General features: G+C 43.5%; 1 protein-coding gene across 1 annotated transcript; it reads right to left on the reverse strand.

Annotated features, from left to right (window-relative positions):
* Positions 1-18,486: 18,486 nt before the first annotated feature.
* Positions 18,487-98,986, reverse strand: TRABD2A (TraB domain containing 2A; the record flags this gene model as incomplete). The annotated part of the gene is made up of 7 exons (XM_084224782.1): positions 98,675-98,986; positions 89,920-90,480; positions 44,747-44,893; positions 42,431-42,605; positions 29,303-29,393; positions 22,159-22,410; positions 18,487-18,667 (listed from the first exon to the last, which is right to left on the reverse strand). Exons 1-7 carry the CDS (start codon positions 98,795-98,797, stop codon positions 18,487-18,489), a joined length of 1,530 nt encoding a protein of 509 aa, XP_084080908.1. The 5' UTR covers positions 98,798-98,986.
* Positions 98,987-144,179: the final 45,193 nt, after the last annotated feature.

A 144,179-nucleotide genomic window follows, 5' to 3' on the forward strand; every position in this document is an offset into this window, starting at 1 on the left:
GTAATGTTTTTCACTTCTAGAATTTAATATTTTGCCATCAGGGTTGATGAAAGAGAAAAATTACATGGGGCAAGAGGAATTGCACAATTTTGAGAAGCTCCCCAATGAATAATTTTTATTAGTTCCATAAAGGCAGTTGTACTCTGCCATTTCTTTTTAGCTGTGTTCTTTGAGTTCCTCAAAATGTCATCTTTTGTTTATTTTATATCAGCATGTTTTTATGGGTAGGTAACTGCTGTTGGGATTATGGAATGAATGTACTTAGTGAGAAAAAGGATGGTTGCCTTGCAGACAAAAATATTGATAATAAAAGCCAGTTTACAGCTCTGGAGTTGTTCAGTTGAACTGTCAGGGCTAAGCTAGATGTGAATTAAATGTGGATAGGTTTTCTTTCTATCACTGCTAGTAAGTTGCCTGAGGGGTAATATACTGCAAATATAATCTAAAATAAACTGTAATGCCAGACTATATGGGTATGATTGACCATCACATTAGAAAAGATACTGGCAATAATTTTTAAAACTTTGCCTTATAACAGGCTACCAGGTTAAAAAAAATTGAATTATGAGATACCTCAATTTTGTGCTCAGCTGTGAAAATTTAAGGACCACATTTGTTAAAAGCAAAGTCACCGTGGCCCTTAATATATAATTAGAATCATGAAATATTTTAGGCCAAAAGAAACCTCCAGGATCTTGTATATGAACCTCCTGCTCAAACTGGGACTAATCAAGTTGTCTCTACTTGACGAGTAGAGTGTTGAGTATCTCCAGGGATGGAGGTTTAAAAATGTCTTTGAGCAAACTATTCCAGTATTTTCTCACCCACATGGTTAAAAAAAGGACAAAGGAAAAAAAACCCAGCCCCAAACAACTTAGAAGACTCCTTAGAGTCTTCTCTAGGCAAATCAACAAACCCTGTTCTCTCAGACATTGTTATTGTTCTCTAAGACATTGCTAATACGTCAGGTGTTAACAAGCCCCACTACCTCTGTGGCTTTCCAGTGGAAAGGATATCAAAATCTGCAGCAGAAAGTACTTCAAAATGTTGATATATGTTCAAATAGAGAAAGAATTAGGAAAATAATTACCTCAAATGTAGTTCTTTGTCCTTTCCAATTTGGATTCAATAATCTCTTGTGTACTTGATGCTGTATGAGCAGAGCAATTTAGAGAAGTTGGCACATCGCCTGTTTATCTTGTATTAGTTGTAGCTACAGACACCAGAAAGAAAAGAAACTTTTAGTAACAACTATAGCACATTTCCAGCTACAGGCATGGTATATCTGTGAGTATAGTTGGATGCCTCCATTTTATGCTTAATTACGGAATGCTGCACACAGTTCCATGATATAATTCAAACCAATGGAAGATGTGAAACAGACACAAGTCCTTCGTTCACTTTTCCAGGTCACCTTGCAACAGGCTGCTACACTCCCCTCCACTTCCAGGGACACACAGCAGCACAAACCAGTGTACCCAGGATATTGCACATCGGACCTGCAACGTCTGCTGCTTCGGAACAATGAATTACCATATTATCCCAGAAACTTTTTTCTTCCAAAACTAGCTATTGCAGAGGAAATCTGCAGCCTCTGAGGTGAACTGCGCCGGCAGTCAAGCTCTGGAGCAGCGGATTGCATCAAGCACCTTAGGGAGTTTTCCTAAACTGGCAAAAAATCCAATCTCAGTGCAGAGAGAAGTCCTTCAGCAATGACTGCTGAGACTCTGACAAGAGGCTGCTCCAACCCCGTGCAGGCACAACTGGGAGTGGCAGCAGCCAGATCCCTGCATGGATCCCTCTGCATGCACCAGAAGGGATGTGGGGAGCCTAGACAGAGCTCCCACAGACTCATGCATCCATCTGGATGTCAGGCGTGGGGAGGGCCAGAGCCTGTCCCTCTTATTATATGGCACTAGGGACAGCACTTGTGTGAGACACCCCTGGCTCAGCCACTAGACAAAGTGCTCAGCTTCATGTCAGAGCTGAGAGAGGAGGCAGAACGGCCAAGGGGCATCAGGGACTCGGATGCTCTTCTCTAGAGGAGATTGACTGGTGGAGACATGCTCAGCCACCCCTGAGATAAGCGCCCCAGCTGGCTGCATCGCAGGAAGGGAAGGATCCTTCACCCTCCCAGCCCCCTGCAGAAGGCAAGGACCTAACAGATGGGGGAGAATGTCATCAGATTGCTTCTTGGGGTGGCAGGTGGATCCGCTCCTGGCCGACCTCCTGGCCGCAGGAGCAGGGCAGCATCCTCCCCTGCAGTCAGCGTGGTGAGGCCACCCCGCCAGTTCCATGGGCAGCTCTGGGCCCCTCTGCAAGAAGGGCACTGGAGAGTGTCCAGAGAGGGGCTGCAGAGCTGGGGAAGGGTCTGGAGCACAAGCGTTATGAGAAGCAGCTGACAGAGCTGGGATTGTTCAGCCTGGAGTAAAGAAAGCTCAGGGGAGTCCTTGTTGTTCTCTACAACTACTCAAAAGGAGAATGTAGTCAGGGAAGGTTTGGCCTCTTTTTCCAGGCAGCAAGCAATAGGATAAGAGGAAATGGCCTCTAGCTGTGACAGGTGAGGTTTGGATTTCAAATAAGGAAAGTCTTCTTCACTGAAAGGTTTTCAGGTATATGAATAGAAGTGGTGAAATCATCATCCCTGGAGGTATTTTAGACATGGTGCCTAAGGATATGGATGAGCAGTGAGCATGGCAATGCTGGGTCAATCCAAACAGATGGATTTGATGATCTTAGAGGTCTTTTCAAATTGTATTGATTCTATATTTCTATAAATGAAGCTGAGAAAGGTGTATAGAATAACTTGGTCTAGGTATCTTTTGTTCTTAAAATTAAATTGAGTTTGGTTGCTATTTCTACTTTAACATTTTTTTACTTTTGATGTATCTTAAAATCATCTTTGGGCACATGATGCCCAGGCCTTTATCTTAAACAGACAGACAAATGTAAGTAAGTAATATATGTAAAAACAGTCACAGTAAAGTAAAATTTGCAAGCAGAGATAATCATGGGCCATGAGAGCACTGCTTTGCATATGCCAACGCTGAATTTCCTATGCTATGAAGTTAAATTTTTCTAAGAGTTGTTAACAGATGCAAACTCCTGATTACAACACTGTCACAATTTTATTATTCCGTCCTCCCTATTTTTACTATCCAAAAATACAGACAAATATCTTCTCTTCAGCTTATAAGATTGCTAATTAATATTTTAAGAATCAATGTCTGATAGTTTTGAAAGATTCCACAGTATATATAGATATGTACTCTTTGCTATACCTCTTTCTCCAACTGTAGGTTTTCACCAAACACAGATATATATATATTTATCTCTTAACAGATTAACAAGTCTGCAATTAACACTAGGAAGAAACCTTCGAACTTCTGTGTGCTGGACCACAGGGAGTGAAGAAGGCTCACCACTAGAAAATCACAGAATCCTTTGGTTGAACAAGTGAGTGTGCAGCAGGTGAATATTCCAAAAAAGAAAAATCATGTGATGAGCCCAGCAGTATCCTTACATGCTACAGCTCAACATTTTAATTAATCACTCAATTTGTGAAACAGGAAGTTACAAAAGTTGACATACACTATGCCTTTATAAACCGACAGCTGCCTAATGAAAATGAATATACAACATACAGCAAATAAAGTGTAAGGTTATGAGGCTTAAAAAAATAACAGAAGACCTCCAAAGACTATAGGTATCTGAGACATGGTATTTCAGTAAGAAAGAAGTGCGCTTCTTTTTATTTCTGTATTTAAAATTATTACTTTGACCTCCCAGAATTTCACTTCACAGGGTTTCTCCATTTCGGCATCAGGGTTTTCTTCGAGCAGTTGTGTTACAAATATAAGAAAATCATATCAGTAGTAATCAGCTTAATTTCCACCCACTGACCATGAAAAACAGAAAGCAAAAGCAGGCAGGTAATGGTATGTATTTTTGAGTGAGGAATAAATACTGGTTAAAAAGTGTTTTGTCCAGTATTTTTCTGCAGAGTACCATTTGAAAAAGGTCTCGAAGTTATACAAAGTCTGCTGAAGCTACTAAATTGGGAGGAGCTGCTGACTTCCTCAAAAGCAGAGAGAGCCCAAAGGGAGGCCTGGACAAATTTACAGGGCTGTTCAATCACCAACAATATGAAGTCCAACTGGAGAAAGAGCCAGATTCTGTCCCTAAAATGGAGCAGTCCTGGATGTGCAGCCAGCCTGAGGAATGAGATACTGCAGACTGTACTGCAGAAAGAGATCTGAGGGAGGGTGGAGGCAAGCTGAACATGAGTCAGCAGTGCCCTGGCTTCCAGGAGGGTCACCCCTGTCCTGGTGTGCATCAGGCACAGCATCACAGCATCACAGCATCACAGCCGGGCAAGGGCGGGGATTGTCCTGCTCTGCTCTGCACTGGGGCAGCATCACTGTGAGTGCTGGGGCAGTGCAGGGTGTCACAGTGTAAGAAAGACATTGAGCTGCTAGGGAGCATCCAAGGGGGGTACAGAAATGCTGAAGGGCCCTGAGGGGAAGCTGCACAAGGAATGGCTGAGGACCCTTGGTCTGCCCAGCCTGGAGGAGACTGAGGGGTGAGCACATTGCAGTTACAACTTCCTTGTGAGGGGAAGAGGAGGGGCAGGCACTGATCTCTGCTCTCTGCTGACCAGGGATAGAATCCAAGGGAATGGCCTGAAATGGTGTCAGGGGAAGTTTAACTTGGAGATTAAGAAAAGGTTCTTCACCCAGAGGGTGGTTGGGCACTGGAACAGGCTTCCCAGGGAAGTGGTCACAGTACCCAGCCTGTCTAGTTAAAGAAGCAATTGGACAATGCTCTGGGATACATGGTGTGACTCTTGGGATGCCCTGCACAGGGTTTCGGTTGAACTCAATAATCCTCGTGCTTCCCTTCCACCTCAGGATATTCCATGATAATATGATTCTAAATATGACATGAATTTATCACATACATAAGTACAAAAGAATCCATAATTGTTACTTTAGCTTCCCTGAAAGTAATCACCAACTGCAAAACCAGAGAAATAATTTCAATATCAATATGAATGAATTAATCAAAGCAGCACTATGTCCCAGATTGAGCCAAACCATTGAACAAACTCTTCACCTCATATGAGAAGAGGCACATTCATGGCTTTTTTAGGAATCTAAGTGTTAGGCTTTTTAATTATTTACAGTAGGAGATCATTCAGTTTAAGAAAAAGCCGAAGTAAACAGGATGGCCAAAACAAAAGATTGGTTTTTACAGACTGTCAAGAACCCAGCAGCTATTCCCAGCCAGGATGTATATCCTGTGGAAAAAAGTAGCACATTGCCATGCAATTAAAGGCTCATAATAAAAACTTGAGCTCTAGCCATAGAGATTGCTCCTGAGAATAACTACCATGCATGGAGTAGCAGGGAGGAAAGTTTTATGGATAGATATGTTACTGTCACAGGCAATATATCAGATGGATTATATGCAGAACAAAGTTATTGCACTGAATGAACGCCATTATTTCCATTGTTACAAAATTCTTTTAAAGAATAAACTAACTTTATGATAGAGCTGCAAACTTGTGAAATATATGGATAGGTGTGTGTATTTGCAGCCTGCACAGTACTGCCATTTTCTAGGAAAATATGAAACAAACAAAAAAATGCATTACATTTAAGTAGGTCCCAATCTGTCAATTAAGTGATGCCCTAAAAGTTGAGTGCAGTCCCTATTTTTATCCTTTTGTGTGGTTGAAGAGGTTAAGAATTGCATTGGTCTGATCATCAATGAGAATTAGTTTAGCAAAAAGGGAACTAAAATGTTGAGCATGGCAAGCCATGGGAACGGGATGCGCAGGTATTCACACAGTCACAGAGAAAAGACAGATCTAAGAAGAGTTCTATACCCAAAAACATCCTAAGCCTGAGTATAAATGCTCAGACGTACAAGGGTGATGTTTCTTACTAATATGTGAGACTATTTTTTACAGTTACAGTTTGGCAAGTTCAGTCTGGATGAGTCATAAGCCGAAGGTATTTCAAACTGTTCATCTAAGTGATGACAATGGTGCAGGTATTGAAGTCTGGATAAAGACACACCTCTATGCAAGACTGGAATGTTTTAAATTCTCTATTTACAGGTATTTACAAAAGTTAGCAGTTGCAAGCTCACAATCATCGAATACCCTGCACCAATCCCATTTTGTCCATGTTGCAAGTCAATGTCATACTCCTGGGTATCAACTATCACCCAAATGGATACAAGTGGTTAAAAACTGTAAATACAAGCTTTCTACAGCTGCATCCAACAAAAACCCAACAGTGCATTAATTGAATAACAAAAAATATAATTAAATCTATAAATTTTTTGAGGTTATAACCAAACTTGGACATGCACCCACCCAGGTAATCATGAACAAATGTACTGGGATAAACTCATTCCCACGGCATGGTTATTCAGACCCATGTCCCACTAGTCATGTCCCTATTTTTGCCTTTCAAAATTGTTGGCAGAGTTGGCACCTACAGAAATGAAACACACTGTTGCCTTGGCAGGGCAGGTTTGTACATGAAGAAACTCTGTACCTCTTTGGTCAACACCCTAGTAACAATCCCTCTGACATGACTGCCAATATTTATCAGTGCTGTTTAATTTAGGAATATCTCTGTGTAATTTAGGAAGATTGCTAGCAATTAATGCATCCAGTATCCCTGTTGAAATGAAAAAATACATTGTAAGGCCGTTTTCTGACAGAGTGTATAATACAGATTTCTTAGGATTATCCAAGTTTCAACAGATGCAGGGATTAAGAAACATTTCTTTATTTCATGACTAAAAACTAAAACTTACTCATTTAAAAATAATATTAGTGAAATTTCCAAAGAATAGTAAAACAAAGCTGCTTTAAATTTTCATTTATTTGATTGCTTCAAAGTACAGAAAAGTAAAACTTACACATTTAAATACAGTCCTAGGAAGTCTATAATCACTCTAAGAAATAGGAGAAAACCAAACAGGCTATTTCTACTCAGAGGAGAGTTCTGTAATACCTTCCTCATTAGGAATTAAATATTATACAAGAACAGATAGCCTTGAACATCTGAGCACTTTTTAACTTTTTTTCACACACATAATTTTACTAGCCATTCCCTAGAACAGCTTGTATATAATTACATTTCCATAGGTGTGGCCTACCTGAATGATGAATGGTGGTTTTTAGCAATGTTTTGCATTAGTAGCATTAACCAAAAACTCAGGTTTATTATCATTATTTAGCTCTTCCTGGAAGACCAGCTGAGGGAGAAAAAATTTGTGAATTTCAGTGGAGCAAATGCAACTAGAGAAAAAGTTTATTTTTAAAGCATTTATGTCATAGTTTTTAATGCAGCACAGATACATTAGGTAGTTATGATTTTCCTGAAAAAGACGGTCAAGTATTTGAAGAGTTGCTGCTGACCTACCCTTCTAAAAGCTGTGCTAGCTTGTGGCATGTACCCTGGTGGGATGCCAGATGCCCACCAAAGCTGCTCTATCACTTCCACTCCTCTATGGGACAAGGGGAAAAAAATAAACAAAAGTTCATGGGTTGAGATAAGGACAGGGAGAGATCTCTCAGCAAGTACCATCATGGAAGGAACAGACGACTTGGGAAAATAAGCCTAATACATTACCAATTAAATCAGAGTAGGGTAATGACAAATAAAACCTAAATCTTTAAACATTTTCACTTCACTTTCCCCTTTTTACCAGGCTCAGCTTTACTCACAAATTCTCCAGCTCCTCCACACCTCCCCAGTGGTGCAGGGGAAGAGGGAATGGGAGTTGTAGTCTTTTCATCACACGTTGTTTCTGCTGCTCCTTCCTCCTCAGGGGAAGAACTCCTCGCATTCTTCACCTGCTTCAGCGCAGACTTTATCCCATGGGAGACAGTCTTCCATAAACTTCTCCAACGAGGGTCCTTCCCAAAGGCTGTCGTTCTTTACAAGCTGTTCCCTGTGGTGCAGTCCTTCAGGAAAAGGCTGCTCCAGGGCGAGTCCCTCACGGGTCACGAGTGCACCAACAAACCTGCTCCAGCGTGGGTTCTTCTCTCCACAGTGCCACAGGTCCTGCCAGAAGGTGCTTCAGCGTGGGCTTCCCAAGGGGCCACAGATCCTCTGGGTATCCACTGCCCCGTTGGGGGGTCTCCACAAGGTGTAGGCAGATCTCCCAACAACTCTTTTCCAAGGTCTCTGGATTCCAACAGACAGACTGGGATGTGAAAGCAGTAGTACCACAAAGGAGCTATGATACCAAAACTCTAACATAACTAACAGAAAATGCCAGAGCTTTGAGCCAGTGACATCCAATTACCTTCTCCAGCTGAGCTGGGAACCTCCAGGTTCCTCCAGGCTGCCATGTAACCTTTTCCAATATGACAAAGACACATGTCACTGAGTTTGTGTTACACATTTTGAATGTCAAGCAGTGCTAGCTACAAGGGCTGCCAGCCAATAAATGCATTTTACCAAGATAAAGCTACATTTTAAGAAATATGTATTTTTTAGAATAGGATTAAGGAGCTTGTATTCAAATGTTTCCAAAGCTAATACAGTATATTCCCATCAGAGCATACCCCATATTATGTCTTTGCCCAAGGTGATACTACTTGTGGACATTTTCCCTTGAAAACAGTTCAGCTGTTTTCAAGGACATATAAAGCTACCAAGAGTCTGGTTAAAAATTAATAAGGATGTAGTTCTTCACATAGGAACAAGGACATCCGTGGAAACATTTGTCAAAACATACTGCAAACGCTACTACAAGGGTCTAAAGGGAGATGGAAAAAGTTTATGGAAGAGAAATCTGTAAGATGTTACTAAGTACACAAAAATACATCTAGCTTAGAAAAGTGCCAAAGCCAAGAACTGCTGACAGCTGAGAAAGTTTACAAGCCCTGGCCTGCCCTGTGTCTCTGTGTATTCATTGTTCTCACCATAAAAGCAATTTTGGGACTAGTTGCTGAAGTTTTCCAGTTTCCTGAACCACAGAGTGCTGTCAAGAGCAGAACAGTCTGTTCTCTGTTCTTTCTACTTCTTACACAGAACTTTGATGATGTTTTCATTTCAGTACCCTATACACAGGCAGGTGCTATTTTTCTGAGTAGGCTTCTCTACCCACTCCTCAACCCTGAATACAGACCAAAAAGCTTAACTTGTCAGTAGAAAGAACCTGAAGGGGTCTATAATATTACAGACTTGAGATTCATTCAATCAGTCATAATAAATTTCACAAGAAAAATAACATGCTCAGTGGTTGAACAGTCCTGTACTCCAGAGAGTAGTGTTCCAGGAACTGAGATTTCCAGCTCTGAACACTGTAACTATAAACAGAACCACAGAATGATTCAGGTTGGAAGGGACCACCGTGGACGCCTGGTCTGGTCTCCTAGCTCAGGGATGGTCATCCCAGAGCATGTGACAAAGGACTGTGATCAGGTGGTTCTTGAATATCTGCAGGGAGGGACACTCTGCACCTTCCCTGGCAATCTGTTGGATGCACAGTCACCTGCACAGTAACAAAGTTCTTTCTCAGTTCAGGTGGAACTTCTCGTGCATCAGTGTCTGCCTCTTGCCTCTTGTCCTACTGCTGGCCACCAAGATGGTCTCATCCATGCTCCTGACACCCTCCCCTGAGATATTTATAAACATTGGTGAGGTCCCCTCTCAGTCATTTCTTCTCGAGGCTGAACAAGCCCAGCTGTCTCAGCTTTTCCTCATTAGACTCCAGCCCCTTTAATCATCTAACCTATCTTAGCAAGTAGAGATAAATTCCCAGTAGGTCGCACCAGGTCATCCTCACTCAGATCATGGTAGAGAATATTCCTCAAGTGAGTCAGTATCACAGTTTTGAAAGAACCATTTAGACAATATTTGCCCTACATTTTTAAGTCTACAAATGAAGCAGATTCAAATGCAGGTCTTTAAAACATTATTATATCTTTCAACATTCAAGGGTTCCACTCTTACAACTTGCTGTCCTTTCCTTGCTCTGTCTTGTAGTTCTGTGTTATGCACAAATCTCAAGGCACTTGTGTTTGTGTGTTTGGGAAACACACAACCAGACTTTCTCCTGGACTGCTGGTATTATTGACAGCACTAAATAGCCCCTCATTTGAATATCTGTCAAATGTGCTGTTTGCTCTAGCAGAAGGATTAGATATCAGTGAGACAGAGAGGTTCTTAGACATTATTACTTACAAACGAAACATGTATTATCTGTTAAAGAAAAAGAACTAAGTTTTGGCAACTTCAAATATAAGACTTCAAATGCATGTTTAATACCTTCCTCCACAGCTGTACTGGGTTTTGCTCAATAATGTCAATTTTCTACATAGTAGCTTGTATGGTTCTCTGTTTTGGATTGGTGCTGGAAATAGAGTGATGACATCCATGTGGTTTAGATACTGCTGAACAGCGCTTGAACTATGTAAGCCCTCTTCTGTTTCTCATGGTGCTTGGCCGGTGAGCAGGAGGGGAGTGCACAAATGGTTGGGAAGGGACACAGCTGGACAGCTGATCCCAGCTGACCAAAACAATATTCCATATTGTATGGCATTGTGCTCAGCATATAAAGCTGGGGGGCAAAAAGGGAGAAGGGGTATGGGCACTTGGAGTTACGGTATTTATTTTCCCAAGCAATCATTACATGATGAAACCCTGCTTTCCCAGAGACATTGAACATCTGTCTGCTGAAGCTTTGCTTGCACACACAGTTTTTGCTTCACCTGTCAAACTGTCTTTGTCTCAACCCACAAGTTTTGTCACTTTTACCCTTCCAACTCTCTCCCCACGCCACTGTGGGGGACTGAGCAAGTGGCTGGCTGGTTCAGCTGCCTGCCAGGACAAACCCACAACAATAGTTGAAACACTCCTGATGTCCAACTTTGCAGCAATTAAATGTCAAATCTTCTATTTTCTCTCTTCAAACAGATGAAGTCTATGCTGTAGATTTTTCTACTTAAGTCTGACTACAGAGAAGCCACTCACAGACCAGTCTAGAGAAAGAAAATTACCTTGTGAGATTTCTCTATAAAGTCAGAGATCCTTGACAAATGGGTCATTGAGTTTGTCTTGCTAAGGACCTCTTTCTGTGTGCAAGTTGAATTGAAATAGTAAGCAGGAGGACATGCACTAGGCTGATAGGTTTTGCTTGATAATTGCCAGACATTCAGGCCTTGAGGATGTCTGACAGAGTACATGGATTTATTATCCAGACAGTCTGCATTTGAAATGCTGGTTAACATTAAGAATTAAGATATAGCACCTTGATTCCATTGAGAGAATAACTGATATAAAACCCAAGAGTGATATAAATCCCAAGAAGAAGAGCAGTAAAACCAAAGAAACACAGATGATACTTTTTGTCAGCACACCAGGAAGGAAGCAATTTTCTTCAAGAAAGGCAGTAGGACTGGGAGTGGAAATGGCTTTCTCTCACAGGTGAAGAGGCAGAAATAGCACAGAGTCTCTCCTGCAGCAGGATTATAGACATACAGCCATCCTGATGTTTACTTATGGTCATTGAATGGAATTCAGGGCTCTTGGGGTTTTATTTTTTGTGAAGGAGTCACAATTAAAGCACTTTGAAGGATTTGCGTATGGCAAAGACTTCAAGGTATGCCTCAAAAGAACAAGAGCAGTGGTCTGGTTGGAGTTCAGAGGAACTGGCTGCCAGGACTGTATGTACACTGGCCATTAATTCCTCTAATTCTTCCAAATACATGATACTCTAGAGAGCTGAACACTGTGGGATAGACTTCTCATCTTTATTAATATAGGTAATGGCTCTAATGGTTTTATCTCTAAGTGTACTTTTTTCTCACATAATTTTATCAGTCCCATTCAAGCACTCAGATATATATTTAAGAATGTAACACCCTTATGTGAGGAGGAAGCACCCCTTCTGAAGAAGAGAGACAGAAAGGCCCAAATAGAGCAAAACTACTAATCTAAAACAGGTAAATGATGCCTGGATGAGCAGGAATCTGATCAAAGTACTCCAATTTCCCACCTCAGTGTTTTAACCATGTAAGTTTTTTTGTTCAAGAGAGAACAAGATGGCAAACAGAACAAGACACAGAGTACAAAGATAGAAAACAGTGAGGATGTATTGAAGGCTTAGTACAACTTTGCCACATCCACTTACAGTGTGCGTATTTCCACCCTGGGTAGCACTGCTTCACACAGAGGTAACAAAAAAAAAGACAAAGGAAATTTTAATAAGGCAGGTAAGAGTTTCCTTTCAAATCACCAGTCAGACAGGACTGGCCAGATATGAATAATAGTGAGAAGAATAAGAAGACATAACCACCACTGAGGTGAGGCAGAAGTATACTTGTACTGCTGACTGAAATAATTTTGAAATAGGAAGCCCATAGCTGTGTCTCTAGGGTAGTTCTCCTAAAGCCTCAAGCCTGTTTCCTTTTGCATGATGGGTATCAGCTTCTGAAGTACACGGGCAGCATCTAGTGTTAGCTGAGGCATACTGCACATTCGGGTACCTGCGTGAACGGCTGAACATCTGGATTACGTACAACCAATGACTGTGCAAGAGTTTCCTTGAAAACTCTTGGTCAGGTCAAGAGGATGCATCCTAGAGATCAGACAGGTATCACCACAAAAGGCACACATCATGTATTTGTTCCCCTTTTCTCAATGCCTGACTGCTGTCTGTTCTGTTGGCGTCCATTAAAAACTTACTAATAAACAGTTTGGACCTTGAGAAAGCAGGTTAAAGGTACAGCATCAATTCAGAAGTAATGTGTTTTAGACAAATGAGTTTCTAATCCAAAGGGTATACCTGTATCTGCCAGCAGCCATGCTTCCTGCAAGCTATAGACCATTCACAAGCCACAAGTAAGCTAAAAAAAAAAAGATGCTGTCACTGGGCTCAGTGCAAGGTGCTGGCGACTACTGCTGCATCATGAGGTCAGACAAGCTATTAGATCCAGGCGTCATGCTAGCCCTTTAACTGCATCACCTACAGTTTTTCTTTCCATGCTGGACTGCCAGAGACAGGAATGTAATTACATTTCTTGGGTTCAGCAACGTAGAGCTGGTTTCAGCAAAGGAAGCTGAAAAGTGACTTGGAAACGCTTTTTGCCCTGTACTATTCCTGACTCAAACCCAGGCAGCCAACAATAAAAACCTCATGTCTTTTTGTCATTCTACTGGGAAAATATGTTGTGCTGTAGGTATGTGAAGGTAAGATCATCTGTTTAATTAAGCATAATTAAGGACCTATTCAGTGCAAAAGGGAAAATAAATGAGAGGGGAAGTGATAAGGAAGAACACAAAAAGACAAACCTGATAGACAACAGATAAGACAGATGATGCCAAGGATTAAAATGTCTGGTTACTAAGTGATGGATGATTGAAAGAAACTCCCAGGCCCAGCTTTGGAGACGGCCACCTCCACAACTGATAAGAAAAGGGAAAAAAGAGAATTGTGAGGATATGAGATGTTTGAGGGGAGAGGTGTAGTGACTAAGAAAAAATTTACACAAGCATGTTTAGTGAAAGGGGACTGGGGAGAAACAAGAAAAGGGAGTAGATAGGAAATGGTATAAAACAGCCTGGTTTGCTGGTCACTACACTTTTCTGAACACACCCTGTGCCTGATCAATAAAGTTGCTCCTGTCCTCTTTATTAAATCTTTCCTTAAATACAGTGGGTGGTGGTGTTGGCCACCAGCCACCACGACAAGAACAGTGGGCATCCTGAAAAACAGAAACTGAGAGGGAGAACAAAGCAGGCGAGGGGCTCAGCTCCAGCAGCTGGACTGAGACCTCCAGCCACAGGCACTCGTGCATGGCACCATTTGCCGTGGGGCAGAAGAGGGGCTGTGTTTTCTGCCAACCCACTGTGTGCAGGTGTGGGGTGCATTCACTGGCAAACCTCAGGTTGCACCCATCAGCGAGCAGAAGGTGCTGGGTCTGAGCAGAGGTACCAGGCAGGAGAGGAGCAGTGCTGCTACCTGAGGGCACCCGTGAGATGAGCGTACGAGTTCTGGATCTGTTCACTGTACAAAATGGTGAGTAGGAGACTTGTGAAGCATGGAAAAGGATTCAGGATCCAGGTGGGAGTGGTGGATAGACAGAGGGGTGGGCCATGCCAGTACAAGCTGATTGTGTGCAGCAAGGCAGAGGTGCTACAGAGACCTCTAATGCATTATGGTTTACCACATACAGAAGAGACACAAACACCTCCAGTTGTACAGCACTCTTATTCTGCATTAAAAAAAAAAAAAAAAAAAAAATCAGGACTGATGCATTAAAAAATGCAGTTGGACAACTGCAAATATTAAGAACTTTTAAGACAAATTTGAGTTTTAATGAAATTAAAGTGCAAGAAATTCCATGTAAAGCTTGAACACATTAGTAAAGAAAGCAGACTAGACAAAGCAGATAAATTCAGTAAAGCACTGGGCATTTGAAGAATATTCAAGAATATTCAGCTTCTTTTTAGCAGTGGCCACTGAAATTTTGGAAAGGTTTTTTTTGTCAATTTTTATGCTGTAAACCAATCTCTGTACTGTACTTCATCACTGACATCCTAATTCCTAGGCAATTTATTGTGTATTCATTCACAGTGGTACACCTAAACACTTCATGGATTATCAGTTTCCATTCCTGCTGACTAGGTGATGAACTGTTGAGACATTATTTGCCAGCTCTTCTGCAAACTGCTCTACTTGCCTAATTTCCTTTATAGCCAATCGGTTCTTGGGCTTGAAAAAAAAGACATTTTCAGAATTCTGAAACCTAACTGATTTTCCTCAAATATGAGTCTTACCACAGAAAACAACTCCAACATTACAGCTTGACCTCCCAAGCAGACAATGGACTAGGATACCCACAATAATAAATAAACAGTGCAGTTAATTCCGCTGAGTGTAGTACTTTTAGTGTGTGTAAGCTTCCACACATCCAGACAATTTAGGCATCAAGCTTGAAAAAGCTTGAACAAATTTGAAGAGGCTCTTCTGCCAGCCCATGATTCTTAGGCAAAATATGAATGCATCCTAGGCAATGTTTGGTGATTTCTATTGCAAAGACTCTGTATTTTCTTGTATCACTGTTAATATGAACAAGCTTCACCAGAGTGACAGTGGTCCTAAGTCACCTTCTAGAGAATAAGTTCCTTTGCCAAGTAGTATTTTGATTACTATATTCTAGTTCCATAGGTAGCAGTGCAGGCTAACAACACTGCAAAAAGCCCAAGTAGCACTGTGTGGCATTTAAGAAGCTGGCACTGGTGCTGAGGGAAAAGCAGTCTGTGTGCGTGCACAGGGCCAGGGTGTGGGATGTCTATGCAGCGATGAAGTTCCCCAGCAGGGCTGGGCTGTCTGCAGAGCAGCAAAGTGCTTGGACACATTAAGTCCCCAAGACAGAGAGAGGGCTACTGTACCTGTGTTGCACATCTTTTTGCCTTCCATTCCAGGGCAGGAGACTGATATTCAAGATTGGTGTTGCTTATAGCATTTCTGCTCCAGTACTTTTAATGGCCTTTGTCCATTTTATCCACTTAGGTGTGAGTTTATCATTGAAGATGTAGTGGCAAATAACTATCCAGTTTGCTGCAAAAGTCCAGCACAAAACTTCATGTGCCTTCCACGTGCAACTGAGGCCCAAACCCACCACTGGAAGGTATCAGAGAACAGCCTTGCCTGCTACCAAACTCTGGGATGGGGCAAGTGAGTGTATACTTATAAGATTCCACTATGCTAAAATCAGACACATGAAACGCATTTCCTAGGATGACCCAAATAGCCAGGTGGAAAATCACAATAATCTAATGTGTGACTACATGCAGCTGCATATCTGGTGCAATGTAACTCCAAAAGACAGTGTCTTATTGTATTCTACTGCCAATCTAAACATAATCCAAATATCTGATTACTACCATTTCTTTGGAAAAGGCCACGTCCATACAGAGGATGTCTCCCTAACCAACTTTTCAGCGGCAGGTAAGAGGCCACCAGGAGGAGCTCTGGTTCCAAATCCCCTCTAGCAGAGAGCTGAAAACATGTTTTAGCCAACATTTTAATCTCAGAGCTGCCTTAGAGCAAAAAGGCTCTGCTCCATTTTTTCTTGGGACTCCAGAAGCAATTCCTCCACTGGACATCCATGTGTAGAAAGCTGGACCTCTGATCTCCTGCTGGTACTATCCAGCTGCTGCTGAGGGGGGGAAGCAGAGAGGACAATCAGCAATGACTGGTGTGGAAGGAAAAGTAAAGACTGAAACCACTAGTTTAGTTCCCAAATATCAACTCAAGTCCTTGAGACCCTCAAAAACATCTTTATTTAATTACTTTGCAGAAAGACTCCCAGGATGCAGCCTCTGTAGGCACACTATCCATCACAGTTTAAGTATATTTCTATTTCTCTGACAGTCAGGCACTCGGAAACAGGCTACAAAATGAGTTACACCACCAGAACTGAATTCCACAGTGTTACTTCAGGTCCCTGTTATTTCAAAGTATTTTATAACCATCTTTCCTCATGCCAGCCTAAGAAAAACATTGATGGCTGTTTCACTCAGCTCAGTTACCCCCACAGAGATGAAGCTCAGGAGCCACCCTGGAGGAGAAGACTAAGAGAAAAGGCAGCCTGGGGCTGTTTTACACAACAGCCTTGTAACGGAGAAAAGAAATGAAAACTCTGCTTCAACCACTTTCTCCCAGCGCTTGCAGTGCTCTTTGGACCTGTGCCACAGGAACGAGATGAACTCCTAAGGTCCCTTCCAAACCAAACCAAACCGAACCGAACCAAACCAAACCAAACCAAACCAAACCAAACCAAACCAAACCAAACCAAACCAAACCAAACCAAACCAAACCAAACCAAACCAAACCAAACCATTCTATGACCCCATGTGCCCAGTTTGTCAGGCCTGCAGTGCATTTTTGTAAGTAACCTACACTTCATACAATCTGCTCCCTTCAGGTCACATTCAGGTCAAGAAAAATAAGCTCCAGCCCTAACAGGTCTATGACAAGTGAAAGATCAACCAGAGAGAGAGAGACAAGGGAACCTGGCTGCTGTGAAAGGCAAGGAAGCCAGAACGCATACATCCAGAGTCTTGCAGTACTGTGTGTAAGAAGAAATACACAATGAGATGGTGCTGTCTTCTACTCTAGCCCAGATACATTTAATTCCCCACATTGCTGCTGCTCACTGAGACATTTAGCCTCTCCTTTCTCTGTTTTCCTCAGCAAATGGAGGCTGTGTTCCGGCTAAGCCCTTCTGGAAATGGACCGAAATTTGAGATCAAGAGATGAAAAGCCTGTTAGGAAAGCTGGAACCTTTGCTATTTCTCCTCTGACAGTCTATAGAAAGCTATGAAAAATAACTACTTTTACAGTCAATGGAAAAAGCAGTGAATTATGTGTAAAGGCATAGGGAAAGGAAACCTGAAGGTTTGTTGGCTCACTGGGACAGACGATTACTATATTTCCAAGTTACTAAGCTCCACACAGTAGGTCTAAGTTCACCCATGGGTGAAACTTCAGAGATCTTCCCAGGCAATGAAAGCCTGCTCAGAGATAGCATTGAAATACTGCTCATTAACTGAGTTAAGTGTGATCACAAGAGAATGTCCTGTACAAATACAGAAAATTCAACGCCACTTCCAAGCTGCTTTACATTCAGCAGTCAACAACACAGCACAGGACTTAAAACACTTTGGAAAATCTGAGCAATGAACTTAGTAGAAACTTGCAAGGACTTCTAGAATTTAATCTTAATTGTGCAAATCACCTCTTGAGCGCTTATTTTGGAAGACTCCAACATTATGATTTGTGAAGTTCCCACAATTGTTTTTTTATTAAATGCGCATTAGTTTGCACTTATGAGACTTGCCCAGCCACTAGAGGTTCAGGGGGACCCATCTTAAATAGCAGCAAACAGACAGCAGACACATTCTGTTCACAAGTGTTCACTGTTTTATTCTACTGTAAGTGTTGCCATGAACCTTTATATGTAATCTGGAGCCCTAACAAGCAAGAATCAAAAGCATTACCAGTAGAGACACAAAATACCAACTCTCTTTCCCAGCTGTGCTCATATAATCAAAATATTCTGTTCTAATAAACAACTCAGTGGTGTGTAAATCTTTTTACAAGGCACTGAAGATAAAAAATATGTACTTTAGTTGGGCTCAAACAGCTAAACAACAGCTATGTTATAGCTGCATTATAATCTCCCCAAAGTATTATGGGATAACATGAAATCATTCTTCTGCAAGAGAAGGATAAATAACACTTTCATTAAAATATCTTCTCCTCTATTGGGAAGGTCAAACCAGTTAATAGAATTAATGATCTGGACTCAGGAAAAGGAGGCAGTTTAAGAACACCCCTAAGAATAGGTGTCCCACTCATAGTCTTCTATTTCTTTTTTGCATAAGTTTCTTTTTTTTGATTTTTAAGGCCAGAGTCTTGCAGCTTGTGTCCTCTGGTGTTTCAATGAAGCATTATCTTACGCAAAGTCAAAGTCAGTAGTGGAAGGAAGAGAGAATGGGGAATCTGGTGAGCACTGCTGGTGTCTGTGCGAGCGTGGCTGGACCGTCCGTGGCCCCGGGGCTGGGGCTCCACCGTGATGTAGCCATTAATGATGCGGATCCGTGGAGGAGGATCAGTAGCACTGCAAGGCAAGAGAAGAACATCAGTCCTGACCCAGACCACAACTGCCCAACAGCCACAGAGCAGGAGGTGGTCAGCCTCTGTGACTCACTGTCAGTTTTCCGGGTCCATGCGAATGGCCTCTTGTACAAGTTACACACCGACCAAAAGTCTGTGCCTCCTAAATGGCAGAGAGCTGTTTCATCCCTTCCTCACACATGTGGACAGCTCCCACACCAGCCCACAAGGATGAGGTCCTATCCAGCCAAACAGTGAAGTAGACTTGAAGGGGAACAGTGAAGAGACTGAGGAGGGTGATGACAGCACCAAAATACTGGCCCTGTCTCAAGTCTACTCAGCCTGCTCATTGCTCCCACACAGTCAGTCAGGTGGGTAAGATGACCATATTCCTAACCTCTGTCAGCTAGGCAGAAAATAGATAAGATCAAAACAAGTGCTGTTGCAGAGGAGTGTCACTGCAGGGGCACTTGCTGAGCACAGCTGGAGTGAGGCACCTGTTTTCTGAGTACATCTTCCTCAGCCATGCTTCGTGCACGGCACTTCCTACGGACCCATCTTGTGCCTATACTGTATGATCTCTTCCACAGGTCAGCAATTACAAAGATTTGACATACTTCAAGCAGAGGAAGAATGGCTTCCAGAAACACATCCTAGATCACCACACTTCAGAGTACCTCCCAGTGGTAGAGAGTACTCTGACACTGTGATGAACAAGAACTGAATTAGAGCCCACATCAGCTGAACTCACATAATGGTAATCCATGATGGAGGAGAGAAATTTGTATGCTCCAGGCTGCTAACACCAACTGACCTGAACTGGGGGAGACCACACACCACAGCAGGCCAAGAGTCAGAAGGGTCAGATATTACACAGGTTGTTGTTCTCTTTGGCAATGGACTGAAAGGAATGCTTGACACCACAGCTGTGCGACTGACATACCCCCCAGGACCCCATGGTGCTGTGTAGAACCTGAAGGCAAATATGGACAAAACTAAAATCAAGTCCACCTGGCATATACAAAAACCAAGCAATTTCTTCTGCACCCAATCCCCAGCTGCTGTACACTATTCTTGTCTTACTTCAGTCCACCAAGCAAAAATGCTTTAGGAAATTAAAGGCAATTACTATCCTTTTTAAAAACACTTTACTCTTCCTTACCCAAAGGGCTCCCCAAAAGATCTGAACAATGGCCGGAGAGAAGCCAGCTGGCAGCACATCAAGGAAATACAGCCAGCAGCTGATGCATACAGGGGCACAAACCAAAGCCATTCTGACAAGCCCACTACAACACTACTAAATCACTTGAGCTACACCTTTCACATTTTCAGGCTCACAGGAGGATCACAGAATTATGTAGGTTGGAAAAGACCTTGAAGGTCATCAAGCCCATCTGTAAACCTGAAAGCTGTGAATGGCCCATTCGTAAGAAACCTGACAGCTTTACCTGTGTCTGCACACCCTGAGGAATGTTTAGAGCGAGACGTGCCCTGCACAGGTGAGCTGGAGCCCAGAGGCGCTGGATTTCCCCGGGAAGGGATGTGCCGCGAGGTGGGGCTGTCAGCCCAGCCCGGCCCAGCAGCGGCATGGGCGCTGTGGCAGAGCTCTGCAGACAGCCCGAGCTTTACAGAAACCCAGCGCACGGGTGGGGCTCCTGCCGGAGGGACAGCTGCCTTCCCACAGTGCCGAGGCACTACGGGCACAGCAATCTCCCAGGCATCCTTTGTCTTTCCCAGCACTGCCGTGCAACATCTCCATCTCCAGACGTTTAAGCTCCTCTCTGCTGCTAAGGAGTCACCCCTACGAAGCGGGTGTCACCTAGCACCAGGGTAAGCTTCTAGCACAAAGGACAACTTAAATAATAGGGGAAGAAAGGACATATTAAAAAAAAGAAAAGAAAAGCAGCCTTTCCTGCTCCCATATTTATGCAGGAATTTCCTAGGCTGCCATCATTTGCTTTGCTTTTGCCTCACTACTGCGTGGGAGCACTTAAAATCTAGTATGCAGCCCTTAATGGGCCTTCAATTTGGTCACAGTAGCACATCTTCCCATCTTCCCTCTTCTTCTGAAGGCTTGATACTGCAAGTGCACAGGTGTCTTAGAGCCACTACCCACTGACCTCCCCGAGCTTTGTGGGAGCAACTGCATGCGAAACACTGAATATGGCACTGTGGAGGCACAGGGGAGATTAAGACAGACATTCCTTAGCATTTCAGCTAAACAGATTATCAACAGAAACTCCAAAAATTCATTCACAATCAGCTAATATGAACTACGTTAATAGAAAGTAAATGGTACACTATGAGACAACATCAAGTGTGATCAGTATAGGATTTGTTATAGTGGTGAATCTTGGACTGTGTGTAGGTCTGTCAGAGGACATGCTACATGAGCATTTGTTTCCCAAATACTTAATAGTAAGGCTGAAGGAAGGAGCAAAGAAGGGAATGTGGCCTAAAAGATCTGCCTCAAAGAGAACAGCTGCTGCAGTCACTTGTGGCCAGCCTGAGCCATGTATCACTCATAGCAGTGGTACAATTAGGGATGTGAAAGGAAAGGCATAGGAGAAACTCTGCTGTACTGAGTAACTTGGGTTACTTGGGAGCAGGTAGAAGTATTCTTCAGAGGGGAAAAAACCCAAATAATGTACAAGCTTCATTTCAAGAACTGTCAGACTTTATTCCATTGCCCCCACTTGTCTGGTTGTTCATGATATCACAAAAATTTAATGCCTTCAAGCTGAATATAGCAGAGATACAGACACACAAAGTACAAAAGAAAGCAGATTTGGGCATGTGTGTTATTTGACAGGAGGGAAACATGAAGGTATAAATTCAGTCAAAGGCCCTATTATAGGTAATGAGAGAAATTGGCTTTTGATTTTTTTTTTTCTGTGGGTTGCTGTAGTTCTGGTAAATAAGTAAACTTTTCTGGATGAAAAGTAAGGGATATGTGTAAACGTCTGCCCCACAACACACTAACTTTTTTATACAAACTCTGCTATTCATTAGGGTGTCATGCTTTTTCAGACTGAAATAATACAGAGACTGAAAATGCTGCATGAATATTGCCCAAGTGCAAGAAAAACATATGCCAGGCATGATAGCTTCCTCATATGCAGCAGCTTTCGGTTAATGGTCCAAGGCTTTGATCTGTACCATCCACCACTGGACCCAGCCTTCCATGAAAGAGAGGACTGCCATATGCTCACAATACCTCAAACCCAAATGGAGAATAATCTTGACAAGACTTCCACTTGTTTTATGCCTAGTTTTACACAAATCTAACTATACAAAGAAAAGAAAGAGCTTTTTTGCCACTAAAAGCACAAGAAACCTCGTGCAAATGCTTCAGAAAGAATCACAGCAGTGGAGAAGGTCAGATCATTTCCACAAGATAATCTACCCCTGCAGAAGTTTGAGAGTCTGTATTGAACCATCTCAGTTGAAGTCCAGTTTGACAAGCCATCCTCCCCCTCCCCAGCCATTAGCTACCTTTCTTCAAGGCGAACCCAGAGGTCATTAAATTGTCGCAGTTTTTGCTTCTTCTGCTGTTTTTTCTTCTTCTTTTTGTACTTCCTGTCTACTTTCATGAGCACATCAATGCTGTCAGGGAATAGCAGGTGAGGCAGGAACTCTTCCTCCTCCTCTTCCTCCTCCTTCTGGGGGTGCAGTGGGAGCTCATGGGACATGACATAGGGACTGTGTGATGATGAAAAGGCTAACAAGGTTTTGGGAGATTTTTGGCTGGAAGAAAGAGAGAACACAGATAACATTTAAAAGGGCTTTGAGGCAAAATCCTGTATCAAGGTACATACATATAAAATAGATGTTTCTCCCTGGATGCTCATTTCTCTGCCATGTATTCCTGCTCCCTCTTCCTTAAGTCAATATTGATTTTATCATCAAAATAGTGCTCTTTAGCAAAAAAAAAAAAAAAAAAAAAGAAGAAGAATCTTTGGAAAAGAAGCAGTCTGTGTCAGAGGAAAGAATGCAGTTTGGATAAGGGTGGAGTAACTCTTGGTAATAAGCTTGCATATCTAGAAAGAGACAAAACCAGAATCACTTCTAAGTCAGAGTCAAACCACACTCCTCTAATCTGATGTGCTGCAGAACACAGACCAGATTATTCCTTTCAACATTCCTGCCCAGAGCAAACTAACTTGGGGGAGAAAGGGAAGGGGCAAACAAAACAACTAAAGCACACCAGCTGATGAAACCAGGTCTGGATCAGCACCTCTCACTGGTGGAGAAGATAAGAAACAAGCTAGCCCACACACTATGACCATGGCTACAGAAACACATCTTGAAAATTACTGCCTTTGAAGGAAAGGCTTGGCATACCAGTAACAGTAACCTGGTTGCATGCTGGGCCCAGAGAAGGCTGAGGTTCTCAATGACCTCTATGTCTCAGTGTTCAATGGCAAGTACTCCAGCCAAGCTGCTCAAGTCGGGAAAGGCAAATGGGAATTTGAAGGCCCTAAGCACAATGGAAGACAGAATCATGTTTGAGACCATCTAAAGATCCTGAATGTGCACAAGTGTGTGGGGTCTGCTGAGATTCATCTGTGGGTTCTAAGGAAGCTGGCAGATAAGTTGCTAAGCCACTATTAAGAATTTCTGACAACTTGTGGCACTCAGGTAAAATTCCCAACACGTGGAAAAAGGGAAATATAACCCTCATTTTTAAAAAGGAGAAAGTAAAAGTCTCACCTCTTGTGTCAGGCAAGATCATGGCGCAGATTCTACTGAAAACTAAAACAAACATGGAAAACAAAGAGGTGATAGGTAACAGCCAACAAGGCTTTACCAAGGGCAAACAATGCCTGTTAAATCTGATTATCTTCTCTGATGCGGCTGCAGCACCGATGGATGTGGCAGAGCAACTGCCATTGTCTGCCAGAGTTAGGCAAAGCATTTGACACTGTCCCACACGATATCCTTGTGTGTATCCAAACTAGATGGACATAGCTTTGATGGATGGATTGCTTGGTGGATGAAGAACTGGTTGGAAGGCCGCACGCAAACAACTGTGGTCAACAGCTCCTTACCCACTGATGAGTGGTCTCCCTGCGGGGTCAGTGCTGGCACCACTGCTGTTCAAGATCTTTGTCAGCAACACATACAGTGGGACCAAGGGTACCATCAGCAAGTTTGGCACCAACACCAAGCTCCGTGGAGCAGCTAACACGCTGGAGGGAAGTGATCCCATCCAGAGGGGCCTGGACAGGCTGGAGAGGTGTGTCTGTGCAAACCCCATGGAGTTCAACAAGGCAAACTGCGGGTCCTGTACCTGGGATGTGGCAATCCCAGACATGGCTACAGGCTGAGGGGAGATTGACAGCAGCCCTGAGGAGAAGGACTTGGGGGTGATGGTGGATGAAAACCTTCACATGACTCAGCCATGAGCACTCACAGCCCAGGAAGGCAATGGGATCCTGGGCTGGATCCAGAGCAGTGTGGACAGCAGGGCAGGGGAGAGGATTCTGCCCCTCTGCTCTGCTCTGGTGAGACCTCACTCAGAACCCTGCATCCACCTCTGGGGTCATCAACATAAGAAGGACATGGAAATGTTGGATCAAGCCCAGAGGAGGCCACAACATTGATAAGGGGACTGGACCACCTCCCCTGTGAAGCCAAACTGAGGAAGCTGGGTTTGTTCATGCTGGGAAAGAAAAGGCTGTATGGAGATCTCATTGCAACTTCCCAGTATCTGAAGGGTCCTACTGGGAAGGGACCCTAGAGGGACTCTTTGTCAGGAATAATAGTGACAGGAGTAACAGACACAAGCTGAAGAAGGGATGCATTTGGGACAGGTATTGGGAAGAAATTCTTTACTGTGAGGGTGGTGAAATACTGGAAGACGTTGCCCAGGGAGGTTGTAAGACTTTGAGCAAGCTGGTCTAGTGGAAGGTGTCCCTGCCCATGGCAGGGGATTTGGACTAGATGATGTTTGAAGTCCTTTCCAATCTCTTAACATTGTATGATTCTATGATCAAGGAATCCTTTGGGCCATCTAGTCTGCATCAACTGAAAGCAGATGAGTTTTGGCATCACCAAGTTCACTCTCTTCTCATTTTCTTCTTGATGAAGGCAGACAGTAGAAAGCAGTGGATTCACAGCCTTCACAAAAGATCACATCAGAGGACATGTCTGACACATAAGAGACCAGAGCTCAGCACACAATTGTGGCATTGGCTTCTAGGGTTGAATGTAAAAGGGTGTAATGCTGTTCTTCCACTCAGATAAAGTACACCAATGAGCATGAACTGTTGGTCTTAGTGGGTTTTATGGACAAGTATGGAGGTGTTCATGAAGGGAAGAAACTGAGAAATTGCACCTCTCTCATAAACAGAGCTGAGCTTTGCACAAATTTATAGCAAATAACAAAGCAGTGGGAATCAGGCCTTAGCCTTCCAGCTGCCCAGATCCTGTATTAGGCTGGTAGCATTACTGGGAATTTCAAAGGAGCTCCAGTGAGATACATCACTGAGACTATGGGCATGTACAAACTGTCTTACAAGACCAATCTTGGAAACCCCAAGTTGGGCTCCCAGTAAAAGCTCTCAGGGCTATGACTACTCAGCTTCCTGCAAAGATGATAAATTGCAAAAAACAACAATCATCTTCACCCTTATTACTGAAGCTATTTCTTTATTTCTAGAGCAAGCAACAGTTCATCTATACTCTAAGGCAGGCAGTCTGCAGTGTCCTATTCATTCATGGCTTTGCTGTCCCACATTTCTCATTGTTTGGAACAATTTTCCCTCGTTACTTGTTTATGAGCATCTTCGACAAAACCACAAACTCAAACTGCTCTATGTAACCACAGAATCTAGTAGGAATATCTGAGTGATCTTGAGGGCTACTTCATACAGAGAAGAAATGCAACAGTCTTCAGCAATGAAAGTGCAGACTGGCTTGGGCTGATTTTCAGGAAAGTAACAGAAAACCACAGACCACCAAGCAGAAACCTGCCTTTAACCAATGAAACTCCCTCAGAATTGTGTTCCTTTCTCAGCTTCAATGACATGAAAGGGAGGTGGTCTGGAAGGAGGTGTATTTCAGCATGGGTGCAGTTTTAAAGCTAGCCCATCACTGTATGCACACTTATTTGATAGCAAATACAGTAGTTCCTGCAGAAAGGGAAATGAAGTTGTGGACTAGAATATCAAGAGAGTAGATGGAAAACAAAGATAATTTGTCTTATTCGAAGCAAGGAAAATCAGAGTGATCAAATGTTGAAGTTTATATGAGAAAGTCTGCTGCAAAATGTACCCTGGTTATCAATGTCGTTCAAAATCATTGCAGTGTCACACATTGTCACACTTTATTGCCTCTGAACTGTCATCATCCTTCAGCTCTCCTCCTCAGCTGCTTCACATCATCCACTCTTTAACTCCACCTTGCAGAGTGATGATCTCTCGTTAGCTCTCTCCAGCAACCTGATCTAATCTGTTTCAAGGCCTTCTGCCCATGATTCCCTTTCCCACCACTTCTCTTCACTGTTTCTGTTCCTTAACTAAGTCACAGAGTGGGCAGCACGCTGCCCCTGTCGATTAGAGCACCACGCTGCCTGCAGTCTTCCCTTCTGAATTCATGGCCACACCATGCTGGAGCTCAGCACTGCTACAGGCAGAAGATGACTCCATACTGCATGGCCAGACATTTATTCTGATAGATGCAACCCCAGACACATCCATATACCAAGCCTCCTTTGAAACGTTTCCTGCAGGCAATTCTTCTAGACACCACTGGAAAAGGCACACAGATTCAAAAGCCCATCCTTCTTCTCCCCCCAGGCCAACTTCCCATCACAGCAACTAAGGGAGAGTCAGCAAGCACCTTAATTATGCCTGTGATTGTGTTGAATATTTTACAATATCTAACTACATTCTAAAATCAGGAACAAGAGTTAAGGACCAAAGTGAGTCAGAAGGAGCTTGACTGAGCTTGTGGTACTATTTATAAACTGTCCTCTACAATACTGTCTGCTTGGGGCACCTCTTTTGCCTTCCCTGCCCGGCAGAGAGCAGGGAGAAGGAACCTCTCTGTCTCCAACTAGGGGCATCCATCCCATTTGCTCTGCAGATGGAAAGTAGACCTCAGGCAGCCCTGCCTGCTACAGGAAAATGAGCGTGACTATCCTGCATCCTTATTGGTTCCTACACACATATCTACAACATATCTCACAAAGAACTTTTTGTTTAGCCAGAGCACAGGAAGCAGCAGACTGTGGTGCTACAGTGAAATGTCATGCTGGAGGGAAGGAGATGACTGCAGACTTCCTCCTTTTAGAACCTCTCAACGAATATCCCTATTGTGTCTGACACCAGAGCAGTCATTTAAACTCTCTGTCTCAGTTCAGCCACTCGCCTTTTTATCCTGTCTCAGTCATGAACAGTGAAATAGTCCATAGGTACTGACTGGACTGCATGCAGCACGGCATAGCTGGATACAGTTCCACATTTACATGATTAGCACTCGGTTTACTGTCCCAGGTTGCTCTGCTTTTTGCTCCCAGAACAAGCCCAGGATCGCAATAAAGTGAAATCTTCCTTCCAAGCCCTAGGACCCTGACACACTCTTGCCACAAGTCCTTTCCCTCACCTTAAATGCTCTTTTCCTTTTAACCCATGTTTTTCTTAAAAGGTATTTAATATTTTTCAATCTGTTTCCAAGTAATCCAGAAATGCTAACAGCGAAGTGCCATCTTGTTACTCAGGTTTATGTTCAAGTCTCCAGGGAAGATGTTCTGTCCAACAGTCCTAATAAGAGGTTTAAGATGCAACTGAGGCCAAACTGAGGGCTTTCAAAAGCACAAGAGGCTGCACAATGAAACTCCCACTATGAGGTTATGGAACTGGGTGCCCTGCTACTCCAAGTAACCTTGATACCAACCTTCCTGATAAGTGAAAATCTGTCCTTTATTCAGTTGTCTGCCCTTACAGTTACATCTTTACTGAAGAGTATCAGATCTAGTTTATTCTCAAGTACCTATTAAGCTATCATTCTTTAAGCTTTAAGAAGATGCTACAGCTGTTTTTAGGAATACCTAAGCTAAGAATGAAAAAACAACATGAAAATATCAGTGCAGGCTGGTTTGGGCTTGGGTTTTTTTTTTTGTTTGTTAGTTTTTATCATCCTTGTAAACACTGATACACTGGATTTTCTAGCACAACTCTAGCGTCACAGAATCATTAAGTCTTGTGCTTAAGCACAGGTGTTTCTGCTTGTCAGACCATGTCCCCACTGGCAGAAATAGGGTTATGGGCTGGCATTCATATAATCATGGGCTAAGTCTTGATTCAGTTTTTTTCAGTGCATGAAGAGTTAATGATGTATGTCCATATCAAGAATCATGGCAGAAACCAGAATTTCAATATCATGTTTTCAGACAACAGCAATGGTGGTATAAAGAGAAAGATGAAGCAATCAGAGTATAAGAAAAACAGTTGTTGCTAACTTGCACCGCACTTGTAGAGCCCTTGGCACAGACCAAGACTCAACACTGTGCCTTCTGCACAAATCCTATCAAAAGGCAGTAGTCCTGCCTGAGAGCCCCATATCAGAAATGTGGGGGAGGAGGGACAGAGATGTAAATCAGGACACTATGCCCAGCACAGAAGATAAAAGGAAAACAGTACCATAATTGGGACCAATTCCATATTTTCTCCTTTGTGGTTTTCAGGAGTGAAGAGCGAGTATATCTGACAGCTACATGTTTGGTAAGAGTCTGGAGAAAGGGAAAGCAAAGACTGCAGACCATAAGCTGATGGCAAGAATTCCAGGAAGAGGTGAGTCAAAGCACAAGTAATTCTCGGTAGAGAGTGGAGTAGGAGATTATCTGGCATTCTCTAGTTACTGAAACCATGGAGGTGGATAAAAGCATCCAGTGAGAGATAAAAAGAAGCTTGAAGGGTATATCCCAAAGGACAGCTGCAGGATGAACCAGAACAACAAGTACCTTAGCTTAAAAATACAGAAGAAAACAGGGGACATGACAGCAATCCGTCATAGAGTTTGCAAAGACTCTGGACAATCAGATTCCAGACTGGGAGAGAGTAAACAGAAAGAATAAAAAATAGCAGTATAAAAGAAGAGGATTATTAAAAGGCAGGGCAGTCAAACATATAAAAGAGAGGAAAGAGAAACCTGGGAGCCTGTATGATACAAGACAGCATCCAGATCTGATGAACCAAGCATGCATACTCTGTGGCTGTTCATTTAAGAGTTAAAAACGTACAAGGGTAGAAATTTTATTAACAAGAAGAAGAAGAACAAAGAACCAAAAAAAACAATACAAAAAACCCCAACAAACAAAAAAAACCCCACCAAAAAAAAAACCCAAACCCACAAAAAACCACCACAAAACCAACAACAACAAACCAATAAACCAAAGAGCCCCAACCCCAACAACAAAACCCAAACAAAAAACAAACAAACCAAAAAAACCCCACAAACAAAACCAAATAAAATCCCCTTTCCAAAATAGTTCATGGAAGAGAAAAGCAAACTGCTGGGAAGGACAGAAAAAGCTTAGCTCCCTCTTAGTTTTAATTCCAGCTACCATTCCTACTTCATAACTGTTTAGAAACTCCCCCCAATGGCTGCTCAACTAGATGAAAGCATCCATTACTTGTTGATGGCTTGTCCAGCTGGAGTGTGTTCTACTTCGTACCCTTCTCTCCTCAAAACATCAATCACTGTGTTGTTGCCCATGAAGTGACCTGCAGTTAAAAGAAAAATGACATCAGAACTCACCAACCACATGGAAAGAGGGAGAAGAACAACAAAGTCCTTCCTCATCACAGGAGATGTGCCACACTCAAGGCAGGCAGGCCTTTATCACTCCCCATCAACATGCAGCAGAAACACAGGATCTCTAATGAGTGATTGCTGAACTTTCCCAAGGTCACTCCAATTACTACATTCTGCCTTTCTAAAATGCAGATGTGATTGCAATTACTGTGGTCCCACAGGTTGCTGCATAATGGGCTGCCTAGGGAGGTGGTGGAGTCACCATCCTTGGAAGTGTTTAAGGAAAGACTGAAAGTGTCACTTAGAGCCATGGTCTAGTTGGCATGGCGGTGATTGGTCAAAGGTTGGACTTTATCATCTCAGACATCTGTTTCAACCTGACTCTGATTATCAGGTCATACTTAATGGAATACGAGATGAAGTTTGGACATCCCTGTTCATGAGCAGCAGTGAGTCTACCACTGGTGGTGATGCAAAGACAGTCTAAATCCGGACAGATTTTAACACTCTCCACTCTGAAAGCCAATGACTTAGATCATCAAACTGATCAGCTTCTTCATTATATGCCACTAGGGTCAGAAACTTGACCTCAGCCATGCTGATGAAAGGACTTAGTTTTAGATGGACTTAGATAGTTCTGCCCTTATTCTGTGATTTACATCTCTACTCCATTCTCAAGTGAGCTGTTGTGGCTGTATTTTGGCATTATAGTGAAAAAATGACTACTCAGAGACAGCAGGAGCTTTCCTGACTGTATGCTCTGCTCACAGAATATCTTACACCATCACTCTAACCTGTCATCAGACCAGGCTGCTGAGAAGCAGAAGAAAGAGAGAACAAAGGCCTTGCACACTCCCTCATAGATCCAGCTTTCAGAAAACATTTCTTCATTTAACAGCCTACATAAACTAAAATTGGCCTTTGGCAAATTACTCATTGGAGTTATTCCTTGCTTCCGTAGATGTACACAGTGCTAAAACTGATAAGTAACTCCAGAAGAACTGTTTTCTGATAAAACTGTTCATAAATACATGGCAATAGAACCAACAGAACTATTCTAGTAGCCAGGGAAAGCAAGTTATAAAGAGAATTCTAATAGTGCTGAGAATATCAGGAGACTAAACATAAGGGATTAATGACTTTTCATTCCAAAAGGGGTTGAATGGAGTACTAAAATTCCAGATCCTCACGCCACAACAGCAAACTGCTTATGATGCACCAGCTTAAGGCATGAGTTGGATGGTACCATTTGAGCACAAGATGAGCTTTCCCCCAGAGCCTAAGAGCATAAACCAGTCTAGCTCAAATGAAATCTTTTAACTGAACACTGCAGTGCACAGCCATTGGGTACCGTATTTTCTCATACAGTAATTGGATTTTGCCTCACCTCCTCAGATTAAATTTTGTCTTCAGAAGGAGCAAAGCTTATGTACCATTATGTTGACCTAGTACTGATGGTATCTATTGCTTCAGGATGGCTCAGCTCCAGGTACAGCTAAGCAAGAATTCCATCACATCAGCAAAAATGACCAGCTGCAGGTAGGAACAGGAATGACTGTAATGAAATACTGTAATTGAGTAAAATTAGCTACTGTAAAACAAACATTAGGTATATAAGATGCCAGACCTAGTTTCCATCTCTCACCTTTAACACAGAGGAGAGATATATGCAATGGGAAGGGAAGAGGGATTCATTCCTCCTTCCCTGCCTCCACACAGCAGAGGAAGGGGTGCTTCCAAAGGGTGATCCATTCCTTTTAAATGACAGGGAGGTAGGACAACTTGGACTTGTAGAGAAGTGTCTCTCAACTGACAAGGATAGGGGCAGTGTATATTCCAAGTTCAGATGAGGCATTCACCTCACGCAGGCAATGATGCATGAGCCAAATCTCATTGTCAGAAATGAAAAGCAGTGCCAAGCCTCTGAACTCGTATTTTCCTAATCCAAATCTTTCAGGAGGAAAGGGACACGACATAAAGATCTATAGGTCAATGTACAGTCTTAAAATAATTCTCCTCAAGCCAGTTTAAGAGTTTTAGAGCTTACAGCTACATGGATTTCATATGTGAATGAGCTACTGAATAGTTGCTCATGCCACACCATTAAACATACTACTCCTCCATCAATCTTCAGCTATCCTTGCTCAGAGCAGTGATTTAGAATGGAATGTAGGGAATCACTGTAGCACATGGATGAATCCCATTTCAATCAGTCAACCTGCTTGAATGATTTTCTGCAGCTGGACTCTTTATTTTTAATTTAATTTAATGCAGTGATAAGAATATATTTTTTATCACCATTATCTGTACATACTTTCACAGAATGCCTTTGCTCATTGTTGCCAAGGCAATGAGTTATGTCTGCATGTAAGAGAAAAATGATGGGCTAATATTGTGCAAAAGGGAACGGACCAATTGAATAAATATGTGTAAAAGAGATGTATACAAATACAAACAGGCACGGGATATTAGATTGTTCACAAGATGTGATCAATCAGGAGCCACTCCGGCTAGGAACATAAAGGGCTGTGTGATGCAATATTCACTATCCAGAAGGTGGGCCGTTCAGTCTTCATGAGACAGAGCTTGTTTGTGGCCCAGACGATCTACAGGTTCAACTGAGTGAGATGCAAAACTTTAAAAAATGGCAGAAGGGTGAGGGTTTGAGGTACAGGACCCCATCAGGAGCCTCTCTAGAGTCAGAACTTTTGACTCATTACTGGGGACCACCACAAAAAGCCCCCAGTGGTGTCTGAGAGATCAGATTGTCAAAAACAACAGTAAGAAACACAACAAAGAGTCACTCCCCAAGGTTTACGATGAAGCAGCTATTGCTGCAAGGGAGACTTAGATGATCAGTCACGTGACGGGGCGCAGGCCTCTTTCACCTGTTTTCTATTTTAGCCTAACACACTTGAATGCTCCCCAAAAGAAACGCCCTGGGCTCTGTCCTATCAGAAAGCTTGCTCTTTTCTTTCCGTACATAGCCCTGCATTATCCTCACACCACTAGGTGAAGAGATGCCTCTGAGAGGTCAATTTACTCTGGCAGGGGGTGGGGAGTCATGAATCTTTATTCTTCTGTGTTCAAGCTCAAAGAGAAACTAAGAAGCTGTTGTGTGGACCAGCTCAGCCATGCACTCTACTGGAGAGTAAATAAGACCCAGGCGTTTAATCTGCACTGAAAGGAGATGGCATGCAGGGACCACAACAGGCAATATGCTCAAAGAACAACGCAGTTGGGCCAATGTGCACTTACAGACTTGACCAGGCATTGTGTGCTTCTGACCTTCCTCAACAGCCATACCCAATCCTGCAGAACACAGGCTCCTACTACTGCCCTGAAACCTGCGTCTCCTGCTTGCAGCTTTTACTGTCAGCACTTGCAGGGCTGCTTCTGTAACCGTGCCAGTTTAGATAGGTTTTATCTAGATGACTGGGTCTCAGCAGAGATTGTTGAGCCATTGTGAGTCTGAAATATTTCTGCCTCTAGCAAAAGGAACTAGGAAATATTGCAAAGCAAAGGCTCTGTTTCTGTTAATAAATTTTAATTTCTCACTGAAACCAAGTCTGTAAGACTCATCAAAACTATACTCGTCTCTGAATTTCAATAAAATTGACTATTCCAAGCAGATAAATGAAGTTCTTTGACCTCTTAGAGTCGTGTAAAAGCAAAATCCCCAAGTATACTTAATTCTTTGTTTTCTTTAGTAGAAAGATGGCACTTCCCATGCACCCCAAAAGCATGTCAAGCCCTCAGCATTTACAAACATCCCAAGACAATGAATCACTGGACATACATGTAAAGACCCCAAACTGTTTGTTAGGAAACCTGATCTTGACTGCTGACTTTCAAGATGTTGTGGGAACAACTGAAGCACAGAATTATAGCACTTCAATCACAAAACAGCACAAATTAGTCCAGCCACTGGGGACATCATACAGCTGGATGTTAATTTGGACGACAAGCACTAGAATGGACTTTTGGGGCCAGAATCTCTATGCGTCACTGAAACAAATACTTTAAAGAAAGTTTCAGAGGTATGGATCTTACAATTACTTGGAAACTTCCTGGAAATGCCTATGGCAATTATCATCTGCGTTCATTCTTCATAACTTTGCCTTTAACATAAACACACTTATACTTTTTAAGTACATACCGGGATGCAGAACTTGGAGTAATTTTAACCCAGATAGTACAATTATGGAGGAAAAAAGCTAGACAAAATATTTAAAGCAAAAGAAGGAAAGCAGGTGATATGATCAATTAAATTACAAATCAGTTTCCTTCATACATATGCTTTCTGCACACACTTTTCAAGAAGAAAACACTGTTTTCAAGCATGTGTACGATATACCCAGGTGTAGCGAGTTCACACTTCACTTCTCCCAGAATCAGGAGTAGGAAATTTTGCAGTTACCTTAGATAATCCAAGCAACATATGGAAAACAGAGATCAGCCATAAGTGGCTGGAATTCCAAATCTGCCATTTAAGTGTATTAAATGCAAAACATGTAATACTAAACCCAGTAAATTCTTGCTTCTCACAGTATTTCCAAGTCCAGAAAAGTCCAGGTACCAGAACAGAAACCAAAGGACAAAGAGCATGGTAGTCTCACAAATACTGCAGGGAGAAGGAAATGACAAAGATTGAAAGGGATGGGGTGGCACCAGTGATGCTGTAAGTCAACTTAAAGAATCCCTGAATTCACCTTAGGTGTAGGGGTATAAGGATGTTGCATTAAAACACTCTGCAGGCTTGCAGGTCAAATCCCATACAAACAGCCCTCCCACGACTTCCTGTATTTTTCAGACTGTAGACCTCCAAACAAAATCCTTCCTTTGATTACCTACAAGATGAAATATTAATTAAATACTACTCCATAAACTTTGAACCAAGGTTTTATCCTACTGAGATGATGATAAGGGTCTGTCCACAAAAACATGATTTCCTGGAAATCTTTTATTAGTACAAAGCCTTAGTAGACCGTACTTCACTACTCTTGAACCAAACAGGAAAATCTGGTGGGTACTACTGCGGAACAGAGGTATTCTCTGTGCTCCAGAAAATACTTTCCCTAGACATGCAAAGGCTTAAAGAAAATGCCTCAGACTTAAATTCACTCAGGAGGAAAAAATATAATCTTCCATTTCTTCAAAAGTGATGTGGTTTGCTAATCAACTCACCTATGTAACTTCTCAAAGTAGTAGATGTTGTGCAAGCAGCCTTGTACGACATGGCAAAAATGGTCTAATACCATGGAAATGAAGCATGTGGAGTTACAATTTACATGAGCCAAAATGAAGGCATTTTTCTTGTAAAAGATAAGAAGATATTCATCTACCTGTTTCTGTTGATATTTAGGCCTCTCAAATGTAACATGTGAGTATTTTTTAACACAGGGATTCCCATTTTTACCCTAGGGCAAAGTCAAACATCCTGACAATCCCCAAAAAATAAAGTTAGAAAAAGCATTTTCACTGATTACAAGACTGAATTTATGGCTAAATTAACACAGAAGAAAAGTTTACATGCCCATATTGCTTGTTTTGTAAAAAAATTAGTGAAGAAAAACAGTTTGTAGGCAGGCAGCCTTAGCCACTGTGTATCCATTTACTGAGAGTTTTGCTTAGAGTATGAGACCTTTTACAGAGGTACTATGATAGCAGCCAGCACTATGTTACCCCTACGGGAAGGAATTACCAGTGTAATACCTGAGCTACACTACTCACAGACACCTCTGCCACTCGACCTGCTCCCATTACACACCATTCCTTCCTTTCCTATAAAAAAGTTATTAAGGACTTGAAATTCCTCTAGCTCAAAACACGTATGACATGATGAAAGTTTTCCCACATTAGTTGCCCAGTAAAGGCAGTAATGGACAAACCCAACACTGATAAGAAGACTGTCAGTACCTGAGCAGAAACAGCACAGTATTTTGGTCTGGCTGATTTTGACAGCTACACTAATATATTAGAACAGATGTTACTGCCTCTAATGGAGAAATGCAAAGCTTTCTTCATTTCGTTGTCAGAGATGTCAGGAGTAGTGCCCTTCATGTGAACCCTGCGGCGCTGGATGTGGGTCCTGCCTCCACACCACATTATCTTTCCCCTTCAGGGACTGTTGTTCTAATAAACCCTGTCATTAGCATTCTGAAGACTCAAAGAGCCTACTAAGGAAAACAGTCTCAAAGCTGCTGGGTTGTATCTGGCATTCTCAGATTACAGAGGTACAGGCACACCTTCAGGCACTCAGCCTTTCCTCCCACCCAAGGAAGTTAAAATGCTGCTGCATTCCAGGGGCAGAAGCATGCAGGCAATCAGCAAGCCCTTTGAGCCCAGGGAGCAGTGAGGTGGCCCCACAGGACTCATTTAATCTGTTTTTTAAATCTATTTTATCACTACGTTGTCTTCCTGCCCCTCCCACCAGCTTTTTTTTTAACTTCTTCCAGGTTCCACAAATATTCACCCTCTTACAGACTTTTAATGAACTTACTCATTAAACATTTCAAATCTTTTACATAAGACATAGGTTAATCTACATTCCCTGCGCAGCACATATCTCCAATTCCAAATATACTAATGGCAGCTTCAAATTTTCCATGGTGAATTCTGAATTCCCAACAAATTTCAAAGTGAAATCTCATTTCCCTGAGCAATTTTTGTATTCCCATTGCAGGTTTTTGTTTGGTTTTGTTTTATAGGCATAAACACCCATGCAAGCTGGACAGATACATCCTGGCCTTTTAGACTGTTGACTGCTTTTTACACCCACTGCTGACAGCTCCTTTTTCCCATCTTTTTTTACCCAGAGACAATAAATCTTGGTCTTCTTGCATAATTTCACATCTAAAGATTCCAGATGGAACAGAAAATGTCAAGAAGTAAGACTGAATAGCTCTACACAGAAATAGCACCACCTAACACATCACTCAGATTCAGCACACTTGCCCCTGGGATTTTTGTTTTGGTTTGGGTTTTTTGTTTGTCTTTTTGATTTCTTGTTTTTTAGTTTGGTTGGTATTGTTTTTTACTTTTTATGACATAAGGATTGATGGAAAAGGGTTTAGACATGCCTATGTGGCACCTAAGGCTGACACAAAACTGACCTCTCATATCACAAGGATTGCCTCAAAACCTGGAGAAGCTGAAGGAAGCCATTTGGTGGGCTACAGCAGACTGGGATAACCATTGGTGGTAACACATTCTGTCGGGAAAAAAAAACAGTCAGTCCCTGGAGGTTTGACTCCATACAGTCTGACTAATGCCAAATAAACACATTTGTTATTTCTTTAGTAATTAGAAGAAATGGTGGCTGAAGAAGTTCTCACCAATATCTTTTTTCCTTTGTGTTAACAGTGGCTTACCAACATTCAATATACTTTAAATCCTCAGAATGATGTTTTTTTCAGGAGCAAGGAAAAACAGCTCTAAGAGAAAAAGGAATTTTCCAGTGTTCTCAAGATTAAGAGGACCAGCTTCTGAGGTTGTCAAATCAGCCAGCCTCTCTCACTGAAGTCAGTAATTTCTTCCACAGGGATATAAGGAATCTTAGATCCCTCTGTACTTCTTATTCATGAACTGACACTTTGGAGTTTCTCAACTGTTCAAAGAGGCAGGAGAGACTAGAGGGAATTTAAACTTGGCTCCTAGAAACCTGGCTTCAGCAGAGGTCTTGTCTGTCAAAATAAAGTCAAGATTTCAAGCCATTAAGTATGCTTCCTCCTACATAATAAAAACCCTAACACTTTTTTTTTCTCGGTCTTATTCTCCAGCTCCTCCAAGAGTAACCGTAAGTAAGCTAAAGGAATAAAATGGAATAAAATGACCATGCTGAAGAAAAACCCATCTACAACTGAATCTGGTTAGAAACATCAAGGGGAACATGGAATGCCTCTACTGGCACGTCAGCAGTAAACTGTAGACTAGATAAATATAATCTAAGCACTGAAGGGGGCAGAAGACCTGATGACAAAGAATGTGGAAAAGGCCAAGTACTAAATGTCTCTGTTACTTTATTCAGTGGTCAAACCAACCTTCAGGAATCTCAGGTTCCTGAGATTTCTTCTTTGCCCTAGTGGGAACATCTAGGCAAAGAAGGTTCACTATGGGTGGAGAAGGATCAGGTTATGGAACATTTAAATAAACCAGCCATGTTCAAGTCCCTATCGGATACATCCAGAGAAACTGTGTCAGCTTACTTAATGTCACTAGAAGCCACTCTCAATTTCTTTCAAAAGGTCATGGCAAGTGGGGAAGGTCCCTGAGGACTGAAGGAAAGCTAGTATAACTCTTATATTCAAGAAGCGCAGGAAGAAGGATCTGGGGAATTAAAAACTGCTCAGCCACATCTCTGTTCCTGGGGGAAGTGGTGGGGCAAATCACCCTGAAAACTATTTCCAAATGTGTCACTGAGAAGCAAATGGCTGGGAGTGGTCAGTATGGATTTATGATGAGGGGAAACTCGGTTCATAAAGTTCAGCAAATCAAGTTCTGCACCTGCGCAGGAATAGCTTCAGGCACCATGACAGGCTGAGCTGAGCACCAACTGGCTGAAGACTAGTTTGGCAGAAAAAGATGAGGTGTCTTGGTGGTCATCAAGTAGGCCTTAAGCCAGAAAGGTGTCCTTGGGGCAAAGGCAGCCAATGGCTCCCTGGGCTGTGTGAGAAGTGCTGCCAGCAGATTGAGGGGGGTGATCGTTTCCTGCTCCTCAGCCCTGGTAATGCATACCTGGGTCCATCCAGTGTCTAGCTCTGAGCTTCCCTGTTCAAAAGCAATGAGAACATACTGAAGAGAGTACTGCTAAGGGCCACAAAGATTAGGAAATAATTAGAACATGTGAAATTCTAGGAGAGGCTGAGACTATTCTGCCTGGATAAGAGAAGGCTTGGGGGCCATAACTTATGCATAAATACCTCATAGGAGGTTGCAAAATAGAGCAGAACTTTTCCCAGTAGTAATGTTCCATGAAAGGACAAGAGGCAATGGACAAAAAGTGATATTCAGGAAGTCCAACTTAAACATAAGAAAAAGCGTCTTTAGTGATTAAACACTAGAAGAGATCATGCAGAGAGATTCTGGAGTCTTCATCCTTGCCCATACTCCAGTCCTAGGAAAACTGCTTGCTCTATACGAGCCTGCTCTGAGCAGAAGGATGAATCAGACAATTTCCAGAGCTCTCTGCCAGTATCAACTATCCCTTGACTCTGGGAAGGTTTAGCCAGCATGCAGCACTCTTGTAAAACTTGGGTAAATGGTAAAACTCTCCACAGTACAGCAGGACAATGCAGTTCTCACTTTGTCAGTGCTCCCTTCCTAGAGAAATCAGAAACCTAGGGCATTACCTGGCTGCTGGCTATGGAATCACATGTACCATCACTCACACTGGTTTAGGATCCAGATCCTGAACGTGCCACTCCAGAATGCAGTGAAATTAGGAAAGCATACGGAAGGAAGACTGGCAGTGAAAGATTATAGCTGGCTTTGCTTTGCAAGTTCCACCACTGGCAAAAGGGATTAGGCCTGGCTCATAACCCTGGTGCTGCCATACATAAAGGCCTGTCCACAATCAAGATAAATCTCTACTGAACGTAGTGGAATGCTGCTGGCATTGCCAGCTCTCTCTTCCCATGCTTTCCTCTAATTCCCTCAAAGAGACTTATTTTGGCTTGAAACTTTCCTTGTTTGCACTCTGGCCAGAAGCACAGTGTTTTGGACCTTTTCAGCAAAATCTGCTGGTTTTTAGTTCTTCACTTTGCTGCAAATTATTTCCAAACAAAAATAGTTCTAGAAATGAGCTCTGACTGTGAAGCATTTTTGACCAAATACAGGGAGAGTTTGTCTGATTGATTTTTAAGAAGGCATAAAATATACTGAATCTAACAATCAAATTGATTATAGCCCAAATTAACGCACATAACTTGATGTAAGAAGTTAACATCTATAGCCATGCAGCTATTTCGAGACCTGAAAAGGGAGGAGATTTCTTTTGCACAATGTATTGCACATCTCTAAATCCCATCAATCCAGTTAGCATGTAAAATAAATCAGTATTTTCTGATTTTCCCCCATTTAAAATAAAAATACCAAGAGTAGTTTAAATAACAAGAGAAGGTATATGTAATACCACAGTCACCCACAAACCATGATCTTGCTTGCATATAATTGATGATAAAAGCTGTTTTTTCAATGGTGTTTTGTTAATTGAAAGACTGAATTTTCCTTACAAAAAGCCTAGCTGTTTTAAAAATAAATACGGGGTGAAAAAAATCTGGAAAGAAAACAACTGAAAGTCTTCTCTCCCCTTCTAACTGGGAGATGCTTAAATATCCTACTACCATTTTAAGACAACCTTGTCCTGCAGGTTGTAAGCTACTGCTAGGAGATACTTTCTTTGCTGGTGGTCAGATGAGGGCAAACCACCACGCCATCATGATTTATTTCCATTCCTATTGCCTTTTTTTTTTTTTGCTTCTCTTTTCCTACTACTCATTCTAACCTGCCTTGTATGAGCACTTTTCCTGGAACCTTTTCACAGCAATTAACAGCAGTACAATTCCAAGCAATGCTTAAAACTGATCACAAGATATTTGTTCATCTTTAATGCTTGCTGGCATAAAAATAACTCTTGAACATAATTATCTATCACATACAGCAATCTGCATAAGCAAACGGCTGAATTAGCTTGCTGGAAAACAAAGAAAGACTGCATTCATAATTGCAATATGCACTCAGGAAACCTCAGAAATCTGTAAAAATTGATCTGTTTTCTGCAATATATCCTGTGATGCTACTTCTTGTTTAGATGCTTAATAAGAAACAAATGAAACAAACAAAATAAATAAACAAATGAACAAAAACCCACCAAAAAACCTCATGCAGTCAAACAGGGGTGTAATCAAGAATTGTGCTGCTAAATGTGGGAGGCTGGCACTATCCTTTGAACAGAACTATTTGGAAGAGCAGATGAGAACAGAGTACAGACTGGTATCAAAGCCAGAGAGTAATTAGAGACAATTTCAAAATCAGTCCAAAGTCCCCAGAGAAGACAGAGAAGCTGTCTGGGTTCAAAAGTATGATGGAAAAGCATGAGAAGAGCACACCAGGTGCGTGGAGATCAAGCCATGTACACATAGCCAAAGATTAAGGGTGTTCATTTAGGCACAAGGCTCCCGGGAGTGCTGCAGTATAGAAATGTTGGCAACCAGGACACAGAAAAGCAAAACCAGGAAAAATAAAAGGAAAAAACAAAAACAAGGTTCCAGTAAGCCTGGGAAAGGATTTTAGTACTGTCATGAAAGCTGACTACAAGAAAGCTGAGAAATTAAGGACAGGCATCTGCAGCGCTTCTGGGCTCTGGGGCAGTGCTGTGCACACCCATGACAATGAAGACAGTTTGGGCAGAAGGGCAGGAACAGAAAAAAATTGATGGGAGGGGAAACAAATGACACAAAACCATCTAAAAACATATTATTTGCAGCTGCTAGGATTCAGAATGTGTGCAAGGAGGGGAAGAAGCTCTCTCCTCTCAAAGGATCTTGCTCTTGGGACATGTCAGAGCAACACCTATGACTACCCATGTGGGCTGCTCATCACTCAAGCTGTGATGCAGTAACCAAAGCCCAAATATCTGCAACTGGCCTCCTAACAGAAGAGTAGCTACCTGCAACAGATGCAACCTGGACCTGGGGCTGGTCCATGCTTTTGTCAGAAACATCAGTGCAGCATGTTCAAATGTGGTCAGAACTTCAGCAGTGGAGTGCAGCAATGCCCTGGTCTTAGCCTACAGAAAGACATGACTAGAATCTACACAACCAGGGCCTGCTTCAACAGCAAGTTGCACAGACCAGTGATACTGCAGGAAGACTGCAAGTTACAATCTTCGCACACATCTGCACAAACATGGTCAGCCACCTTTCCTGACATCTCAGCTCTCACACATTTGGCCCTTGTTATGGTAAATTTGTAACCGCAACTCCCTGTTGCAAATACAGAAATTCCCACACACTCTGAATACAAAAGCCTTTAGTGTTTAAGTAAGTAGTTTCCTTGCCTTGTCTAGATCATTCATCCTCACTAAAGCAATATGCACTGAGACTAGAAAACCACACATGGATGCTGACACCAGTCTCAGTTTTCCCCCTTTCCCAAAGGCCATATGGCTCATGGTGGAGGGGATGTGATACTTCTCTGGGAATTAGCACCTATCTTTTTTAACGCTGATCCTAACTTCCTCCTTTCCCTAGAATAAAGGAGTCATGGCAAAACAATTGTGTTCATACCCTCCACCCAGCCCTAGTCTGAAGCGTAGATGCTAACCTTATTGAGTTGGATGTGCAGCTGGATGTGCCTCCTGCTGACTGCTAAGAGGCATAAAAATGGAGTAGGTTTTCCCCAACTGGGCCTACTGTGCTGCTCCAAAATAGTAGCAGACACAACTTCCTTGTGGAAGCGCAGTGAAAGAGGTAAGGAGGTGCAGGAAGAAAAGAAAGGCGAAATTGTGCCTTGCTTATTCCCTTGCATTTATTGAGTCCCTTAGATTCACACAATTTGGCATATTCTTCTTTTGAACATTTGAAAGGCTAATTCAAGCACTGGTGCAGCCTCAGACATGCTGCCTTTCATCTCATCTCCCTATTGCTCCTATCCTCTTGCACTGGTTGCCCAGACAATAAACACATGTGTATGTTAGTGACCCGTTCCTCCTGTGCATGCACTGTAGTTGACTCAGTATCTTGACCTCTACATACAACAAATACGTCTGTAATTAACAGATACTGCAGTAAGCACAGGCACTGTGAGCTCTTTGCACACTGAAGAAAAACAGTCTCCTACACTGAAAAGGTTTTCCTACTAGGGTACAACTATCAGGGAAAAGCTGAGTTCATGTCCACCACAGTAAAAATACTGACCCCTCTTTAAACTGAGGCAAGGATTTGTAAAATGCTTCTAAACGACCTGGGAAGGATGAGTTCAGGTCGATGGCACCACAGTCACATACCAGCTCCAAATGCAAAGAAGAAACTCTTGTCTGGGTGCTCTTCCAGCAGGTCCTTCACCCTCCTGCCCATTCGCTCATTTCGTTTGTAGATGAGCTCCTGCCGGAAGTAGCTGTCTATTTCTTGGGCAGTAATGCGTTCATGGGCTGGAAGTGTAGCATTAATGAAATTTGGGACCTAAAGTAGAAAAAAGAAGTCTTCATGAAAGAGGAATTTATTTCACAGGCAGTCATTATGCACAGACATTTTTGTTCCACACAGAGTGTAGCAACTGCCTCATCACTCAAGGCACAGACAGTAGGACAAAACCCAAAGCAAGCCAAAAAAATACTCAATAAACTTCTAATGCTTCATTTCTCTCAATGCATCATTCCATGACTTAGCCAGATGGATTTTCTTTTTAATTCAAAGTAAACAAATACTATCATTTTGCCACGTTGAAGACCCTAAATCCTGATCGCTCAGTTGAAGAAAGTATTTGCCACTAACTGCCTTTAGCTACATACCTCTTTCTTAAATTGCCACAGGTATGACATAACTATAATGATAATTATGTTCTTCTAAGAGAATTTGACTGATATCAGAGCCCTCAGGCTGCCAAAGAATAACTGTGCAATTTGAAGTAGTTAAAAAAAAAAACTCTAAACTTTAAGAGGGCCAGATTTTGTCAAGAAAGAACGCGTTACCAGCTCCAGTTGCCCTGTCCTGACAGTATCTTTTAAAATGCTGGCCTACTCCCCTGGGGTCCCCAAGAATAGCTGTGGCTGCACACTACCCTGACCTCTTGCCAGTGGAGAGAAAACGTGGGTCTGCTACTGCTGCAGCAATCCTGGCTTCTTGACAAGTAGCTTTAGGCATTCAGTTATGGGGATGGTTAACTAAAGGGCATGCAGGTGGTGATTTCTGGAGAGCAGACCCACTAATAAGCCAGGTGCTTTCCCTTGCAGGACTGCAGCAGATGCAGAGACTTTGGATTCCCTCAGAGACTACTACAGAATCTTTCCAAAGGGTAGCCAGCCCAGAGGTAGTCATCTACCGGGCAAGCATGGAGTCAAACACAACTTACTGAGAAGTTCTACTTAAAACATAAACTGACAGTGTGGCACACCAGCAGTATTCAGCTCTGCTGCCAAGGAGAGCGCTCTGAGGTGCAGCCCCTCACACTAAGTAAAGGACAGTTTTTCCCTTGGCAACATGCTGGACTCAGAGCTGCTCTCTTCAAGAACCTAGAGGCAATGTCTGCAGTCTGCAACATCTCCACAGGACAGTGATGCAGCATCTGCATCCTCTTAAAATGATGGTCTCCTCTGAGAAATGCTTTGAAACCTATGTATGCAGTATGGTGTAAAAGCTAGGCGGTATTGATGACCAGGATGCCTGCACCTGCAGGAGGCTGGGTGTGCAGGATGGGCAGGCAGCAGCACACACAAAGCTGGGCACCAGAGAAGCAGGAGTTAGTATGACTCTGCAGCTCTGCACCACATGTCACAGCAAAATGGTTACTCAGCACAGAAAGCTCAGATACCAACACCTATTCAGCACTCTAAGGACAGAGCCTGTGTTTTCACTGAGGTGCACAAATTGCCTGGCAATGCCTCACAAACAGGAACAGAGAGGCCTGATGTCTCAGCCTGAGGTTAGTTAATCTAACAGCCCAAATAGGCCAAATTGGTCCCTGCTGGGCATTTTCTCATGGTTTAAAGATCAGTGTTACATTCCATTGTGCTGCTTAGGAAACCATCTCCATAAACCAAAGTCTGTGAGGTCTCAGAAAGTCTCTTTTCCTTCACATTCAGTCTAAATCTATCTTTTCTTTGTTTCACTCCATTTCTCTTCTTTGGGCCCTGTCCACAGCACACAATCATACTGATAGGGGACATTAAAAAGCTTGTAACTCGCCCAGCCTTACAAAAGCATCCAAGTCACGAGTGCATTTCTCTGTTCCTATCTTCACAAGAGAGACAGCTGTTGCTTTCCATTGGTGTTACGTTTGCTCACACCTAAACTAGCATAATTTCACAGGATCCTTAAGGAAGTAAATGATTAACTCCTAGAGCTGTGATGCTAAAGTGAACACGGCACTCATCCAAAAAGGGAAAGCCAGATGCACCTTTGCTGCTTGGGTGCAAGAGAGGGGTTGAGGTGGTGGAAACTCCTGGAACAGAAGGCTCAGGAAAGCAGATGTGCCAGGGAGCCAGCAACATGCCCCTGCCCTCACCCAGAAGGGGCCTGCCTGAGGAGAGACAAGCACACGTGTTACAGGGGTTAGCACTACAGGGAGATGTGTGTAGTACAAGAGCTGCAGTGGCAAGACTCACTTGAGAAGTGTCATGGTTGAAGATGATGGAGCTGAGGTCTCCACAGTTGTAATGCTTGATAAGGTCCTCTGTCGTATAGGGGATCTGGAAACTGCCTGCTCGGAGGCTCTCCTGCTGCAAGAGAGTCTGATTCAAAGCAAAGACCACCTGAGGGAGGGGGAGAAGGGAGGAAAAGACAGAGTTCCTGGTAAGTTCTCTTTTCATCCCATGAGAAGGTCACAGACACACAGCCACCGGCCGAAGACTCTCTGAAGCTACTCCTGATCTGAGCCTGCCAGTCTAGCCATCACCAACCCACACCTCTACAGCTCCACAGGTACTCACATCTTGGATCCTGGCTGCTCTGAGAGAATGGACTCACCACATTTAACTCAGGGGGGTTTTGCTGTGACCTGATTAACACAAATGCTACAAAGGGGCAGACTGAAGCGGGGGCAATCTTTCTCCCTCAGATGACAGGAGACCACCACGGAGCCCCAGGGCCTGACAGGCTCCTATCCCCATATCTCCTCAGCCACCTACCTAAATTAAGCATGGCTTCTCCTTGTTTGCCCTTCCTTCCTCACCTGCAAGAACAGTCACAGGCTGTTGTTTCCTGCTTTGTGTCTCCTCTCAGACACCACATCCATTTCAGGCAGGAATGGCGCTCGGAGCAGGCCAGGCAGGAGTGGCGGCTGTTCGGGGGCACGGGAAGCCGCTCTGCCGGCAGCTGCTCAGCACTCATCTCTCCCAGCTGACTGCCTCTCCACAGAGAGGTGCTGACAGCATTCCCTCCTCCTCAGCCTTCCCCTGGGAATGCAAACGTTCCCATCCCCTTTGCCTCAAGGAAAACTATATGGCTGCCACAGCTCCTACCCCCAGGCACCTTTCTGCTGCCCAAAAAGAGAGAAGATCAGAGAAGATCACCCTCCAGACGTGGCTGCCTCCCCACCTCCAGCACAGCAGGGCTCTCCCAAGGTGGGGGCCTCAGGGCCTGACCCAGAGGCTGGCTGCTGATCCAACTGCTCCCTGCCTTGGGAAGTGCACAGCCCGTGAGGGTGGCAGCCACTGAAAAGGGACAAGAGAGCACTTGGGACCAACAGGCGTCTCTGAAGCCAAACAGATGCAGAATCTCTGTACCTCTAGCCACCGCAGACAGCGGTCACCAAGCTCCAGAAGGGCAGGAAGCCAAGGAAAGACTTGGGGTGGAAACTCATGGGATGCCTGTGGGCCGCACCTTTGGTGAGGCATGGAGCTGCATACTGCCCTGTGCAGGGACAGGTCCTCTGTCAGCGCCTGACAAGTAAAACACCACTATCTCTTCCGAGCACATCTCTTCATGCTTACATACATTTGGTTTTCACACCAAAACTGGACAACTGCAACCAGCTTTCTGACTAGCTACTGGTTTATTATTTTTTTTTTTTAAAGGAAGTAAGCTCAGATATATTGCTTGGAATTTTTTCAAAAATTACTCATGAGAGTGTTATTTTGTAAGCTCTGTTTACTCTCTGTGTAATTAACTCCTCCTGGACATTTGCCTCAAACACCATCAAAGGCACTCTAGAACTGAAGGTACTTGCCAACACTAGGAAACTCACACATGAGTAAGCATAATCAATGTACTGAGACTATGCAAACCAAATTTTGGGATTGCACAGCAGATGTGGAAACAAACAGGTGCAACTTCCCTCCCCCACCACAACCATCTGTCTTCTAGAGAAAGGTGCAAATTCCATCAGACTTGAAGTCATGCTGTCCCCACTACAGCTAGATTTACCTCTTTGGATCCCAATCACTGTGTATGTAACCCAATATGAAAGCACATAACGTAGTATTAATTCTGGGAGGGTGAATAGCAACATTCACTCACATCTCATGTTTGTAAAAAGGGAAAGAATTCACTTTGTTGGTACAAGCTGCCCTCAACTAAAACAATAATAATGTGGACACTTGGGCAAGTTACATCTAACTAAGCAGTGGCTATCTTGCAAAGGACCTCTGCTACATTTTAAAGTAAATTGAACAAAACCAAATTGAAACCACTTTACGTTTGAACAAAGGTTTGCATGCAGGCTGGGGTTTATCATACTCCAAAGTCATCATTTTCCATTTGTTTGGCTTCAGAGAACTCTTAGTGGATGCTAATGACAAGACAACCTTCACGGAGAGACAAGCCAAATCCATCCTGAATATATGACACTTCTACAGCCACGACTGTTAGGTCATGCCAGGAAAACGTACAATCAGTCCAGCCCAAAGCACTTCCCTGAGAATGGCCTATTTTTAAGGTATTGGATACCACCTGCTTGGTTATTTGCCATTAAAGCAGTATGTCCTTCTCCAGACTTCGAAACAATGACCAGACGGTCCCTGCCCAGCCTCCTGAGCTGGTCAGGCAGCACTGCCTCAATGCAGACTAAGCACATCAAAAAGGCTTTGCAATCTTTACTGTTTGACTTTCATCCAAACACAAATCAGTAGAGGGTAACTGGCTTCTGGGGAGAAAACACCAGCCTGCTGGGTGAGATGTGAGAAAAAAGACAATCTTCCTCTCTCTGCTGTACCCCTGTAGCCTGTACTCCTGCTGCCACTTGCTCTGCATGCTACCCTCTGTCCATACAGATCTCTTCCCTCTTCCTCTGCAATGTGCTTCAGGTGAAATAGATTCAGTCTTGCCTCCAAACTGCACTGCAGCAGCCAGGCCAAGCCATACGGGCACGTTCCTTCCTGTGAGCACACAGTAAGCTGCAAAGAGCTACATCAATCTGCCCCAAAAGGGCAGCATAAATTTCAGTGATGACCTACAGTTATGGAGGATCACTGCATACATGTCACAGGAACAGAAGCCCCCCCCTCTTCCTCCGTATCTTTAATCTTACTGCTGACATGACAAAACTGCCCCAGTGAGGCAGCTTTGGAAGCTCTATGGCCTTTGCTAAGAGTACATATTTCTGGTTGGAGGTGTGAGAGTTTATACTAGACATATGAAGAAATTTCAGGATGGCAGCAGCTGAAGGTCTTGCCTGCCCAAATGGGAAAGCACGGAAGACCTTTTACAACGAGGTGGTTCATGTCTCATCTGAAAGAACAAAGTGTCCCAGCTCACTGCTTAAGACTCCTACATCCCATCCTACCCACAACTTACTGGGGACACAGCATCCAGCAGCCTGCCTTGGACTCCATGGCCATATTGGTGGCTTGTGTAGCAATGCCTCGGCTGCTTTTTTTGTCACAGCTGTTCCCTGACAGTTCACACTTCCCCACAAGCAATGTCTTTCCCCACTTAGACCTAGACCTGCATCCTCTCACTGTACATAGTACATGGGTGGGGGGTGTCACACAAGAACCACCTGAAGCCGCCCACATAGAGAGTGGGTCTCCACCTTGGTGCTGTGAGGGACAGGGGGTGGTCTCTGCTCCTTTGAGGACAGCAGTAGCAGCTCAAGTCCTTCTGCACCAGAAGCAAGAAAATCAAGATACAACAAAGAGGCAGAAATAAAGAGAGCATCAATGTGCTTGACAATCAGCCCTCCCTAATGAGTTACAGTAATTCATGCATCAGGCTTTGCACGGCTGGAGTACAGGAAATTCTGTTGTCAAAAATACTCTGCACATCAGCTGGTCTGAACAGGATGGTGGCATCTGCTGGAGGTGGGATGATGGCACACCTACTGAACAACTACACAGGATTACAATTTGCCATCACTATGAGTGTACAGCCTCTCAAAGCAATGTGATAGCTCCTCTCAATTCCTCTATCACTCCTACCTCCTTGGGGGAATTGAAAGTCCTCAGCAGAAAGAGAGGGGGATGTGGGGGTAAAGGGGCAGGATCTGCCTGAGATACCAGAGGTTGCTTAAAGCTCTGCCCTGGTGAGAAGGTTATCTTCAGTAAATAGCAATGGAAAAACATTTTCAGGGCCTCAAAAAGAGGTAAGATTCCTGAACCTACTGTTCTTGAAAGATTTAATTTACTGAGATGGGTCTTGCTCAGAAGTTGATAACTCATTATCTGTCATTACTTCTCAAAGAAAACATCAGACTAGGTACAAAGTGATGCTTAAAGAAGACCACACCATCAAACTCTGCAAATTGGATCTCAGTCTTGTTTACCAGATGTGAAAAACTGAAGAAAGTCAACAGACCAGAAGCAGGTACCACATCAGCAGGTGGTTTTAAAATGCTGTATTTGCTAGGCACAAATATTGCTTGTCTTCTGAAATCCCCATTCGGTCCTGCAGTCCTTCCATTGCTAGTAATTCCAAGCAGTTAAGAAAATAGCAAATATGGAAAGGTTAAAAAGAAATTTTTGATTTTTCTTGGAAATGAAACCTAAGAATTTGGGTAGATCTGAGCTCCTTCAGCAGGTGGTACAAAAAGTATTCATCTGTCTTGCAGATATCTCTTGCATTACACTATTTTACTATTTCCAAGATCTTTCCTGTGTTGGAATCCACAGAAATCACTCTACATTCATCCTCCTTGCAAGACTATTCTTCCTCATTTCACACACACCCTCCAGCAACTCCATCCTACTCTGCTCCATTAAGTGTATTCATACTAGCATCAAAGCATTTTCTGAAAAGATGCATTTGGAGAACAAAAGTAACAAGTTTATTAGAAAGGGATTTTTTATCTCCCTCCTCCCTTTTTCACTGTGATCTCTGTTTTCCCCCAGCCCTCTCCCTTTTTGTACTGTGGAAAAAATCGATTAAGGTCTCCAGTATACATATTGCTGCAAACCTCATTCTCCTCCTGGAGATTTCCTCAGCTGTCAGGAGACACTTGTCCCCTTTGCTAGCATTGTTGGAGTGGCCTGCTAGGCTAAGGGGGTGGGGAAAGGGGAGTTAGAGCCTGGCAGATGCCTTTTTTGTCAAAGACAAAAGACCCCCTGCCATCCTCTCCACTTTTCAGCACTTTCATCCACATTGGATCAAAGTGCTATTCTGCATATGAAAGGAACCTGGCATTATTCGCCTCAAATTAGCCTATCGCCATCCCGCTAGCCTCCAAGTCTTCCCAACAAAAGCCCTCACATCTGTTCCATCATTTGCCTCATCTTCGGGGTTTTTTTTCTTTCTGCTCTCAGTTTTTGAGGGCCATTCAGCCCCTTGAATTATAGTCTGGGGAGCATCTTCCTTGCTCTGGGATCGCTCAGCCGGACAATTTGCTTTTAATTGTCTTAAGGAATCATGGGCTGCTTTTGGGTCCTTCCCAGAGACAAACTGCATCCATTACAGCTTCCATTCAGCCTCTTCAGCCAATTCTTTCCCTTTTTCTCCTCCTTCTCAAAAGCACGTTTCTCTCCTTGCTCTTTACCTGGAGGAGACCATTGCTTCTCTGGGCCAATGAACACTATTGCCCCAAATCAAACTGGGCCTTAAATCAAAAGCATCATGACTATCAAAGTCAAAAATCCTCCTTTGTCATGGTAATGATCCAGGAGGCCAAGTGTTGAGAAGAAAGCATGATTTCTTGCTCCAGTGTGATGCAGCTCCTTAGAAGTCTGGTGAGCCTTCAACAGAGAGTTGGGATTGGCAATGCCAGAGCCTGGAAGCCTGCACCCACCTACCATGAGGAGCTCCTGCACACACAGGCGGGAGAAGTCTGATTTTGGCATGGGCTGAAAATGGCAAAAGTAGGTTTAACCCACCATCTGCAGCTTTCAGAGCAGTCTAAGTCACTTTCAGAGCTGTTGCTTCCGTAATGAAGAGAGAAAAATGAGGCAAATTCTCAAATTTGAACCACTTCTGTAAGAAAGACTGCATTGAAGCCATTAGCAGAGACAGGTTGTACGAGGGACCCACCCAGCAGACAAGAGATGAACAGAAGAAGTCAGTAAAAAAAAAAGAAAATGGAAACTACTTTAGGTTACTTATGAGTTACACATTTCCCATGGGCTTAGTATTATTTATATTTGGGTTTTTTTTCTCAAAGCCAGCATTGCAAGTAGAGGGAGCACCTTTTCTGCAGTAGGAACATCCAAATCACTTAGATGACATCCAGTTTGCTTCAAGTCAGACAAAAAAAATGCTTACACAGATTAAGGCAGGGAAGAATTTGATCTGTCCCTGCTGACAGTAAACTCACACTAACACATCTTCTGCCAATTTTTTGCAGTGTGTCCTACCAGGACCAAGCAGAAGACACTGAAAGTTTTAAATTGTTATCTGGAATTTAAATAGGAATACACAAACCAACCCTTTTTCAACTAGGAGCTATAAAAAACAAGGCTTTAGAAGCAATCAATGAATTTTTCCTTCTCTTTTTATTGCAGAAGGATGGTTGATAGTGTTGAATCAAAGGAGCACTACTTACAGCACTGCTGGAAGAAGTGCAACCCATTTACTTGTAGGAGACAGCACTAATACATAGCCTTTTGTCTGAGCAATTTACAATGATTCACAGTGTAAAATGTAATTTTTATGTTACCGGTGACTGAAGCAGAAATTAATGCCCCACTATGTGCTGAATGTGGAATAAGACCAGCAGTAGTGTAGACTGTTCCAATTTCTCAGGATGGCTAGGAATTTACATCTGGACACCTCCAAGACCTCAGGGGAACTTGCTCCCATCTTTCTATAGGGTTAATTATATGACTATGAACCTGCAGCTGCACTCATCCTGAGAAATCTCCACTGAAGCTTATTGGGATTCCTCCCTGTCTTGCAGGAACCTCCCAAGCTTTCATGAAGTGCATTCTTTGTATAGTGTGTAGAAAAATCCTTGAACTGTTTTTTTTTGGTGTGTATTTGCGCATTACTGGACACAGAGAAGGATTAAACTTTTTTTTTTTTTTTTAATTCCATCTTTGTTAAAGATTTTGTGAATCTTAGCAAAGTTTGTTTCTAAAACCTTCACACACCAAATCTTCCCCAGACACATTTTTACTTCAAGAAACAGAACTATGGACTAGCCCTTTGTCTAATTTCAGATTTCTACAGTCCTGAAGCAAAGTTGAAGGCAAAAAAAATCCCCTCTATTTTCAATCTACTATACTTAGAATTCCTGTCTCCTACTCTGCATTTCTTCAGTTAGCAGTGTCCAGCTTCAAAATAATTGGAAACAATGATCAAAATGAAAAGGAAATACTAACAATCCTGATTCCTCTTAGAATATACTCACTTTCCAATTTACAGACCTGTCTAACCAGTACACTAGTAGCAATTATTTTTTTTCTTTTTCTCAATACTTACTTCACAAGACACTTAAGAGAACCATGTCAAGATTGTATTAAAAAAATAAGCAAGTTGCAAGGCAAAAAACCTGAAACTAGGGTTTCCTGGGCTGAGACTAGCTATACTTTTAAAATTCAACATCTGCAACTGATGTTTTAGTTGGCATTTTTTTGTTTGTTTTAAATAATCTTCTGCTAAAATAGTTGCTTTGATCCACTTCCTCCTCCTTCCTTTTTGCTGGATAGTCTTAAATGCAGTTGAAACAAAACTAAAATCCTGAGGTTAATAAAACAGACTTCTTTTCCTACACTTTTTAACATCTGTGCAGGAGAACTATCTTAGAAAGGAAACAAAATGGCTTTCCAACTGTAGAAAGCATTTAAAAAATGTAGAAATTATGACACTTCACTGTTTTTGTGACTGTAAGGAGTAAGCTAGTAAAACTGCTGCAGACTACCTATCTTTCACAGCTTCAAGGACAACACTTAGAAGCACTTTTTATCTTCCTGACTCACAACTGCAGGCACTAAACAAACTTGGTATTAATGACCTGGGGTTTAGCCACCAAGTTTTTTCACTCAGTGCTCACAGATGCTTTTTGGAATGCTGCTAGATGAAAGAAAAATTCTTACAAGTCCCCACTTGCCTTCAGTATTTTTTTAATTTGTCCTGTCTACCACAGGCCATGTATAGCTTAGGACTAAACTCAACAACAGTTTCAAAGGTTGCTTCCTTAGAAATTTAGAATACTGAACATATTCTCACCAGTATTTGTACACCTTTTTTTTTTTTTTTTTTTGGTGGAGTGAAATAATTCAGAACACATATTTTTAATTGGCTGGAATGCTTCCCCCTCTTTCTGCAAATCTGATGCACCTTACTTGCACGATTCCTGTATGTGTGAACAAACCAAGACTATCAGGTGCTAGAGTAAACAACCTAACCTTGCAATGCCACAAACAGGCCCAGACAGTTATCACACATCCTCTGGTAACCATGCAACAAGATCCTTGGATTTTCTTGAAGTTCTGCCAGCTAGGAAAGCATGTTCTATATAAAACACTCAGCACTGATAAAACATTTTTCCACTCAATAGAACAATTAGGCCAGGACTTTGGCTGCTGTTCCAAACAGAACAACATTTTTGAACTGCTGTTTATGTTGTAGGCAAGTAGAAACATCTTTAAGAGAAGATTCTGGCTTCCCAAAGGAGCACAGCAGAGCACCGGATGACCTTTCCATGGGTACAGGGGTGAAAGGAAAAATTTACATTATATTTCTATGTGGTTATACAATGTTACACTTGCAACAAAAAACTTCAAACAAGAACTGCTGGAATGGTCCCTAGCTGGTTTCAAGAGGATCAAAGGCTGGCAGTTCTCAATGCAAAAGAAGATATCCAAGAGGAATGACTGACAAAATTTTCAAACAGTAAGACACAGGCCTAAATCTATGTTCTTCGTAGTATCTGTGAGCTCGGCCTCAGAGGAAAAACAGCATGTCCCAAGGTAGGATGGGAATTTACAAGCCACCAGCTGTGGAGTAAGAATCCCCTGAGATGATACTCTTGGAATGGGTCACCTCTACTCACTTCCCTGGCTGTCCACATTAGGACATGACCAGTTGTCCCAATTCAGCCAATACACCAATCTAAAATATTTAGATTTTCAGACCCAGGAAAATCCATCTGCAGCCAACGCCATGAAGAAGCTGCTGTTTGGCACTTTGGAGCAAAAGGCTAGAAAGTATCTGGGCGGTTTCGTTATGTTTTTATCTTTGTTTTACTCTTGAAAAGGACTGTTGCATGCCAACAAGGATCCCTCAGGAATTTTAAGTGGCTGTCTAAATTCAACTGATTTGCAAAACGCCTCCTATAAGGTAAACTGTTACTGGCAAAATATGGAAGATTTTAACCTGTGGACTTCTGAGACAGTTTCAATGCATCCAAAGCCAGAAGAAAAGATTCTTATTTTACTCTGCCAGCCCTTAGAGTTGTTCGCTGCAATACATGCCTTTATTATTCAAATTCCCCTGCTGCCTAAATATGAAAATAAAAGTGTTATATTATCAAAATGTAACTGCAATCCATCAAGATAAGAAGGCAGAAGGATGCTAGCTCAAATTGGGTAGCAGAAGCTTTATTAAAGGTCTCCTCCATCACTACCAGCTGGAATGGACCAAAAAAAAAAAAAGGTACTGCAAGATTTTGTGGGGCAAAAAAGGTAGAAAAGCCATGAGAATATTTCTGAACTTAACCATTAGACCAACTGAACAGAAATGTCTTAAACATCTCAGTGAACAAGGCAGACAACTGTTCCAACAGCTAACCCTGTCTTCTTTAGCACTTTTGAGCCCTAGATAGTCAAATCATTTTTTTAAAGACCAGGGCAGGTCACCTTCCCCACAGCAGTTCCAGCACATGGTCACACACACTTACTGTCAGGATAAGTGCTCTGGATAAACATTTGCTCAAAGATTCCTGAGAAAAGCAGAGCTATCTGCCAAGAGCTCAGAATTTTTGCCAACTCACCGTGATTACATAAGTCTGACTGGCAAGATTAAAATGGTCCAAGATAAGCAGGCAGGCTCTGGGGTGTGATGAAATGAACAGAAACAAGAACAAAGGATGTCAGGATTCATCTTATGGGCATGTTACACTTTGGCCTCAAAGTGAATTTTTGGGTAGTTTTCCTGGGTTAGGCAGGGGAATGCTTTTCAGAAATTATGAGAAAAATCCACAGTGTAACTGGTATCAACTGAACCAGCAGCTCTCTGTATGGAGAAATGCAAGAATATATTGACTTATGGCCTGTAACATTCAGCACCAAACCAAAAAGCTCTGGCGCAAAAGATTGTAAAGGATGTGAAAACATCAAGTGACTCAACTCCGTTTTTTGAACAATCCCTCAGGAAGGTCTGTACAGCATAGGCATGAGCCTTGGACTACAAAAAGTCTACCCTTAAAACTTACATTTGAAGGAGAACACAACTTGCACAAAGTCCTGGGTTAAATTTCACTACTGTTATCCACCCCAAAGATCTGCTGAAGTATGCCTCCCTCCCGCATCATTACACTGTTAGTAGTGTGCACCTTCCCAGCGTCAGGCAACACCTACTGGAGCTCCTGATGCTTCTGTCTCTTCAGTTAAAATCTGAGATGCAGGTCCACAAGCCTTGTGCCTATGCAGTGTTGTGACACTGGATTAAGGATAAAAGAGTCCAGAGGTTACTCTGATATCAATCACAGATGCTATCAATCATGACACAGAATAAGTAACATAAAGCACATATTCAGCCCCTGCAATATTCTACATATCTCACATCATATAGCTTCTATGGGGTTTTTTTAAATATTCATATACATGAAAGGATTAAAACACTCCTCCCAAACTCATATGCAAGGAAAATGAAGTGGAATTGAAAAACTCGTGTCAAAATCCATCACACAAAAGAAAGAAACTCTCATAAAACACGAACTTCTACAAATTCTTCATTTCATCATCTTCGGAAAAATGCCACCCTGTTGGTAATTTTCACTGATCTGTATACTTTCAAACTACCAATTTCTGCCACAAAGTTGCCTCCTACGAACTGAACATGTAGTCTGAGAGCCAGCAACGTGTCATTCCCAGGTAGGGAATCTTTTACCAGAGTCATTAACCATGAGGGTCCCATATGGACTAGGTTGTGTCCCAGCTCACAGGTAGCCTGATGCAGCCCTGCCCCAGCACCACACACACCAGCATGCCACAACACACAGGGCACCCTAACGCTGCAGTTCTTACACTGCATTCTGTCAGGAGTCAGCTTCCAAAGCTATGCTTGTTTGCCCTCCAAAGCAACCCTAACTCCAAACCTCCCCTTCCTTTCAGCAGCTGTTTTTTTTCTCAGATGCACTAGCTTGCTTTCTGCTCTAGTCCACACTTCAGAGTTTTTTTGCCACCTCACACATGGACAGGACAGGGACTCACTGATGACAGAGAAATGTCAGGATTACTTCTTGCCTGATTTTTTCAGACACAGCAGTATTTCATCCAGGAAGAAAAGCCCACAAGAGCCCTTCCTAGGAATCTTCCTAGACATTGCCTCATCCAAAACCATCCCTCCACCAAAACCAGACTTGCGTTTCTCCCAACCGTGCCAGTTTTTCAGGCTCTGCACCATTCAGGATTTAATAAAACTAAACAGAAACTTAACAGGACAACAGAGGTTCCTGTTCAGAACACACCATATTTATTGCGTTGTTCAGTGCACTTGGTTCTGAAAATTAATTTCACATCAAACATCTTGTATAGATACAACAAACCTTACATAGAATAACATCTCTTTGTGACAGATCAAACATGGAAAGAAATCATCATCCCTCAAAACTGCATTTCAAACTCTTATATAAATCCCAAAAAAACTCCGAAACATGGTCACACTTCCAGAATCTGCTGAGAGGTTTGGAATGTAATGTAAAAAGGAAAAAAAGTTTTTGAAGAGATTTCAGAAGCCACTGGATACTTTACTCATCACTGTGATCTCTGTGAGCCCACAATACAGTGAATGCACATGTGAATTTCAAGCATAGAGGACATTAAAGCCTTTTGTCATGTGCATGCACACCACTTTCCAAAAAATTCAGCCCTAACCAGCTAAATGCCTCCACCTGAACAGCGCTGAAAATTAGGTGCAACACTTGCTAGTATCTCACTTTATTGCTTCTACTCGCCTTCTTGCACTCAAAAATAGGATCTCACATTATATGAGCACATTGAGCTGGTTGTGATACATGGGCTGAAGCCCTTCTTGCTGCACAAACCAGAGCTCTATATAAATTCTCTTCCTTTTCCATTCCAAGCCCCCTTTTCCAGGCTTAGTCTTCCCCTTCTGCTTACTTGTGACCTGCTGGCATCCACTTTGACTGTGTGACTATCCAAATAAGCCACTGAATCAATCAAAGTGCCATTGGTGGGGTGGGGACCTGACAAGTCCAGTCAGAGCTCACTCAATTCAGTGTTGGCAGTTTTTCTGCTGCTCCAAAGGGAGAGAAGAAGGACAGGGTCCATTCCTGATGGTCACATGTTAAGTGCTGTCACATTTGCTCTTTATAATGACCCTCTCCATACCCCCCAGATGCAACAGCAAAAGGTGTCAATATTGCAGTATGAAATTGGAGTTGCAGGGTGATGTATCAGATTCTCCTGACATGGTAGTATTGATTCTCTGCCTGATGACAAGAAGCACTGTGGAAGGAAGTGCTTTCACATCCACCCATAAATGGTGAGAATGAGATCACAGGGAAATAACTCACTCCCTTGGTATGTCCTCTGCTCAGCATCAAAGCTTACTGCCAAATCCGGAACCCCAATCTTCTGCAGCCTTTACTGCAATCCCCCTGTACAATTCCTTCCAGGAGACCTTTCAGATGAAGTGGACAGAATTGCTACCTGAGAACAGTCCTGGTTGTCCTGTTCACACCAGAACAGTGCAAGCTCACAAACACAAAAACAGCAGCACTGCTGCTCAAAAGGTGCAAAACTGAGTCATAGAGCAGGCTCTCAGTTAGCACGTCCAACTGCATACACATTCCTGAACAGTTCAAATCAAGTAAAACAAAACTTGAAGGCTGTACTTACCCTGGCAAGTAACTACTTCATTCTCTGTCCTTGGCTAGGGAAACAAGCTATTCCAGCAATGGAATGTGGCATTTTTCTGAAGTCCTCTTTTTGCAAGAAGGCCGGTCAAATAAATGTCAATCCAAATCACAAATGTGTTCCCAGCCTGTCTGCTAGAGATAGACAGCCTCTGCTGGGAATATATCACCCCTCTGCAGAGGCCCTTATAAAATATTTTAGCACATTTATTTTTTATCCAGGATGGAACATAGAGACAATTTTACTCACGTTTCAATTAATCCAGGCCCATGTTTTCAGTTTACTCAGCAATCACACAGCTCTGCTTCAGAGGCCCTCAAAATTTCGTCAGCACAACCTTTTATCTTGAATGGCTCCATGAAACTCAGAAGCAACTGGGCCAACCCTCAGAACATTGTATTGATGTATTTGGTGCAGCACAGTGATGATTTAAATTTTGGTCCGACAGGGGAGTCATTCAGGGACACCAGGCAATCATACATGAAATGACTGCACATTTTGAAAACCTTCATCAAAAATCAAACCCAAGCAACCATGAAATGAAAATAATTCATACCTTAAGCCTATCATAATTTTTCTGTACTGATTGAATTGTTGCAACAGCACTACATAGAAGAGTCTGCAATCCTCTACCAGCAGAAAGGCCTAATTCAATTTCAATTCAAAATAGCTGAAAAACTGTTTTTGATATAAGTGCAGACTTGTTTGACCTTCGTAACATTTGAAAATCTTTCTGCTTAAAATTTCTGCTTAACAATTTTCAGGGACATGGCTTTCACCTTGTTAAAGACTGTTACTACATTTCCTTACTTTAGTTTCCTTGGATCTCATTTGTTTTCCATGAAAGTTCAAAAAAGTTGCCTAGCAGTTTGTGGTATCTTGTGCTAGTTCCTTTAGAAGCCTTGACTGCATGTGCCTGCTTCTGCTGGTTTTTAAATATTTCATTTTACCAGTTCATTTCACCTTCTCATCCTCCCCTCATCAAGAAGTTTCTGGCGAAACCAGTATCAGTTCTATTCTTTCCCTGATGGTCCATAACAGCACTTTTGTTTAACAAAAATATTTGCTTACTTCAGCCTTTCTGCCATGCTCAGGTAGTCCAAGGCTGTTCTTTCAAGTCCTTCTCTCCTCTCCTCTCCTCTCATCTTCCTCTCCTACCTCCACAGCTTCTGCTCCCCTGCTGTAAAATGGTGGAATGAATATTTGGGCATAACAAGGGCAGACCTGCTGGTGAACAGTCCTCAAAAAAACTGGCCACCAGAAAAAAATATTTAGTACCTTTCCTGCTTATGTCCATTCAATTTTCTTATCACACTCATTAGACTTCATGGCTTTATCTACCCTATAAGAAAACTCCTAATTTAACAAATCAAAGAAAAGAAATATTACATGACCACCAATCTGTAAGTCAGTTTCCCTCATTTGGAAGGAAACGTAAGTAACAAAGCATCAACTGCATAAGTCCTCTGAAAGTCCTCTGAAACTTTTACTCTAGTTTAGAATGGCAGCTAGACATTTACAGGTCATAGAGAGGGTGAGAGCAGCTGTAGAAAGGGAGTCCCATGGTTGCCTTCTGTAAAAAGTTTTTTTACAGTCTTTTAAATACTTAACTGCTGACACAAGAAAATATGTCTGCTTTTGCCATGAGGTTCTTAATTCTCAGCCCTGTTCTCTTCAAAACCAAAGCATGCTGTGTCTTTCAAAGGTGTTGGCAAGAACTACAGCTAACATACAAAAGAAGCCTTGCAGAAAGCACACACTCCGGAGGTGAAAAAAGCCCCACAAACAGTTAACAAACAGCCCAAGTGGTACCACCAGGTTCCCTTTTCACAGAGTCACCAGATGGATGCACCAAGCCAGTTAAAACATCTCACCAGGAGCTAGCAGAAACTTTGAGCATGGGCTCACTGCTGACACTGCAGCTTCTGACTGCAGAAGTCCTCCTCTGTAGATGTGAAATACCACAACCTCAGAGCCGCTGCTAGAGCTCCCAAAACATTTGCTGCTTCTCTTTCCAAGCAATGCACACCAAACATGGACTTCAGCTAGAGCACACACACTGCCCTCTGCTACTGAGCACAGCTGTACCACAGTTTAGGAGTCTGCAGTTACACATGGCTTGGGGCTCACACGGCACTGCAAAGCACGCTGCACTCAGGATCACTGCACAGACAGCCAAATGAACTAAAACACCATAATCCCTCCACATCTCATTTTATTCTTCATATCTTCTGACATTATTTAATAAGTATTTCAAATCCAGTAAATGCTTATGGGATTTACGACATTAATGGAATAAATGCACAATTAAAATCAATTTGTAACATTCTTGACAAATTTGGGTTTCAAGCCTGTCGTATCTCTTGAGCTTCCAAACTAAATGGGCACAGAAATCAAAGGACTTTTTAGACTTAGAAACAGGCAGTATGTTTAGGCAAGCTAATTTATGAGGTCTTCCCAGGACAGGGGCTCTCACTGCAAACTGAATGTGCCTTTCTGTAACAGGCTAAGGAGCTAAAAATAACCAAATTGATTGTGAACTCCTAGGTCTCTATCTCAGTACATGAAGATTTATTACAACAAATTTTGGTGGAGTTTTGGTTTGTTTTTTTTTCCTTTTTGGTCAGCGTTGTTTTAATTCCAAGGTCAAAAAGGTCACCAGAACTCCCTCTTTGGAGATAGCACAGTATTTCACAATAGTTATGGTAAAATGAAAGGATAATCTCAGGTGTGACACCCTGAGTTTTTAAGATTTTCTAAGCCTCCTGATGTTGACATTTTTGTAGCGAATTTTCTCACACACTTTCTGTAAATAACTCATTGTTTTGCATTCTTTTATGGAGGGGGAGAGATTTGATAGACTGTTGGTTTGTCCAGTGTTACTGGAGATATGGCACTGTCACCCTCCAATCCACTGTCACCTTTGGAAAATTATAAATGTTGGAGTCAGAAAATAAACTTCCCCTTTTTCTCTTCACCTTGAGAACAGCGGTGTGCGCTTGTGTTCTTTCGTGTCCTATAGTGACACAAGTGGATCAAATCAAAATGTGGAAAGCAAAAATCAGGATCAACATGAGGAATTATTGGGAAGGTAGTCATACCATCACAGGATCTGTGGGTGGCAGGGCATTAGAAAATTTGTGAATCAACAACATGATGTTTTTGCCAAAGCAGTTTCCAGCAGTGTAATACATAACAACTGGGGAGTAATTAAGTTGTCCTATCCAGTCCTGTCAAGCCTCTGCCAGTCTCTTGCATTCTGTTTTGTACACTACTGAGACAGAAACAAATGCAGAATGCAGAGGAGAAAAGAAAGACTGTTCAGAGGTTTGCAAGCATGAGCTACCAGAAAGGATGAAAATACTGACTTAATCAATTCAGGACAAAAGAAGCCTGAGGAAAGAGACAGGCATCACCACAGTTCATAAGACAGTTAACAAACAAAGCGATCAGCAAGTTATGGTCCACAAGAAGAAGATATCAGCTTGCAACAGCAAATATGTTAGAACGAGGTGAAGCCAATATAAGAAGGAAAGAAGAGGAATGGATTTCCCTGGCTCACTGTACAGTCTCCAACACTGCATTTAAGACATCATTAGCTTCATTTCCATGCATCGTTTTGGTTTATTTCTACCTTGGGACAAAAAAATGAATTTTATTTCCACAGACTCAGGAAGTCTTTTTAGCAGCCATAACAAAATGCTCTCATGCTATAAAGTATATGCTTCTTCAGGCATGAAGACAGCCACTCTAGACAATATAAATGGTTAGGAAAGGATGAGTTGCAACATCTGTGTGATAGTTCTTCAGCCTTTGATGCCTAACTGATCATGCGCTTACCACTCTTGTCAAGCTATATTCTTAAGGAAAGGATGCTCAAAAAAAAGGCTCATTTCAGAAAGTAAAGTAAGTAGAATACTGTGTATGAACTGTATTCAGACAAAAAAAAAGGCAAAAAGGAAACAAGCTCTGTTTTTGCAAGCCATACTAGAATTCATGGACAAAACCAAGCAAGGTGTCTCAAACTATCATTTCCTACAATAGTAGTATCATTTGAATTGCCCAGGCCCCTCTCCATTTTGAACTGACATAATACTTCGTGATTTTTGCTTGCTAAAAGGTTTGTTGCCTTATTTTCCCAGTTATCTCTGAAACACTCCTCATCTTCTAGGTCAGGCTACTTTGCCCAGAACTTTCCTGTTTCAAGTGATACCAGAATACCAGATCTTACCAGCCCTGAAAAAATGATTGTAGAAATGAAACCAAGAGCTCTATTGACTGATAGGTTGCTCCAGCCTCTAGTCTTTTTTGCACATTTGTTCCTCCCTATCAAAAAGGTTTCAGCTGCTGCTGTAACACCGTGCTGGTTTTGGATGGGGTAGAGTTAACTTTCTTCACAGTGTCAAGTATAGGCCTGTGTTTTGGGTTAGCACTGCACACATGGTTAATAACATAGAGATGTTTTTGTTACTACTGAGCAGAGCTTACTTACACAGAGCCAAGGCCTTTCCTGCTTTTTGTTCTGCCAAGCTGGAGAGGAAGCTGGGGGCTGGCTGGAAGGATGGGAGAAAAGGTGACCCAAACTGACCAAAGGTGACCCAAACTGACCAAAGGGATATTCCAGACCATGAGACTTCTTGCTCAGTATTTCAGGATGGGGAGAAGAAAGAGGAACAGGGAACATTTGGAGTGATGGAATTTGTACTCCCAAGTCCCTGTGAGGCATGATGGGGCCCTGCTGTCCTGGAGATGCAAAACACCTCCCTGCCCACTGAAAGCAGACTGGAATGTGTGTGGCTTTTGCTTTTCCTTTTAAACTATCTTCATCTCAACCCATGAGTTGTCTACCTCTTACTCTTCCACTTCTCTCCCTGACTCCATTCCTGTGGGAATAACAAAGCTGCTGCCTCTGGCTTGGCTACAGGGCTGCTGCTTGGGATTAAACCACAACAACTACAAACCTGAAATTGGGTAAAAAACAAATATTCTATGCACAATAATCAAGAGCCATCTAGAGCAGTGAAAATAAATATATGCAGAGAGAAAGTCAGTGATCAAAATAATATTATAATCTTCCCAAAAATTAATTTCTGAGAAGATAGAATATAGGAAAGCATATGCTCCCTGGCAGTTTTATTAAACTCCACAAAATCACAAGATTTGAAATGCTTTTGTTTGTTACATGACAAAACAATTCATCGTGGAGATGATTTATATAGTGGTGGTTATAATTTTCTCAGAATCATGAGACCTGGTGATAATAAATCATCCACATCGTATGAGCTCAGTAGCTGTCTGCAAAACAGCTCAGTCAGGAACTTTAATAACTGCCATCTGCAGGTCCTTCAATTTCAATTCCAATTTTATTTAATTAAACCAGTCAGTTTATCTTATAATCCTACTTAATATACCAAGTGTCATTGTTGAATTAACTGTAAATTTAGTTACTGAACAGAAATTATTCATGGATACCCACAGAGCTCAGTGGCCACTCAACTCGTTCCTACAGCACAGACATACTCTCAAAATACTTCAAGTAACCAGAAAAGGTTGCTAAATGTGAGACTGCAGCCAAGGGACTGCACTAATCTCTGCCACAGAGGAGTCCCTTCTACAAGTCTTTATGCAAGAAGGCAAAAAAATCCAATAAATCCCAATGAAATAATAACCCTTACAAAGAGAATTCTGATTTCCCAGTACTCCAACCCTTCTTGACAAATCACGTCTCTGCCAAACCCTATCTCTCAACTCCACGTCTTTCTCAGATCCCCTTCACATGTGTCACCTCCCATCACACTGCTGCTTCAGCTTATGTACACACACACACACACTTGAATAGTAATGTGTGTCCCAGAAATCACAGAATCATCTAGGTTGGAAAACACCCTTGAGATCATAAATCCAACTTATGACCAAACGCCACCTTGTCAAACAGACCACAGCACCAAGTGCCACATCCAGTCTTTTTTTAAACACCTCCAGGGATAGCGACTCCAACACCTCCCTCAGCAGCCTGTTCCAATGTCTATTCAGCCCTTCTGAGAAGAAAACTTCTCCTTATTCCAACCTAACAGAATTCACAGGTAGAGAGTTCTAGTCTTTCTCTACTGCCTTACACTGCCAGAAACCTGAAAGCTGCATAGAACAGCTGGATCTTTTAATGACAGCCAAGAGAGCAAGCAAACAGGCCCTCCTGGAAATGCTGGGCAGAAGGAAATCAAAGCTATCAGAATTTCAGAACAAACCCTGAAAGTCAGAACAATGCATATTCATTCAGCTTTCTGAAAATCAGAGTGATGTTTTTCCACACAGGCTGTCCAAAGAGAATCAACCTATGATTGAGTTCCTGTATATAAGATCCTGCATTTCAAAAGTCCTGTGACTCTTTCAGCCCAATTCAAAATCACTGGCAGTCAGTACCACTAAAAAAAAAAAAATTAACTTTTACATACAAATATAATGAGATTTAAAATTTAGAAATTTGGAGATACAAAAAGGTCAGAGTCCTTCTAGGTTTCCTGTTGTCACAAAATTAAAGTCACATGACAATTCAAAACAGGGAGACCTTACTGTAAGCTAGAAAATTCTAGTGGAAAAATAAACCCTTTCCCACACACTTTTAGTGTTACCTTTGAAAGCCAGACCTGAGAAAACATGATTCCTTGCATTCTCGCTATGAACAATCCAGTGGGGAGAGAGAACAAGCGTCAGCTACCAGGGTTGTGCTGAAAGACCCTATAAGCTACAGAACTCAAGAACATGGCTTGTCTTCCCCAAGCCAGTCTTACTCCTGTTTTATTTCCTGTGATAACAATGCTATATCACAAGAAAAAGTGTGAGTTGTATGTGCAAAAGGTTCAAATCCCCTTTGACCTGTAACACCGTGCACATTTTCAAAAAGCCAAAAGCGTCACTACCTGAGATCACTGAAAGATGATTGTTCGCACCTGTCTTTGTCTATCCTGGCATCTTTGCTGTAAGCATAAACCATGGAAAAGATACTCAGCAAAGGAAAGTAAGCCACAGCCTCCACTCTGCTCTAGAAAGCGTGCTGATGCTTTCCCTCAGCGTCTCTGTTACATAGCAACACAGCTGAGAGCACGGCCAAACCAGCAAGAAGCTATCTTCTCACCTCCAGCAATCTGAGCTGTTACATTGCACTAACAGCTGGAAAATCACTTGTTCACACTCCTCCTGCACTGACATTGACGATGGGGCTGTCACAACACAGGCAAAGTAATAGTGAGGAGATTCAGACCTAACATCTTCTAACAAACAGTCCCACTGAAAAGAAATAGGACCCTTTAAATAGCTCTTTCAAAAATCCAGAATTGTGCAGACTTTGTGTTATCCCAGCAAGGTTTTTAGATGCAGACTGGAATATAAGAGTCCAAATAATATTGAGACTAAAAAGACTTTTTTTTGTAACCCACCTGACCCTTTTCAAAATCTGCTTCAGCCAATACATATTTACTTATCTTAGAATTTACTGCAAACATCACATCCAGGAGCAAAGGGATACTCTTCACACTGCAAGAAGCCTACAGGAAATTGTACATCACCCCCTGCATCCATCAACACGACACACAGGCTTGAAGTAAAACTTGTCATGACCCAGCATAACTCATTTAACCATGAGACAAAGCACTCATGAAACAAAACTCTCAAGAACATTATCTTCAGGCCACAAAACAGCATCTGCCAACACACCCCCTTCCCCAGTCTAAAGGCACTTACCCTCCTGCTGTTTTCTTAACAGACCCATTGGTGAAATGTGAAATACTGTTCCAGTTTCCAAAATAATTCAATTTACACTCACTAGAGCCCTGAAAATAAGGAAATCAGGAGACAAAACCTATCCTCATCTCCACAAAAGTATGTAAAGTCACTGGTGCAACACTATTCTTTGAAGCACTTTGTTTTAGAATATAATCTTCCCAAACATGAAAATCTAATTCCTGCTAGAGAAACTGAGGTCTAATAAGAGGGAAAACAAAAAACACCCACTACTGCTGGGTGTCTGCAATACTGGGCCATTGTCAATCTTAGTAAAATTTGTGGTAAAATTAAACTAACATAAATTAACAAAATCTACATTCACTAAGTCCTTTAATAGGAAACATCATAAACAAAAGAAGCATCACCTGAGATTAAAGGATATATTAACAGATCACTGGAGAAAGTAAGAAAAATAAACCTATTCTGGTATTTGCTTTTGTCCTATGTAATTATTTGTCTGTTGCTTACAGGACAGATATTGTACCAATCCAGGAAAGTGTATGTATTGTAATCTTGTTGCATGCTTTCTACATTTTTACCAAAAATACATTCTTAGCTCTTGAAAGAAAATATTTGAAATCTAATTTATTAACATAGCTTCGCTGCATGTGAAAAACCTAGACCTCCTGGGGGACTAAATCCACCTTCATTCAAAGCAGACAGACTACCTTCCATGTCACCTCAGCCTGCTTTGCAGTAACAAGCCTGTTCTACCTCCCTAAAAGGCAACTGAAATGGCTTGTTACTAATAAGGGAACTAGATTCTCAGGCTAGGAAAGGTTAAAGAAAAAAAAAAAAGAACCTAGAGTGTGAAAGCACGTGGCCAGGCTGTATTTGTTTAAGAAAGTCAACAGCAGAAGCAGCATGCTACCATCCTCTGTTCCTGTGGAATCCTGCTACTGCTACTTCCAAGTACTGGCACAGCAGTATTCATTGCAACATCTCCATGACAGCTCCTCACAGCACTGTTAATCCTGATATTATACAAGGAACAGAAGACACAGTACAGGCAGAAATGCAAGGGCAGGTCTCAGAATTAAAGCCAGATCTTTCTATTATAACTTCTCAGCCTGGAAACACCAGGTTCTTTTTCCATCCCGTATTATCCCAAGCATCCTTCAATGGAAAAGAATGCTTTTGCCAAAAACAGTCCCAAACAAAACCCAAACCCACAAAACAGTCACAATATAGCCTCTTTCAAACCATCATCAAGATTACATTAACATGTTCATGGTTTTCTTTCAAACTTAGGTCTCTCGGGTCTTTTCTCAAAGCTTTTGGTAGAAAAGTTTCCCCCAGATCCTCAGAGCAACTCTAGTCAAAGCCCACTACAGACCTGGCAATCAGGAACTGCAGTGCTGCCACAGAGCTGGCCAAGGACACGGGCCACAGGTGAGACATGGAGGGTACTACATCACTTGATCACGCTGTTCAAGACATATGGGAGTTTGCAGGAACACAACAGCAACAGCACCCACTTCCCCTGCAGCACACAGGACCTGTCTGCAGAAACTTGCCTCCAGCCACCACTTGCAAGTAAGACTCTCCATCTCCTTCTCCTGAACACCAAAGCCTGCACGTACTCTACACCTTGTCTTGCAAGCTCTGCCTGGCATCCTTGAACACATCCTTTGGGCTCATCCTTCTTTCCTTTTCACTGGATGGCAAGTCTCTGATGTGTGTCAGAAGCAATCACTGCACAACACGATGGAGCAGAGGTAAGGGAGAAGAGACTGCACAGCAAGGTGTTCTCACGGCAGGAGCACGTGTTTGGAGATCAGCATCCCTGATCTCCCACTTCACAGACCCCAGTCCTACAACATCATCAGTGCCCTATGCTCATCTCTTCAAGGTGACTTATTCACTGTGCATAAGTAGCGCACTTGCAAAACATGCTACACTGCATTGCAGGGTCCAGGCCAGCCTAGCTGATGTTATGTGAACAATTAACATGGAAATGTCAGCACACTGTTCCTCTGAATCTATTACAGTGAGCTGATTATGCAATAGCATTTGTTGCATTCTGATTCACTCCTTTATGGAAACACATCTTGTTCAGCTCTCCCTCCTAGCTAGAGTTGGATAAGAAGCTAGCCAGGCCTTGGAGGGATGCACCCTGCAGCTGTAGTACCAGCTCATCTGCTGGGCACTGCATCCCAGCTACCTAATGAAATACTGCACTGCTTGCCTCTAGCAGACAAAGCAAAAGTTAGAAAACCATTACCTCAGAGGGTAAAAAACCTGGAAAACATTTAAGGCCAACACTTACTAATTCAGCTGACCTGATTAACACGCTTTGACCTGTTGGAACTGTGGGAAATAGTAAAGATAAAAAGATTTTCAGAAAGCTGTAAAAGCAGGCCTTAGAAACAGAATGAGCAGAAAACTTAAAATCAGATGCAGCTGCAATATCTGAAAGTAGAAAAAGTTACAATGGTACGGCAAGCAAAGACATGAAACAATACCTTGAGCTTTAGGCTTGGCTAAGATAGACCTTAATACTGCAGAAAAATATGCTTTTATTAAAGATAGTAGAAGGTTTCAAGCTTAATAATGAAGTATTGTGTATTGTTAATGGAGAGCAAACAAGCAAGCACTGTGTGAAGCAAGTGTACATGTGCTTTTAGTGATTGGCTAAAACAGCTGTCTGTAAGCTTTAGCAATATCTTATTGGCTAGAAAGCTTTTTAAATGCTCTTTAACAAAGAAATCTTTGGCTCCTGCTGGCAAGATGTGACCTATTGCCGTCTTTCTATTATCTCAACTATGTAATGAGAATGATGCTGCGATAAAAGCTCAGGGAACATATCCTGTTTGTGAAAAAACCACCAACACAGGAACAAGTAACACTCTTTATCAGAAGGTCCAGATCAGCAGACACAAAAATCACATTACAAGGTAGATGGTTGAATGGAAACTTCTCTTGTAGATGCAGTCCCAAACTAGTTCCTTTTCCTGTGCTCCCTTCCCATTTCTAGGGAAGTTATCTACTTCCACTTTGAAAGATCAGTGGAGACAACAGATAAATAAGTCTGTTAATGTGTCTCACTCTCCTGTAGAAGATACAATGATCTTTTTCTACAGTATACCACTGCTAAGAGTATATCTGGATCCTCCTCTCATCCTTTCTAATTTCTTTGCTTCTAAATGCAATTTTCTGCAAGTATTTTCCACTATGCTGCGCTGTGTCCAGTCATCACTGGACCCTTCTCTGGTTTGTAAGCCATTGAAGTATATGTCTTCCATGTTTTCTGATTAATCCAATCCCTACATTTTGGAATGACAAGCTAGAGTCATAATTCCTAGTTTTTACAGATAAGCAGTGAATGCAAAATTGACATTAATGAGTCAGGCTGCTCTGCAATGGTAGGAACTGCTACATTCAGCCCAGGAATTTCATGTTTCACTGCTCACTGGAAAGAATATAAGTGAATAAAAGATGTCTTGTTGTGCAATTTTCAGTTGTAAACTGCTAGCTCAGGAGAGGATAACTGATCTACAAAGTATAACTGGAGTCCTTGCATGTCTGATTAGATGGAGCACAGAACTGCATATTAAATTCAGCAGAGTCTACGATGTAGCAGGCTTACTAGTAATGCCTGGGCAGATTTACTAGTAATGCCAGCACAAATCAAAAGATTAAAAGGTTAGAAATACTTTTGTCAACTACACAGGAAGAGGGTTCTCTGCTATCATAGGTGACACCACTAATAATTACTGATGTAGTGCTACGCAATCTTTGGTACATTTCTGCAGACAACTTGGAGTACAGCATTATTATAAGATTGTAATCAAAGAGAAACCATAATGGGCTACAATCCAATGGGCTCCATACCTGTTTTTCCACACCCCAACCTGTCTGCTTCTTCCCAACACAAGCCTTTCTTGTGAGTCTACAAAGCCCTTGCCTAGCCACAGAACAGCACAGGGATTCATGGCTGGCAAAGCCACATGGAGTCCTCACTGTTTCACCAGGACAAGTTGTGAGACGTTCCACAGGGGACCTCAAATGACCTGGACATCTAAAACCTGAAGTGATATATGAAAAGTGATAGAGACCATCAAGCATCTCTCTCATGAGCTGTACCCTGTGTCTTTAATTCTGCAGTTAAGCATTGCTTTATGTAGCTGCCACTCCATTTGCCACATGAAGCAATGCACAAGTGACTCACCTCTATATCTCAGGGGGAGAGCTTGGTATGAGAATAACCACCTTGAAAAACCTTAGAGCCAAATTCTGCAAGGCTACACGTTGCTTGGACATCAGATAAAAAGAGTAGGAGCAGATATGCATGAAATGTAAACACTTAAGAGCAGCCAGATGCCTACAGGACACAATAAGTGCCTGCCACTGACATAGCTTGGAGAAGCAGTGGGGAAAGCAGTGATGCCAACACTAGGAGCTGTTCCCTTGTGCCACTTATCATGCACTGTCACTTACTGAATGACTGCAGTATCTCTCAGACTTACAGTCTCTGTCCTTGAGAAATTTGACTTCAGCCCTCTCCACTCCTGTACCAACCATTTCACAACCCATTTTCCCACAGCTGCTCATGCTGGGCAGTTTTGAAGCCTAAACTAGCAATGCCTTTGCTGTTTGACTCATGCTGGGACAGAGCTGCCACTACTAAATAAGATGGCATGTGACTGACGATAAGATCATCTTCCTGGTAGGAGCTGAAGCTGAGAAATGGATTGGCTTCAGTCATCACTCTCTGAGACCTAGACACTTCACCAGATTTTCATTCCTGCCACTCTTAGCAACAAGATAGTACCTTAATTTTCTCCTGCCACTCATCCACTCATATTAGAGGGCATAGCAGAGATAAGGGATGACTGCTCCTACTCAAATCACTCTGAGGCAAGTATAGTTTCTGCCTTCATTAAAACTAAATTCAGTACAGCTTTCAGAAAAGTGCTTTCCCAACTGTATTAACTCTTAGCTATGAAAGCCCATCAATTAAATCCCCTGCTGGAACAGTCTGTGGCCAGGATAAAATTCCTGCTATCAGCTAACTAATCTGCAACCACTCGCCTATAGGGACTGAAGGGGATGGAAGAAAGCATCTTGGCCAGGGCAAATGTTATTAGAACCCCAGCAAGCTATCTACAGAAGGCTTGGAAACTTCATGCAATACAACACCTAATGTGAATACTCATACACTGGTGAATCCCCAGGTTTCCATTCTATGACATACAGCTAGACCCTGGATGATAAACTGACTAGTTTCCAGCAGTGTTATAGTGAACAAAGAGCAAAGAGGAGTTCAAGAAAACCAGCAGTGCCAAGGCAAACACTTGAGCCCTGACGCTGCAGAGGCAGGCATTTGCAAGCAGAGATCCTGGGACTGCAGAAGATCATAGTCAATTTGGTATGAGATCTCAGCTTCAAAGCAAATGTTCCTCCTAATTCAGCAGTACTGTACCCCTGCACAGCATGGGTGACTGGGAAAAAAAAGAGGGGACAGAGAGGGGAAAGAAAACGATTCTGAACAGAAGCACTGCATTGTGCTCTGGGACAGCATGGCAACATTAAGAACCTCTGGATCACTGAAAGTCCTTGAGAAAGGCAGGTGAGCATATAAAACCAGGTACCTCAGCTAGGGAGAAAATAACTGAGAAAATGCAGCAGCACTAGAGCAAATGCCTCGTTGCCAGCCTTGAAACAAGACACGTTTTTGTTCCCTCTGCCAGGCAGAAGATGACAAATGTCTGCACAGCTCTCACCACCAGACCCTGGGAAGCTCTTTAACCTTCAGTGGAATGGCACTATCTACATACAGCACATGCCCTGGTGAACCCACATCATCCGCCCATGCTCTGGCCTCCCCTTCCCAGCTGGAGGGAAGAGCATTCCTTTTTACTTCACAAGCGGCTGTCTGAGTGGAAACCTAAGCCTCATCCCACCCCTCCCTGCACCTCTGGCTGTGCAACCTGCAGAGCATGCAGATGTACAAATCCAGCCAGGAATGCAGTCCTGCCTGGAGGGTACTTTCAAGCAGTGCGTAGCAAAGTCTTGGCAGTCCGACTGGCAGGAATCTGGGCTTCCTTCTCGGTCACCTCCTGGCACTACCTGGTGCACGCACACTGAGGCCAGGAGCACAGTGGGGAGGCTGCTGCCCTGAGTCCTGCAAGGCATCTGCCAGGACATCACACATACTGCCTGCAATGCTGAAGGAAGAATCCTTCAGCAGACACCATCTTCCAGGAGGGTGGCTGCCACAACAACAGGGAGTTCAAACAGCAACGCTTTTGCAGGGCTGATGCCTGTCACCCAAGAGTCAGGAAAGTTTGCTTAATGGTTGCCTTTGTCTTTAAACATGAAGTAAAAGTGCTTGCTTGATTACAGTTAGAGCTCAGGCACTCCACTGGCTTGCATCAGACCTATCCTATTGTGAATAACAGTGTGTATTCCAGGAAAAATACATGAAAGGAACAAACCAAACCAAACCAACAAACTTCTGGCCAAGTGTTGATTTTAAACTGTAAAAAGGAGCCAGGCAGGAATGCAGTTAAAATTCAGTTCTAGATCTGTCCCTTTGTGCTTATTCCAGAAAAGAGCATGAGCCCAGAATTTGGCAGGGGGAGAGAAAAAAGAATTCTGCTCATCCTGAAGAGGAACAGGACCAAATTTCTAATGCTTGTGGAGTTCAGAGGCAGTGGAGAAAAGTGACAGCGGCAGGATTATATGGAGCACCGTAGTACCAGGCAAACCAGACCTGACTTCTTAGTTTCTATAAAACTAGGCCCTGAATGTAGGACAAAAGGAAGAATAACCATCTTAAGCAGAAAATGGGAGTAACTCAAATCCCTCTACTTTTGCCTCTCCAGCTAGACACACATACCTTGGGATTTGCTGTTGCTGTGAATACAACCATGCGAGCACCAAGTAACATTTCATTTAACTTCTGCAATCAGCAGGACATCTGCCCTAAAACACATTGCTGTTAAGACAGGGAGAGAAGGAAAAAACCCAGCTCAAGGGAAAGTAGAACTGAACACAAGTGTTTTTATTAACACAGTGTCCAAAGCTCTTGACCACTCTGTCTCTACATTGCATGGCAAATGCCCTGACTTGGTGAGCTCTAGCACCATGCAGCAATTCTACAGACCTGCTTGAACCAACAGGCTCTCAAGAGATCCCCAGCATCTATATTAAGAGCAAGACCAGAAAAGCATACAGCAGATGGGACCACAGCTGTGTAAACTAGGCAGATACTACTGAGTCACTCCATCACTTCACTGCATTGCCTGAGAACTTGCTTTATGCCTGCGTCCAGTCCTGCACTCCCTGACAAACCACAGCCACCTGCTCAGGGTTCAGCAAAGAGCCCACAGGGTAGCTCCTTCCAGAGAGGTATCCATGGTAGGAGGATACATAGAAGCAACAATTATGGATGAACATACATCTCCTAAAGAAAATGGTATGTGGAAACACGCGTTTCTCCTGTCTCATAGTTACGCAAAATCACAGAATTAACTAGGTTGGAAAAGACTTTTGAGATCATCAAGTCCAATCTATGACCTAACATCACCTTATCAACTAAACCAGACTCTAATTCATTTAGGTTCCTGAGCTAGGGACATAATTCCTCTAAATTTTAGATGTCTGTTTATCTGCACATGCACAATCATACATGGTCAATCGAACGTGAAAGCAGTGCCACAGACATCCCCCGAAATCTCCCCCTGCAACCTCCCCATGATCTCTGGAGGTTACAAAAACATTATGCTCCAACAACAGAGGCAATCCATAGTCCCTAATCCACCACAACAGGGAGCAGATACACTCAAGACAGGTCTTCAAAACACCATCATAGCCTTGAAACGCTACTTGTTAGAAAATCACCTGAGGAAGGCAGTGTCTTTGGCCAGGTTTCCAACCCTCACTGAGCATGAGGAGGACAGGAGAGATACCCCTACCTAACTACAAGGCTGTCTCTACCAGTGACAACATAATGACATTTTGGAAGTGATTGGCAATCGTGGCAATGAACTCCAACTATTTATTTGGTAAGCTGGAAATTTTAACTTTTATTATCAAACTGGACAAGCCTAAAATAATAATCAAATTTTGGCCAAAAGAAAGTAGATTACTCCCAGAGAATTCCTTACAGTGCCACTGCATATATGTGCTGCAGCTTCCTCAGACAGTATGAACCTCAGCTGGGGAGGAAATACTGAGAGTATGAACAAGAAGAGAGAATGAATTCAGGTACCTACCATCACCACTGCTGCCACAATTTCCCACCTTGATGCAGGGTCCCTGACACTGCTGCTGTCCCAGTAACCTTCACAAAGCACTGCTCTGGGGACTGACTCAGGCATCTTAACAGCAGCATACAGGAAAGTGTCTAGTATTCCAGGACAGCCTTTAATTAAGGGGACTTGGAAACATAGATGCTTTTAAAACAATTCTTCATCTGTCTGGTGGTTCCTGTGCTCAGTGCCACATATCAATGACAAACTGGGGCTGTTATCACTTACCAAAATCCCAGCCCCTCACTTAAGACCACCAGGTATGGCAAGGGCTTTTGTGGGTATGAGGGGACTATTGTCAGACCAGACGCTCACAGGGCACTCTGTCTGCCTGCTGTGCATCCCTGTACCTACCACACGCTGGGGCCATCCCCTGCCCTATGCCAGACAGAAACTTTACAGGGTCCTGGAGCAGAGGTAAACCATTAAGGTTAAGGCAGGGCCTTAGTGAGATGAAGGCGCTGCTGAACTCCAGGGGGTCATTCCTCACTAACCTGAGCAGGAATGTGGCTCCCAGGCAGCATTCTGGCTTTAAGGTCCCACTTCATTCCTTGCTAAGCAGGTAGACCAGAGTCCAGAAGAGGTGGTACCTGCTCCTTAGGGATCTTTCTCTGCAATCACTGCAGCACTGCATGCAGACCTACCAGTCTTTTTGGTTCCTGTCTCATACACACACACCCACACACACACACACACACACACACACACACAGACTCACACAGAGCCGATGCCTGAGGGCATTTCAAACAAGGTAGCAAGGGCCTCCACTACCTCAAGACCCCCTCTTATCAACTTTCATTTAAATGTTTCTAAAAGCTCACTCCATTTGCAGAGGTTGTGTAGCAAAGAACACACAGCTTTGACCTACAGCTGCCAACCTGCTGAAGTCACAGAACTTTTGCTCTAAAAAACCTTATTGTCCTATGCCTCATTGTAAGAAAAAAGTCTGGTTTCACATTAGCAAAAAGACAGTCACTGGCCAGACAGATCAAAATGTACTTTGATACCCTGCACAAATCAGCAGCTACCTAGAAAGAGTTTCTGCTTCAGAGAGCTATCTAGTGGCAACTTGAAGTCTAAATAATGGCAGCTCCACTAGGTCCTCAGGAAATTTGTTAAACTGGCTAATTGCCTTCTCTAGAGACCAATTATATTGATTCTGATAACGTGTTTCCTCAACATCTATGCCACTTGACATACAGCATTTGTTATATTATCCTGCTGCCTCAAATACCCAAGCAAACTTAAGGAATGATTTGTCTGTTTCTCTGGACACAACTTGTCAGATCAAGTTCAGTTTTTTGGGTTTTTTTAACTTTCCTGTTACAAAAGCATGGTCTTCAGGTCCCAGAATAATTGTGTAGCTCTTTCCTGGCCACTATCCAGCTCTTCAATGCCCTCTGAAGTGCTGACACCAGGAACAGGCAGCATTCCTGCACTAGAATCCTCACATCATCTCTCCCCCTCTTCTATCACTCATGAGGACTGCAAGTTGCCACTCAGCTGAACTGCTGAGCTTGGCAGTCATGTTAACAGATATCTTCCAAGCCTGCTGCACCACCAGGATATTCCAGAGAAGGCCTCCAGTCTTGCTATTTTGACGTGCTGTAGATGTACAGCCTCAGACAGAACAGCTGACCTGTTGTTTACATCCCCTCCAATCACAGCATCTCCATGCCTGTCCCAATACTTACACAGTATCTGTATCATTGGCAAAGCCACTGGGTAATGCAGGACCAGGAACAGACACCTTTAGTACTTCTTTGCATGATTTTTTTAGCTTCCCTACTCCCTGGTGGAGGATGACTCCCCATCTGCAGCTGTTTCATAAGAACGCACAAATATTCTGGGTTATTTACAATAAGCCACTTTGATTTTGTCTGGTGTGTACTCCTATATCAATCACCAGGAACAAGGTCAAAAGCTTCCAAAGCTTTGTGTAATTACGTCACCAATTATTCCCAAAAATCATACTCATATGAAGAAGTTGTCTGACTAAGCCAGTTTCCCATTCAGGGAAAATTGGCTAGTACCATACTGTCTCCCCTCAATTCTTCACCAGCTGCAGAGCTTATCATACTTTCTGTGTTTCGACCAAACTGAACTTTGGGTAGTCTGGCAGGCTATTCCCTCATTGTCCCAGAATAATGCTCTTACAGTAGTTTTTTTTCCACTCCCCTGAATTTTTTCAAGTGCAATTAATGATTCAAAGAGCTCCTTGGCTTAGTCTCTAAAAATTATGGACTGTAAGTTAACCATTGTTTTGAACATTTAAAAACAATGACATTTAACATTTTCGCCAATTACTGGAAGCAATTTGTCAGCAGAGCAGAAAACATTCCCTTATGACCAAGCTACAAACACAGTCTTCTCTTTTCCAAACATCACAAAATAAATAGTGATTATTTCTGCCACTGCTTTTTTAGTATGCTTTTTCACTCCTGGTTAGTATGGAGCCTAGAGCACTGCTAGGATTTTGGGAATCCCTGGTACATTTAAAGAATTTATTGTTCAAATCTGCTGCTCAAAAGCTCTTCACTGGTACCCTTCAGCTTCCCCATCAATTGTCCGCCTTTGCTTGCAGATTACTTGTTTATATTGCTTGCTCTATTTTTCTATTAATTGTATTTTGAGGTTTTTTAATGTTTTAATCTCCTTTGTTAACTAAACCAGCTTTCTTTAAAACCAAAAATTTTGTCTTTGCAAATGCAGAACTGTGGTTTATTGGGGACCTAATTAGGATTCTTGAACAACTCCCAATTATCATTCCTATTTTTATGCTTAAGTTCTTCCTTCTACTTTATTTGGCCTATAATTCTTTCCTGTTTCAAAAAAATGACCCCCCTTAGAGCACCAATTGTACATATTATTGGTTGGAACTATATATTCTCTTTTCACATAAAGTTCAGTCATTATTATTTGTACCTGAGGAAGCAGCCTTTTCAGTTCAGTGATTAATTAATTTTTTATTAGCCGGGATGAGGTCTGAAATTGCATTACTCCAAGACAGCAACAATACTTCCTAGACAGTGTTATTTACATATGTGTCTTAGGTAAATAGCTTTCTCTGAGTGCTGAAGTACCTAAATGGTGGTATAATTTTTCTCTTGTTCTTCTCTGGTAGAGTTTCAAGGAGATGCTCACCCAGGAACTGTGAAACACTGGTAACAAGTACTTCCATTCCCCTGCATTACTGCTGATCTGAGCTCTCCATGTCTTCTTCTTTTGATTACCAACAGCTTCAAAGCAAATAAAAATATATGCGGTGTTACCTTCTCTTCCTTCTCCATTTCATCCTTCCTAGAAAACATGTCTGTAGCTACTTTGTTTTTGAGCATTACAAAAATGCAGCTTATCCCATGGGACTCCAGCTGTGACAATAGCCCATTTATCTTTATAAACAGGCCTTATAAATTCACACAGGCATGAAACTTGTGATCAAATTACCCTAGCATAACAAGTTACTGTACACTGGCTGAGCAGCAGAGACAGTACAGGAGCTCTGACTTAGGCTGCACAGCATGATTTATTTCATCAGAAATGCCTCTGTTAGAAGCTTCCAGCCACTCCTGACATGCCTGCATTTTACAGAGTCAAGCCATATATATAGGCTGCTGTGAAACTGCTGTGAAAATGTAGTGGCCCACACAAGACTGAAAGGTAAATTACCTGTCAGTATTAGTCACTCTGGTCTCAAGGAGAGTATGGTACATCTCATCTCAGGATATCTGCAAGTACTTGAGTACCTGCAGATTGACATTTCAGCCTTAAAAACTTCCAGAGACCATTTTGCCAAATATATCAACAGTGACAGGAGTTTAGTTCCTCTCTCAAAGAGCTGCTGAGGAGTTTGGTATGTTTGCACTTTGGGGAATACCCTGAAACTCCAGAGGCAGGAATTTCCTCAGGCATACATGGAAGTTGGGAGAGTTCTTCCAAGATTAAAGGCATTGGGTATCACAGGTGGCCCTACTGTTAGCTCCTTTGGTTAGAGCATGGTGCTAATAACACCAAGGTTGTGGTCCAACCCTGCATGGACCATTCACTTAAAAGCTGGACTTGATAATGCTTCCAACTATGAATATTCTGTAATCTGGAAATTGTGGTTCTGCCATCAGGTGATCAAACTGCTGCACATTCCCAGAAGAATGGGCTGTTTTGGCCAGAATAAGGCAGGAGCTTGAAAACTGAGCTCAGAACAGCAGCAAATCTCTCTGCCTAGCAGGGGTCAAGTGCATGTCTTTCCTGCTGAGACAGCTCTGGTCTTGGCTAGCAATCACAGAGTTGCCACAGCCCTGAGTGAGATGTCTAGTGAAAGATATAGCTTTGTTAGCTTTAGGAGAGTTAGCTTTGTGTTGATCCTGTGTAACCATGGAAAGCTAAGCTGCTTTAGCTTTCTTTACCAATGGATTCTGACAAAACTTACCCACCTTTCAGAAGGCAGAGAGGTAAAAATCTGGGAAGAAAGCAGTGGATTTTGAGCATCTGAGTGATTTAGCCAGCTCCCCTCTGGCTGGCTAAATCAATATCTGATTTTTACCCTGGTTCTTTAGGTGTATGCTGGAGCCAGGACTCAAAGATTTGCAGTTGGAGAGGCAGGAAGATGTTTAGGACAATGTCTAGATGAAATTTTCTCAGTGGTTAGAATCTTTAAGAAGTTAATCCAGTATCCAGAAAAAAGGTAAAGCTCTTACCTGAGACAGCTGTAAATTTGGCCTAGGCTCCTGAATCAGGCAAACTGCAGCGCCAGTACTAGAGTCCTCACAGGACTTTGTGCTGGGATACCTCCAGCAGCACACCAGAGCAGGGCTGCAGCTCTCCTGCCAGGTAGAGCACCTGGTGTTATTTATACAGCCTGTTCCCATGAGAAACACAAACCCTTCCCCTGAGCTTGGAGGAAGCTCTTCAAAGCACCAAAAGACGACGGAAGAAAAGATGATGGAAGAGCAAAGGAACTGTATGATCCCATCCTGTGCTGACTTCTCTCTAGCAGAAGTGAAAAAAGGCTTGTGTGGGCTTCCCACTCAGCCATGTTTCACACCATGAAACTCATGTCCTTCGTGGCAGCAGGATGGCTCATCCTGTGTGACTTCCCAGCCAGCTGGAAGGCAGAGGGGCTAACTCCACAGGGGGTGCTCCCATGACCGAAAACAAGGCATGATATTCTCCCCACAAACCGATATTCTCCCCACAAACCATGTCTCAGCGGGGTCTCTCCCTACAGCTATTAGAAGTGGCTAGCGTGACCATGCCTGCCCACCAGACATACTCAGCAAAGGCAGCCAGAGTCTCAGCTTTTATCTTGGAGAGAATAGGATAATGCTTGCTCTCTCCATCAAGTAGAAATGAAGAACTGGAAGAAGCTGGAATAACTGATTTCTTTGGAGGGAATTCAGCCAGATTCAATGCATAGTTGCAAACCCAGTTAATTTGAGGTTTGACAGCCTGATGGGCCTAAATATGCATAAATATTTTTCACATATGGTGCTGTCTGGGGAATATGGAGGCAGTGGGATACACTGATGATCCGTTTAGAAATGAAGGGTTTGAGTGCATAAGATGCAAATCAGTCTATAACACTATGTGTTGCTAATGAACGCACTCAAAAAGCAAAACAGGTCACATAAAAGCACATAAAATCTGCCATTAAAATATTAAAATTTTATTTGCTAGAACAGTCTTGTTCCACTTACCACACCTGACTTTGTGGAGGTCAAGTGAGTGTATCTATTTTTGTCAAAGATTAATCTGAGTTCTAGCTGCAGCTAGCAATCCTGCTAATCTTGTTAAGAACAAAGGGATTGAGAAATGCACAAGGCCATTTGCCTAAACCTTCCCTCAAACAGCAATAGAACAGGATTGACATCATAGTTAATTGCAGACTAAACACTGTTACACATTTAATCTTAATTGACAGGACTGTTCTCAAGATCCATGGATAAACCTTCCAAAACCTTTCTCTGGTTTCAGAATTCGGAGTCAACTGCTCCCCACATACTCAACTGTTCACATGGGACCTCTGCATGCTCAAGAAAGATAAGTTTTGTGAAAAGGGAGAACATGTGGGCATCTGAATGCTCCAGCACGGACACTGGCAAACTTACTTCAGCTGTCCCATTCCATATCAATGGAATACCAAGTCCATCTCAGTTACATTTTGGGAACAAACCGTCCACATCTGCCCAGTGAAGCAGAAGCCCTCAACCTCCAGAACAACTCCTCCACTCACACTTCCCTAAATTCAGGCTTTCAGGAGCTGAGAGATGTCTTGAGCCAGAGATGGCACTTGGGACATGTGTGAGTTTCCCTGGTGTGACTATCCTTCATCCATCTGTCTAATCCCTTTGAAACTGTTCACACACCTCAGAGGCTGACCATCTTTCATCCAGGCATGCTGGAAATGGATGATGTGTGGTGTGGATGTGCATACAGCTGCTAAATTTGCTGAATTATAAGAATTTTACTGAGGAACCCAATCTTTTCTCTATTATCAACAAAAAAATGAAGAATTGTTCCTACTTTTTCCTTTTTGCCTTAGGTCACAAAAAGAAACAGTTATCTTAAAACTTGTCTTATTTTCAGACTCATCCTACTTGCAATCAATCTTTCAAATTATCTAATAAAATCCTTCATGAAGATTATTGCAAATACTTATAGGATATGAACACTTTAAGTTAATAAGTATAATGGAAACCATACCCTTTCAAAAAATCTTGATAGTGTTTTGCAAGTTTTCTGCAGCAAGACAACAGCATCAATGAGTAGTTTTCCCAAGAGACTGTATGGCAGTAGGAATTTAGAGAATTCAATTTAGAGAATACAAAACCCCTCACATAGGGAGACAGGGGAACAGGAACAGTACTTTAGAAGACCTAAAACTACAGGTGAGAAAGAACGTGTAAGCTGGCTTGCAAGTTCACCTTGACCCAGGAGCAGACAGGGACTGGACCAGCAGCAACAGTAACACTTTTTCCTGCCTGGGAAGTAGTGGGAGTAAAAAGGACTTTGACAGCCCCAAGCATGAGCGCTCAGAAAACCGCTGTGCCTGAAAGAACCACAGCCAAACACAGATGCATAAACAAAGAAAGATGAGGACAGTGACAACGCCACTGCACCAAGCACACACACAATTGCCATGTCGTAAGACAGATACTGCTAGGCCTGGGAAGAGCTGAGTCAACAGTTAACACATAGAAAATGTGCCCTTCTGGGACAGGCTCAACAAATAGGACATTAAAGGACAAACTGGAATGCTCACACAAGTACAACAGAGGCTCTTCAGTGGAATGCAAACCCTCACAAAATCAAACAGATGAAAACTAAAGCTGGGCTTTATTTTTCATCAGAATTTGTTGATGAAAACTAAAAATGAGTCTTCAGAATCACTGCTGTGAGTCATGTCAGCTGGGATGCAGGAGCCGACATGGATCCCCGTGGATCATGTAATCCAGTCTGGGCCAGGTCTCCCTTGGGCCTCCTCATGACTAAACAAACCCAGCTACCTCAGCAACTCCTCATTAGGCAAGTTTCCTAGACCCTTCACAAGCCTTGCTGCCCTGCACTGGATACACTCCAGCACCTCAATATCCTTAATACCAAATACCAACCTTCATATTTGGTATTTAGGATATTGAGGTGCTGGAGTGTGTCCAGTGTACCAGAAGTACCATCTCACCAGTACTGGACAGAAGTACAGGGTGACAGGAGTGCAGTCCAGCTCTTGGGTGTAAAAGGAAGCTGTTTTCCACAAATTCCACAGGCACGTGCCTTTAAGGTGTTGCAGCCCTTTTGTCAAAGGGAAGAGCTGGCAGCTGTAGTCCCATGCTTTGGGTTCTCCAGCTGCAATTAGTGAGCTCTTGGGATCAGGCATCTGACAGAGCCACAGCATCAGACTGCCATGATCCATCACTGTAATTCTACCAGAACTTGAGGACATGCAGAACAAAGCTTCACACAGCTGAACAGCCGACTAAGCCAAGGCCATATCTCTGCCCATCCATGCTCCTTACTTTTGGCTGGGCTGTTCCAGCTCAAAGGTTCTGTGTGCTACCTGGAATGTCCACCAACACCTGGCACCCCTCAGCCTGGTGACAGGGCTATGCTCCTCTGCAGGAACAGTGCCCTCACCCAGAGCTGGAGGATCTCAAGTGGCACACAGTGCACCTGCCAACCAGCCCACCGATTTAGCACTACTTGTCAGAGGGCAGCAGGATGACCCAGTGTAGTGCACTTCCCAGAAGTTAGCAGGATAACCCAGCCACGAGAGCCCTCAGAGCAGTGCACACATTTCATTGCCCTGCCCTTGCTCACTGAATGAAAAGGAAAGTGCACTGGCATGCTCACACTGTAAAACTGTCAGCCAGACACTCACAAGGAACCTCCTTGGGAGAAGCAAGGACAGAAGAAGGCACATTTGCCACCTGACATCTTCTGTTCCTTCTGTGTAATATGCTGAGCTAAGGGCATTTTTAATGGGAAAATCCAGCTAGCTGATAGGCATATGGGGGGCAAGTGGAAGGAGCAAAGTTCACAGTTTGGTATTTCTAAGCCCTACCACAGAGTCCAGGCTGTTTGAAATACCCCTCCTTCTCCCCCACCCTTCTGAATGCAGAGGTGGCATATCACACTGAATACCACTTTCACTGGGAAAAGAGCCCTAAAATCCCCAGAGAGTTAAAAAGCTCTTAATTAAACTGTAATTATTTCAATAGATAGTCAAAGCCCATTCCCCATCGCTGATGTCTAGACATGGAGTCTGCAGGTTTGTTTACACACAAACTGAAAACAAAAACAAATCTAGGTCACAGACTCCAGCAGCTAATGATGCACATAGGATCAATTCAGTTGTTCCAGCTCCAGTTCACTTGCACAAAACCCTGATGTTCCCATCACCTGAGGAAAGAAGGCCAATTCTAACAATTAAGTCTTGAAGTTACACCTGTGGGGCAGCAGATGCAACCAGGTTACTACAAGCAGTGTCCCATCCAACTTGTTTAGCAATAATATGCTCTGCTCCTCTGTCTGCTCCTTCATCAAGCAACTGCTCTTTGCCTTGCTCTACTCCAAATCTGGACCTAAACAACAGATTCTAATACATTCTTTGCATATTTTCTACTGTGTGCCCTTCCTTGCTTTTTCTTTCTTTGAGATTCTCCATTACTGTTCTTGCCAAAGATGAGCCCAAACCAAGGTTTTGTGAATGAAAACACTGCCAAATCTGGCCTTATCATTCCAGAAATTAAAGACAACTATTATAACTGGCCAATCAAGTACAGCAAGACCCTCCCCCCACCCCCTTTATTTGAAATGAGAAGAATAGCATAAATCTCACCAATTTCATATTGTGTCTTTTGTGCCTAACTTCAAGGCATCACTTCTAACTCCCTGAGAATGGGAAAAAATCCAAACCAACCAACAAATCATGTACCACTTGTTAGCAAAGCAATGGTGTCTTTGCTTCTTACTTTCCACATAAATACAGGCTTTTCCTACTTAATAACAATATACAAGGGGTTATCAAGGGTGGCCCTTTCACCTAAGCGGGTACACAGATTAAGCAGCAAAAATGATGTTGCTGTTATGTCACAAGGACTGTATTTGCTAAGCAGCAGTCTGCAGCTCTCATGGTCATGTTAGTAATCCAGAACCTGGAAGTGCTGGAAAAAGCAAGAATCTCTCAGCACTTTGTTGCTTGCAAAGGCTGTTTTTTGAGTAGAAACGTAAACAAATAATGCCCTAATTATACAAAATGGTCAATGCAGAGAAATTTGCTTCCTTTTCTATCTGCAATGAGCTATTTGAGAAACTGGCTGGAAGATGGAAATGACAGGACTTTCAAGCACTCAGTGCCAGGGTTGGAGCCTGTGGAGGTCCCATGGCCTAGCCTGACCAGTGAGCCAGCCATAACTGGGATCAACCCAAGGCCATGGAAAGCAATACCCCAAGTTCAGGGACACTATTTGAAGCAACCCTCACAGCTTATGTTTAACCCAGAGCCTGAACAATGCAAATGGTTGAATTGCCTTGGGACATCAGAGAACTCTGTAGCCCTACATGTGCAAGCTGTAGGCCAAGGGTTTGCTGAAGCTTTAACAGCAATGCGAGCCATTCCAAAAGGGCTGCAACAGCAAGGTCCTGGCCCATGCTATGGATGTGGCAAGCAAGGGAACATTAAAAGAGACCGGTTTATATCTAAAGCTCTTAATATATGCTCCAGATGTACGACAAGTCGTCATCACCCTAGCCAATGCCACTCAAAATATGTTGACGACAGCAAGCCACTGCCAGGAAACTTCAAGGGGAGCACAGGGTGGCCCTGTGCGATGACAAAAATGCCCCAGCCACCTATACCCACCACCACTGGAGGCTGGCAGCCCAGAGATTCAACAGTTTATCTCAGAGCTACCAGCAGCCTGGAACCCCAGGAGCTAGAGCTCCTTGGTTTGGTTAGAATAGACTATCGTGAAAAGCTTAGTTATTCAAGCTGGAGTTTAACAAAAGATCAGTCAGCCCTGTGAGATGCTTCCCCTTACGATCCTGTCTATAAAAATGAAAACCTTTGGTGCAATAACACATCACCCATACTTTCATGGTCCAATAGCAGACCCCTGCAGGTGCCACCAGGAATGTTTTTTATTTGTGGGGATAGGGCCTGGCCCGCCCTTCCATCGCACATTAAAGGTGGACCATGTAGCCTGTAGTAGACTTACTCTACTAACACCCAACATCACACTTATTTGCAATGGAGAAACTCAAGAAAAACGATTCATCCATCAATTTGAATCAGAATGTAAAAATGAGGTTGTTTATTGGAACAAAGAAAAAAAACCTGCAGCATCCATATTGGCATCTTGGGTTAATGCAGCAAAAGCACTGAAACAACTGGATAGTTTGGGGTGTGGGTTGAGTAAGCAAACCAATGGTACATCCCCTGCACTAAGTGGTCTGTTAACAGATGCCAGTAGTGCTAGGCATGCCACTCTATACAACAGGGTTGCTTTCTGCTATTAAAGGTGACTTTCTGCTGCTGGCATAAGGGCATGGATGCCAAGACTTTGAAGGTTTATGCTGCATGAATCTGTCTGGCCATAGCGAGTTGATACCCTGGAGCATCCAACTATTGACTAAGGAGTCAAGCAACTACAAGTGGAAAATGTTAAAAACTGGTTAAACAGACTGTTTAAAGGTTGTGGCTTGTCAGGTTGGTTGTTATCTCTGGTTAAGACATGATTGTTAGTTGTTGTGTTGATGTTATTACCGTGTTTAGTGAGTTGTTTACAGAAGATTTTGCAAAAATCATTGTAAGGAATTTTTATTGCCCAACAGAAAGGGGGAGATGTGATAGTTGGACCGGCAGGGACTGACAGGGAATTTGCTTAGGCTGACTATGCAGAAGGTATCAACCTAAAACCATGGGATGAAAAGTGCTGAAGAGAGAGAATATCTCGACATAGTATGGGGAGTTGTGTGGGTACCATCAAGATGAATGCTGCTGTTGAGCTAAAGAGCCTGCCAGTTTAGGTATGACATAATATTATAGGTTGATTAAATATACAGTTGAATAAGCTAAGGTAAAGCGTGTTATTTAAGTAGCTTGTTAAGGGGTTTCACATAGAGGATTGTGGGATTGTTGTGTTAATAAATACTATGTCAGAGTTTCATATAAGGTAACATTGTTATTTGATTGGTAAGCTATGTTTCTATAGAAGGTAGGAAAATTGTTGATTAGTTGGATAGGACACAGAAGAACTATAGTCAAGGGTATATATTACCATGTCTTCTGCATTATCTTGTCTCCTGAGTTGACCTTCCTAAATGTGATTATATCTGATGCTCTAATAAATGAGCTTCTAATCAACCCTCATCGTTCCTGCCTCTTTCATCGCTGATGATAGCTGGCATCCCCGCAGACAGGCAATGTCAAGGATTAATTGTCACCCCTCAGCCAGAACAGGGGCAAAAGGAGCCAGGATTTCATGAGCAGTCATCCTTTAGTGGGTCCTGGCTTCTAACTGCATCCCAAGCAGCTCTGAAGATGCCACCTGAATATGCAGCAATGTAATCAGATGCCCAGGTAGGAAGAATGCTGTGACAAGGTATAACCACAGGAAAGTCATGGGAGGAAACAATTCTTAAATCAAGAACAGGTAAAAGAATCTTCTACCAAGTGTCCCAGTATTGAGAAAGCCAAACTGGCCAGGGTCATGGCTAAGAAGTAGTGATGGCTGGACAGTGTTTACACTCTAAACCATGGGTCCACACAAAGAGTAGACATAAGTTTAACCTCCTTGTGTTCAACCAGAGACCAGTTTGTGAGGAATACAGCCTGGAGACTACCTTAGTGTACAAAGCAGGTGCCCAGCACAGTACAAGGGCTGACACTTGCTCGTCTTCTGAGCCAGTACTAAGCTGATGTTCATGACACTACTGAAGCCAACAGCAAAGCTGTTTTGGGCTGGAGCACTGATACCCACAATACAGCAAACATGTAAGCACGTGTAACTGTACAGGAAGAGTTGGGAGGGACTGACTCCATGCTGGAAGTCAACAGTGGCAGATCATAGCTACAAAGCCCAGACACAGCTAGGAATGAGACCTATGCAGGGTATTGTAACAAGAGAGGCACTACCCAGCAAAGAAGGTGGAGTGGGAGAACAAGTCTGTAGACAAACTAGGATGGAAACAGCATGAAAGAGGAAAAATAAACACCATGGCCCTGGCGTGGAGACAAACTAACCTTTCCATACTCCTGAAGTTGCACAGAACTTGGAACAAGAGAGAGGGATTGAGAAGGCAGTAAAGTATTTCACAGATTGTGTACACATCACTGTGTACTGAACAAAAATGATACTTTTATGATTTGGCATTGTGGGCAGGCAGCCTGAGCTGAGCACGAACAGAGAGATTTGGCAGGTAAAATAAGGGAGTCACAAACCAAAAGTCTTTGGTACAAAAGCCCAAAGAAAAAGAGCCCCTTGACAGGCACTGTTGGCTGTTGTATGTGGTTTTTGTTTTTGTTTTTTTTTTCATTTTTACTGTTTTCTCTTCACAATGAGAAGGAAGTTGCTAATTTGGGTTTGTCTGTACTTTGCAGTTACTGAGCATTGTGCCCAGGGAGACAATAATCTGTTTCAGACCTTCACCTGCAATAACATACACTATTGAGGCTTTGCTCAATAGAATGGATCAAAACAGGGACATAGCCAGTAACAATGTATGGTTTGGAAAGGGCTTGGGAGTCTGCCTTACCAGCCCGAAGAATAATTTTGGATGTGAAAGAAAAAGCAAACCCTATGCAGAAACAAACTGAAAACACTGAACTTGCTTCTCTGTTAAGTAAAAAATTTCTCTGTGATTCTGCTGCAAGAAAAAAAGCATCTCCCTAGATGACAACCAGAGGGACCTGGACAAACTTGACAAGTGGGTTCACAGGAATCTCATGCAGTTTAATAAGACTACGTGCTAGGTGCTGTGCTAGGGCCAGGACAACCCACAGCACCAGCACAGGCTGGGGATGAGCAGGTGGAGAGCAGCCCTGTGAGAAGAACTTGGGGGTGCTGCTGGTGGCGAGAGGCTGGACCTGACCCAGCCATGGGCACTGCCAGCCCAGAGAGCCAAACGTGTCCTGGGCTGCATCCAAAGCAGCGTGGGCAGCAGGGGAGGGAGGGGATTCTGCCCCTCTGCTCTGCTCTGCTGAGAGCCCACCTGGAACCCTGCATCCAGCTCTGGGGTCCCAGCACCGTGGATGCATGGGAGTAGGTCCAGAGCAGGCCACCAAGATGGATTAGAAGAAAGGAGCACCTCTCCTGTAGGAAAAGGCCGAGACAATTTAGATTGGTAAGCCTGGAAAAGAGAATGCACCTTCCAGTACGGGAACGAAGCCCACAAGAAAGACTTTTTACAATGGACAAGGGGGAATGGCTTCAGAGTGGGTTTAAATCAGATATTAGGAAGAAATTCTTTACTGTGAGAGTGGTAAGGCACTGGCACAGACTGCCCAGAGAAGCTGTGGATGCCCCATCCCTGGAAGTATTTGAGACCAAGTTGGATGGGGCTCTGAGCAACCTTGTCTTAGTGAAAGGTGTCCCTGCCCATGGTGGAAGGGATGGAACTAAGTGATCTTTGAGGTTCCTTCCAAGTCAGACCATTCTGTGATTCTGTGATATTTCTTGTACAGTGTTAGACTATTCCTTACGGGTTTTGTTCCACTTTCCCCAACAGAAGTTTTTAAGTCATGCCTGTGTGTTTGCACAGAAGTGGTCCAGTACTGGGGGTTTACAAACAGAAGCACACTAAAGAAAATATTTTCCAAAGAGCATACTTCAAACTCTTTGCTTGGTATCTGTTAAACACATAATTAACTCTACTGCCTGAACAAACTGACAAGAAAGCTCCGATATCAAAGACTTACACAATTGCCAACCATGAGAGTTCACAAGTCAGTTTCTGAAACAGCCATGAAATTGGCTTAGAAGCAACAAAATCATCTGCCTCTGGTTTTCCTTTTCCTTGAGCTGCCTGTATTGGAAATCTAGTAGTGGGCAGCAGTGGAGGTACGAATTTGCAGTGCAGTAGCTGCTCCAGACCTGCTCCCACAAGGGACAGTGCGCTCCTTCCCTGGGAAGTGAGTAGGGAGGGAAGGAGCTGTAGCCTTCGTGATGCAAATGCACACCTCCACTCATCATGGGTTAACGAAGGGATATGACTTTCCCAACTAGAGGCTAGATTCTCCTGCAGTTTTTGTCTCTCTGGCCTTCTCAGAAGGCTGGGCAATTCTGGATGGTGCAGCTCTGTGTCCCTTGCCCATGCACCTTCTTGGATCACTTGGAATTTATCCCATCTGCTAAACAGCACAAAACCAGCTGCTCTTGGAAGAAAGCTGTGAAGGCCTAAGAGTAAACATCTACATGAGCTTAGCAGGGATATGACTACCAGTCAACATATCTCAGTCTCCTTACCACTTTCTTACAAGGCAGTGGAGAAAAATGCCCACACCTCTGCTTCCATCATGATAAACTATAGGGGCAATTCCAGCAAAAGAAACACATGGGCAATAATGCTTATAAGTCCTCAGCCAGGTAAGAGCTGGAAAAGGAGGGACTTCCCAGCCTATTCCCAGGTTAGCTGCAAGCAAACAGCAACAGCAGAAGGATCCAAAGCACCATGTTGAGCAAAGACTGGAGATGTGAATGAGGTTGCCCAGCTCCAGACAATGGAAAAGAGAAGTGCAGAAGGCCTGCCTGCAGGTAAGGACTGCTCAAGTGATGCACCCTGGGCTGCTGTGCTATCTGGGGTAGCAGCACTTCAGACATTCCTCCTGGGCTGCTGTCCCTGCCCTTGCTGTGCTGCACTCACCTTCTGCTCTTTCCCTTCCAAACCCTGCATCAGTGACAGGACAGGCTTCAGGATGCAGGGGAGAAGGTCAGGCATCAGTCAAAACTCCCCAGCCCTATGACTAAAGGTCCTCCTATCTTGTGCTACGAGGGCATACTGCAAAATGCAAGTCTTGATTATTCCTAAGCAAATGTCACTCCACTGCCCACCTAGCACCACCCTGCAGTAAAGGTATCCCACATTAGAGAGCAACGTTATGCCTGTGATCCCGCTGGGCAAAACAACAACAGACACCACTGCCTGGTGTATTTTGTTCAGAGAGGAGCACCTCATCCAACACACGGACAACACAGAGGTCATTCTGCTGCATGAACAACAGTGCTGAATTCCAACAGGTTTGTAAACACAAAAGCATTTGCACCAGGGCCTGTACTAGTCTTTGCTGTGCTGACCCTCACCAGGTAATGAAGAAAGGGGAAAAAAAAACCCACAAACAAAAAATACACTTTACATTGCAGATGATGGGCCCTTATTTCTGAGGGCATCAAAATATTCACTGTGATGCTTTCCAATCAGCAATTATTTCTCAGCTCTACTCACAGCACCCCTGCTTTCCCCAAGTAATCACTTTTTTCTTTTTAACTTGATATTACATAACCAAGTTTGGAGACTGAGCCCCAGCCTGTCCTGAGCTCCTGCAGGGCAGCCCAGTCAGAGTTAGAGAACACACATCCAAAGATCTGGTGCCTCTGAGGGTAGAACATGCCCAAGGCTGCCCAAGGAAGAGAACAGAGGTCTTCCCTGCCCAGGCCTCGATGAATTCAGCTCTGGCCTGATCCCGTGCTAGCAAATTCTCCTGAGGATGCAGGCAAAGTCATGGGCTGTAGGGAGCAGACACAAGTCTCCGGGTAGAAAGCACTTACCCCACACCCCAGCCCATGCTGTTTCTGCTGTGATATCCAGCTCAGGAGCTAGCCTGGCACCCTGCACACCACTCCACCTCACCTGGGAGAAGTTCAGCCCATTGAGCGGGTGGCACTGCTCTTCTACTTTCTCCACAGCTCCCGTTTGCTTCCTCAGCCGCTCCGCTTCCTGGGCCAGGAACAGATCCAGGACGGGCACACCTCGTGACTTGATGTCTACCTCTGTCAGGGAGTTCACCATCAGCATCACCCAGACCGGCCTCTTCTGCTCCCAGTTGCCAGCAATGGCATTGAAGAGGTAATCTGCATACAGCCCTTTTCCCCGCTGGTCTGGGGTCATCCAGGACGGCATCATGAGCTTGACGTACTCCAGGTGCCGCTTCAGCCGGCGGTAGATGTCCCGGGGCAGCACATCTTGGAGGTTCTTCCCCTGTGGCAGGAGCTGGCAGCTGGTGAGAGCTGAGATGGTGTAGGGGTCAGTGAGATCCAGCTCAAAGTACACGATGTGGCTCTGCTGGAAGGCTTTCTTGGAGTTCTCTGGGATAAAATCCCAGACACGCGTGTATGGGACATGGATGGTGCCAAAGAAATAAGATGGGGGATCTCTCTTGATTGTCCACAGGAAGGAGTTCAGCTCATTTTGCTGGGAGAGAGGGAGACACAGCTGAGTAAGTACACAGGTTTATGCCAGGCCACTGCAGCAGAGGGCTTAAGGAAAACATGGTGCCAAGCTAGCAGGTCACCTGGCTCAGCAGCTGGCCAGCATACACTTTTCCTAAAGTGACTTTGCTCACATAAAGTCCTCTTTCACCATTGTTTTTCTCAGGTCCTGAGGTAAAAATTCCATTTTCATGAAATAAAAACATACAAATATTTCTTGTGCTTTCTCCTCCTGAAAGGTAACACTGTGTCTTCTCAACAATAGTATCACCTGATACATCTTCTGGGTATCTACCGAAAGCAGCAGAGGAGCACAGCCCTAGCACACCATGATTCAGGCACAACACTCACCCAACTTCTGCCTTTCATCAAGTCAAAAATTGGCACTATTTGCTGAAGCAAAGCAGGACAGCAGGATTTCTATCACTTTCACCTCTCACTTCAGCACAGCAAGGCACTTTTCATCAAAGAAACTGCTGTGACACTTAGTCAGAAGGTGGTGCAGCATCATGGGTGAACTTCCCATTTGACTATGCTGGTTTTGCTTGGGGTGGAGCTCATTTTCTTCACAATGGCAGGTATGGGGCTGAGTTTTGAACTTGTGCTGAAAACAGTGCTGATATTATAGAGATGTTTTTGTTAGTGCTGAGCAGTGCTTGCACAGAGCCAAGGCCTTTTCTCCCTGTCGTATGACTGCAAGCGCGCATGCTGAGGGTGCACAAGATTTTGGGAGGGGATACAGCCAGGACAACTGAGCCCAGCTGACCAGAACAACATTCCATACCACACGGCATCTCGCTCAGCACAAACAGCCAGGGAGGTGGGGGAAGAGGAGAGAGAACATTCAGAATGATGGGGTTTGTTTTCTCAAGCCCCTGCTACACGTGATGGAGCCTGCTTTCCTGGGGATGACTGAACACCTGCCTGCCCTGCGAAGTGGTGCATGAATTCCTTCTTTTGCTTCGCTTGTGTGCATACTTTTGCTTTAGCTATTAAGTTGTCATTATCTGAACCCAGTAATTCATCCTTCCAGTGCTCTCTTGCAACCTCTCTTGCATGGAATGGGGATTTAATGAGTGTGGTGCTTGGTTGACAGCTGGGATTATAACACAACAGCAAGACACCAAGAAAATGAGCAACACTAAACACAGCTGGCAGGCAGGCCTGCTGGAACAGGCAGAAATAAAGTTTTGCTCATGGCAGACAGACACTCAGTAAAGACCCCTCACAGCCCAGTACTCTTTCTTGAGTAGAGTAGCAGAGAAGAGCGTGCAATACCTTGGAAAATAAATGAAAAAAAATTTCTGCAGGCAAAACTTGGCCTGCGGTTTCAGGGTATCCACTTGTAAACACAGAGGGATAAAAAAAGGATCTTTTTTTAAATTAGCTTTTAAAACCTCTCAAAACCCACAGCCATCAGGAAGTCAGAATCAGATTTAAATTTGTTCTGCTGGAAAATACACCTCACAGCATCAGCTGAGATACCTCAATACAGTGTTGTGGTGTTCCCACAGGACAGAAGAGCAGATGGGACAGCATGGATCCTGCTTGAATCCTTTCAGCTCACTTTACACCAGCAGCAGGCACAGCCTTCATCACCCACAGCACTGCACTGGTGCCACAGTACTTACTGGAGCAATGGACAAGCAGTGTCTGTCTGCACAGACAGGAAGAGGTAGCCTTTGCATGTCTAAGCAAGAGAACAGGCTTCCAGATGCACTCAAACATCTGGTCAGTCTTGAGCCAGCAGATAACTCTAACCTAAGCTAACTGTGCATGTGTACTGATCTAAGAAGCCTGCCTGACTGCCAAAAACAGAACAGGCTGCTTGGAGGAATTTACTGGAAGCACATTGCCTATAAACTTCTGACACTAAAGACTCAGGGTCAGAAAGGTTAAAGACTGCTCTGCAATGGCTCATCCCAGACAACCTTCTCCAGCAGCTCTGTACATCAAAACCAGGCCACAGATCAGGCAGCACTTCAGCCAAGTGCTACCACCAGTCTTCTTCACCTGCGTGGACTACAGAATATAGAATATCATTGAAGTCCAACTCCAGGAGATAAATGGGAGAGCCACATGAACTGCACCACATGCCCAAGAGCATTGTACAAACCAAATATATTCCAAAGGGCTCTTCAGACTGTTCTGCAGCATATCAAGAGTCTGAAGAATCCTGGCAGAATCCTGAAGAATCCTTCAGATCCTGGCAACACCATCCTACAGGACAGTCCCAGAATGCACACCTGAATTAGAGAGCACAAAATCTCTCCTGAAGACCATAGGAAGAAGGGTTAAGAAACATGAAGAGCCCCGGGGGTACCAAAGAAACAGCACAACAGGTGAATGAAAATCTAACATAGACCTGGGAGGAATACAGAAGAACGAATAAGCAAAGCAAAACAAGAGGAAAATGAGAGAGGGTTCTCCCCCAGTGTAAAACCTGCGTCCCTGGGGCTGTTGTTTGCGTCCACTCTGGCTAGCTGTGGACCCTGGCCCACACGGTCTTACAGGGACAAAAGCAGAAGAGGAGAAGTGCTCTTCTCCACGTGGGGATGAGTGTTCTGTTTGTTGGCTGGGGAAGGGACACCTCAGACTCTGGCAACCCCCCAGGTAGAAAGAGGCCTGTTGCCTTACAGCAGGGGACTTTTATAGCGGAGGGAATGGGAGCCAATGCATGCCATTGAGGAGGGGTGAGGGCAGGGGTAACCAGGGGACAGACCACCAGGGGTACAGGGCAGGGGGATCACCCAGTGCAAAACAACAACTAAATAAACCATTTGGTGCAATACAACACCACAGCATTAGTCAGAAGGGGAAAATGAAAGGGCATGCCACTGTGGTGAGAAATGAACTGGAAGTAGTGGTCAGGCAGCAAGGAGGAAGGACCAGAAGTGCTGCTGTCCATCTACTGCAAGTATAAAGATAGAGGAGGCACCCAGGACAGGCATGAGGATAGCAGGTCAATACTACGTCTCTTCACACAGGTCTGATTGTGTAGGTGGGAGTGCACAAAACCAGGTACAACTGCAAATAATCGCACAGAGCAAGTGGTCACCAGCCAGCTTTTCAGCTCCTCAATAAACCCAGCAAGAAGGTTCAAGCCCAGATAACTGGTACCAGACTTTAATATGATCATTAGCATGACTCTGGACTACTGCACACAGCCCAGCTAGAAAGGCTTTTGGTGTGATACTCTTTTTTTTTTCCTCTCTGCTTATCCCCACAACTTTCATAATCAGATACTGAAAGCAGAGTAATACAGCCTGGCACCAGTGGTACCTCTGAAGAAATAAAACAGGCCATCAGCCACAGAGTACATGAAGTCTTCCTTTAAAGAGCCTGTAGCACAGGCAGAAGGAAAGCAGGCGAAGACACCACATCGGAAAAAATGTAACACAGTTCTTGAGACCCTGACATCACAAAGCAGAGCAGCTGAGCACTCTTGCTGGCACTTGCATGTCAAAAGGAGTAGTCATGAACTTAAGAAATCACCCTAAGCACCACTCAGACCTTCACAGAAAGCCTGGAGCCAAGCCTGGAGAGGACAGAAAACCTCAGTGTCCCACCACTGACGGCAAACTCCCCGAACCCTGCAGAATCAGTTATCATCACCAAGTGATGGTACACGGGGAGCTCACAAAGCTCACTCTCTCTCTAAAAGGTGGCACTACACCTGCTCCGGACATGCTAGCGCCTCACACTCCTTTGGCATCTCCTTTTCCTTCCAAAGTGGAGACTGGAATCCCAGCAGCACTCTGCCTCTGTGCCAGACCCCTGCAAACAGCCTCCCGTTACTGCTCTGCATGACTGGGGACGGGGCAAAGCCCTTGGTGTGCCTGAGCAGACCTGTCCTCCCCTGCTGTACCTTCAGGCACTCCCTGCAGACCTCCTGGAGCTCTTGCATGTATCAGTGCAGCCTCAGAGAGGGAAGAGCAAGGATACAATCTCACCCCAGCACTATAAAAGGGCAGCTGTTAAACAGCACTCTAGGTAGCCGTGAAATAGCACAGGAGCAGTGCCGAGGCTTGTTCAGCATCACACCATACCCCATCACTGCAGCACCTCGTTTCCCTGAGAGCATGCAGTAGACAAAAGTGCAGTAAGATGCTTTAACACAGCTGTTACAGCAAAAAAAAAAGGTGCTTTAAACAAATAACAGTCAAAGTGTTGTCCTGGAGGCTTATTTATGGCAGCTGAGCTGTGCAGCTTGAGGAATTTCAGTTCCAGCTGCATAACAACAAAAAGGTTCATTAATAGATCAAGATGCATAGATACATATTTCTGTCTCCACTCTACAACTTACAGGTGGTAGTCAATGCATTACTCATCACAGGAAAAACCCTGAGCAAGGGGAAAGAGCGGCAGTCTCACATGAGAACACAGGTCTCCCAACTTGCTGCCACACAAGGTCCAAGGAATCATCAGATCAAGGTGTTTCTCAATGCTCAGCACTGTGGCATGGTGCCTTCTCCTCTGCCTTACCTCCCCAGGTGAAAAAACTGACACTGTCACAGAGAATACACTGGGACTTGTGGGATCAATTCCTTACCACAAGACTTGGAAAGCCTCCTTCTCAACCTAGGCTGCACAGGGGACAAACTCCACTGTCCACTGAGGCGCAATGGGGACACACAGGGACAGAAAACACTTCCCCAGCGTGACAGGACAGTAGTGTCAGCCACTGCAAAAATTCTGCAAAAGCATGGCACTTCCTTGGGAGCTGAGCTTCCTTCTTTTTGATTAAAAAACCCCAAGCCTCAGATTCTGTTCATTTCATGTTAGTTCATTTAGCACCAACAGCTTGCTTTTCCAGCACTATTCAGAGATCCATTACAGGATGCAACCTGTAGTCTTCAAATATACAAACACTACTGCCTTTGTCAGATATCACACATCACTTCAAGTGCAGCAGCAATGATTCCTCTGGAAGAGAAATGCCGAAATCAGAGCAAGTGTCTTTCCCCCCCCCCACAGAAACTATCTCAAATTGGGCTGAATGACATACTAACAAGAGTAAAATTGGCAAACAGCCAGAAAACAATTCAGAAAAACACAAGGAGGAACAAAGAATTTATCTAGTGACAGCACTCCAAACATCTAGAAAAGCATGAGAGTATAAAAAACTAAACAGAAAAGTTTGGACAGAAGGCTGTGGTGATGCAGGGAATGAAGGCTCAGAGGGAAAGAAAAACAGTCTGGAGACTGAAGAACTGGATGAGAACTCCAGACATGGACAACCTACACTTGGTCAGCTTCCTTCAACATGAGCTCTGCTTCCTTCCACCTTCCTTCCATCTCTGTAGACTATGCATTTCAAAGCACGAAGTATATACCTCACTGTGCAGGCAGATGCCCTCCATGGCTTCACTGTCTTTCAGGACCCCTAATATTCACCACTTGACCTCACAGCCACACCTTCCAAACCTCAGCCCAGAACTGCACTGCTTCTCAAGCCACAATATTCTCATGCCTTATTTTTCTTGCTAGCTACAGAAGCCAAAGCACATGGCATGCAATATTTCACCCAGGCAGGCAGCCCTATAACCCTACCTATTATGGCTTTCTCCCTCTCTCTTATCTATCCTGGCATCCTATCTTGTCATGTTCCTTTATACCTAATTGGGGCAAAGATTTCACTCACCCCGTTACATGCCTATGCAACTATGGTAATGCACACAAAAATGTTAGCCACATTTTTAATAGTACTTATATTGAGCTTTTGCCCACCTGCATTACTGACACTCTCAAACTCAGTTTAAGACTGAAAGTAGAACTCACCTGGGGAATAAACACTGTGCTGGCTACAGCTACTAAAAGAACACATCCAAAGTGCCAGAAATGAAAAATAAAGTTTTTAACTAAAAAGCCACAGGTTAAGAACAGACATATGACTTGCTCTGCTGAAGGGCATATATGGGGAAAAGCAGCATAAATTAACTGGCCCTCTATCAGGAACAACACAACATAAAATACTAACCAACTACAACTACAAGCATTCCAAAATTAATTCCTGATTTCTGGCTTTGATTTTTCCAATACACTCCAATGTTAAGCAAAAAGAAAGCAGTACCAGACCACATTACTTAGTATCTGGAATACAACCCAAAAAGATTCCAGCATACTTTATTTTAAATTAATTGTTTTCAATGTTTTTTTTTTTTTTTAGAGTTTGGCTTTGGGGTTTTTTTGAGAATGATAAGGCACATTATTGGTTGTAGCTTTAACTATAATTTTGAGTCATGATGAGAAAGCCTTCTGAAATACTGTAGTTTTATTCAAAATAGTACTTTTCCAGGCAACAACGCACATACTTTTTTCATGGCAGAGACTGAGACAACCAAACAAAAAGAAAAAAGTTAGACCTGTCTAAGAGAGGTAAGAAAAGGAATCCTATAAAGAACTAAAGTAAATTCAAAACCCATCCGTGGTGATGCAGGAACAAGACAGTCTATTTTCCCTAAGGAGTTCTGGTAAATATTCATAAGGATAAACTCAACAGTTTTGTAAATAAGGCAGACACTGTCATTCCTAGACAGTGTGGTTATTACCACTGTCCTAAAGACCCTCGGAAACGGCCTGCCTATTCCAGAGCTACAGGTGGTCTCACATGTTAATGACAGCATAATCAGCAGATAATTACCTACCATTAACACATTTCACCTCCAGTCTTGCTAGCAATTGGCAGAAGTCCAGTCAATTTTTTCTGAAAAAACTTCCTGCCTGTCCCACCCAATCTGTGAAGTTATCCATTTCCACAAGGATGACTTCTGCTCAGGAGCTGTCCTCGTTGTACTTGCTCTCACTAGCTCCTTGCACTAGTTTCATACCGGCCCACATCCTTTGCACCTCATGCCCTCAAGGAGAAGGGGACCTCCAAAGGGTTGACCTGGCTTTATGGCAGCGTCACAGCTGGCCACCTACAAATCCAGTTGACAAACTAGCTCCAAGCAAATTGTAAAGACACCATCCCCCAAGGTAGGGCTAGGCTCTGTTTAACTCAGGCAGACACCTCCAGCCAAGCACATGTAGCTTGGCATACGGCTGATTCCATAATGCCCTAATCCTAGGAGAAGATATTCTGGGGAACCAGTATGCTCACAGAGGCAGGAAGGCCCCCAAGATCAAGGGCTACATGTAGGTGCATGAGGAGGTGAGAGAGCGGAGTGAAGTCACAGAGCAGACCTCCTTCAATTGCAAAACTTTCTCACACCTACCCTGCAGTGAGCCTGCTGTGGCCTTGGCACCTCCCCAGTGCAGCAGTTCTGCACTTACTTCTAAGAACTTCCAGTTTCCTTAAAGAGCTGTGCTGGTGCAGTTAAACCTGCCTGGAAGGGAAGGTGAAGTGGCAATACACATATCCCAGAAGCACGTCAGGTCCAAATAGATGCCAAGAGACAGCACAGATGGCCTGTTAACACAAAGTAAGTTCAAGAAGGCTTTTCCTACGTGATTTTTGGTACTCTGTCTCGGAAGCTTCAAGCTTCAATAAGAACGACTTTTTCTGATCTTTCATAAACATGACAGACATCGCCTAAACCAGCTTCCCAGCGGCCGTAACATCACCCCTAACTTGCAGCAGGGATCCTCTGCTGCGCTAAGCACCCACCGGAGCTAAGTCAGTGCATGCCGCTCCCGGCTACTGCAGCCAAGCTGCTAAGTTTAGGAGACGAGCAAAACCTAACACAAGGTATAACCGCGTTCTCACGCCAAGTGGCCTTTGCTGGTCCGAACCTGTTCCATCACGCTCGGCGTTCTGAAGTGGCACTAGGCGGTAACCCTGCGCGGGACAGCGTTAGCAAGTCACTCTCGGCCAGTCTGCCTTCTTGCGAGCAGCGCAGCTCGTCCTACTCACCGCAGGCAAAAGATCCTGCTGGGGTTCACCCCACGCTCCTCCTGCCCCATGCACGGTCCCAGCTCCCTGCCTCGCAGTCCCGGGAAGCCGCGCTGCCGCTGCCGAGTGCTTGCCCCCCGAGCACCGCGCCCGCCCGACAGAAGGCACTCAGCCGAGGTCGGGGCGGCCCCGCACGCTGCCCCCTCCCGCCACCGCACCCCGGGGGGACCAGACCCGCGTCCGCCGTGCTGCCGGCGCGGTGCGGGGCGGGGCGGGGCGGACGGCAGCGCACCCCAGGCAGGAGGGCATCCCGAGGCAGGGGGGCACGGCGGGCGGTGCTTACCTTTCTGCGGAGCGGGCAGGCGGCGGCGCGGCCGTGCCGGGCTGTGGCCAGCAGGAGGAGGGAGCCCTGCAGCAGCAGCAGCAGCAGCAGCAGCGGGCGGCACAGGCCGCCGGGGCGCGCCATCCCCGCGCTGCGCGCAGCCTGCGGACCGCGTCCCCCTGCGGTTTCTGTTTTGTCCCCCCACCTTTCCGTGCTTCCGCACCTCCCGTTTTACTTATTTCTCTTCTTTCTTTCTTTCTTTTTCTTTTCTTTCTTTTTTTTTTTTTTTTTTTTTTTTTTTACGTCTTTTGCCCCCCCTTTTTTTTTCTTCCTCCTCCCTGTTAGTTTTTGTTTCTGGACGTCCGATTCAATCCCGGAGCTCTCGCAGGAGCAGCCCCGTCCCCCGGCCAAGTCCTCCAGCCTCTGCCCCCTCCTCTTAAAAGGTCCCCTGCGGGGCGGGGGGAGGAAGGGGAGGGCGCGGGGCCCGTCGCAGCGGAGGCGGGCGGTGGGGCGGCATCGGGGGGGTCCCGCAGCCTCCGGCCGGGCAGTGCCACGCTGGGACCTCTCCTGGCCCCGGCGGGCTGGGGCGGCCGCGCCCCCCGTCCCGCAGCCCTCGGCCAGCCCGCCGCGCCCGAGCCCGCAGGGAGCGCAGCACCCCGGCTCTGTCCGCCCTGGGCCAGCCCGCCTGTGTCTCTGCCCTTCCTACTGCTCTCCCTTCCTACTGCTCTTCTTAAGAGAATGTAAATTGGAATATTGTGATTCTTCAGAAGCTTTTGTATTGCCCGTTGGCTTGAAATATTTTGACTGATTCTTGTGTCTTGGGCGGCCATTCCAAAGTTGTGCGTCCAGTGTGCTTTGCATAAGCGGTGTTCACAGCATCACCAGAACATCTGAGATGGAAGGACCCGCAAGGGCTGTTGAGCCCAGCTTTTCGGTGAATGGCCTATACAGGGATAGAACCTCTGACCCTGGCATTATTAGTACCGTGCTCTAAGTGTGATCCTTACATGATCAAAAATACACCGAAGAATTTATCCATCTCTAATAGTGAAATTCAGCTGTCCCTGCCGAGGGGGCTAGTGTTTAAATCTTCGCAAAAGTACATACACCTTGCTGCTACTACAGTCTTAAACATATTGAGAAAAGCCAGAAATGCACTAGGTTTTAATCCAGTGCAAAGTAAAAGAATGAGCTTTCATAGCTCTCAAAATATTCAATAGTCTCCTCCTGATAATTTTATTAGGGCATGCATAAATAATTAATATCTAGCAAAACTGTTACCACTTTTAAGGCTGAAACTGGGTAAACCTTTAGAGTTAAAATGCTAACAATCCGTCGCTCATGGTATGGAACAATCCTTCCTGCTCATTCTTACTTGTTTTAATTAAATACTTCCCAACAACAAAGCAAAAATCTATTGAAGCCTTAAACAAAAAGACAATAAAGGTCAAATGAAAGGTAAAAGGCATGTCACTCTATGAAGCAGTATCTTTTTGTTTAAGTGGAAGAATAAGATGTTGCTTTTATTTAGCTCATTCTCTATGATGAATTTTTCCATATGTTGTCAGTATGATTGTATATAATTATATTAATTATATATAATTATAATATATTAATATGGTATAATTATATTAGTAATGTAATACTAATTATATTAGTAATATATACTATTATATTAGCAATATATATTGTATTAGTATATACTGTCCAGTAATTTTTACAATTTCTACCTTAGTAGTGACCATTATGCTCGCTGTCCTGAGGGGCTTTCTTCTGATTTGGGCTTGTTGTTTTTTTTTTTTTAATTGCTGGTGGTCCTGACCTACCCTTGGGCTTAGTACACAGAGTGAACAAAGATTGTCTTAGAAGACCACTATAATTTCTTTATTAATGTGGACCCTTCCTTCCAAAGCTGTGTATGTGAAAATAGAATGCACAAAGCAGCACAAGAAAGCATTTCTGGCTGTTTGCAGACTCAGATAGTCACTGTCTCTTTAGCTTTCCTATATTCTTACTTCTAAACACATCTTTTTCTACCCGAAATTCAGATATCTGCCCCAAGGTTAAATTCTGCATTACAGTCGATAGCAAATTTCCTCTCAGCTTAAAGAAAGAAAAGGTGTCGTTCTTTACTTTTGTCTTATTTTTTTGGTACAAATTAACTGCTTCCAGAAGAGAGTAGACAGAACCAAAACCCCTAATTGTTTTGCCTTCTTTTTTTGTGCATTACTATATATCTGAATCTTGTAGATTTTGATGAGGCAAATTATTCTGGAGTAATACATGGAATGCATCATCTTTGTTAGGTTATGCCAACCATTTAGAGCAAAGAGTATTATATGACCAAGGATATTTTAATTATTACTTTTTTCTTTCTTTCTTTCACCAGGGAAAAATACTACTAGCATTTTGCTAGCCATTCCGGTATTCCTGTAACAATCAGAGGAAAAAGTGTAGATGGTACCTTTTTCTTTATCTGCCCCTCGAAAAAGAACCCTGATTCAACACTGGAGCATCAAATAGTGAATTTTCCCACCAGTCGCAGGTAGTCAAGCAACTTTGCTGAACATCACTCTTAGCAGCCACACATTTGGTCATATGTCTGTCTGGGCATGAAAGCTGGATAGCATTCATACAATACCCTATCAATCTAGAGAGAATAAATTTTTCTTGGCAGAGAGATGTGCTGGCAGACTGATTAGGTATCTTCTGTGTGACCATTTGGTTCGCTTCTTGTTTTAAAGTAGCAAAATATGTAACAATGCTTTCTGAAATGCAGCACATGGCAATTAGAGGCAATGCAGATTAACATGCTGCTTGGCCTTATTTTTAAATTTGTGGAAAATGTGTTCTTTGTGGTGAATTGCTAATGAAAATTAGGGAGCAAGAAAAGACAAAAGCAGTGTTTTAAAGAGACTTCCAAAGTAATTTTTACTTGCACTGTGACATTGCAGTAGAAAGCCGCACCCTAGCTCTATTAGCAGAAGTCTAAGAGATAAACACAACATTTTTATTTAACCAATTTCTCTCTGTAGCATGGCCAGGATTTGTTTATCCCAGCCCCTTGCAAAATTATTTCAATAGGACTTCAAAATGTCCTTACATCTAAGCATGTGCTTATGAACATTGTACAGAAAGGGTAAACAAGCACGCACTTAAATGCTTTTCTGGATCAGTGCCTTAGACCACGGAGATTCTGTGCCCTGAGTTGTCACTGGCTGGTACTTAATTCAAGGTAATTGAAGGAGCTGTGTCTGCTACAGCAGCACAGTTTGAGCAGCTAGTTGAAGCAGCTGTCGAGCACAAGCAGTTGGTCACGCTCACATCCCAAGCTTTAGGTATGCCTGCAGGTGGGGCCAGGAGGTCACCTGGGCTGTGTGCAAAAACAGACTGCTCCTTTCTCTTTTTTTTTTCTTGTTTGTACATCAGCTGATGCTTCAGCTCGTTTCCCCAGGCCATAAGAGCATTTATGTGGAAATGGCTGAGAGGCTGTCAGAGGCACAAGTCTCCTCAGGTGGGTGTTACTGGTGACAGATCTGCAGAGCATCGCAGTCCAAAACTCCTGCAGGTGCTAATTGGGAAGGCATGCATCCATGTGCACATGTGACACACATGCCTGAGAGACCTCCCAATTACACATGTGCCTTGTTACCCAACATTAACCTGCAGTGGGAAAGAAAGCCACCCCACACAGCCAAACACAGCCAACCTTGAGTGAAAGAAGCTGCCACAAAAGAGGTTTGCACAGAGTTCAGGACAGAATTATATTCACAGTCCTTTAACAGGCAGGTCAGCTCTGATTCACCCACTGTTGAATATGAATTCCAAACTGATTTTAATGACCATGAAATTAAAGCATGAGGGTTTTTTTTAAATTTCACCATTTAAAATTATGAAACATATCATAAAGCACATAAAAAAGGAGCAAAGGAGCTTTTTTCATCAAGTTGAGAAAAAGTACTCTATCTGCATTTGAAAGGAAGTTTGCTTAGAAGGATTGATGTGGACTTCAGAGATTCATGAACAGAGAATCCCAATTATGCCTCTAGATAAAAAAGGGTTAGTAAACTTTGTATTATGTTACTGTATGAAAGTGTTAGGTCACCTGGAAGGGAAATATGGGGAATATATTACAAAGTGAAGTGGTTACATGTAATTATCAAGCATAGTCAGCTAAAAGCCAAAAATAAACAGGGAATAGTAGAATTCTGCTCTCCAAATGCATCTTAATAATAGCAATCTCAATTTGAATGGAGATAGAAAACTAAACAAAAATAAATCTCTTCAACATTGAAAGGGGGTGAAGAGAAAGTACATGATCACAACAGGGAGCCCTGAATTGTGCTAGGCCCCAGAACTTTTGAAATAAAGGAGAGGATCATTTGAAGCCAGGCTGGGAGGCATTAAATGACGGTTTACAAACTGCTTTCCCCAATCTGAAAGTATTTTTATGAGAGTGGAGCAGTCCCTCTTCTCTTTGCACTCCCTTCTCAAACCCTTCACTGGGCTGGTGGAAAGATGCAGGAGAAATCAGTTCTGCAAACTCCAGTGGACCATAGTGCTGTGCACATGAGCATTCATCTAGGAAGCAGCTGGAAAGACTGGGACCCTCAGGAAGGCTCCAAAATTTGTAAAATCTTTAGTTTACATAGGTATATTTCTGATGTCTTCTAGGAAATACCAGGACAGCTTTGCTTTGGAACAACTATAGGAAATTTAAACCACTTAGGTATGCATTGAATTCAGTTTGTCAATTAAATTAGGAGTTTTTTTTCAGGATGTCTTTGGGGGAGAAAATATATCCTCATTTTTTAGCAACTGTAATTAAGGATTTTCCACAAAGCAGAGAGGAGTTTTCCAAGAGATAAGACTTATTTTCTCCTGGTTTTTAGACTTGCTCTAAAAAATATGAGCAAGCATCTCAAAGACAATATGTAAGCAACAGTAACTTGTTACAAAATGTTGTCTTAACAATATGTAAGATGCCTTTTTTTTTTTTTAAACCATATAAATACACTGTGAACGCTGCTTGCATTTACTGAGGCAGTAACAGAGCCATAGAGTGCATATCATGGGAGTGAAGCTCCAGCACAAGGGAAAATATTTTTGGTGTTTTTCAGGATACTGACTTCAGTGGGGTGGAATTTTTCTTTGGGGTGGTGAAGGTCAGATCAGTCATTTGTGGCACCAAAGAATTGCCATGTATTTTCCAACCCTTTCAGACCTGCCTTCTGAGAAGCACTTGAATGTGTCCTTGCTCAGCAGCTAAGCCACTGCTTATCCTGCTGGGTTATTTGCTATGCAGACTTGCACAGCTAATGGCCATCCCTGCCTCAAAGCATTTAAAGCTCAGGTCTTGTGAAGAGTTACATAGACAGTTTGCTTCACTGACTGCAAAATGTCCCAGGAAAATTAAAGAAACAGCATACTGAGAAAGTTCCATGGAATTCTGGATTAGCCTTGAGCTCTCTCACAAGACCACATAGCTGGATATGAGCCTGTCAGTGATTATCCTTTACTTGACCGTAAAGATTCTTGTTTCTTGTCAGCCCATCAAGTGCAGCAGAGCTGAAATTAAGTTTTTATTCTAGGTCTACTTTCATGGGTAATTTTCTTTTAGTCAGCACTTGCTTTGCTTTCTGTCAATTGGGAATTTTCTTTCTCTTCACTAAATACTGAAGAAAATGCCTACACTTTTTCATCAGGATTAAAGAAGATAAATTTAAAAGAGCCAATAAATGTGCTTTCTACTTATTCCAAGAAATGGCACAACTCTAGCTTGACAATTCTAAATGCTGAATTTATTTGCTGAAACAACATTTTTGAATGGGGAGTGGACTAATAACTGCCTTTAGCCGCAGCTGTTGCACCTCACTTTGCCAAGCAGGTGATCTTGAAGAGCTGAAACGCTGTCCAAATCTTTATCAGGCACGATGAACATTTCTGCTGGAAATGCTGTGTAACTTTCTTAGCCAGTCTGGATCTGATTTTCACTCTCTCCCCTGACAGCTCTGTCCAGGATTTCAGTGACCACAGAATTACTCCCTAAATCCCGTGTAAAAGATGTGCTACACAAACAGGCCAAATCACCTCCTCTGCACCCACTATGATGACATAAAACAAATTTTTTTCATCGTTGTGGTGACTTTTAAGTGAGTGAATTGCCAGGGACATGAAAGCAGCAGGACCATGTTCACCCAGACCAGGAGAGTTCTTGGAAACGTGCTTAACTGGAAGCAGATGGACAGTACCACAGCTGAACCAGATCTCCTCTTGAGGCTGAGATCTGGTCAAATGCTCTGTTGTGCAGAAAACAAACCCAAACCAGAACAATCAAAGGAAATGGAACCCTCCACTGGCCTGTGTGTTTAATGCTGAATACAGGTAAAAACATTTTGGAGGGAAGTTCCTGGGGACACAGTTCTTTCCTAAGGATATCTCCTCACCATGTGAAGATTGAAGAGCTGGCACTGAGCCATATGTGCCAAACCATTAGCAAGACAACCCATTCTTCCCTGATTCAGGCACATGCACAGAAGATACTTTGCCCTGCTTATTTGCCTCCTGGTGGTGGACAGCACTCCTACTTAATTACTGTGACTATCTGCAACTATTTTAAACCAAAGCCTCATTTTTTAAGCTTCAAAGGCATTTGCTAGAATTAGCTTTGACATTTCATGAGGCCTGTAGCCTTTCTTCAGACAGACACGGACACCTAAGCCTGAATTTTCACTAGAAGTCCTGCTTTGGATCTTGCATTTTTACTAGAAAATTCAGGATCCAAAGAAGGACTTCTGTGAATCTCTCAGGTCACTTCATCTCCATACCTGACAAGCAGTCAAGCCAGCTGCTACACTTTGTTCTCCCCACACCATGGGGCTAGCTTTTATCAGTAGCAGGAGCTCACAGGCTCATCTCAGCTGCTTTCTTGAATCTGCACACAAAGGACCAGGGTTACTTTCCCAGCCCAGACTGCACAGGAATGCAGAACCCATTCACAGATGGGATCTGCACGAGATATTGCACAGACGGGGTTCTGAGCAGCACTCAACATTGATTCCAATCTTTTCTTTTCTACAGATAAAGGGATTTAGAATGTATTGTTGTTTGCTTCTCCTCTTCTTCTGGTCCATGAAGACATTCTGACCAGAAGATGGCATTATGATTTCTATGGATTTGTCCTAAAGCATAGCGCTGTACATTTCCTAGGATGGTCTCTTTCCCTGTGCCCATCTTCTGGAGATTCTGCCCACTGTGGAAGGCTTCAGGCCTCAATACCTGTTAGACATTATGAACCATCTGCCTTTGGGTCCTTCTGCTCAATGGCTGCTAGCATCACAGCCCAGGGGCAGGGCAGCGTCTAGACTCCCCACAGAGAGTGCAGACTGGTGCCAAGCATCCAGTGCCATTACAAACCAGCTCTCACAGCTCTGCACAGAAGTCAAGAGGACCATGTGCTCAAATAAAATCATCTAGGTTCAGCACAGGAAACAACTTTGACTTCAAGAAATAAGGGAGGTCCTATTTTATTCTGGAATCTAACTTCCTGGTCCTCTTTAACGTTTTTAAATTCAGTTAAAGAATGTTTCTTTCCTCTGCTGTCTTCTTGATTGTGCCTCCTTCTATTATCAAGCAATAGGACAATGAACCAAGAATAATCAGTATCTAGATGTGTCAGTTTGTCTCTGCACAGATGCAGCAATGAGATGGCATGGCAGTCAAACAACTGAAGTGAATAGAAAATGTTTTAACATTAACAATCCAGAGACTGTGTCCTAAAGATATGAAAATCTGGGGGAGAATGGTATTAGACAATAGCATTTCCTGTCTAAAAACTTACTAAAGCTTTGTCAGATGAATACCAAGTCTTATAGGATATATCCTGTTCACTGTCAAGTCAGAAGAACGGATAGATGTGGAAGTTAAGGCAGGAAGAGGTAGTGTTGTTTCTCCAAATGTTTGACAGTGAATTAATTGTTAAAACTGAACAAAATTTTCATTACTGCTACTATTACTTCTAAAAGCTATATACAGGCTGGAGTAGGAAATCAGCTTGGATGGTTCCCTACTCCAGCCTGCATATGCCTTTTGCCTGGATGGGAATTCAGACAAATGCATTCTGGTAGAATCTTTGTTTCCTCTGGTGAGGAAAGAGGAAAGAGCCAAATATAGTCATTCTGTATTTTGGGACTAGGGCACAAGAATTTTTCTGCATGTCACAAAACCTGTGGTGCCAGAGCTTGGCTTTATTCACCACCTGCTTTACCCCCTGAACCCTGCACAGCAGCTCAACAGCCTTGCTGCATCTGCTGCTCATCCAGTCTTTGCATAGCCTTTTTATCTTTTGCATCACCCACAAGATTGCTTCCCTGGCTCTGTCTAGGAAAGGAGAAGCTTTCTGGCTGTTTGCACTTAGCACATCCTCAAGGTGCTCTGCCAGTAGGGATTTCTTTTCCCAACCTCTTGTTCCTCCGTTCTGCTTGCCACTGCTGCCAGAATAGCACTTCATACTTGGTTTGTGATTTTGGGCTCAGTGAACACAAGCAAAATCACATGGGGCCCCCTGAAGTGACTAAGGGATGATAGGGCTTAGCTGCAGGCTGAATGAATGGAAGTGGATACTAGAGCATCCATTATATATGAAAGGGATTTTCCTTACAGTAAGCTTGCATGAAATCAGCCTTTCCACCTAAGATAATCACTTATCCACCTAAGATAATCACAATTTAAAAAATCATCATCACTTAAAGAATAGACCTCTGTGGTAACAATTCTGTGGCTGTGCAAAATACCATCCTGGAAGAACACTCCCTCCAGTTGCTCATCAAGACCAGCTAATATGCCTACAGTGAGCTAATATGCCCATGAGGAGATGCAGTGTGCCAGGACACTTTCTTCCTGTGCTGGCACAGGACACATCCCTGTCAGGTCTAAAAATGGCCTTCAGGCTGTAACTCTAAACCAAAGGAGGAGATTGCACTTCCTCAAAAAGTATGCCTCCAGGCGTCCATAAATTATAGAGAGACCCCCAGTAAAGACTGGAGGATGAACTATTTTTTTCCTGGAGATCCTGGGCCAGTGTTGATTCATGACACTTGCTCAGAAGTGCTCTTTCAGCACATTTGCTTGAGACAGCAGCAGAGTGACACTGAAAGCACTTACAGACACTGAAAACACTGCAGGACCTCTCCTAAGCAAACAAAAGTGTTAAATTCTTGGCTAGACCCCAGTGGAGGAAACCAGATAATTTACACCTGACTTCCTGGGATTCTCCCCATCACTCCTGGAGACACAATGAAAAGTTGTCACTCCTTGCCTGGGATTCAAATCCTTCTGGCTTTAATGCACACTTTTTGTTCACCAGCACCTACCAAGAGGTCAGTTCAGTAGATTTCTATGGGATTGCTCTCTCTAATTCCCTTCAAGAAAATTTGCAATGGAGATGAGAGACCTAGTGGGGGTTTGCCCCTTGTCATCTAATTTTAAGACAGTGTTTGTCACCCCAGAACAGCATCTGGCCTCCAGAAACATTTTCACAATAGTTTTTCCTGCCTGTCTGTTCTCATACACCTCCATAAGCCGATCTTGTTGCATACATGGAAATGCTGGGAGAATTCAAACTGCCTGCTGTGCCAGAAGAGTCTAACCAGAAGAGTCTCTCTGCTGTGTCAGAAGAGTCTAACTTTTGGGATTGGTCACCTCACTCTAACCAATAGAAGACACCCTGTGAAAGAAAAGCTCTTTTTTTTTGCAGTTTGTGTTTTCAGAAAGTTTGAGGAATACAGCTGGATGGCCAGGTTTTCAAGTTTGCTTGGAAGTGTACAGGGGTCAAAGGTCCTTGATAGACAGTGGGATGAATGTCAAATAAACACATAGTGTTGTGTTAAGATAACAAAGCTAGTTCAATGGCTGGTAGGGTTGCACAACTCCATAGGGCAGCAATATGCAGGGACCAGGTTGTGTGGTGTGTCCATCACCTGTTGTGGTAAACAGGATCCTGGAGCCATCCTGAGTGAGGATGAAAAGTGTCCCAAAGCAAAGCATTGTAGTCAAGCATCTTGATACATCTGTGGCAGCCAGCTGTGTCACAATGATTATTTACTGCTGGTGTAAGCAAAACCAAGAGTTTAGAAAATACATTTTTAATAGAAAAAAATGGCTGATTAGATAACTATAACTCTATAACTCTAACATATATGTGATAACTGTAATAAGCAAAGTTTTCAATCTCACAAAAAACTGTGGCTGCACCTTAGCTAGTGCGAACAGCACTGATAACTTCAGCAGACATCAATTGCCACAGAAGCCACTGGAGAAATGGGACATCCATGCTGCAGTAGTCTGCTGAGCACTACAAGGGCTTTTCTTCAAAGTCACCACACTGATCTATGGGCACATTTGCTTGTCTTGCAGCCATGAAACCTCTGCTAACTCTGAACACAGTTATCTCAAAGGTACCCTGTAAGTAAGAACCAGTAAGAATATAGGTCCCAGGGCCTTTCTATGCCACTGATTAGCACAGGCTAGGTTGATCCTGGAACCAGAATTCCAAACTAACTCTGCCCTCCAAAATGGCATTGATATCTCACATAGCTGGTGCTCAGAGACAGAATTCCTTTTTGTATCAGCTTCAGAAACTTCATGGTTTAAATGCCTGGTGATGTTTTTCCCAGTGCCTGTGCCTCTTCCTCAAGAGAAGATTATTGCTGTGGCAAAGATCCCAAAAGTTCTCAGAGACAAGGCTGATTTCCACAGACAGCAAACTATCTCAGCAGTAATGTCACTCTTCTTCATTTCCAGTGCTGCATGCTCAGAACCATGGTTTAGGTCTCAGACCAGGCAGTCACTGGAAAATCTTCCCTATATCTACTAGTACCTTGAGAGAATAGATCACTCAACATTAGGGCTGGCGTTGGGTCTTGTCTCTGAAAATTGCCCCAAAAGAAGCACAGTAAGAGGCATCTCTGAGGTCTGGGTTAGAGCATTCCGTTCATTATTTCCACCTAGCCAGCTGATGAACATTTTGTCATTATTTTTCCTTAAGATCAGTTAGAGGCATGATTTCAAAATCCATCCAGTCCATCACACTGCTGCTTGTTACCAAGAGACTGCAAGCATCTGGAGCATATTTCCCCCACACAGTGTAAGAAAAATGTTCTTGCTGGCTTTTATTTAATTCATACCACAGAATTACTTAGTTCTGAAACAAAACTGATCAAATCTTTGCCTGTGTTTCAAGTTTAGTAGATTGTAAAAGGTTTTGCGTCTGCTGATTATTCAGAGACATTTCCAGTTCTGTTCCTCTTCTACTTTTATGAGATTTATTAGATCTGAGCAGGGCACAATTGCAGCAAACTCACTTTTGTCAGTTACCAGTTAAATTGCCCCCAGGCATAAAGGACAGAAGCAAAAGGGAATGTCACAGAGTTTTTGTCGGAGAAAAAGCTGGAAGGCATTGCTTCTTTTATTCCCTAGGACAACACTGGGTAACCAACTCACACACTAACTGGTATTGCCTAGTGGGTTGGCCTCTGGATTTGTCTTACACCTGAATGACCCTGTATCAACTTTCCAGAGCCTCATTTTCCTATGGTTGTAAAATGTGGGTGCTTGTTAATGTGCTCCTGTGTCTGCAACAGAGAGAAGAGAAGCTGCACAAGAGGAAGCACTGCTACTGACAGATGATGATGGCAAAGGCATTTCACTGCCATGTGCCACTGAGCTGCTGGACTCCCATTACCTGGGTGAAGACCATGCTCACCTTAGACTGGTCTGAAGAGATGCCCTGACTCACTGCCACAGAATCACCCCCAAAGTCCAGCCAAGCCATTTAGAGCCAGTTGCCCAGGACTGAGTCCAGTGTACCTTTGAGTATCTCCAAGGACAGAGATCTACCACCTCTCTGGCCAATCTGCACCATTGCTTGGTCACCCTTACAGTAAAAAAATGTTTCCTGCTATTCAGAGAAAACCTCTTGTGTTTCAATTTGCGCCCATTGCCTCTGGTCCCATTACCCAGCATCACTGACAAGAGCAGCTGAAACATATTTGCACACTTTTTCAGGTATTTGCACACAGTTATGAGATCCATGCTTTTCTCCCCATTTGTGATTTTCTGCTGGTTTCTTTTGATGCAGAAAGACCTTTCCTCCAGATGGCATAGTACAAATAAAACAGCTCATGCATAATACCTGAGCCACAGCCTTCAAGAAGAAGATCTCCTTTCTCGTGTAGACATCTGTAATCCCACACAGGGAATGCCTACTGAAGAGGGGATTCATCTGCTAGGCCAGCAGCTGCTCAATAACTGCTCTGCTCCTACCAGGAATAAAATACAGCCTGCAAAGCACTTACCCAGGCACCACAGTCATACTGGGAATTTTGAACTACTGTGCCTATAAGCTACCCTTGCATGGCAGAGGGAAGATCATTTAACAGGCTGGCTGATGGCTGTGATTTTAAACTGTGTGGCAGATCTCCTCTGTCAGCTGTAATAGTCACAGAGTCCCACAAGGCTGCTGAAGCAAGCCTTCCTCTCTCCCTGTCTCAGAAATAGGGTTTTACCAGTCCTGCCTGCACAGAGACACTCTACACTCGTTGCTCTCAGAGCAGCATAAGAAACTAGAGCATGACATGATCTCAGCAGAGGATTTGGTGGCTGGCTATCCAGATGTGGCACATCAACAGCAGTTACAATCAGAAAGATGTCTGTAAAAAGGTGTCACTTTCTAACTTTGTACCTGCTGCCTGTATCATGTCTGGGTGGTCACATCTCCCTGAAAACCTCACGTGCTGCTATCACTTCCCATGATGATGCAATGTAGGGCTAAGTGAGACAAATTTTCATTTTCTCCTCTCAGGCACTGTTTGGAGACCTGCTACTCAAGTGATAATTGCTGAATCCTTCACGAGTTGTTGGAAGGGGAATACAAGTCCCAGGTCTAGGCTGATTTTGCATCACTGAGGGATACTGTATTTGCTGCAATCGATGCATAGTCATAAGCCAGGCCACATCCCCTTGCACACCACATTAAAAAACTAAAAATGAGAGTCTTCTTAATCATCATCATGCATGTCTGCACTTCCAGAAGTCAATGAAGAAGCAGACAGAAGAGCAATATCTGCGTGTCCATGTGCTATAAGAAGTGGGCAGTATGAAGCAGTGAGGAATGGTGGTGGCCAGTGTAAATGCAGTCAGGGATCAGGAAGACAGGAAATAGGACTTCAGCTTCAAATAACAATCTCCAGTGCCACAACTGCATTTGAATAAACCTGATTTAAAAACTAAAAGAGAAAACACCCCAAGATGTTGAAATCCCTGTAACAGAATCTGAATGCTACCGTCCACATTCCCACTGAGATTCCAAAGCAGCTTCTGGAAGACTTCATGATATTCATTTATGGTTTTGGTGATGGCTGTCACAGATAAAGTTATTTTTGCCAAGGACAGATGTGTTCCCACATTTTTGAGATGTGGGCTTTCATTCCCTTATCCATATTCAACCCAAGAACTGCACGACGTAAGAAAAACAACTGCAAAAACATAAACAGTGGAACTAAATAGAGTTGAAAAGAAGGAGGGGCAGGGGGAACAACTCTCATTGTGCCATGTAGTTTCTCTTTTCCTACTGCTTGGTTATCTAGCCCTATCAAGCTCAAATCAGTCAACTGATGTCTGATGTGTTTCGCAGATGGATAAGCAGTGATGCATATCTCATGCACAGATGTTTCAACTTGCATTTGCTAGCTATCCAGCAATCAGACAGAATCCTGATCATTCACAGATGTTGCAAAAAAGACAGAAACTCCTCCATCCTCTGTAAATAAATGTTAAAATGTATGCATTTTACTTTTGGTCAGCCAGTGCAGCAGTCTCTTATGAAAACCAAAGTGGGACTCTCAGCTGGGATGGTGGGATTTTGCAGTTGGCTGCATTGTAGGCGTTGCTCCTATGAAAGGAAGATCCCTAAAGCCATTGCTTAACTCATGAAACTGTTTTATCTGTTCCAAAGGCACTTTTGACTATCAGGCAATAGTGAGAGCTGTGTTTGAAATCCAAGTCACAGCTGCTTAACTGGCTTGTTCTTTCAGTGGGAGGCTCAGCCAGCCGGTTGAGGAGCATACCTGTGGGGCTGTGTGGGCCAGTCACAGCTACAGTCAGGGCTGTAGCTGGGGTGTGAGAAACCAGCAGCCCAGCAGCACTGAAGTCTTTAGCTTAGCACCAAAAATATCTGTGCCATCATTCTGGTTCCTGAGGAATCATGAAGCAGACTTGAAAATATCAAATAGAAAATAAACACAGGTGGAATTTTTTTTCTGTGTTCTTTGAACACTTGATGAATCGTTTTCACAATTTTCTTCATGGTCACAGCTCTTATCAGAGCTGGCTCTATAAAAAATTGTTGTCCCAAGAATTCTGGACTTTTTACCTGTTACCTATTTACCTCCATGGGAGCTAACAAATCCTGCACCAAAAAAACTTTTAAAGACAGAACAAAACCTCATCAAAACCATTTGTCTGTGGCAGGCAACTGTGATACTAGCTACAGCTGACTGCCTCAGGAGCCCCAAAGAGCAAGTGTCCTACACCACTTCCAGTATCCAAGTGCTAGGCTGATGGCCCTCCCCTCGCCCACAACACTGCCACAGCAGAACCAGATGTGTGAATTCAACTTTCACCCTGCCTGACTCATAAGGGCTGCAAGCAGACAGCACTGGAGCTCCCTGTGATGGCCAGTGCCTTACTCAGAGAACTGATCTGTCTTGTGCTTTCTCCTTCAAACATGCAGTATACCCATTTTAGACAGGTATGTAAGACAAACCTGCCTTTTCTGACACAACCAGGAATAGCCAAATGTCGCCACTGACAGAAGTTATACTAGTGTCTGCCCTGTACAAGCATTCCTGCCACCATGAAATGAAACATTGCAGAGAACTTTCATCAAGGACCAAGTCATCTAATGTCTTTTCCCTGAACATCTTCATAGTATTTGAACACTTTCTGATCATCAGAAATCATCTGTTCATTATAGAGATGTTCCAGACAATCAGCTCAAGTACTCAAACTCCTTCCTTAGAAAACACAATCAATGCATGGTGATGTGCAGCCAGGCCTCCAACATTTGGTCCCTTCCATGCAACTCCTGCTTAGTGATTTGTGTTTAGAGGTGCCCCAGCTGCCAGGCTGATGATATGTCTCAGCCCTGAGTGTAGCTGCACCTTCACTACAAAGCCCCTTGGACATGTTCTCCAAGTCCTGGCTGTGACAATGTACCCACAGAGATAAAGATCACAAAAAGTACCTGAGGAAGTGAAGGCACCTGGGACCAGAGTGGACAGGGACTTACAGAAGAGATCTCTTAGTTCCAGTGTTTTCCACACACCCCCAGGATGTCAGAGCAGGAGATGAAAACACCAAAGCCACCAGGTATGTACTGTGGGGTGCTCTCAGCTTGGCAAACCTCATGACAGGGCATGCCTGCAGTATTATCCCCTCCAGGGGCTTCCATCCTATGCCACTTCTGCAGACCTCTGCAGAAGTCACACGCTAGGTTTTACTGTCTAATGAGTGTTACCTCCACTGTAAGTGTTAAAATAGACCCGTTTCCAAGTTGTTGTACTTGGTAGCAAAAAGTTGATGGCATGAATGCATCTGCAAGCATGGCACTGTCATCCCAGAAAGGGAAATGGACACCCTTTGTCCATCATACTGAAAACTACAGATAATCCTTTTGACTTGACCTGGCCTTGGCCCTCATTCCCTGCAGTCCTTAAATATACAGAGTAGCCAACAAGAGTTGAAGATCTAGAAATCTAGACACATAGAAAATCTAGACATGGGTGCCAGTGCTTTGCTGAGACAGAGCTGAGAACCTGGCCCTCTGATATTACAGTCTCACATTACTGGGTTGCTCAGGACTCCCAGAAGCAACCTAGGCTTCTAAACCCCATGGGGAGAGCAAGGGAACAAGGGCAAGCACCTCTTTCGTCATGTTCAAGACACACTGCGTACAGGGAAACTGTTTCCCAGAAAACAGAGGTGCTGGTGGGTGGTAATAGCTGCAGGAAGGAGGCATGGGACATGTCAGGGCTGGGCCCTTCATACTGCAACAATTGTCAAGAGCTGGGTGTGCAGAGACAGGCAGGCTACTCTCACTTCCAAAGAAAGAGGATGGGAAAGATCCTTGGAAGCCATTTTGCAGTTGCAAAAGGGAGTTACTTCATCCTTACAGCTTTGTCTGCTTCCCCCTAGCCACCAGTGACACTGGTGGGCATGGAGGACCACCAGCTGGCCTGAAGATGGGGGAAGTGGCAGAGACATTGGGGCATGGGGAGAGCCACCAGGACCAAGCGCCCAGTCGAAGACGAGAGGTTTCACATGAAGGGAGAGTTTAATAACTGGGCATCTTCACAGCTGAAGGAGACTGTAAGGCACTGCATTTGAAACATGGCTTGTTTGTCACTTAAACACAATATTCACAAATGTGTCCTACAATGTTGCTAACCTGAATTCCAGTTTCCAAGGTGGCTAACTCACTGAGTTCTACCAGGAGTCATGTTCCATGGTCTCTAGAGTACTCTGAGCATGGCCATCTGGGGAATGGGCAGGACTACGTGTGGCTACACCAAAAAGTATCATTGCAGAAGAAAAGGCAGGGATGGTTTTAGGCTGGGATCTCCCCCCTTTCCTTTACATTATGCAAATATTTACTGAGCAAAGGTACTACAAGTCAAAGCATAATTCCAGGTACAGCATGGAAATGTTGCTAGTCTGACACAGCTTCACATAGGCTTGCTGGATGGTGTTTGGTGGTAACAGGAAAGCCAGCTGGGGAAGGAAAACAGAGATATGTCAGCAGCTTCCCTTCCCCTCTGCTGTGCCATATCCAGTAGAGTTACTCACCCACTGAAAGCGGAACACTTCCGAGGTGTGTATTATGTTACTTCTCCTGTGATCCCTCAAGTCCTGCCTGTCCTTTTCTGTCTGACTCAAATATAGCAGTCATGTTGTTGTTGTTGTACGCTCTCTGCAGCACATGTTCCCCAAGTTCTGCCAGCAGTAAGCCTGTTCCAGAGAAGCCTTGTCTGTCAAAGGGGGTACAGGTGCCACCCCAAGTCGTAAGCAGGAGGGATTGTGTGCAACCTGTGACATCATTTGCCATGACAAAGCACATTGTTGAAATAGAGGGTCATGCACTCACAGCTCTCTGCTTGATAACACTTATGTCACCAAATGTGACAGTGGCTCTTGGTGACTCCCATCCATGTTGGAGCAAACCTCACTCTTCAACGATGCCACCTTTAGCAAAATCCTTCTCAAAAGCATAAATGTCACATCCCAGGCAGAGTCAGGAGAGGTAAAGGAAATGAATACTGTGCTCCCAGAGCAGGCAACACCAGCCTGTGGAGGCATATGGTCCACATGGCCACCAGGGACACAGAGTTAATCATTCACTGGAGTCAGGGCTGAAGGTCTTTGTTAGCACATACTGACAACCAGGCTGCTGCTGAAAAGTGGCATTGCCAGCTGTGCTGGCAGGGCTTCAGCATGCATGCACAATTCGACCTGAACTGGGCTGGATTTTGTTCTTGTCCCAAAAGCACTTGAAGGCAATAGAAGTCTCTTCCTTGCTTCTAATATCCCCTACCATGTTTTTCAGAACAGAACCACTCCCCCCAGCAATTTTTAGTAAAATTTGTTCCTCACGGGGCCAAAGGAGTCAACATTCCCCCTTGCCCCCTGCAAATACTCAGGGATGCATAGGAACAAACCAATATCAATATTATCACAGCCTCTGTGAGGCAGCTCAGACAAGACAAGACAAGACCTCTCCTTGGATCACAAAAAGAGGAAAAAAAAATCTAAGCTGCTTATTCCATCTGAAAGTTTGACTTCCCCCCTCCCACACCACTATTTCAAGGACTATTTGTAAAGAAGGCTCCAAGGTTATAAATCTCCCTTGAGCCTCTCGCACACATAGCCTTCATGTTAATGTACCATGACAATCTTTTCCCTTTCCTTTCAGCAAATGAGGGGTGAAGGTGTATAAACTGGAGTTTCGGAGGTCACTGGCTTACAGGGCAAGGGATGTGACATATGCTTTACACTGCTTTAAGCTCCAGCTCTGAAGCTTGTGGGGACATTCTTGCTCACCACTGGGTTTACTCCTGTTCCTCCCCTCTTAATCTTTTTACTGTTTTTTGGCTGGAATGCTGGACCTGGGTGCAAATCAGGAGCAAAGCTGTTAGAGCCAGTGAAACCATTTTCATGAATGGGAAAGCTGCATAAACAAGAATGGCATCAGGCCTCAGAGTTTGAAAATAACTTCTAGCAGACAAAAAAACCCCAACAACTTTTCTTTTTTTTTTTTTCTGAGACTGCTTCTCCTGTTGAAAGAAAACACACCTGTTATTCAGACATGTTTTCACTTAAAATTCTGTCTGAAGAGGATTTGTGACACACAGATTAACATCGTGGTTAAGCAGGAAATAATTTAGTGTCCCGTCCCCACTTGCCCTTCCCAGAATTCTCAGCCTGTTAACTTTCACTCACCCCTGTTCCCTCTCCCTCTTACACATGATTTTAAGAAGAGCACTATATTTCTAGTTCCTAAGGTTGGTAGCATTATATTTCTCTCCCAAATAAAGATTTTTCCCAGCTCTTCCTTTTAAGGATACACTGAAACCCTCTCAAGGATTAGGAAATGGAGAACCTTAAGGGTGTTTCACCGCATGGAACTGTGCATTTGGGTGCTTCCAAGAGGTAGGCTACAAGTCTCCCTTTCAGGATCTGAGGAAAACCAGTCTCAGGTATAAAAACCCTTGAAGCTCTCAGAACAGCCTTGCAGCACAGTAATTAGGAGAATATTGCCATTCACATCAAACACTAGCACAAGAGATCCAAAGGCAATTTCCCTACAGATTCTTTTGGCTTCTCCCAAAAATACTAGTACTTCAGGTAGGGACTTTGAGGTTACAGCTTTTGAAAGGGCTTTTTCTCCCCTACACACCAAAAAGTTATAACACTGAAAGATTTACAGACCGGGGGCTGCTCAGTTTTTATCGTGGTTTCTCTCAGATAGAATTAAAATCTCTTGGACTCAGTCTTGGGCTTGTGTTGTTTTTTTTCCTACCCAAATACAAGACAGCCCCTATTCTGGGCACATATTAGAGCATCAAATATAGACAAATTATTAAAATAAAAAAAAAAGAAAAAAAAAAGCCTAGCAAATCCTGTAAAACAGAGAGGAGAATGGTGAATGATCCATCTCTAAACAGGAGCCCATCAGTGAGGAAAGCCAGCTTCAAAGTCCTGTTCTGGTGCAGCCTGCCCATCCTAGCCCTCAGCAGAGCCCATTGGAAAGGGATGCTCTCGAGTACCTCCATTAAGTGTGTTTCACTTAAAGAGAAATTTGCTAGATTAGGATTTGGAGTGAACCTTCATGCATCCATGCTGTATCTGCCTTGCAGTTCAAGTCAGGATCCAAACCATGTGTTAACCTGTTTCTCTGAAAATATCTCAGGTTTGTTTCTCAGGGCATTAAAGCATTGATGAATTTCTGTTACTAGGCCAACATAAAGAATTTGTGACTATTTTAGGAAGCAAAACAGGGGCCTGCAGCTCTAGTACAGCAAATAGCTCATCTAAAATAACTGCTGGAGACAGCATTTAAAGTATTAGTACTTAATTGGCTTTTGCTTGTTAAAAAATATATGTTAGCAATAAGTGGAGACAAGGAGGGAGGCTTCAAACATTACAAGGAGAGAAATTTGCACTTCAGAAGGGATTTTTCTGAGACGTTCACGATAATTTCCCCGTAGAAATGAGAGATGAAACACCCACTGAATCAAATGTGGACAGTCTTAGGCCAGCAGCAAATGGCTTATTGATGGTTTGTCTCTACTTCAGGTCATGACAAAATGACAGCACACCACAGCAAAAACCTGACTCGGTGTTTGGCTATGACTGCTATGAACAAGAAGGAGTTTTATTGAACAGCAAAGAGAAACTGCTGCTCCAAATGAGTTGCTGAGCAGTCTGAACCGCATTCTATTTCATAATCAAAACTCTGGCCAGATCCAGTTATACAGGTGTCTAGAAAAGGAGGCTGCAAAACATCTCTTCCCAGGCCCCAGAGCTCTCTGGTTTTTGGATACTTTAGGTGTTGAGGCAAAGGTTAGTGACAAATTATATCCCGTTTTATAAGGGTGTTCTATATGAAATGTTTAGGAAACAGCTTTGGCAAAAGCAGAAGAAAAAATCTCTTCAAGACTCTCATTTTGAAAGTTCAACACTTTTCTCTCCTATGAGACCCCCAAGACAACCCATATCTGTCTGTCACAGCTGCAGGACATTTAACCTCCACTTTACCACAACAGCATGAACATATTCTCCTCCTAGGTGCAAAAGCCAGGAGCAGTTTTCTTGGCCCTTCCATGTGTCTTACACTAGTATTTTGTGGGAAGGAAGTGCACCAGAGAAATTTCTAAACAGATGGATTTGGATTCTGAGTTTCAGCCGCGCCAGTGGGCTGTCCGTAAACATCTTGCTGCAAAAGTATCAGATAAGGCAGGAGAGAGTCTGATAGCATCAGACCAGTCCGTGGTCCTGTCTGTAAAAGTCTCCGTTCCCAGCAGATGGCACCATCCGTTTCGCTGATGTTTTCCTTCTGGTTCGTGCCGCAGACTCTGAGCCCGCAGAGCGAGAGTTTAGTGGTCCCAGAAACCAGCGCACGGTGAGAGCACACGCCACCCGTGGTCAGGGACAGCGGGACACCGCACCCTGAGCTGACGGAATGAAGATGCAGCAGCTCTGAAATCAGCCCAGCCGTGAGGAAGAGGACAGCGAGCGAAGGCTGGTGCGCTCCGTGCGCCGCAGGGATCGCTGCTGCAGGGACGGGCTCTGTCCTGCGCCCTGCGCACCCTCTGCTTCTCCTTGCCTGGGGGCACCGTGGGCTCTGCCCCCCCTGCCTTGAGGGGTGACATTGCAGCCCCAGGCAGCACAGGACATCATCTCTCCTGCAAGGTGGTAGAGACATGAGCGATGGCAGCAAGGCACTTGCAGCCCCGTTTCTCCCTTCTGGAACTGCCATTCAGAGCTGCCATCTCTCATCTTCTCAGAGGTGCTGAGTTAATAGTATGTAAAACACATAAAAACTGTAATGGTTATTTTTCATAAGGATTTAGAAGTTCAGCATAGTTATTGTATCCATTTATTAGAGAGATTTATAGTTGTCTAAACACACAGCAGGCTGAGAAAGATGTTTTTTCTCTCAGAGAATAAATTATTTCTTGCTAATTAACTATAGGGGAATGGGGAATGCATTACTGTTTAAGCAGAGAAAAGCCAGGCTAAGGCTAGCAGGAAGGCTGGTACTGCAGGGATGTGGTGTCCCAGGGGATTAGGGCACCATTTTCTGCTCAGACACACTTGTGACCTTGGGCAATGCACACAGCCTCTCTGAGGCTTCTGGCAGTGCCATTTTACAGCACAGGGGTCAGAGGTGGAGGTACATGGCATGTCACAGCCTGTCTCTGCATGAGCTGGTTCCCATATGCTATGTATACTGCCTCCCAAGCAGTTCCAACAGTCTGGCCTCAGCTTCCCTTTTCCAAAAATTCTGAATGGCTGGAGACCATCTCCCTAACAGTACTGGGCAAAGTAAGTACACATTGGCTCTTCTCTTGACACAAAATCCGGGTCAGAATCTCTGTCCCCCTGCTTAAAATGCTCCTTAGAATTAATTTTCAAGAGACTAAAAAGCTCCCTTCGTCAGCCAGTTTGGTCTCTGAAGGGGAAAATCTAATTGTAACTGCTTAGTAGTGGAAATTTGTGATCAAAGTATGATGTGGCATGGAGGGAAAGAAGGCCCATCTGGAAGGAGGTGTTAATCTGACTGCAAGCAGGAATGACAGAAACAGAAGGATTTTGTGAAGGCTGTGAAGTTTCCCTTCACAAAATGATGAGATAATCAACAACCTCAGCACTTTCTTGTAGCCATCCTAGAATGGGATCCAAGAGGAGCCCAAACTCAGGGAACACCCTTGAACAGCAGAGCTGGGCTGGGGAATAGACTCCCAGCTGGGCTGAGGTGTCCCATGCTCTTGGGATCAGTGCTGCTGTGAGTGTATATAAAAAGTGCACTTGAGATGGAACTTTGCAGAGTCTATGTAGAACTTCTTGCTGCTGTGGGACTGTGCTCAGGGTACTGTTCATTAAGCTTTTCTTCTACATTTAAGCAAAAATGTCTGTTTAATTTACCTCAAAATATACCTTAAAAATTCCCTATCATCTACCATGCTAATTCCTTTTCCAATAAGTTGTGCAATCCTGGCTTATCAGAGATAAAAGGCAGCAAGACTGATGGCAAGTTCTGGACAAACATGCAAAACACACATTTTATGACCAAAAAGTCACCTTGATTGACTGGAAAGAATTTGTGTCTCGTTTGGCTGTGGCAGAACAACTGTTAACTTCTGTAAGTACAGAAGAGTATCTTGTTAAATCCAGCTCTTGTCTTTCTCCCTTGAACTTGGAAACTTTAAAGCCTCTCTTAGGAAGCTCTAACAGGAGAACATGACAGTCTCATGACATGAATTAATTCCCTTTCTCATCTGTGGTGATCACAAAACCTCCAAGCACATGGTCAAGACTGGTGAATACCACACTGGGCAGCAGAGACCACATGTTTGCTATATTTTATTGCTGTAAAATACCCAGAGGAGTTTCATTCAGCAATGGCATTTTTCTTAGAGGCTAGAATACAGGTGATTTATTTAAAGAACCATGTAATCTCATTTTAATGCCCATGAGAGCTGATGAGTCCCAAACCTGCTCTGCTGTACTGTTCAATTACCCTCACAGCCAGATGCTGCTGAGACCAGTGCCTGCTTCCTGTCTGCTGAGGAAAGGATCCTGACTGGAGAAAGACTTCTGGCAGAAACGTAATTTTCAGGAAACAAGTCAAAAACATGCTTTTTGAAAAATAACCTGGCTTTATTTGCATCATTTTTGCAGAAGTTGTTGGAGCAGTGGCTGGGCTCCCCCCACTTTGTTTCTAATGGTGGGAGCTATATTGGTATCAACAGTCCACATTTGGGTTTATTAAATATTTGCAGATGTCTCTGTTGTACTCGGAATCCTTCTGATGCAGCAGTTAATTCTCTATTTTCACAGCTTGTGTGGAGACATGAATGTTTGCTGGAGCTGAGACTGCAATTTATGCAGTGCTGGCTTCACAAAAAGTAAGGCTGCTGTGCTTTTCCAACCTGCCTTCCCCTGCTCCAGACAGTGAACTCAGTCCTTGTACTTTTAGTTTTGTGTTTATGTCTGCTCAGGGACTGGTGTCTTTTCCATTTACAGCAGCTGGTGCCAATCCCCTTGGTTACTCATATGCTTTTTTAAATGTCCTTCCTTTAACTGGCAAGGCAAACTCCTTTGTATAGGAGACACCATTGCTCTCTAGTGGAATCCACTCATCTCATCTAGCTACCAACTGAGCATCAAAATTTTGACTTGGATGAGCAATGATAGGCCCGAGCCCAGATCTCTGCTAGAGGAACATAGTCAGTCCCCAGATCCTATTTGATCTTAGGGTACATTCTGTAAACAGGATAGCTCTTACTGACTCAGCTCTGATGAGGAAAAAATGAGAGGCAAGAAGATGGTAAGAACATTTTGGTAAAAGCTGGGAATGAAATGACATTGTTCCCAGCATCTTCTGTCTTCTAATCTTGTATATCCTCTCCGCAGCAGCTAGCAGAACCAGAGTTTTCCCAGACCCGTGTGTCTCAAGAGGCAGATTTAACCCCTTCCCCATCATGGGAGGCCTGCAGTGGCCTATGATTTCCATCCCAATGCACTCTGTCCCTTTGTATCACAGCTGTTCCAGACCAATCTTCACTGGCCGTGCTCCATCTCAGGGTGATCTGTCCTTTTGTGTCCAGCAGGTCCGTATCACAACCCCTGACAGGGGCTGTCTAAAAGTGAACAGCCCTGTGTTAGCTGCTGAAGTTTGATTGTTGCATGCTAGTTTCAACAGGCATTGCCAGGTTTTGCTCCTCAGCTTATCCCTTGCTTTGCTAAGATTATGTCACTACTCATGGGCTTCATACTAAGAACGGGTTCTTTCCTTCCTCATTTACATCTTCCTACGAGACCTTTCTCCTTCTGTACCCAGGGCATCTCCTGCTTGCTGACAGTGGGGATTTTTCATGTCTGTTTAGTCTATACACTTGTTATACCTTTCCTTCTGACTGCACAGTGCCCACACACTATCACTTCTACCCTTCCTAGTTTAGACCCTCATGGAGTTCTGGGCTTGAGCTTGATATAGCCCCATCACCACCAGGCAAAGCCTTACCTTCTCTGTAACTCCAACAGGTCTAAGTGGCCAAACCTGCTCTCACTAGAAAAGGAAGGAAAATTCAGGGTAGCAAACAGCCTTGTAACACCTGAAGTACAGCCACAGTGGTACAGAGGGACTCAGCTTCCTGGAACAAGGAAAACTGGTCTGGTGCTTCTATTTAGTTATACAAACTTTGTAAGGATATAATTCCACTGGGCTGAGCTGTGAATTGTCTCAAGTGAGAGAAGTAAGAGTCTTATCCAGGCCCATGACTTCATCTCTCCAAAGATCAATTATGCTGTGCCACAAGGCTCCTGTCTCCTGATTTTGCTTAATGGGTATGCACCAGATGACAAGACAGAGTTATCCCTTTGATTCCTTTTGATTAGGTTTGATTACCTTCTCAGAAGATGAGGAAGTTACATGTACTCTGGAGTACAGGTCAGAGCTGAGATTGTAGGGAACTTGGCTTCAGAAAGAAGAAGTTCTTCTTCACTCCTTATGTTTTAAGCACTGGTTCCAGCATTTAATGGGCCTTCTGTCATGTGATGAGGATGCAGAAGGGAGGAAAAACTTAATTCTTTCCAAAAATTGTTGCAGTAAAATATATAAGGGAAGGGGAAAATGAAAAAATAAAAACGATCCAAAGAGTTCAGTTTTGGGATGGGATAGGCAGCAGTAAAATTGCAACAATGAGAAGCAAACATTTAGCATAAATTTAAAAATCCCAACAAATCAATCAAAATTGAGGCTCCCTTACTCATCAGTTGATAGCAAAGGAATATAGCCCTTTTAGCATTGTTTCTTGCAGGAGATAAGGTTCCAGCAAAGGAGAGTCCAGCAACAACGAAAAAGAAAAAGAAGGAACATATGAAAATATGGGAAAATACACTGTCAAGGAGTCTGCTGTCTGAAAGCACAGGATCAATACTGGATTTTTATCTGTGTTTTGCAGACAAGAAACTGAAGCATTGAGGAACTATGTGGTTGGACCAAGATGACGCAGGGAAAACATCTATAGTGATAAAACAAATCATTTAAATGTTTAAATGTTCAAAATGCCATTTTGAGATAAAGAGAAGGTTCGAGAATTGTGGAGCTATGCCAATGGAAACCATGAGAATAACTGCAAAAATCCAGCCTACAACATGTGTCCTCACACTATTTTCAGCTAATGCAGATGTTAAGATCCCATTATTTCTTAATGTTAAGATAGTGCAGGCTTATAGTGACACTTCCTTTCTCTGGAGAGGCTTTGAAATTACTAAGCCATCTGTCTGCTGCCATCTGTTGTTGCTTTGGAAATGAATTTGTCAGGTCAGTTGGAAACAGGTTTCAAACAAACCACTGCTCTGAAAGATAATGTACAATTTCTGTTGGTGGTGTCACCCTTCCATCACAGTGCATCTGCCTCCCAGGAACTCCCAGCTGGTGCCTGTTCCATCAGTGGGGAAAGCACTCTTCTTCTCCAGCAGAATCACTGCTGCTTATGCACCTCTTCCCCTTGTGGTGGGGTTGCTTGGCACACATGGGTGTGCTTTGCACCCCACCCCCCCCCCACTTCCATGTGGCCTTCTCCCCAGCGTGGCACAGAGGTGACACTTGGGCACATCCGCACTCCAACCCCGAGTGCGAAGGCTGCCCATCAGGCAGGTACACTTCCACTGTCACAGTGGAGCATCCCTCCCTGAGGCAGATCAGAAAGGCTAACGGGAAGGACAGAGTTGGCACGGGACCTGCCTTTTTTCCTCAGTATGTACAGCCGTGTACAGTGTCACCTCTGCTCATGAGGGTGCCCTCGGGACAGGGATTCAGCCTGTGTGAGAAAGGTTTGGGTGCATTATACCTCTGTTTATCAATGTAAATAAGGAACAGTATATTTAGATAACCTTGTGCTCACGGAACATCTGAAAATCTGCTTGGGAAAATGTGTAGGCTCTAATGGGTTCCCTCAAGGCTTCACGCTCTGTCTCAGACCTCTGACAGCAGCAGGCATGCTACCTCAGGTATTACACCAATATAAGCCTGAAGCCAAGCTCTGCACATCCTTGCTGTGTAAAACTGCCTGTACTATTCAAATTCCCTTGCTGTTGAGGGGCAGGACCAATTATCACAACAACATAAGAAACACGGAATTATGTGTGGCCGAGTCTAGAGACACATGCCCTTTATTGTATTTGTAGGACCATACTGAACATTTCTTCTGTATATACAGACATTTCAAGGGTGATCTGTCCCATAGCTATTGCAGCATTTCTCATATGGTGGTTAGATTCACAAAAATGGGTGGCAGAAAAGGGAACTTCCTGTATTTCTTCTGGCACAGAACAGACTATACACAGAAAGTCTGAAATTGAAGATAGCTTTAGGGAAATTCATAAACATACAGCAGCTGGTAAGCAGCCACTTCTTGGAAAATGGGTAATTGCTAGTCCTTTCTTGTCTGTTGTATTGCTTTGCTGTTCTGCAGCAAAAATACAATGCACTTGGCCTCTGCTACTCTGAAAATTCAGGAAGAGAAAGAGGAGCCAAGCCCCTCTCTGTGCCACTGTCTGTGCCATCTCTTCCTCCCCACTTGCAGCAAGGAGACAGGAATCTTCCCTCTATAGCCTTTGCCTGGATGAGGGATCTGAGCATGAAAGGTGGTGGGGCTGATCAGGGTGGGGACATATTACTGGTTTGCGCAGAAATCCTGTGCATGTCACACATGCTGAGGGGCTCTCATAGGTGATAATTTTAAAATTATTAACTGACTGTTTCTTGCAGAGGGTAACAGAATTAAGCAGACTATTCCTAATGAATAATGTGAGCAAAGTATTTTCTGGAAGGACACACTACCTGAGTTGCAGCCTGCTTGCCCAATGCTGGCAGGCAAGGTTCCCAGGGGAGAGTCACTTTTCTACAGGAAAGTCTGGAAAGAAGACACTGTCTTCAATGAAGAACTAGAACAACTTAAAACAGCAATTCTATGTCTTTACTTACCCTTATAGATCAGAATTCTTCTCTTCTCTCCCCCAAGTGCACACCAAATACACGAGCTCCTAATAGGAAGAGCAGGAATAGGACTGAGCAGTAGCTAATGGACAAAGGCAGTGCTTGGCCAGAATCCCACTCACAGTGCAAATCCAGAGCAGCAAAAAGTGCCCAGGTCTCTTTCAGGTCAGATTGTAATTCTCCCATTGCTCTTTGCTTGCTGTTTGCACTCTCTGCTTGCTGGTTTACACCTTCTGCTCTGCAGGGCAGTCCCTGAAGCTTCCAAACCTCCAGACTGTGCTCTTTTCAAGAATTACATGCATGTTTGAGTCAGTGCTGAAGAGCCAGATATCATTATGCCTCTCATTGTGTGACCTTGAAGCTTTTGGTAAAGAGAGCTTATTTTATTTGTGAAAGAGGAGGTAGGTTAATTTTTAAAAGTTCCACTAGGTAGAAGTCATGCTTATGCTGCCGTTACCTAGAGGACTGTGAGTATTTATAAAGCAAAAATGAGAATGATACCCAGCTGAAGCCATTTCTTGATACAGACAAAGGGCTCACTGATGAAGCTTTGTGAGAATGAGTGCAACAGCACCAGTTTCACACTCACTGCCAACACAGTTAAGCACTTCTTTACCTCAAACTTTATTATCTCATCCTCCAAAAAAACCCAGTCTTCTCCCCCTGCAGAACACCCCTGCTCTGTTACTGAGTTGCCCTGTGTTGTCTCTGGCTTGCCATGGCTCCTTCTTTGAACACACAACTCAGTTGCTTCCCTTTCTTACTGACTTCATTTTCTGTCGACAAAACATGCCAGTATTCCTTGATGCTTTGCCGCTTCCAACCCACTGCCCTGCCGTGCTAAGTATCAGTGAGTGCCTTTCTTTTTCCTGGGTCTTTTGTTTGTATTCTTCCCCTGAGATGCCTCTTTAAAGCATCTTCTTTACAAGCCATTCTGAGTGTGGAAAATCCGTCTTCCAGAGAAAGACTTAAGAAGCTCTTGTGGTTTAGCTTACACAAGAGAAGACAGAGTGAGCCTGTGGCAGTCACAGGCAGCATACTTAGGGACCAGACCCCTGGATCTGAGGTCTTGTTAATCCAACCTGCCCCCTACAAAGCCCTCCCATCCTCAAATTCCAAACCACAAGTTCTCACATCTTCCCTTCCCCCAGCCCCCCTTGGTAATTTTGAATATGGATTCAGGGAAAATTCATAACTGCTGTGGTAAGCCATTAAAATGATGTCTCTCTCTCATATAGAAGGGACCGTTTCAAAGATTTTAATAAAAAGCTGAGTTCAGAATTTCAATTTGCACCCAATCAGGCAGAAGATGAGGACTTCCTATGGGATTTCCAAGATGCACTTTAGTGACCTGAGCTGCACAAGTGCAAGAGACAAAAAGATCAGTCCATCACAGTGGCTTGATTAATGTCATAGCAACACTTTTGCCTTCAATGATATTTGTTACCTGGGCTGTGGATACCCAACATCACAAAGTCCATTATCCTTGCATTTAGAGCTTTCTACTTTGAACCTCCTCCTTTGGTGCAGGCAGCTCCTGGTATCAGCACAGGCTGGGGATGAGCAGGTGGAGAGCAGCCCTGTGAGAAGGACTTGGGGCTGCTGGTGGTGAGAGGCTGGACATGACCCAGCCATTGGCACTGCCAGCCCAGAAAGCCAAACGTGTCCTGGGCTGCATCCAAAGCAGCGTGGGCAGCAGGGCAGGGAGGGGATTCTGCCCCTCTGCTCTGCTCTGCTCTGGTGAGAGCCCACCTGGAACCCTGCATCCAGCTCTGGGCTCCCAGCACAGGGAGGACATTGGGAGGCCACCAGGTTGACTAGGGGGATGGAGCACCTCTTCTCTGAGGAAAGGCTGAGAGAAAGGGTTTTTTCAGCCTGGAAAAGAGAAGGCTTTAGGGTGACCTAATTTCAGCCTTCCAGTATGTGGAGGGAGGCTCCAAAAAAGATTGAGGGGACAAAGGGGAATGTCTTCAAACTGAGAGATAGTAGGTTTAGATTAGAAATTCGGAAGAAATTCTTTCCTGTGAGACTAGTGAGGCACAGGAACAGGTTGCCGTGTGTAAGACCAGGTTGGGTGAGGCTCTGAGTAGTGTGCTGTATTGATTGGTGTCACTGTCCATGGCAGGGGTGTTAGAAGTGAGCAATCTTTAGGGTCCCTTCCAACCTAGACCACTCTGTGATTCAGACAGTAAAGCAAAAAGGCTTTTTTGTTAACTAGGTGGTAACTAAAGAGTCCCTCACACAAATGTGATTGATTGAAGCATCAGTAAGGCCAGCACAAGTATCCCAGCTCTCAAACAGTTACCCATCTGCAGTGACACACTTCAGGAGGAATTTCAACTGAGACATGTTTTATTGTAGTTTTTTTATTCCTCAGTTTGCAATGCCAATTGAAAGCCAGAGATGACAGAAATGTTGGTCTGAACAGCTCAAAGGTATAATTGGATATGAAATGAGAAATTGTTTTGATGTAAAAGAATATCTCAGCCGCATGCCCTCATATACTTATTGTGCTTTCACCTTCTCCCCAGATCACTTCATCATTGCCTTTTATGGAAGAGCTCCATCTTCTTTATTGTGTTTGGGCACTGATTGCTTTGATCATGTTGAAATGCAGTATTGCACTAATGATCGCTAAACCCACCTTTGATGTTGGTTGTGAATGTGCTGCTTTGCCAGTGGAGAGAATGTAAATGCTTTTGTTTTCTGATTATTGTCTGTCATGTTTAGAGACAACAACAGCAAGACAGGGCAAGAAAGTGTGAATTCTTAATGGAATGAAAAATTCGACCGCTGCTTTGCTCTCTGCATCTCTGCATTCTGCAGAGACAGAGCTGAATTCTTGGCTCCATGCTGAATTGTGTGGGAAAAGCTGAGCCCAGCTGCATGCAACTGTCTGGGCTCGGGCTGTTATTTGTCTCTGCCCAGACAAGGGTGAGATGGGCTCGCTTTTCGGGCTCCAAAAGACAAGGCTGGACTCTCAGGTTCGGTCTTCAAGGTTGTTTATTATTTCTTATCTACAAAAATTTTCTTTCTGCCCAGCCGGGGTCTGACCAGCAAGGCAGCCAAAGGCACTCTGACTGCCCACAGGGCGGTCGTATCTTTTTATAACAAAGTCTACGTAAACCATATTTATCTTTTGTCTCCAATACTTATAATTTTTATTACTAAGTGTACTTTTACTATAAACCTATCAAAAATACCTACGTCACACAGAAAATGGAAGACAAGAAGAAGGAGGAAGAACCATGTGGCAGGCTCTAACTCCCTCCATCTTGTTTTTCCAACCCCCCTGTACCAAAATCTTAAAAACTGTACTTTAACCTATAAATGTTCTATTTCTATATCCTTTACACACCAGTGATTCTCATATCCCCATATACAGGTGGTACATCTCTTGTAGGGTCAAAGTTGAGCCACCAGGTGCTTTTAGCAACATCCCAAGGCTCCCGAGCTCCCCAAGGGTTCTCTCGGTAGCTCTGGCTCTCAGGAGAGGTGCGCCGACTTCCCACGTGCAACATTGCCCCTGGGGAGCTGGGCCAGTACACTGGTGTGGAAAACCACTGTAAAGGCAGAGCACAGCAATTCCACTGGGGAGGGGTGCACCCTGGCTACACCCTGCCCTGGGGCACTGATGGTGTGAAAAGAGTCAGGAGCTATGGGTTTCCCCCACTGCTTCCTATCACATCTGTGCAGTGCCTGGTCAAGGTCCAGCCCTTTCTAAATGTTCTGTTTTGCTGTAATCTGTCTTCGCATTTACACTGTGCTTAGCCCCATGGTATCCAACTGCTTTACAGTACAAGAAAGTCCATTCTGTGACAAGATCTGTCAGTGAAAAATGCCACTGTTAGAGGAATACACTTTGCTTCCATATACTTAATCCTGATAGATGAATCTCCAGAAGGGATAGCAGCACCGTCATCAGGTCCTCCAGAACTAGAAAAGCCTTTGCACTGTGAATGGCTGCCAGCTGTGGCTTTCATTTGGTTACTAGCCCAACATCTTACTGACTGCATTTACAACAGTTGCTGTCTGGCCTGAATCTGTTTCTCCTATGCCCTACGGTCCTGGAGTCTTTGTAGGTTAGTCCCAAATTGCTACAAGGAGAAATGATGATTTGGATAGTATTTGGTGACTGACAATTCAGGTTCTGTGTGTCATGGTTGAGCCATTCCAACAGCCCTAGAGGGCTAGAGAGGCTCAATATCTCACCTGGAGACACAGGTTTATGAAATAGGAGCCCCACCTCCTATTTGCACCAGGAGCCTGCTCCATCCATCACCTTGCTGCAGTAGATGACGCTACTTACATTGACAGGATGATTTAAACAGTTGCATCCATTTCTGACAGGTCTCTCATGTTAACTGAGACACAGACTATTCCTGCCACCACCCAGCTGTTTCTTGCATTGGGAGGGAAGCATGTGTGTTACAGCATCCAACGCAGTCGAACTCAGCAGTCAGTCTCCTTAGAGAAAGCAGAGCCTTGTCATATGAAAGTGCAGTGAAGCAACAATAACAACAAGTGAGGGATCTAGTCTGCCTGACAGCTCCGTTACACGCTGCAGTAAATTCTTTCTCCACTTTTAAATGTGCTTCGCCTCATTTAGTTATTTCATTTTTCTGAGTCCTGTCATATAGATTTGCCATCTCAAATAGCCTATTTCAAAGCCATCCTGATGATGAGCAGTACTGGTATTCCCGTATACCTATAAATATTTAATGTTAGAAAATTGTAGCTTTTTGCTGAAGATAACTTTTGAGAGACATTGGCAATGTCTGGGTTCTTTTCTATCTATTTTCAGGACAATAGCATTGCTTCATTAATACATTTATAGTATGAAATACTAAGAGTGCTTTCTGTGCTGCCCCCTCCTAGGCATGACCTTCAGCTTGTGCTTCAAAGCACCATATATATGTCACATGCGTGGTGTGCTCATATACAGCAGTCTGAACCTTTCAGGCAGAACTTTTCCTTAACATAATGGTAACATCGTTATCAAAAGGTAAATGTTTCCAGAAGAGAAACACTGATTTCAGTCACACTAAGTCATCCAGAATCACAGTCTGGCTGAAATTGGAAGGGACCCCTGGAGAGCATATGGTCCAATGCCACTACTCCAGCATGACCATCAAAAGCCACTTGCCCAGGACAAAGTCTAGACAGCTTTTGAATACCTGCAAGGAGGAAAACTCCACCATCTATCTGAGCATCCTGTGCAGTGCTTGTCATCCTCACAGTGGAAAAGGGTTTCCTGATGTTCAGAAGGAACATCCCACATTTCAGTGCTGTCTCTTGTCCTGTCATGGGCACCACAGCAAAGTGGCTGAATGCAACAGCTGTGTGTATGTTTCTGTTGGTGTCAGCAATGCACAGACAGGGCCTGACAAGAAGAGGAAAAGTGCAAGATATGCAAGGACTCTGAAGTTGCAAAAGAACCATTCTGTGCATTAAACTAGTGATGGCAAAAATGTTTATCTGTGAAGGCAACCTGTCACAAGGGCCAGATATGGGAAGCATGGCCTGGAGGCAGGAAAGAACAGTGCTCCAAACAACTGGAATGACTCTCCACCTTTGTGGTGCAGAGAGTGAGTTTTCACAGAATCATGGAGTGGCTTGGCTTGGTAGGGACCTTAGAAATCATCTTGTTTCAACCTCCCCCACCATGGGCAGGGACACTGGACACTGGTCCACTAGACCAGGTTGCTCAAAGCCCCATCCAGTCTGGCCTCTGACAGGGGATTCTGACAGGTATGGGACATCCAAAACCTCTCTGTGGCTCTCTATAATATCACTCATGTCAACAAAACTGAAAGTTCAGGGATGCTCTAGAAAAGTTACCTGCTGCTTGGAAAAGACTGGCATGAGAAAACCATATTACCCTCGAAGTTGAGTTTTGTGCTTAGAAGTTTGAGGCACGTAGACTCAGCCAAAGTTATTCCATGAAGAGGAGTTGTGGACTTCTGCAATTTATTCCAACTTCTGTCCCAAGAGAAAATACTGCCATTGAAGTTACAGCTACAGGCACGATTTTTTCTCAGGAGACAAGTCAGATGTTTTCAACCATTCTCAAAGACTGAAGCATTGTAGTGAAGTTGCAGTATAGGGAATATTACTTTGTCTGCATTTGTAGGGGGGATTAAGTGCAAAAGAAATACTTGTATAAGGAGTATAATCTCTACTGTGAGAGGAAGATTAATTCCTATCTGGCAAAGGAAGAGATAAAATAAGACTTGCCAAAGGTGTCCCTGCCCACCTGCCCACACTCCACCCCATTCCCACCCCCAAAAATATTAACAGTATAGCAAAAAGAAAAAAGAGAACTTGATTTCCAGAGGCTGTCTTCCCCAAGGAAACAATTACAATACTCATGTTGCTTTCCCAGTCTTGTGCAAAAAGAACCTGTAGTCTCTCTTAAGAAGTGCGAAGGGGTACAAGTGAAATGAATATGGGAACAAATTCAGGAAGCACTGTTTCCAGAAGAATGGCATTTAGCTGCAGAGACTTCTAGCAAGAAATCTCAGAACAATAGGAAATTTAGAAGCATTAACATAATAGACTCCTGGGGCATAAAGGGAGGGAGAGATTGATCTACACACTCAAAATGCATCCATGGGAAATTTGATCATAGCAGGGTCTCTGAGCTGGCAGCAGCATAGACATAGAGGTCCCTTGGGCAGTGCAAGTTGAATTGAGATAAATTTGAACCAGAAATGTGGTGCAATTTCAATAGAGAACAGATATCACACTCATTATGAAGGCCCAGAAAAGTGTGTGCTATTGTTTAAGCAAAGGTACTGAAGGCAGGAATGAAATCAGGTAAACACTAAGGCCTGGTACGACAAACAAAATCAAGTGACCTTTTTCCATTGCTCAACACAGACAAAATATATTTGTAGCTCTTTTTCTTCTATAAGACTAGAGATGTAAAGCTGGTATTCTGACCATTGTTTTACAGTTCAAGTGTTCCCTGGTAACACTGGAGTTCCTACTAAGTCTGATTTTTCCCTGTGTTACTTTGAACTGGGTTTAAACTGCTTGTTTACTTTCAGGTGAAAGTAACAGTTCAACAGTGGTTATGTTTTTCAGTTAGACTCTGGGAAATTAGTTTCTTTAATGACACTTTCTGGAAGAACCAATCTTATACTGACATACCTAATGAACCTTGATGCATGAGAAGTCATTTTAGAGGATATGGATTTCCTATTGAAACATTTCCCTAGGTCACATTTTCAACACTTTAAAAAAAAAAATGTTCATCTCTTTTGCCTTCTCTTTCTCCCCAATTAACTTCATTAGAATTGCTTGGTTCTGATGAAGTGGAATTTTCAGCTAGAGCAGGCAGGTCTGTTGAGGACCATTCACATGTAATGTGAGGTAAAATCTAAGATGAAAGGGCAAGCAGGTATCCCCAGTCAGTGTTACAAGCAGGAATCCAGAATGTGTGGAAGCAGATGTCCAAGGAGATCTTCAGAAGTCCAAGGACTCTCTGCAGTTTTATGAACTTGAAGGCCAGCCCTGTTCAACTTGGGACAAATTGCCTAGAACGGATGGATACTCAGGAAAAGACTTTTATGAACTGATTGCAGCAGTGGTGACCTACCATAAGATCTTATCCTGTGGCCTATAAGAGATAGTTTTGTAATGCACCTACTACCAAGACTAGGGCAAAAAAAAGAAAGATAGATGGCTCTGGGCTTCTTGGGTGTCTTTCTCATTTCCAGAGTATTGTCACTATGGGCTGTGTGACAGACAGCTATCACCACGTAGAAAGACAAGAAATCACACCAACCAACATGAAGAATGTTGACATTTTCATGGAAGCAGTCCATAGACGTCCTCAGGCATATCTTGCATCTCAGTAGGCCAGGAAAAATTTACTTAATAAATTAGGAAGAAATGGACCAAAGCATCCTCAGGCAGAGTGGAAACTCCAGAGTTGTGCAGGAGATGACTTCAGTCACTATGGATTGGCTGGACATACATCCTTAACCTTGAGTGTGAAGCGGATGTATTTGGCCCAAAAGACCTGAATTATGATGTGTCTGAATCTTCTGATGTATCCAAAAAACACATGTACTGCCAGAGGTGGGACTTGTGGTATTTGATAGACTGCATTAGGTCGTAGGCCTACCCCTCATCTAACCAGCTGCTCTAAGTCCCACGAGCAGAGGTGGAGGGAAGGACTGGTGTGCCTGTCTGCAGGACACGGCTGGGGCAGCAGTCTGATGAGCACCCTGGTATGATTCTGTGATCCTTATCAGTCTTTGCCAGCTAGGCTGAGTGACACCACAGATTTGACAGGTCATTAGTTCACTGGGGTTGCCCTCCAATTTTCACTGTAGCAAAATGATTTTCACAAAAAACACCCCGCATTTCACATTGTGCTGCTAAGCCTCTTGAGCACTGCCTGATTTTTTTTTGTTTGTTTGTTTGGGTTTTTTTGTTGTTTTTTTGAGGTGTGAAATAACACTTGAATCAGGAAGCTTGCACAACTCTGTTTGGACTGCAGTAGTGTCTTCAAGCTACACACACTGGACAAGCCTTAGGTTTGCATCACTTTCAGCGCTCCAGGCACTGTTCTTGTGCACAGCAAGGACATTCCATGTGCTAAATCACTTGGTCAACACAGGAAAGGAGACTTGCAGGACATCTAGGATAGAACTCCAGCACCTTGTTTTGCAGATTAACATGTGGCATGCTTGCATTTTGAGGGATCAATTCCCATCTCAGCAGCACAGAAATGTCTCATCCTCCCACCTGCAACTGTTCTTTCATCTGAGACCAGAAGCCTTTCCACTGTCACCCTTTTTCTATCCTAGGACAGCATACATCTTTTTTAGTGGTGGTATGTTGTTGGGGTTGAACAGCACTTTTCCCTCTGCCTATTTCCCATGCTTTCTCTGAGACTTCATCTTGTTGGGTAGTTCAAGCCAAGCATTCCTTGATAGAAACTTCCAAAAAAATGCAGCAGGAAAAGTCACCTTTTCCAAATGTTGAGTTTTATGTACTTTTATGGATAGTACTTCACCTGTCACTTGCATGATAGTATATGTGTTCCTCCAAGATGCCTGGAAGTTACTTTTTTGGTGGACAACACACTGAGCAGAATTATTGAGGGTAGTGACATGTGTGACATAAAAGTATGAGAGTTGATAAAGCTTTTCTATTTCTATTTCTATGGCATTGTCTACTGAGTCATGTCTCATAGGAGGCCTTTACCTCCAGATTTTACATCCTCAGGGCTGATACTGGGCAAGTTTTTCAGTGCTGCATCATGACCAGAGCCCTGAAGGCCACTCAGGCTGCTCCTTCCCTACACCCTTACACATATGTGCATCTGACTTCAGTGGGGTTGAATCTGCCACATCTTTCAAACCCCTGGAAGACAGAGAGTGCATGGCAAGGCTCCCCAAAGATGAGGAAAACTCTCAGTAAGGACACAGTCAGACTGCTGGGAGATTAGGAACTGGTGGAGATTGCTACTCATTTCAGCCCATGGAGTAGCTTAGTGATGGTAAAAATAAATTCCAGTGTCTGAAAACTAATGCCATCAGTAAAAGTTGGATGAACTGGTGCAAAAAGTCTTTGTGCTTCAAAAGAGGAATGATAACATTGCACAGAGTGGGCTGCATGAAGTGATGAACATTCAGGGGAAAGTTTATTCATTGAGCCAGGCACCAGGCAAAGGAGCTTCAGCTGCTTCAAAAGTGTCCACAAGTCCAAATTGTGTGCAACTTCAGCAGCTGTGGACAAATCAAAAAGCCTTTGATCAGTAGGACAGCAAAATCATCCCCGGTCCCTAACCTTTGGCATCATGAGTAGTCAGTATATGGGCTATAATATAACAAGGTCTGAACCAAAATCTTCTGAGAAATTCAAAACAATAGAGCCCTGAATTCTTTTGAAGAACAAAATACTTATGTTTCTTTCTGAATAGTTGTGGAAAAACACTAGATTTTGGATTCACATTGGTGCTACTAGGGTAACACACTTCCATACCTCATGAACAATAGATGGAATTGTCCATATCTGTTTTTAGAAATGATCAAGAGTGAGGATTTGATTTATTAAAATAAGAAAAACCAACAAGTTTAGTCTTTGCTTGAAAATATGAGAGCTTCTACTTGTACAGAAAGTAAATAATATCCAGCCATTTCCCCACTGCTGAAAAGTCCCAAACTTTTAGGAAGTCTGGAAATTCAGCTTTCAAGATTTAAAACACAGCAGGTCCACTTAACCTTGTACTTTTTATTTTGACCTCTAGTTCCATTTTAATTTTATGAGTTTTTCTTATTTTTAAAAACAGCTTTAGGAGGGAGTGCAGTGTGAAGTGCTTTTAATAGTGTTAACTTTTTGGCATGCTGCTGTTCATAATGAACATCTGACTGACCTGTGGTCTGTTAGACCATTCAGCCTAGTTTACCTGTAGTAGAGATGCATATGTGTGGTCCTGTGGTTCCTGCTGGTAAGTCATCAAAAAATACACAGTTACGCCTTTTTTTGATGGTCTCCTTGACTGTTAGAAATATTTTGTTCCATCTCCAAGAGTAAAACCAGGTAGTCTGGTGCAAAGTCATAAAGCCACACCGCATGGTGTCAAACACAAACCAGGGCTCATGAAAAGTAAAAAAGGCTGAAATAATGGTGTGGTCCCTGATGCCCAGCAAATGTTCCAGATAATGGTTTTTGGCACTTAGTGCTAAGATCACCACCTGCATCTATGCATGAATAGAAGCAAATGTCCAAGCACAGAGAAAGTGACTAGAGTGTGGATGTGAGGGGGAAGCACAGATTGTGCACATCTGCCTGGAGACTGTTCCCATTTCAGCCAAAAAACTGGGTTATTCAGCATCTCAATTATCCTTCTGACAGGTGAAAGCAGATTTTGTAACACAGCTTTTCTTCAGACCCCACTAAGTGATGCAGTACTAACTGGAGAACGCTGACCAGTTGTACCAATGTATGTCTCGTGCCAGACTAAAGGGTTTTAGAGTGGCTGTCTGGAAGAAATGAGGGCAGCAAGCACTTCCTAGTGTTGGGAGTCTGTAGCAATTTACACCTTGTTTAGGTGCTGAGGTGAGTTTAGAGCAAAACATGATGAGCTCCTGAAGACATCCGGGGTGCCCATAGGTCCTGAGTGTCTTTTCAAGGGCCTGTAAGAATTCAAGGCTGTCATTTTCTCATGCACAATATACCTTATTATATGGTAGCCAGGGAAATGTAGTAAGACTGTTTGAATTGGTTTGTCGTCCAAACATATAATAATTGCTCCTAAGTGTTTGTTCTGTTCAACTCAAACTTCTGTATTTTCAAAATCTCCTGTTGTTCCTGCAACAGTGATCTCTGTAGTAAAGCCTTTGTTATATGCAAATCTATCTGCTTCAAACCTCCCAACATTTAAAGTCCTCAAGGACATCCCACCACACATGGAGAAGTTTTTGTTCCTCCGTGTGCAATCGCCACATTTACCTCCACAAGTGCCAAGAGGCAGGACTGAAGAGGCAGACTCGAGCAGCACAGCAATGGGATTTCTTTACCTGGAAAAAGCCGAAACCTGCGTGTCCGAGGGGGGGACGGGCCCTTGCCGGTGTGATCCGAAGAGACGGGCTTAGAACCGTGCGGGACCGCCGCGGCTCTGCAAAAGTGAAACAACACCGCCCTCGAGTGCCGGCAGGGAAAAACCACATCGCGGCGGGAAGGGAAGGGAAGGGAAGGGAAGGGAAGGGAAGGGAAGGGAAGGGAAGGGAAGGGAAGGGAAGGGAAGGGAAGGGAAGGGAAGGGAAGGGAAGGGAAGGGAAGGGAAGGGAAGGGAAGGGAAGGGAAGGGAAGGGAAGGGAAGGGAAGGGAAGGGAAGGGAAGGGAAGGGAAGGGAAGGGAAGGGAAGGGAAGGGAAGGGAAGGGAAGGGAAGGGAAGGGAAGGGAAGGGAAGGGAAGGGAAGGGAAGGGAAGGGAAGGGAAGGGAAGGGAAGGGAAGGGAAGGGAAGGGAAGGGAAGGGAAGGGAAGGGAAGGGAAGGGAAGGGAAGGGAAGGGAAGGGAAGGGAAGGGAAGGGCTCTCCTTAGCTTCACTAGCTAATCTTGTGTTTGTCAAAACTTGGCACTACAGTGACCTCTTCCCAGAGGTCAAAGTTTTTGCAATACTATATGTGTGTAGGAACAAATGGTCCCAGAATTTACTTCCTGCCTATATTTATTTTTTTGCTCAGCCCAGGAAGAAGCCTTTGGGCTTCCCAGTGGCTGGTTCATCAGAGTTTACACATAAAGTGGATTGTCTGTCACCTTGAGGTCAACAGAGACCACCCTGACAGAACCTTGTAAAAATGTTTCTTTGTTTTGATGTTGGCTTGCAATGACAGCATGGCACAGCAGAATTAAAGAGAGCCAAGTTGTACAAACCAAGAACAGTGCAGGAAATTCATTGGCAAAATGCTATTGACAAAAAAATAAAAAAATAAATTAAAAAAATTGGCAGAGCTCTTGTTATGGACTGTGTAGCCTTTTCCTGTGTGACCCTCTCACAGTCAGCCCCTATTGCTACTTGCATATCCCAGTGAGCTAGGGCATAGGCAGGGAGTACCAAATTACAAAAAGGAAGAAATTGTTATAGTTTATCACAGTTTCTCTGGGGTTTTCTGGGTGGTTTTTTGTTTGTTTGTTTGTTGGTTGGTTGGTTTGGTTTGGTTTGGTTTTTTTAATGACTGAATCTTAACCAGACTGTACAGCTCTCATGCGTTTGTATAATTGTGCAGTGAGGATTTAGTTGGTTGTCTTCAAGCAGAGAGGGACATAGGTCAGGCTCAGAGTAAGATGGAACTTGCAGAAAAAAATTAATGAGCTAGCCTTGACTCATAATGCATTCAAAACACATCTGGATGGCAAAGATTATTCATATGCTGTCTTCTACCAAATAGAGTCAAGGTTCAGGCAGAGATGGGCCAAGGTGAGTATTTAAGACTTGGAGTCTTGTTTCAACATTATCAGCATTAATGAACCCTTCTCCAGGGCAGCTGCTCACCTCTCTGAAAAAGAATCAGAAGTCAGACACAGGGTTTTCTTAACTCTTTCCTCTATCCACTGAGAGTGGATGCAAAAGTGTAGTTACCAGGAGGTTCTCAGTTACCTTCACTGAGATGGAACTTCCTTCTCATTGCTTTTTAGCTGGAAATGAAAAAAGGTGATCAAACAACCACTGAAGGAGTTGCACATGTGCCAGATGCAGCCCTGCTGCATGAGTTGTGTATTGCAGAACCCTGACACTCAGATCAGTCTGCAGAAGAAGGTGTGCAGTACTGAGAACAAAGAAGATGAGGGAAGAAGGGAGAGGCAGTCTGAACAACATTATAAGTGGCCACACTGCTGAGCAAAAATCCACTGAGAAAGGGGGAAAAGAGCAAAATTCCAAGTCATCATGAAGGAAGGATCCCAAAACATTTATGAACTGGTGTAAACTTGAGACTTTGTATCTTTCACTCTGCAGGTACTGTGAGCAAAACTTCAGGGTTTGGGGGCTGTATTATCCTTGACTGTCTTGAGTACTGGGTTCTTAAAGGGTGGATGCCATTCATTTTGTTCCATTTCATCACAGACGAATAGGACATCAGTTTTTCAACTTGTGTAATTGTTTAGCCTATATTTCTGCATAAATGAAGCCAAACAGTTTAACCTACAGAGGCTTTCAGACAGGTGTTTTTTCAATTAATGTATAACGTGTTTTGTCAGAGAATATTTTAAGAGAAAACATGCTCGTTCAAAATTGCTTTCTGCTGTTATGGGAGCTACAACTGCTCACTTGACCACTGTATTCTCAAAGAAAAAAGAAAGAGCAATTAGTCTGTCTCAGTGCTAATCACAAAATAGGCCTATTTTTTTCTCTGTTATCATGCTGCAACACAAAGTCAACTTCAGAATAGCCAAATTCTGTTACTATAGATTACCAGTTTTTCCATAGAATCTGCTCTGTCACATTAATGTTCACTAGATGAGGCATAGTATCTCACAAGCAATTAAAAGTATCATTCACAAAGGAAAAACTATCATCTGGGGATGAAATAGCAGGTCACACAGGCAATTGCAGCACCCATCCATGCTTTTAAAATTCCATCTTCATGAAGAGGTTTTAGAACACAGGCATCAACATCCCATTTTTCTTTTTATTAAAGAATGGGATTTTCAGAGGAGCTCAGTATGGGTCTAATCCTCCTTCTACTGATCCCAAGGGTAAAACACTCAGTGATTTCAGTGGCAGAAGGGTAAAGCAATTTCCTGTGCTTTTGAAATCCCACTTGCTGATACTGTCTCAAGGGAAAAAATGCAGACTCAAGGGATAAAAGTCTTTATTCGTTAGCAGTGAAACAGCACAGGCTCTAGCAATGCAAGGATCCTCAGGCTGCTTCCCCGAGGACAGAGCCCAAACCAGACCTGGAACATCCATATGTCAGAGCAGAGTTTCTCCTCTGTCCTGTCCCTTTTGTCTATGGTTGATTATAGTCCTTTCTGCTGAGAGTTTCCCGCAGAGTGAAGATCAGATTTTGCCATGAACAGGAAAAGGAACACAAATACCCCGTGAATCTGTAGTGAGATTTAAAACACATCTGTAGCATATTTGCAGTTCTAAGGTAACTAACTTTTCAGGGTGACATTGCTGTTACATAAAAAGAAAAAGAAAAGAATTAAAGAAGTAGAAATCTTCATCATGGACTGTGTGGACGTCTGGAAACATAAACCACCCTGCTTTTAGCAGAAACACAAATTTCATCCTCAGCTTTGCTAATGCAGAGGCACTTGTATCTGAGCTGTCTAGGTAATATGATGTACATGGAAATGCTGCACTGTTCTCTGCTGGACAGGGCAAAGGCCTGTGGATAAATACAGATGTATTGTGAGGGAAGTCCGAGGTAGGAGGAAGGAGAAGCTGAGATCACTGGATAGGTCAGAGGTACCTGAAAAACCCCACAAAGCACCACAGTGAAAATGTGCATAACCTGGCCACACAATATGGAGAAGGGCCATGGTGTCAGCCCCAGAAACAGGAATGTGAGACAGTCAATAGCACTCTCACACTCTGTAGCTGAAGGCTCTGATGTTTGGAAAGCTCTTGCAAGAGCAAGAACAGATTTCAGAAGAGTTCAGACCTTTGAAACCCACAGTCAATCCAGACCAACCTTGCACCAACCATGGCAGTCAGCACTCTTCACAGAAAAGCCCGTGCAGGGTGTCCATCCCATCAGAAAACTTCTGGTCTACAGCACCAAGGCTGGACCTAAGCTGCTCTGGGTGCACCTCTGCTGACACAGAGCAGTAAACACACAAGTTACCCTACATGTTCTTCACCCACGCCGGAGTTTTATTCTGCTGTAGGCTCTAGAGCACAGGGGATCTTTAAAAGAAACCAGCAGAAACCAAAAGTTGCACTTTGTAACTAAACCCAAACTACAGGAGATCCTGGGTCTTGTATCCCTGTGTTGACAGCTCAAAGTACATAGAATCCCTCAGACCTATTTTAGTAGAAGTTCTGTCTGACACTGAAGAGTCCCATGGCACCTCACACTCCTGAATATCTCTGCTATTCAAAGTACTCCCTCGTGAAGGCAAAAGGGGTCAAATGGTAGCGATTCCAGTGAAAGCCAGTATCATTAAGGTATCTACATCTTCTTCCCCTCCTTTGTTTATCTTTCCACCTTGTCTAACAGCAGCATTTTCCCTGCCTTTGCAGGTAAAAAGTGCAGGAACAATTAGACTTGGACATTCAAAGCCATCCAAGACTTTTCTGGCCACCACCACTGACAGTCTGGCCGCTGACACCACATTACTGCTGCAGTGCTGTTGGGCTGGCCTCCTCATTTTCCAAAGTAATCCCAGTCACACCTACCCTTTGTCATAACAAATTCATCTTTAAATTACTTTTCTTCCTAAAATGTAGTGCAAGGATTTCTAAAAGCAGGAGCACAATGCCAAAACTTGTAACTGCGAGGGGTTTCACGTTTAGTTGATTATGAGGTTTAGAAATCTCAAAATAGGTCAGGAAATTACTTGAACTTGCAGTTAGCAGAAGCATGTGTCAAAAGAATGCCCTTGGGTCCATGGTACACAAATTCAAAGTAAAGCACAAAGCCACAACACGTGTGGCATGCAGAACAGTTCACTGGTACCAGGTCACCAGTCATCTCATCCTGTGTTTTGTTAGAAAGACATAACTAACAAGTCAGTGAAATCAGACAGTTTTTCCTGCCATCCCAAACAGCTCTTTCTTCAAAGATAAAGCTTTTGAAGTTCAATATGTATATTGCAACAGCTGTGAAATTCATCCATTCATTTATTGCTGGGAATGCTAGCCCACATCTTTCAGAATAGTCAGCTGGATTAGTAAGGCTGCAAAACCTCCACCAACTGCTGAAATGTTTTTGCTTCCTGCAATGAGAACCACAACAGCAGCAACACTGAAAGGAAAAATAGTCACAAAATTTGACCTAACACATGCTTTGGAATTGAAAACATGGTAGAAGGGATTCAAATTATTGTATATGCCATGCATTTCTTCCTTCAGGAAGGTGATACAAATGAGTTCAGGATTTGCACAGATAGTGTAACTGGGAAAAATGCACCAGGGAAAAGAGCTTTGGAGGCTCATTAGAAAGTGAGTTAGAAGAGACTTCAATATGTTGGTGCTCCTTGTACACATAAATGATTAAGGTTTACTGTTTAGACATTGCTTTGTAAATTAATGACTTTATTAAAGCGCAGCAAGTGTAAACATGTAGATATTTTTCATTTGACAATTAAAAATGAAGTAACAAAGTGAGTTTATTCCTACTGAGGAACAGGGAAATTACCTTTTTCCTCAACTGCCACCACAACGTTTTTAGCAGGGTGGTTTGGTTTAGCTTGGTTTTGTTTTCTCAGACACTAAAAACTGTGTGTCACCTGGAAATGCAGGTGCAGAACTATTTTCTTTCCCTAGGTTTACCATGCCTTACTTAATGGTCTGGAATGAACAGCTTCCAGCAAACATGTCGAAACTGAGGCTTTCCTCAACACCCTCTAACTCTGTTTCTCAGGTAATAAAAGATCTGGACACGGCGGAAGCCCAGGACCAGTTAATGGCTGAAAATGAGCTGTCAGATCCTGAAGCTTGCAACAAGAAAAATAAAGGGATGCCTGTCAGAACTCAAATGTCACCTTCACAAGCACTTTCCTGAAATAAGCAACAGGAATGGCTACCTATGGAAACCATTAGTGGAGATGACAATTCTGGCTCCAAACTGACAGCTGAGCAATTGTTTCAATGATCCAGTGATGGGGGATTCAGTCTTGAATTCATAATCCAAACTTGCTTCTCTGAATGTTAACTCTCAGCCACTGCATCTAATGGAGAGTCCTGTTCTGGATCCTGAAGACAACCAGTGACTGAAACTGTCTGTAACACAACTCAGGGAACTTCAGAAAAGCAATCTCAGCCATTTTTTTGGAAGTGACAAACCCAATCCAAAAATACCAGGCATTTAAATTCAGAATAATTACTGGGAATTTATATCATCAAGAGATCAAAGTTAGCTACAAATTGGTTGAAATATGTGAAATTTCAAAAAATGCCAGCTTTCACTGAAAAGTGAGAACTTTGTGAAACAAAAGGAAAAAAAAGAAAAGTGACTTAGAGGATTTTGACATTTCACTCCAACTGAAAAAAAAGTATGCTAATGCATACTAAGGAGTAAACTGACAAACGAGTCCTCCAGCAAAAGAGAATGGGTGGCTGATAAGGCTGAAACAAATAAAAAGAGGTATCTTTGCAAAAAGGGAGACAACTAGAAAACTATACCAAAACTATGAAGAGCAGAAGCTGAGAGAAGGTTTACTGTTGAGAAAGGTAATAAAGGAGTTTGTGTTGACATCTTCTCTGTTTGCTCCATGCCTTTGAAGCGTTTCTATCACACATTTCACAATTTTCTCCCCATTCTTCGTGTCCACATTGCATGGTGCAAGGGAGAAGGAAAGGCCTCCCTCCCACTTCTTTTCTCTGTTTGCAGTGCACTGAGAAATTAAGTCCACATTGGCAACATGAGAAAGCTGAGACAAAACTTTGAAGGCGAGTGGTGGTTGCAAGTTTAGGAATGGTATTCTCCAGTTTAGTATTACCACTAAAGAACATGTTGAGATAAGAACTATCTACTGAAAATAGCAATGACATA

The sequence above is a fragment of the Fringilla coelebs genome (assembly GCF_963513975.1).
Source record: "Fringilla coelebs genome assembly, chromosome: Z".
NCBI lineage: Eukaryota > Metazoa > Chordata > Aves > Passeriformes > Fringillidae > Fringilla > Fringilla coelebs.